This window comes from Salvelinus fontinalis, chromosome 40, assembly GCF_029448725.1.
Source record: "Salvelinus fontinalis isolate EN_2023a chromosome 40, ASM2944872v1, whole genome shotgun sequence".
In the NCBI taxonomy this organism is placed as follows: domain Eukaryota; kingdom Metazoa; phylum Chordata; class Actinopteri; order Salmoniformes; family Salmonidae; genus Salvelinus; species Salvelinus fontinalis.
Window position 1 is genome coordinate 25,725,332 of NC_074704.1, and position 144,179 is coordinate 25,869,510.

The 144,179-nt window shown below is 42.2% G+C and overlaps 2 protein-coding genes, 2 long non-coding RNA genes and 1 pseudogene across 4 annotated transcripts; all 5 read left to right on the plus strand.

Moving 5' to 3' along the window:
* Positions 1 to 5,367: 5,367 nt before the first annotated feature.
* LOC129839015 (uncharacterized) lies at positions 5,368 to 11,517 on the plus strand. Its single transcript, XR_008756955.1, has 3 exons — positions 5,368 to 8,618; positions 9,182 to 9,475; positions 9,676 to 11,517. It is a non-coding gene; the product is annotated as an uncharacterized LOC129839015 (long non-coding RNA).
* A 782-nt stretch (positions 11,518 to 12,299) lies between these two features.
* LOC129839611 (zinc finger protein 271-like) lies at positions 12,300 to 95,799 on the plus strand (annotated as a pseudogene).
* Positions 95,800 to 98,652: 2,853 nt separating this feature from the next.
* Positions 98,653 to 109,590, plus strand: LOC129839006 (gastrula zinc finger protein XlCGF17.1-like). Its single transcript, XM_055906275.1, has 2 exons — positions 98,653 to 99,219; positions 106,683 to 109,590. Exons 1-2 carry the CDS (start codon positions 98,904 to 98,906, stop codon positions 107,465 to 107,467), a joined length of 1,101 nt encoding a protein of 366 aa, XP_055762250.1. The 5' UTR covers positions 98,653 to 98,903; the 3' UTR covers positions 107,468 to 109,590.
* A 4,685-nt stretch (positions 109,591 to 114,275) lies between these two features.
* Positions 114,276 to 115,407, plus strand: LOC129839026 (uncharacterized). The gene is made up of 2 exons (XR_008756970.1): positions 114,276 to 114,325; positions 114,592 to 115,407. It is a non-coding gene; the product is annotated as an uncharacterized LOC129839026 (long non-coding RNA).
* An 8,887-nt stretch (positions 115,408 to 124,294) lies between these two features.
* LOC129839008 (zinc finger protein 436-like) lies at positions 124,295 to 131,660 on the plus strand. Its single transcript, XM_055906276.1, has 2 exons — positions 124,295 to 125,554; positions 130,091 to 131,660. The coding sequence occupies exons 1-2, from the start codon at positions 125,152 to 125,154 to the stop codon at positions 130,555 to 130,557; spliced, it is 870 nt and encodes a 289-aa protein (XP_055762251.1). The 5' UTR covers positions 124,295 to 125,151; the 3' UTR covers positions 130,558 to 131,660.
* Positions 131,661 to 144,179: the final 12,519 nt, after the last annotated feature.

Below are 144,179 nucleotides of genomic sequence, written 5' to 3' on the forward strand. Positions count from 1 at the left end.
ATTATAGATGACGTCCCACACCGTAGCAGCGTAGCCTTCATGTCTTCTACTAAACCACTGGCCTTGATCGAGAGCATCAAATCCATGCAGCATTGTGGATAAATTGACTGGCTGACTGATTTATAAATAATAATGAGTAGTTATTTATGATGTATGGTGATTTGTAGATCAGTCATTTGGCAGTCGCCTGCAATGTCGAACCAGCCCAATACCAAACCAATCAGGTGGCTGTTCGACGAAATGAAGCTTCAGACGTCATTGATGAAGTGCTGCTGATAAAGTGATACAGGCATCAGCACACTGCTTTGAATGATTGTTTAGTGATTTGGACGCATGGCTCGTAGCTCCGGTATCAAACGTAACATATTAAAACGTTGACACAACATAAAGGAGCAAGTAGGTTGATTTCCTCTTTTGATTTGAGCCCACGGCAAGAAGTCACCAGAGCCTACCGTGCTAACGGGTTTACACTAGATAACACACCACACAGTTAATGAAAAGCATGAGGTGAAGCTTGAGCTAGATATCAACCTAGTGTGACCTTCCTAGATATCGAGCTAGTTCCTAGTCCCTTCCGTCAAGTCAGTGAGTCAACACAGGAAGGAGCAATGGATGGATAGTTCATTTATTTCCAAAGCTGCAATGATGGGACACACACAGTATTGATCAGTAGTGACGGGATATAAATAGCACTCTTTCGTTTTTATTAGCCACTGTGTTTTAAACCCTCTTCTGCCGTCTAATTAGTTATCAGATTTAATTTCATATTTACGGTGTTGTTGTTATTATTCAGCTGGCGGGCTGGTTAAGTTAGCATTAGCCTAGCTAGCTAGCATCTCCGACCATGAGTTCACTAAACTACTCTCCTCCTGCTATAGAAGAGGGGGTCTGCTGGACGGAGAAAGAAGCTCTCGTCAAAGAGGAGGAGGAAGAGAAGGATGTTACAATGCAAAAACAAGTAGAGGGTGAGGCTGTTACAGGGAAAGAAGAAGAGAAAGACGTTACTGTGAAAGAAGAGGCGTTCAGAGTGAAAGAGGAGGAGGATGTTACAGTAAAAGATGAGGAGGATTCAGTTTTTCAAGTGAAAGAGGAGGGGGAGATTACTGTCACATCGGAAGAGGAAGAAGAGAAGGAAACTGGATATCTGGGCCCGATTTCCCAAACACAATTTAAGGCATCCAGTGGTTCTAACGATGAACTTAGCCATAAGATGGTGTTGAGAAACCGGGCCGTGATTACCACTGGTAAGTACTGTCTTAAATACAGAGGTACAAATTCTGCAGGTGTTGAACTGATGTTTGGTGTTAAAGGGGAAATCTGCAATTGCTACATCCATATTTTGACTTTTAAATTATTTATTTATAGCCAATGATTCTTGAAGAATATAACACATGCCTCATAAGCTTAGTTCAACTGTTGTACCCCATCAGAACCCCAAATCAGCTTTTTTTTACTCCAATGTTTAGAAACAATGGAAATCAACAGCCTTAACATGGTTAAAACTATAATGTTGATATCATGGATGGTCAGTCCTTGCATCCATAGATCTGTCTATGAATTTGAGAGTAGTTAAATGTCTCCAGGCCCATCATCATCTTATTACCAAAACAGCTGTGGAATTACAGCTTTGTTATTGTTTCAACTGCAGATTGGTTGATTGATGTTTGGCTTTTTTAAAGGGACAACCTGGTATTTAAACAGCAACAAAATGGCTGCCCAGAGACTTAGTTTGGTTAACAGCTGAGAGATGGGGGCTGGAGAAATGTAACCACTCTCAAATTCATAGAGAGAGCTATTGTAGTAACCGTAACACAACACCTAGCGACCTCGTCAAGAAGTTCAGACATCTTGGCATAACAGTTATAAGGTGTTGGCTTGACAGTCGCTGGACCCAGGTTTGAGTCCAACTCGGGGCTACCCCCCGAATTCACTACACTATGAATACAAGGACTGGCCATGCATGATGTCATAATTATAGTTTAACCAGGTTTCTAGGCTATATAGTATATTCTAGAATTAATCCATGATGTCATAATGATAGTTTAACCAGGTTTCTATGATATATAGTATATTCTAGAATTCATCCATGACGTCATAATGATAGTTTAACCAGGTTTCTAGGATACATAGTATATTCTAGAATTGCCAGTGAAGATTTCCTGTGGAGGCAAATTATTAGAGCTGTTAAGTCATTGTATAATATTCAGCCAATTTTTTATCATGCCTTTACATTAAAGGCAAGACATACCTAGATTCAATTACATTCATGAATTGGTTTGAAACCTTTGTTTTAAACCCTTCTCAAAGTTGGTGCCTTGACGGATTTGTAAAAAATGGTTTGTCATGAAACACTTATTTATTTATTTATTTATTTAAATGTAACCTTTATTTAACTAGGCAAGTCAGTTAAGAACAAATTCTTATTTACAATGACAGCCTACCCCGGACGACGCTAGGCCAATTGTGCACCGCCCTATGGGACTGGGTTTGATCCAGGGTGTCTGTAGTGGCGCCTCAAGCACTGAGATGCAGTGTCCTCTGCGCCACCTGGGAGCCCCAAAATCATGTTCTAGTGCTGTCCCCAACTAAAATACATCTTGGTCAACCAAGAGTCATCTGTTCTTTCTACCAATCGCCCCATGTGTTTTTATAAAATCAAATATATACGTACTGAACTTGTCTGATGCTTTAAGCATTTGGTTTGATTAAATAATTAAGACACACAAATGACTCGAAGTCATAACTAGAGGGAGCCGGTCGTCAACTTAACCTGACCAGAGGGAACCGGTCGTCAACATAACCCGACCGGGGGGGGCCGCGCCCCCCCCCCCCCCCCCCCCCCTTTGCTGCTGGACTTCGTAAATTCTGCCCCCCTGCCGTTCTGCTCCTGAGGTTTTCAGTAATAGACTAATAGACTACAGATAGATAGACTAGTAATTGACTACACCAGCAGTCGGCAACCTTTTCCAGTTGAAGTGCCAATTTATCTGACCATTTCTACCAATCTGTGTGCCAGTTATGATTTTCATATGCACATTTTACTGGAACAGTTTCATTTAATTTATAATAGTATCTTAACTTTTATTGCCATTGCCAACTATGTAAAGATAGCCTACATAAAGCCAACAAATAAAAACATTGCATTCTGCAGGTAGAAAATATCCTGATAAAAATAAATATCCTAGAAATCACATTGGCTGCACATGGCCTGTCTACAACAAACTTGAAACATTGTATCAACTATCAACTGGGTCAGGAAACTCGGAGAGCAAGCTTGCAACATTGTATAAAATATTCTGGGCCCTCAGTTTCCTACTCCAGTGAGTTCTCGACAGACACAGCAGTAGGCTATTTGTGCAAAGGATAAGAAGTAATCAAGTATTTTATGACATTTCCACTGGATCAGAGCATTACATTTTTCCCTTTTATGCTGAGTGGTTATCGAAAGGGGCATTGCTGGAAATATTTTACGAAAATACTTTGAGGAACTATTGTCATTCGCAATTGATACTTAGCCCATAATGTGTAGAGAACTGTTCCTTGATGGATAGGCTATCGTACAAACACAGAGCTATTTTCCTTTATTCAGGACATTTAGAATGACAACCCAATACAGAGTAGCCTAGTGGGATTATTCACAAAATTATCTTTTTATGAAGTGTCATGAGAAAGACATTTTAGTTTCCATGTTTCACCTGAAATGTTAAATGATTTATAATCCTCGGTCAATGTTGTTGTTAGGTGAAGTTATGGGTCCTGCAGTAGGTATATGTTATTGTTAGGTGAAGTTATGGGTCCGACAGTAGGTCTATGTTAGGTGAAGTTATGGGTCCTACAGTAGGTCTATGTTAGGTGAAGTTATGGGTCCTGCAGTAGGTATATGTTATTGTTAGGTGAAGTTATGGGTCCGACAGTAGGTCTATGTTGTTGTTAGGTGAAGCTATGGGGAAATTTGGCAAACAGTGTAGAAAACCTCATTGTCAGGCTGATGGAAAAGTTAGCCAAAGAGAATTTTACTGGTTGAAGTACAAAGCGGTTGATTTACGATGATGACACAAACATTATATTAAGCGGGACATTCAAACGAGCCTTACAATTATAATCCAAAGTAGTGTGAAATGCACTCATAAGCAACCTTATGAATTGGAGGTTGCTCCCCTGAGTTTTCCAACATTCACATTCTGAAAACATTGCGAAAAACTAAAATCTTTGCTCACCATTTTTGCTCCAGGCAGATATACTACATCAATAACTAGTGGTTTTCTCATTACCAGATATACTACATCAATAACTAGTGGTTTCCACATGACCAGATATACTACATCAATAACTAGTGGTTTTCTCATTACCAGATATACTACATCCATAACTAGTGGTTTCCACATTACCAGATACACTACATCCATAACTAGTGGTTTCCTCATTACCAGATATACTACATCCATAACTAGTGGTTTCCACATTACCAGATATACTACATCCATAACTAGTGGTTTTCTCATTACCAGATATACTACATCCATAACTAGTGGTTTCCTCATTAGCAGATACACTACATCCCTAACTAGTGGTTTCCTCATTAGCAGATATACTACATCCATAACTAGCGATTTCCTCATTAGCAGGGAGGAGTTTCTGCAACCAAATTGTGTGTGCATGGACCTCGTGCTGCAATTTTAGCAAACACAGAAAAGTGGCCTATATTGGAGACCGAAAGTAATCTGGCACACTGCTTAGGATTTCAATAACTTTAATAACTTATTTCTGGTTACCACTAATGTGGAAACAAGACAACATATGACTAGTCGCTAACTTGACTGTCTTAATTGTCAAATAATTTAACAGGCATCAATTGTTGTACAACTTCATGGGTATGCTCTGGGCATCACCTTTTACCTCAAATAAACAATGGATTTCTGCTGTTGTGGGCTTTTAACCATCTGTCTGACTTTGTCATGCACACAGGTGAGAGACGGGACTATCGTGGATCCTCTGTGGAGCCTCAACAACATCATGATGCTGACGAGGCAGAGAAGAGTCTCTCCAGATCAGAACTCCTCAAGAAACACCAGCGAGTACACACAGGAGAGAAATCTTACTGCTGCTCTGACTGTGGGAAAAGATTCAACTCTTCAGTAGGCCTTAAAATACATCAAATAATTCACACTGGAGAGAAACCTTATGGCTGTGATCAATGTGGGAAAAGTTTTACTACATCTAGCTATCTAACTATACACAAGAGAACACACTCAGGAGAGAAACCATACAGCTGTAATCAATGTGGGAAGAGTTTTACTCAGCTAAACAGCCTGACAGTACACCAGCGGACACACACAAAAAACAGTATCACTTTTACAGCCTGCTGAAGGCCTGGTGGAATGGTAAACGCCACCCCCGGCTCTACCAGGGGCTTGAGGTGGTCTCCCACAGCTCTGCTGGTGGAATGGTAAATCACTCCAAGCTGCATTAGGTTCAGATCTACCAGGATGGGCCTTTGACAGAGTCTGGATGCAGTCAGGACACCAAATATGCATAAGCAATGTAAAGAGATGGGGAAAGTACATTTGAATCAAATTACCTTCATAAATCAAATGTGTGTCACATACACTTTATTTTTGAGCAGATGTTATTGCGGGTATAGTGAAATGCTTGTGTTCCTAGCTCCAACAGTGCAGTAATATCTAACTAAATGCTTGTGTTCCTAGCTCCAACAGTGCAGTAGTATCTAACTAAATGCTTGTGTTCCTAGCTCCAACAGTGCAGTAGTATCTAACTAAATGCTTGTGTTCCTAGTTCCAACAGTGCAGTAGGGTCTAACTAAATGCTTGTGTTCCTAGTTCCAACAGTGCAGTAGTATCAAACTAAATGCTTGTGTTCCTAGCTCCAACAGTGCAGTAATATTCAACTAATTGCTTGTGTTCCTAGCTCCAACAGTGCAGTAATATTTAACTAAATGCTTGTGTTCCTAGCTCCAACAGTGCAGTAATATATAACTAAATGCTTGTGTTCCTAGCTCCAACAGTGCAGTAGTATGTAACTAAATGCTTGTGTTCCTAGCTCCAACAGTGCAGTAATATCTAACTAAATGCTTGTGTTCCTAGCTCCAACAGTGCAGTAATATCTAACTAAATGCTTGTGTTCCTAGCTCCAACAGTGCAGTAATATCTAACTAAATGCTTGTGTTCCTAGCTCCAACAGAGCAGTAATATCTAACTAAATGCTTGTGTTCCTAGCTCCAACAGTACAGTAATATCTAACAAAATGCTTGTGTTCCTAGCGCCAACAGTGCAGTAATATCTAACAAAATGCTTGTGTTCCTAGCTCCAACAGTGCAGTAATATCTAACTAAATGCTTGTGTTCCTAGCTCCAACAGTGCAGTAATATCTAACTAAATGCTTGTGTTCCTAGCTCCAACAATGCAGTAATATCTAACTAAATGCTTGTGTTCCTAGCTCCAACAATTCCTGTAATATCGAACTAAATGCTTGTGTTCCTAGCTCCAACAGTGATGTAATATCGAACTAAATGCTTGTGTTCCTAACTCAAACAGTGCGGTAATATCTAACAATTTCACAACAAATACCTAATACACACAAATCTAAGTAATGGAATAAGAATATATAAATATATGGACGAGCGATGTCAGAGTGGCAAAGACAGTAGAATAGAATATAATACAGTATATACATATGAGATGAGTAATGCATAGACTAAGATACAGTAGAATATGATAGAATACAGTATATACATATGAGATGAGTAATGCATAGACTAAGATACAGTAGAATATGATAGAATACAGTATATACATATGAGATGAGTAATGCATAGACTAAGATACAGTAGAATATGATAGAATACAGTATATACATATGAGATGAGTAATGCCAGATATGTAACAATGATTTCAAGTCTGTGTATGTAGGCTGTGTTAGTGATGGAAAAACCGCTTCTGTCTCTCGGTCCCAGCTTTGATGCACCTGTACTGACCTCACCTTCTGGATGATAGCGGGCTGAACAGGCAGTGGCACGAATGTAAATAAACATAGATAATGGAACATATTCCCTTTTGCTGACGTGATGAACCGCTATGGGGACATAAATATTTACCATCTGAACCATGTGTGACCTCTCACCTCTCTGGCTGTAGAAGTGTTCTTCCTAACCAGTCCCTCAACAGCTCTCTGACTGAGCTCCACCCTCACTGGGTCTTCAGAGGAGAGGAAGGCTGAGGAGGGATGGAAGGATGAATGGATCAGTCAGTCAATAAAGTGTAGAGCTGCTGTCTGACAAAATCCCTATTATAGTAGTTCATTAAAGTAAATATGGATTTATGACTGCTGAATACCAACTATCAATCACTTAGATCATGTATTTTCAGGTTGAGATACATCCTTGGGACGTCCCTAGCCCGTTGAAGTTGACTTTTAAAATGGCTAAGGTTAGGGTTTAGGGTAGGGATAGCATTGACCATTGTGCATTATTCTGTCTCTTTTACATAGCAGGTGTAAAAGAAACACAGACAAGACAAGTAGGTATGCAGTGCATTATGGTCATTGGAGTTTAAGAAATGGCATCTAATTATTCCAATCTGTGTGTGGGGTTGTTAGAGAAGAATGTGATTGTCAGCCCTACCAATCCAGTCTAGCACCTCATCAGGCTCTGAAAAAGTCTTCATTGATGACGTGTTCCTTCAATTCCAGGGGACAGCAGAGGAACTTCATCGATTCCACTCCTTCATCAATACAAGCAGTGAACATCTGAAATTCACCCTCACCTTTGATGTGCATGAAACAAGTTATCTGGACATTTTGACTAAGTGGGAGGGGGGTGGTTTTAGCACAGACCTATACAGGAAGTCGACGGACAGGAATTCCCTGTTACGCGGAGACAGTTTCCACCCTACACCCCTAAAAAAACAATTGTAATACATGAGTGAAGGAAACATTTAAAATGTAAATTTGTAATTTTAATTTTGTAAATTTAAAACAAAAACATAACTGTTTGTACTTACAACTAAGTTACTAAGTCTTTAACCAGACTGTGTTACCCTGGTGAGTAAAAACTCATGCTTCCTACCCTTTAACTTTTTGTCTGAAAATAAAATGTACATTTTACTGAACTGCGTCCAGTCAGCAGACTAGATGCCGCTTAGGCCGCCCGTTGTGACTCCGTCAAGAATTCAGCAGAGCAAGTTTGTATGAAGGTCTGGTTATTAAATAGGTACGTAGTTCAATAGTAATATCCTTTAAAACGCTCTGGTGACAAACTTTACTGCCCTGTTTCCAGTTGTCCACATGGCTGGGAGAACCTATTCAAGCATGTAAATAGATTTTGAAAATGTAAAAAAATATATATATTATTAGCTTACTAGCTACAGGGCAGGCTAACTCTAATGAGCTAGCTTGTTGGCTAGCTAGCTATCTAACCAACTTCAAATACTGTATAGATAGACAGCTAAGTGAATTAAATATCACCAGCTACCTAACTTCATATTAGCTAGCTGTCTTGATGTATTTATCACTGTGAAAAAATCCAAATGCATTTGTAGGTAGCTAGCTAACAGCCATGGAGGAGGGTGGAAGGATAGCAGCCCCAACTGTCAGTGAGAGAGGAGGTGTTAGAGCCGATTTGGGCATATTTGTATAAAAGACTGAACATACTGAGCTCCATGTACATTTGTGTAAATATATTAAATATTAATGTATATGATGAAATATTAGGTACGTACCTTTATGATTTATTTACCGGATTGAGATATATTCATTTGTTATTAGTGTAACTCAGTTTTTGGCCCCCCCTCTTGCCCATTCATTGTACTGTGTTAATTGTGTTAGTATAAAGGCAGGAAGTTGGGCCTTCGGGGGGGGGAGTCCTTGCTAGATGCGGGAGCGGTATAGTTTTTTGACCATATAGACATACAGACATACATACAGAAAGACAGACAGGTCATATTATATTATGTATTTGCATTTCAAGTAATCTCTGCTTTAAGTTGATTGGAGAATACCTTTTTGTTAGATAAGAAGAATAAACATTTTTTGTTGCACCATATCCCTGGATCTCATTGAATGTTTGGCCGTTTGGAAACGTTAAGTGTGGACTGTATGCGTCCGAAACAACCCCGCTTCAGGCTTGGGCAGTGGCTATGGTAAAGAGGAAAGGAAGCCACTACAGGAGGCTATTCTGGATAGGGCAGGTACTTTAGTGTAGTTCCTGTCCTTAGAAGTGAGGACGGAGATAATAGTAATATAATATTCAGTGTGGTGTAATTTGACTATAATGAAGTGTGTTTCTTGTGAGGTTTTCAGTCCTCAGATAAAGAGCGCTATGAAAGCCAGTCAACATATGAAGAGGTCCCAATGAAGAGCAGTGGTTCTCAGTCCTGGGGACTCAAAGAGGTGCACATTGTTGTTTTTGCCTCAGCACTGCACAGCTGATTCAAATGATCAACTCATCATCAAGCTTCAAGTGGTATTTATGTATTCATTTGTGATGTCATCCTTGATATGATCCTGTTATTGTCACATGCTACACATGTACATATGTGTGTCCATGCATCTATCAATCCAATGTTATCATGATTTGTTATCAGGGATTTTATACTTGTGTAATCCACAATGACCTGGTGATGTAACAGTCTAATAATGACATTGTCTTCCATATTCCTACAGATACCTTGTAACTGGAGATTCCTTCAAAACGATTGCCTACAGTTACCGTGTAGGGCACTGCAAGGTTGGGTGACTTGGGTCATATGGGACTGCCTCCTGGAGGAACTCAGATGTGTGAAGGCTACCTGTGTCCTGCGTAACTTCATGCGGATGGACACGAGGACCAGGAGCGGATCTACAGCTCGCCGCCGTGTCCCAGAGGAGGAGTCTGCTGCTCTACAGGATGTTTCAAGGATGGGGTCCAACAAGAGAGGCAATCCGTGTGCAGAAGATCTTCACCTCCTACTTCTTCAAAGAGGGGGCTGTTCCCTGGCAACACCATAGACTACACTATGCTCAACCAAAGGCTCTTTTAAGAGGGTGCTGTTCCCTGGCAACACCATAGACTACACTATGCTCAACCAAAGGCTCTTTTAAGAGCCATCCACATTGTAATATGAATATTCTTCCATTTACTTAGCTATGTCAACTGCAGTTATTCAATTCCTAGTTTCTCTCCCTTTGATTTCTACTTCTCAGGTGAGTTTTTTTTTCTCAGGTTTTAGAAACTAGAGAGTGTTTTCTATCCAATAGTAATAATAATATGCATATTGTACGAGCAAGAATTGAGTACGAAGCAGTTTAATTTGGGAACGATTTTTTACAAAGTCGAAATGGCGCCCCCCTATTGAGAAAAGGTTTTTAACTACCTTATTTTCTCAATAACAGTCTCTCTCCTTCACTTCACCCCGTCTCCCTAAATCCTTTAGGTTATATCAGCTGTGTCGGTGAACCCCTCCTGCATCTGAACTGGCTACATAGAGGGCACAGCATGATCAGAGTTGAGAGGTCACTTGGTCAGGTCAACAGGAAGAATTATTAAAGAGATGCTTTACATTGAAATACAGACAGAGATGCAGTACTCCCAGAGTTGATGATCCCAGGTCAGTTTATATTATACAGGAAGTATTATTAAAGAGATGCTTAACATTGAAATACAGACAGAGATGCAGTTGTCCCAGAGTTAATGATCCAAGGTCAGTTTTGCATTTCACCTCCTGATTGATGACTAACAATGTTAGAATAAAAAATAAAAACACAAGGCATAAACATGCTCTCTCTCTCTCCATCTGTCTCTCATCTGCAAAGATGTTTTGATGTGATAGAGGATGCCAACGCCCAGTCCCATCATCGCCACCTCACCCGCTTTTAAGATAACAGTGTCTCTCGTCGGCCCAAAGGTTATGTAATTGTGATAAACTGAGAGAATATTTATGTAGCACTCTGATTCATTAATCATGTGCTGCCTTCCCTGCTCATACGTGCTTACCTCTTTCCCTTTCTGTCTTTTACACCTCTCCCGCCATCTCTTCTTTCTTCCTCTGTTTTTATAATTCACAACAGATGTATATTGAAGTACAGATTGAACTTGTATTTATAACACTTGGATAATGAGCTTTTCAATGAAGCGTTTCACATTCTCTACTGGTTGAAATGAAGTGTAATGTGATGAAATACTCCACCTATCCCGTGTTTATCAGATCAATGCAGATGAAGGGCATTAGATGTTGAGATGAACCGGTGTTAAGAGTATTTACATGATGCATAGGAAGTGTAGTGTTCTGTTTTTTAACATTATAGTTCTGTATATATGAATTAACTAGTTAAACCCGGTTTCTAGTCTATTAGCTACAATGTGTAACCATTGATGTCCCAGGACCAAGATTGGTAAACACTGTTGAAGTGTATAATTGTAATACATACATGCAGACACAGCGTCATTTAAAGACTGGAATTTGACACTCCTGGTATTGGATATGACTGAAAAATAATCTCAAAGACATTCATACCTAAACTGCACATTTATTTTTATTTCATTAATGTCATTCAGGCTGTTTTGAAGTTGATACAACTGGCTGTGATAGCAGAGGTTCATAGCTAGATTCTGAACTAATATGTATACCAAACGGTTGGGTCCATACACAGATCAGCTAGATAGCTAGCTACACATCCATGGGCATACAGGGATTTTAATCATCCACTGCACAATAAGCAAGAACAAAGCAAACTACGTGATTTCATCTATCTGCATGGCAAATATCAGCAAGGCAAGCTTACAAAATTGTACATTCAATTTGCAGTAAATTCTTCAGCTAGATAGATTCTATACATCCACTGTTCCCCAAACGACAGCCTGGTTTGCTGGTTGTTTCAGGAGTCCCTAAAACAACCAGAATGACAATTTCATACTCATGTCACAACACCCATAAAGCTAGTCAGCTAGCTGGCTAATGTTAGCTAGTCAGCTAGCTGGCTAATGGTAGCTAGTCAGCTAGTTGGCTAATGTTAGCTAGCCTGCTAGCTGGCTAATGTTAGCTAGTCAGCTAGCTGGCTAATGTTAGCTAGTCAGCTAGCTTGCTAAATCGCGATTTTCATAAATTAACTTTATGATAAAAAAATGCAGAATCGTCTGTCTCTACATTAACTAACATTCCTGTCAACTGTACATGTTTTTGCATGATTCGTTATGACGTTATAATCCCTTTCAATCTAGTATTTCTGTCCACCATATTTGATCCAGTTCAGTTCTGTGTAGGGGTACCCCTCTCTCCTAGTATTTCTGTCCTCTATCTTTGATCCAGTTCAGTTCTGTGTAGGGGTACCCCTCTCCCCTAGTATGTCTCTCCGCCATCTTTGATTCAGTTCTGTGTAGGCGTACCCCTCTCTCCTAGTATGTCTGTCCGCCATCTTTGATCCAGTTCAGTTCTGTGTAGGGGTACCCCTCTCTCCTAGTATTTCTGTCCGCCATCTTTGATCCACTTCAGTTCTGTGTAGGGTTACCCCTCTCTCCTAGTATTTCTGTCCGCCATCTTTGGTCCAGTTCAGTTCTGTGTAGGGGTACCCCTCTCTCCTAGTATTTCTGTCCGCCATCTTTGATCCACTTCAGTTCTGTGTAGGGTTACCCCTCTCTCCTAGTATTTCTGTCCTCCATCTTTGATCCAGTTCAGTTCTGTGTAGGGTTACCTCTCTCTCCCCTAGTATTTCTGTCCGCCATCTTTGTTGAAGAAAGTATAACAGTCACTAGCTCAGCAGTCCTAGTGCAGCCCCGGATAGAAGTTTAAGACGCGATGGAACGGTTGACGAAAATAAGAAATAACATAAAAAATATATTGACTGATATTGATTTATTTAGGGAGGGGGTAATTAATATTTTAGGACTAGCTACGTCCCCGATTCCTACCCTTTAACTTTTTGTCTGAAAATTACATTTACATTTTACTCAACTGCGTTACCCACTCCAGTCAGCAGATAAGGTCTGCGACTTTAAGGCAATGCTGTTAGTGTGACGTATAATCTAGTGGACGAAACGCTTCTTTCAACAGCAGCAACAGACAGTCAGCCACCTCGGTAGCTTGCTAGCCAAAATAGACGAACCAATAAAGCTCTTTAGACGCTTTAGTGTATATTTTCCACTGTATTTTAAAACCACTCATATCGCCTAGTTAGTTATCCGTTTTCATTTCATATTTACGGTATTGTTTTTATTATTCATCAAGCGGGCTGGTTACGTTAGCATTAGGCTAGCTAGCTAACAGCTTCAACCATGAGGTCACTAAGCTACTCTCTTGTTAATGAAGAGAAGGTCTGCTGGACGGAGAGAGAAGATCTGGGGTTGAACATTGTCGTCAAAGAGGAGAAGGAAGAGGAGGATATCACAGTAAAACAAGAAGTAGAGGGTGAGGTTGTTCCGGTAAAAAAAGAAGAGAAAGACGTTACAGTGAAAGAAGAGGAAGACGCGTTCAGATTGAAAGAGGAAGAGGATGTTACAGTAAAAGAAGAGGAGGATGCAGTTTTTGGAGTGAAAGAGGAGGAGGGGGAGATGACTGTCACATTGAAAAAGGAGGAGGAAGAAGAGGAGGAAACTGGATTTCTGGGCTCGGTTTCCCAAACGCATCTTAAGGCATCCGATGGTTCTAAAGATGAACAGGCCCTGATTAACACTAGTAAGTACTGTCTTAAAAACAGACACAAACTGCAGTTGTTGAACTGATGTTTTATTTTTTTTATTTCACCTTTATTTAGGCAGGTGACCATGATGTCATAATGATAGTTTAACCAGGTGACCATGATGTCATAATGATAGTTTAACCAGGTAGGCCATGATGTCATAATGATAGTTTAACCAGGTGACCATGATGTCATAATGATAGTTTAACCAGGTAGGCCAGTTGAGAGAACAAGTTCTCATTTACAACTGCGACCTGGCCATGATAAAGCAAAGCAGTGTGACACAGACAACAACATAGAGTTACACATGGAATAACATGGAATAAACAATAAACAAGCCAATAACACAATAAACAAGTCAATGACACAGTAGAAAAAAAGAAAGTCTATATATAGTGTGTGCAAAAGGCATGAGGTAGGCAATCCATAGTAGCGAATAATTACAATTTAGCAGATTAACACTGGAGTGATAAATGAGCAGATGATGATGTGCAAAAGAGCAGAAAAGTACATGTACAGCTGCAGCGATCGGTTAGCTGCTCAGATAGCTGATGTTTAGAGGTGGTGAGGGAAATATAAGTCTCCAGCTTCAGCGATTTTTGAAATTCGTTCCAGTCACTGGCAGCAGAGAACTTGAAGGATGTGTGTTGTTATAGGGGAAATCTGCAATTACCACATCCATATTTAGATTTTTTAATTATTTATTTATAGCCATTGATTCTTGAAGATTATAACACATGCCTCATGAGCTTAGTTCAACTGTTGTACCCCATCAGAACCCAGAATAAGCTTTTTTTACTCCAATGTTTAGAAACAATGTAAATCAACAAGGTATAGCCTCAAAACATAGTTAAAACTATAATGTTGATATCATGGATGGTCAGTCCTTGCATTCATAGGTCTGTCAATGAATTTGAAAGTAGTTACATTTCTCCAGCCCCATCCATCATCTTATTAGCAAAACAGTGGTGGAATTACAGCTTTGTTATTGGTTGATTGGTTGTTGTGTGTGTTTTTTTAAAGGGACAACTTAGTATTTAAACAGCAACAAAATGGCTGCCCAGAGACTTGGTTTGGTAAACAGCTGAGGGATGGGGGCTGGAGAAATGTAACCACTCTCAAATTCATAGAGAAAGCTATTGTATCAACCGTAATCCAACACCTAGCGACCTCGTCAAGAAGTTCAGACATCTTGGCTTAACAGTTTTAAGGTGTTGGCTTGACAGTCGCTGGACCCAGGTTTGAGTTAAGCTCAGGGCAACCCCCTGAATTCACTACACTATGAATACAAGAACTGGCCATCCATGAGGTCAAAATAATAGTTTAACCAGGTTTCTAGGATATATAGTATATTCTAGAATTCATCCATGATGTCATAATGATAGTTTAATCAGGTTTCTAGGCTATATAGTATATTCTAGAATTCATACATGATGTCATAATGATAGTTTAACCAGGTTTCTAGGATATATAGTATATTCTAGAATTCATCCATGATGTCATAATGATTGTTTAACCAGGTTTCTAGGCTATATAGTACGTTCTAGAATTCATCCATGATGTCATAATGATAGTTTAACCAGGTTTCTAGGCTATATAGTATATTCTACATTTGCCAGTGTAGATTTCCTGTGGGGGTCAAATTGTTAGAGCTGTTGATACATCATTGTATAATATTCAGCATTTATTTTCATGCCATTACATCAATACAGCCCAACCAGAAGAAGAAACAAACTCTTCCCTATCCACCTCCTCCTGCTGGCCTTCATAAAATCTGACGTTGCTGGTAATAGGCTACACAAGTAGCCGGCAACCTACATTTGGAGTGCAAATCTATCTTACCATTTCTACTGATCTGGTGCCAGTTATGATTTTCATATTCACATTTTACTGGAACAGTTTAATTTCATTTATAATAGTATCTCAATCATTGTCTGTGATTAATCTATATGAAAATTATACAAATCCAAAAGTAACTTTTATTGCCATTGCCATTTATGTAAAAACTAGCCTATGTAAAGCCAACAAATAAAAACATTGCAAATAGATATAAATACACTGCTCAAAAAAATAAAGGGAACACTTAAACAACACAATGTAACTCCAAGTCAATCACACTTCTGTGAAATCAAACTCTCCACTTAGGAAGCAACACTGATTGACAATACATTTCACATGCTGTTGTGCAACTGGAATAGACAAAAGGTGGAAATTATAGGCAATTAGCAAGACACCCCCAATAAAGGAGTGATTCTGCAGGTGGTGACCACAGACCACTTCTCAGTTCCTATGCTTCCTGGCTGATGTTTTGGTCACTTTTGAATGCTGGCGGTGCTCTCACTCTAGTGGTAGCATGAGACGGAGTCTACAACCCACACAAGTGGCTCAGGTAGTGCAGCTCATCCAGGATGGCACATCAATGCGAGCTGTGGCATGAAGGTTTGCTGTGTCTGTCAGCGTAGTGTCCAGAGCATGGAGGCGGTACCAGGAGACAGGCCAGTACATCAGGAGACGTGGAGGAGGCCGTAGGAGGGCAACAACCCAGCAGCAGGACCGCTACCTCCGCCTTTGAGCAGGAGGAGCACTGCCAGAGCCCTGCAAAATGACCTCCAGCAGGCCACAAATGTGCATGTGTCAGCATCCGTAAGAAGCATCTCAAGGTCCTGGAGTGGCCTAGCCAGTCTACAGACCTGAACCCAATAGATAATCTTTGGAGGGAGCTGAAAGTCCGTATTGCCCAGCGACAGCCCTGAAACCTGAAGGATCTGGAGAAGGTCTGTATGGAGGAGTGGGCCAAAATCCCTGCTGCAGTGTGTGCAAACCTGGTCAAGAACTACAGGTAACGTATGATCTCTGTAATTGCAAACAAAGGTTTCTGTACCAAATATTAAGTTCTTTTTTTCTGATGTATCAAATACGTATGTCATGCAATAAAATGTAAATTAATTACTTAAAAATCATACAATGTGATTTTCTGGATTTTTGTTTTAGATTCCGTATCTCACAGTTAACGTGTACCTATGATAAAAATTACAGACCTCTACATGCTTTGTAAGTAGGAAATCCTGCAAAATCGGCAGTGTATCAAATACTTGTTCTCCCCACTGTATATACTTGTGAGGGTGAGAAAATGTTTTTGTCTGAATTACAGCTGTAACGACCCTTTGGGAAGAATTAAACTTGGTTAAGCTTCTCTAATGTCCGTGAGTTATTTACTTAGAACCTAACACTATAATTACTATTCCCCGAAGGAGGGAAACAATGTACAACACCTGTTTGGCCCCACCCTTTCCTGGGTCGGTGAAGAGTGGTATTAAATTTAAGGAATAAAACCGCGCCTCACGCTCATCACCTGTGGAAGGCGGGGCTTCCAGCGAGGCGTGGATTTAATAGTATGTTGTACCTAGTTTCCCTCCTTCATGGAACAGCAGTAGTTATCGTCATAACATGTAGATTTAATAGTATGTTGTACCTGGTTTCCATTCTTCATGGAACAGTAGTTATAGTCATAACGTCATATGATGAACTTCAACTTAAATAAGGGATCTTGCTGTGGGACAGTTTTTTTTGTATTCTGAAATGCTCTCGAACTACATATCATTTAGTAGCTCCTTATTCTACGCTGGGAATACAGATTTCATGGGCACAGAAATGCTAAATCATTTCAGAGTTTGCTATATCCAATGTTTTTTAACTGAGTCACCTTGCAATCCAAGATGGTGTCGCAGTATGACGTGTTTGTTGTAAATGTTATGTTTTTTTTGTCACTTTTTGTATATATTGCAAAATATTTCAATCTCTTTTTCCATGTTTAAATTAAATATACCTTTCGGCAACCCGCCTCACCCAATGTGATACGGATCTGCTATTCTATAGATCTAAGCTAGAACCTAGCCATCAGAACCTAGCCATCAGAACCTAGCCATCAGAAGCTAACCAGCTAATGAGGTACTAGCTATTTAGTCATTGTTAGCCACTGCTAGTGGCCTTTAAATGTTTAGCTCAGACACCAGCCGCTTTTAGCCAGTCTGCACAGCGCAATATCAACCCTGAGCATATCGGACTGTTTTTCTCCACTACACCGTATTCCTGCCATAAGCTCTGAACCATTACACCGGATAATCACAGCTAGCTAGCTGCCACTGAGTGGCCCAGCCCCGAAGCTAGCCTTGAGCCAGGCCCATCACCCGGCCTGCTCAGTGGACCCTATGATCACTCGGCTACACAGCTGATGCCTCCCAGACTCTTCACTAAGACGACTAGAAGCCACTACAACACCGGATTCCTGCCGTAAGCTCTGGACCTTTGCACCGGAGTGGCTATAGTGACTAACGCCCTTGTCCCGAAGATAGCACCAGTTAGCCTCGAGCCAGGTGCATCTCCCGTCTAGAAAACAAAATTACTCCAGCTACAAGACCTCTTTTGCCAATTGGCCTGGACCCTTTATCAACACGGAGCCCCGCCGATCCATCACGACTGGTCTGCCGACGTAATTCCGTCCGATGTGCCCTCAACCGGCCTTTGCCAGACGTCGGTGACACCTTGTCCCGAAGCTAGCGCCAGTTAGCCTCGAGCTAGGTGCATCTCCCGGCTAGCATAGTAACGACTACCTAGCGGCTTCCCTGTTTCATATATTCCTGTTAACTGGACCCTATGATCACTTGGCTTCATAGCTGATGCTGCTGGATTGTTCATTAATCACGTGTCTCCATTTTGTTTAACTGTCGGCCCCAGCCTCGTTCGCAGGCCCTGTGTGTAGTTAGCGTCCCACATATCCTAGAGAGGTTTTAACGTCCCACTTGGCTAAAATCCAGAAAAAGTGTTGCACGCCAAATTCAAATATATTACTATAAAAATCAATCTTTCATGAATTCACACATGAAAGACACCAAATTAAAGCTACACATGTTGTGAATCCAGCCAACATGTCTTATTTCAAAAAGGATTCACGGGGAAAGCACACCAAGCAATTATGTTGGCTCAGTACATAGCCACAGAAAAACACAGCCATTTTCCCAGCAAAAGATAGTAGTAACAAAAACCAGAAATAAAGATAAAATGAATCACTAACCATTGAAAATCTTCATCAGATGACACTCATATGACATCATGTTACACAATACATTTATGTTTTGTTCGATAATGTGCATATTTATATCCACAAATCTCGGTTTACATTGGCGCCATGTTCAGAAATGCCTCCAAAATATCCGGAGTAATTACAGAGAGCCACGTCAAATAACAGAAATGCTCATCATAAACTTTGATGAAAGATACATGTTTTACATACAATTAAAGATTCACTGGTTTCCTAATGCAACCGCTGTGTCAGATTTTTTTTTTAACTTTAGGAAAAAGCATACCATGCAATAATCTGAGACGGCGCTCAGAAATACACAACATTTCTCCGCCATGTTGGAGTCAACAGAAATACGAAATTACATCATAAATATTCCCTTACCTTTGATCTTTCATCAGAATGCAGTGCCAGGAATCCTAGTTCCACAAATCGTTGTTTTGTTCGATAATGTCCATTACTAGTGTCCAATTAGCTAATTTTGCTAGCACGTTTAGTTCACGTGTTCAAACGCTGGCGCCGGTCCAGGCGAACTCGGACGAAAACTTCAAAAAGTTATATTCCAGGTCGAATAAACTGGTCAAACTTAGTAGAGAATCAATCTTCAGGATGTTGTTATCATTTATATCCAATAAGGTTTCAACCGGAGAATTCTTTTCAGTCTCTAAAAGTAATGGAACGCAAGACGATATATAATGAGGAAAGCGCGTGACCAGGAAATGGTAATCTGCCAGATCATTGACTCATTCCCCTCCCATCCGGTCCCACACCACATCATAAGCTTCATTCCACGTTCTACTGACTGTGGACATCTAGTGGAAGGCGTATGAAGTGCAAACAGATCCATATATTACAGGGAATTGAATAGGCGATGACTTTAACAACGACCACTCTCAGAATTTTCACTTCCTGTTTGGATTTTTTATCAGGTTTTTGCCTGCCATATGAGTTCTGTTATACTCACAGACATCATTCAAACAGTTTTAGAAACTTCCGAGTGTTTTCTATCCAATAGTGATAATAATATGCATATATTAGCATGTGGGACAGAGTAGGAGGCAGTTCAGTATGGGCACGAAATTCATCCAAAAGTGAAAATGCTGCCCCCTATACCAAAGAAGTTAACTGACCCTCTCTTTTCCCATTCATTGCCATTTTACCTGTTGTCTTAGCTGATTAACTGTTGTTGTCTTAGCCGACGTTGTCTTAGCTAGCACTCCCAATCAACACCTGTGATTACTTTATGCCTCGCTTTGTCTCTCTCTAATGTCAACATGCCTTGTATACTGTTGTTTAGGGTAGTTATCATTGTTTTATTTTACTGCAGAGCCCCTAGTCCCACTCAACATGGCTCAGAGAGCTCTTTCTTCCCATCTCCCACACATGCGGTGACCTCACCTAGCATAACTAGTACCTCCAGTGGTGTAACCTCTCTTATCGTCACTCAATGCCTAGGTTTGCTCTACTGTACCCACACCCTACCATACCCCTGTCATTATGCCTTAAATCTATCCTACCACGTCCAGAAATCTGCTCCTTTCATTCTCTGTTCCCAACGCACTAGACAACCAGTTCTGATAGCCTTTAGCCGTACCCTCATCCTACTCCTCTGTTCCTCGGGTGATGTAGAGGTTATCCCAGGCCCTGCGTGTCTCCAGGCACTCTCATTTGTTGACTTCTGTAATCAAAAAAGCCTTGGTTTCATGCATGATAACATCAGAAGCCTCCTCCCTAAGTTTGTTTTACTCACTGCTTTAGCACACTCCTCCAACCTTGATGTCCTTGCCGTGTCTGAATCCTGGCTTAGGAAGGCAACCAAAAATCCTGACATTTCTATCCTCAAACCACAACATTTTCCATCAAGATAGAACTGTCAAAAAGAGGGGATTTGTAATCTACTGCAGAGATGGCCTGCAAAGAGTTCTGTCATACTTTCCAGGTCCATGCCCAAACGGCTTCTAATTTTAAAAATGAATCTCTCCAGAAAATCGTCTCTCACTGTTGCTGCCTGTTACAGACCCCCCTCAGCTCCCAGCTGTGCCCTGGACACCATATGTGAATTGAATGCCCCCTATCTATCTTCAGAGTTCGTTCTATTAGGTGATCTAACCTGGGATATGCTTAACACCCCGACCGTCCTACAATCCAAGCTAGATGCCCTCAATCTCACACAAATTATCAAGGAACCCACCAGGTACAACCCTAAATCCGTAAACATGGCCACCTCATAGATATTATCCTGACCAACTTGCCCTCCAAATACACCTCTGCTGTTTTCAATCAGGATCTCAGCGATCGTTGCCTGCATCCGTTATGGGTCCGCGGTCAAACGACCACCCCTAATCACTGTCAAACGCTCCCTAAAGCACTTCTGCAAGCAGGCCTTTCTAATCGACCTGGCCCGGGTATCCTGGAAGGATTTTGACCTCATCCCGTCAGTAGAGGATGCCTGGTTGTTCTTTAAAAGTAATTTCCTCACCATCTTAAATAAGCATGCCCCTTTCAAAAAATGTAGAACTAAGAACAGATATAGCCCTTGGTTCACTCCAGACCTGACTGCCCTCGACCAGCACAAAAACATCCTGTGGCGAACTGCAGTAGCATCGAATAGTCCACGCGATATGCATCTTTTCAGAGAAGTCAGGAACCAATACACACAGTGAGTTAGGAAAGCAAAGGCTAGCTTTTTCAAACAGAAATTTGCATCCTGTAGCTCTGTTAAAGGAATTTTAATTCCTGTTTATCAACCAATTCAATTAAAGCACTCTGCCCATAAATAAGAATTTGTAAGATAATTATCAGCATTACATGGACAGAAATCAATCAATCCATCAATAGCGTTTATTCTCGAGAGTACTGAATCATAGTACAATTTACATCAGGTTATATAATAAAAATGATGTCATTGGTTTTAATGTCCAACCTCCTCTCGGATACAATGGCAATACAGTTCGAGTTCTCATTACTGTCTGCCACCCGTTAAACTATCTACAACCAACCCAAGGTCTTTCCCCTCCCTGGGTAGAGACATCATTCTAGCCTGTCTGAAGATAAACCCATTCTTTCTAACAAGGAACACATAACATTCAACATTTATGAGTTATAATTCTAAGTCAAATGTATACATATTTTAGTCATTAAACACAAAAATCCCGTAACAAGCTCTAACTCCAAAAAGTTCTGGGACACTGTAAAGTCCATGGAGAATAAGAGCACCTCATCCCAGCTGCCGACTGCACTGAGGCTAGGAAATACTGTGACCACCGATAACTCCACGATAATTGAGAATTTCAATAAGCATTTCTCTACGGCTGGCCAGACACTCTTAAATAGAACCTGGACCAGCTGGCTACCCCAACCCCGGTCAACAGCTCCCCACCCCCCGCAGCTACTTCCCCAAGCCCCCCCAGCTTCTCCTTCACCCAAATCCAGATAGCTGATGTTCTGAAAGAGCTGCAAAACCTGGACACGTACAAATCAGCTGGGCTAGACAATCTGGACCCTCTCTTTCTAAAATGATGTCTGCCGCCATTGTGGCAACCCCTATTACTAGTCTGTTCAATCTCTCTTTCGTATCATCCGAGATTCCTAAAGATTGGAAAGCTGCCGCGGTCATCCCCCTCTTCAAAAGGTGTGACACTCTAGACCCAAAATGTTACAGACCTATATCCATCCTGCCCTGCCTTTCAAAAGTCTTCGAAAGTCAATTTAACATCCAGATCACTGACCATTTCGAATCCCACTGTACCTTCTCCGCTGTGCAATCCGGTTTCCGAGCTGGTCACAGGTGCACCTCAGCCACGCTCAAGGTACTAAACGATATCATAACCGCCATCGATTAAAGACAGTACTGTGCAGCCGTCTTCATTGACCTGGCCAAGGCTTTTGACACTGTCAATCAACTTATTCTTATCGGCAGACTCAACAGCCGATAATAACAACCAATCAATCAACAACCGATCGCTACCCACACCCGTCCGACTAGCATCACTACTCTGGACGGTTCTGACTTAGAATATGTGGACAACTACAATACCTAGGTTTCTGGTTAGACTATAAACTCTCCTTCCAGAATAATATTTAGCATCTCCAATCCAAAATTAAATCTCGAACCGGCTTCCTATTTCGCAACAAAGCCTCCTTCACTCACGCTGCCAAACATACCCTCGTAAAACTGACTATCCTACCGATCCTTAACTTCGGCGATGTCATTTACAAAATAGACTCCTTCACTCTACTCAGCAAACTGGATGCAGTCTATCACAGTGCCATCCGTTTTGTCACTAAAGCCCCATATACCACCCACCACTGCGACCTGTATGCTCTTGTCGGCTGGCCCTCGCTACATATTCGTCGCCAAACCCACTGTCTCCAGGTCATCTATAAGTCTTTGCTATGCCGCCTTCACTCAGCTCACTGGTCACCATAGCAACACCCACCCATAACACGCACTCCAGGAGGTATATCTCACTGGTCATCCCCAAAGCCAACACCTCCTTTGGCCGCCTTTCCTTACAGTTCTCTGCTGCCAATGACTGGAACGAATTGCAAAAATCGCTGAAGTTGGAGACTTCACTAACTTTAACTCCCTCACTAACTTTAAGAAGCAACTATCTGATCAGCTTACCAATCGCTGCAGCTGTACACAGCCCATCTGTAAATAGCCCATCCACCTACCTACCTCATCTCCATATTGTTTTATGAATATTTTGTTTTGCTCTTTTGCACACCAGTATTTCTACTTGCACATCATCATCTGCACATCTATCACTCCAGTGTTAATTTGCTAAATTGTAATTATTTTGCCACTAAGGCCTATTTATTGCCTTACCTCCTTACTCCATTTGCACACACTGTAAATAGATTTTTCTATTGTGTTACTGACTGTACGTTTGTTTATCCCACGTGTAACTCTGTTGTTTTTGTCACACTGCTCTGCTTTATCTTGGCCAGGTCACAGTTGTAAATGAGAACTTGTTCTCAACTGACCTACCTGGTTAAATAAAGGTAAAATAAAAAATACTAACGTTATTGACACCCAAATGGATACTGTCATTAACGCCGTTCTTCAATAATTACACATCATTCTTAATACTGTAGCAAACATATTAAGCAGAATATTCAAGCGATCCTTACAATTATAATCCAAAGTAGTGTGAAATGCACTAATAAGCAACCTGGAAATGGAGGTTACTCCCCTGAGTTTTTTCACATTCAGAATACATTGTGAAAAACTAAAATCTTTGCTCACCATTTTTGCTCCTGGTAGATATACTACATCCAAAACTATCGGTTTTCTCATTAGCATGGAGGTGTTTCTGCAATCAAATTGTGTGTGCATCGCCCTCATGCCGCAATTTTATTAAACACAGAAAGGGGCCTATATTGGAGACCAAAAGTCGTCTGGCACACTGCTTAGTTTCAACAACATGAATATCTTATTTCTAGTCTACAATCTTAGATGTAACTACTAATGTGAAAACAAGACAATATGACTATTCTTGCTCATTGTAAGACAAATGTCAAATAATCATTACGTCAATTATTGTACAACATCATGGCTACGCTGTTGGCATCATTTACAGTGGATTTCTGCTGTTGTGGGCCTTTAACCATCTGTCTGACTTTGTTGTTCACACAGGAGAGAGACGTGACTATCGTGGATCCTCTGGGGAGCCTCAGCAACAGCATGATGCTGACAGGGCAGAGAAGAGTCTCTACACATCAGAACACCTCAAGAAACACCTGCGGAGATCCACAAGGAAGAGACCTCACTGCTGCTCTGATTGTGGGAAGAGATTCACCTCATCAGCAGGCATTAAACTTCATCAGATAATCCACACAGGATCACAGAAATATTATAGCTGTAATCAATGTAGGAAGAGTTGTACTCAGCTAAGCAGCCTGATATTACACCAGAGAAAACACACAGGAAAGAAATCGTATAGCTGTGATGAATGCGTGAAGATTTTTACTTGTTCTAGCCGTCTTGTTGTACACCAGAGTATACACACCGGAAAGAAACCTTATAGCTGTAACCAATGTGGGAAGAGTTTTACTACATCTAGCTATCTAACTATACACCAGCGGACACACACAGGAGAGAAACCTTATAGCTGTAACCAATGTGGGAAGAGTTTTACTACATCTAGCTATCTAACTATACACCAGCGGACACACACAGGAGAGAATCCTTGCTGTAACCAATGTGGGAAGAGTTTTACTACATCTAGCTATCTAACTATACACCAGAGAACACACACAGGAGAAAAACCTCATAGCTGAAATCAATGTGGGACGAGATACTCTGATAAAAGATCTCTGATTAATCATCAGAAAATACATGTCGTTTCATGATATCAATAAAATCCGGGCTCTGAATTGAATGAGTACTATTTATATGATTTAACAAAAAGTGACTAACAAGAAAAGAGTTGTGTTACACTTACCACGATGGTGACCCACTTGAATCAAAATGCAACACTTCAAAATGTAGCGATCTATTTTCTACAAATTTTCCTCCAACCAGGGATGTACACATTATTCCCAGATTCTGTGTGGTTTTTGAGCTTATAGTTTTAACAGGACGTGCTACCTCATCTCCCTCCTCTCGGCACATTTGATTTCAACATGATATCGATGAGTTATGACAAATAAGTGTTGCGTTCCTTTGTTTAGTGACCGCTAAATTTAAATGCAGCACTCCAACATGTAGTTGACTGTCTTCTGCAAGTTGTCCTCTAACCAGTGAGGTAAAAGATCTCCCATTTCCATGTGTTTTGTTTAGTTGTGTTAGTTTCAACATCCCAAACAACCTGATTTCCCCCCTAATCGATATCAGTGATTTATTGCTACTTGTAAAAACAACAGCATTTTTGGTGCTTGTGCAGTTTATAAGGAGCTTGTTTTAAATAAATACAAGTAATATGATTATTGTGGCAGATGTTTGTGTATATAGCACATTTTATGTTTAGGTTTTCAATATATCACAAACTGTTTCTGTATATTGGTTATTGATTTGGACACATTAAATCTGTGTTTTGACATTGGGGGTATCCCAACCGAGCAAAGTGTCTTTGAAAAGACGTTGAAAATAAGACTATGCAACGATGCTATGCCCATCGTCCAATATTCATTCGGTTGTAGTTAAATTACTAGAAAACAATTGAATTTTAACGTACTTACAGGTAGCCTGGTGGTTAGAGCGTTGGGTCAGTAACCAAAAGGTTGCTGGATCGAATCCCCGAGCTGACAATATGTCTTTCTGACCCTAAACAAGGCAGTTAACACACTGTTCCTAGGTCGTCATTGAAAATAAGAATTTGTTCTTAACTGACTTGCCTAGTTAAATAAAAAGTGGACTAGAGTTCTTGAAGCTAGTGAGTTTTCCGTAAAGAAAAATTTGAAAGAAATAATACTATTGTATATTATTATTTAGAAATATGTGTTTTTTTCTAGTGTTTAATTGTTGACAACCACTAGACACCACGTTTATATTGGTGAAGGTGAAGTATTGTAGTTGATTATAATGTGAAAAAACTAAGTTGTTTTCTGTTGGTGATGAGCAAACTTGTCCATCAAAAATATAGGATATATTTGCTGTCTTGAAGGGGAAGGTTTTACAGGCTTTGGTTTTTCCATTTATGTTTTGAGGTTGGACTTTAGCATGTATTGCTAGTTAGCACGTATAGCTTGTTAGCACGTAGGACGCACTGATTGGTGTCACCTCGTTAGTCAGTATGTGTTACACCTGTGCTGGCCAATCTCGTTAGTGGGAAGGTGTTTCACGTGAGCTGGTCCAGGTTCTATTTAAGTGTGTCTGGCCCAGTGCTCCAGTTGTCTTGATAGATGTGGAGAATCAACACCTTTAGTTGTTCCACCTTTTTGGTTTGCTTCCTATCTGTAAGTTTGGTGTGGGTTTTCTTTTCTCATGGTGGGTGTCTTTTAACACCCACCCACGGTGGGTGTCTTTTAGGTCCCAGTTGTTGTTACTAGTTAACTTTCAGTGGACACTGAGAGCAAAACTGCAACATTATGTTATAATACTTTTATTGCATCAAATGGTGATTTTATGCAACATAATAGAGGGTTCTTAGAACTATTGTGTCTGTGTTCTACTGAGGATGGGCCTCTGGGAGATAACACTGACAGGAGATTTACAATGTCTTTTGGGTGATAAAACTTAAAGAGACCGCATTCCAGAGCATGAGTTAATGTTTCTGTTCTATATGGTAACAGGGAGAGATGACCTCAGGGCCAGACCCTGGTCTCTACACAAAGACTACTGTTTTTACATTAGATACTGTCTGCTGTGAATTGTAAGTATCTTTCATACAAATCTTAACCTTGTGACCCGTTCTATACATCTGTTGTTCGTCATGTAGGTTGAAAGGGGTGTATCTTGGCTGTAAAAGACCTTTGTACTTTTGTCTCGTGGCTCTCAATGAATCATCTGGGGGTGGTTCATCGACCAGCCATCATCGTAGTGCACTCAATTGATTCACTTTATATGTGTACGTTGTATTGACCTGCTTCCTTATTATTAAGTGAATAAAGATTTAGTTTAACTCTGACTTGTGTGATAAGTTTCTCATTTGATATGAAAGAAATTAACCACATTTGGATGTTTATCTTCACTTGGTGACCACTCCTGACGACCTGGTAAATGGTGCACCAGGGATCCCTCAAACTTGGGATCTCAGGGAGACCAAACTTTGGGAAGGGAGCAGATGGTCCCACCTTTGATCAGAGGCAGCGAGCCAAGTGGATATCAAATCTCAAACCTAGTTTTTAAAAAAGAGGTGAGCGAAACACTGTTAGGAATTTTGTTAATAAATAGTTAAAACAAATTCTAGCTATAACTAATTGAACTCTGCACGCCTGGTGAAAAGAGACTTGTGTTGTGGGTTATAAAATAAGCAGAAAGGGTCATTGAACTATGGTTGAACTAACCCAATTTAGCCCTGAGATGTTTAGATAAGGCTGTGGGTATCTTTTTAGGTCTTCCATTATCTTGAGTTGTCTGCTAAAGTGGTAATAAATTAGTGAGCCTTCAGGATAATTGATTATATTGTGTGTGTGCTGTGAAGTTGGAATGAACTTTTGAACCTGTTTTCTATTTGTCAGGACAATGAGACTTATTCTGTAACCTATGACGTCATATCTTGTATATAAACCTGTTTATGATCAAATGGTAGCGTGCTCCGAGATTAAATTCTAATTTTAATAAGACTGTATCCTGTCTATGTTAATAAGTATCTTACAAAATCTTATAAATAGACAGATTGAATTTAATTAATGAGTACATTAGAGGAATAATTTAATTCCACTAACAAACACTCAGTGTAGTTTTTAGAAAAGCCTCATAGGCTCTGAGTGTGTGTTCCTGTGTGAGGGGGGCACCTTGGAGGTGTAAAAAGGGCCCAGTCAGGAGGCTCTGAGTGTGTGTTCCTGTATTTCCCCAGTATGACCACTTTAGGGTAAGTTTCCCTAAGGATGAAACTACACTGCTCAAAAAAATAAAGGGAACACTTAAACAACACAATGTAACTCCAAGTCAATCACACTTCTGTGAAATCAAACTGTCCACTTAGGAAGCAACACTGATTGACAATAAATTTCACATGCTGTTGTGCAAATGGAATAGACAAAAGGTGGAAATTATAGGCAATTAGCAAGACACCCCCAATAAAGGAGTGATTCTGCAGGTGGTGACCACAGACCACTTCTCAGTTCCTATGCTTCCTGGCTGATGTTTTGGTCACTTTTGAATGCTGGCGGTGCTTTCACTCTAGTGGTAGCATGAGACGGAGTCTACAACCCACACAAGTGGCTCAGGTAGTGCAGCTCATCAATGCGAGCTGTGGCAAGGTTTGCTGTGTCTGTCAGCGTAGTGTCCAGAGCATGGAGGCGCTACCAGGAGACGTGGAGGAGGCCGTAGGAGGGCAACAACCCAGCAGCAGGACCGCTACCTCCGCCTTTGTGCAAGGGGGAGCACTGCCAGAGCCCTGCAAAATGACCTCCAGCAGGCCACAATGTTGTTATCAATATACACTCTAAAGAGTATAGGTTCCTGGAGCATCCTTTAGGGGTTCTTCAAATTGAAACTGTGGGGGAATCACTAAAAGTTATTTGAAGAACATTTTGTGGGAACCCCTATAAGTTATTTGAAGAACCCCTTATCATGGTTCCTCAAAGAACCCTTTGGGGTTCATTTTTTAACTCCCTGTCCACCCTCCCTCCATTATAAAAACATATTTTAATAATAACAAGATTGATATAATTAATTCATTGTTTATTTAGTGGCACCACAAATGTGAATTAATATTTACCAAACAAAACACATTACAAAATTGCAACATTTCTGCAGACATGTCAGACCATAATAAATAATACATTTACTTTGTATAGTGCTTTTCATGACATTTAAAAATATATGAATAATGATGTACAATAAAACAACATACATTAAAAATGAATCATAGGTAAACTAACAACATTGAAGACTTGATGCTAAATACAGATTTTTCAGCTTTAGTGTGTATCGTATCCACTTAGTTTAGGAAGAAACAGATGATTGGTGCATAGGCAGACCTTGTCACGGACATAAAGGCCACTCGGGTCCTCATTGAAGATGTAGGGCAAGAGCAGAATCGCTGCTGTAGTCTCGAGTCCTAGTAAAGTAAAACAATGATCTTACTACACTTGGTAATTTTATTACAAAATACATTAGAGAAAGGGAAGGAATAAGAGCAAATACCTCTTCTGTATTGTCCTTCGGGGACTGTCAAAATAGCAGGATGATGTCCTCACCCCTGCCTCGCCTCTCGACCTCTGATAGTCCTTGAATAATCTTTTTGTCTATATCCATTCCATGGACTTGATTCATTTCTGAGAAGATCTGAAAAGATAATTTGCACACATTTGTACGCTAATAGATGTCAGTTTGTATTGACTGCTATGTAGGTTTAAAACCTCTACCGCTTCTCCCTCCCGGATCCGGGATCCTCCTCATCAAAAAAGCTGACTAGCCTAGCCTAGCACCACAGGGATATCATATAATATAATTTCATGAAATCACAAGTCCAATACAGCAAATGAAAGATAAACATCTTGTGAATCCATTCATCAGATGACAGTCCTATAATATCATGTTATACAATACATTTATGTTTTGTTCGAAAATGTGCATATTTAGAGGTATGAATCGTAGTTTTACATTGCAGCCACCGTCACAAATAGCACCAAAACAGACAGAATAATTACAGAGAGCAACGTGAAATACATAAATACTCATCATAAGTCAAAACCTACATCCGGTTTGGAGCGAGCGGTCGCATTTGCATTCGCTCTGCAGGTAGTATAACTTTTCATTATATTTCATTACATTTCATTATAGTACAACGGTTTAATTTGTCTAACCTTAGCAATTTCTTCTTAGCTAGCTACTTAGCCGTCTGTGTATAAAAGATAATTGCGTAATTATCGTATTCCGTCGTCTATCGTAGTCCACACTGCTATCTGCCCAGCAGCTAGCAAACGTCCACCGTCTACCGAATAGTAGTATAACTTTTCATTACATTTCATTATAGTACAACGGTCTGATTTTCATTTTCATTACAGTACAACGGTTTGATTTGTTTGATCTTAGCTAGCTACATAGCCGTCTTTGCATCAAACATAACTGTGTAGTTATTGAGGTTCGCCAGCCAGCTATTTTCGCCCTAACGTAACGCAACGTAGCCAACACTGCTAGCTAGCCAGCTTGCCACCGAATAGCAGCATTGTAGAAACGAGTGCATTACAACGGAACGACTTGATCAGTGTAGTGTTGGCTGACTACACAGTTGTCTTTGCTATCTTTGATTTGTATTTGTTCGATCTTAGCTAGCTACTTAGCTGGCTACATAGCCGTCTTTGTATCGGTGATAATTGTGTAGTTATCAAGGTTCGCTGAGGTTCGCTAGCCAGGTATTCTCGCCCTAACGTAACGCTACGTAACGTAGTCAACCCTGCTAGCTAGCCAGCTAGCCACCGATTAGCAGCACTGTAGAAACGATTACATTACAACGGAACGACTTGACTTGTGTAGTGTTAGCTAGCTACATAGTTTTCTTTGCTATCTTTGTATCTAAGATAATTGTGTAGCTTTGAGTAATTATCGGTTAGCTAGCCAGCTATTTTTCGCCTGCCGCGCTGCCGTCCTCCTACCTAGCCAACACTGCTAGCTAGCCAACTTCTACCGAATAGCAGCACTGTAGAAACTTACATTACAACGGAACGACTTGATTAGCGTAGTGTTAGCTAGTTGTCTTTGCTGTCCTTGTATCCATGATAATTGTGTAGTTTAGAGAAATTTAGTGAAATTGTCGAGGTTACCTAGCCAGCTTCACTTTCAACAACGTAGCCACTGCTAGCCAGGCTACTTCACCAGCTAGCAGTACTACATCATTTTAGTCAATAAGATCTTGTATTTTATTTTTATTTTTTTGCAACGTAAGCTTAACTTTCTGAACATTCGAGACGTGTAGCCCACTTGTCATTCTAATCTCCTTTGCATTAGCGTAGCCTCTTCTGTAGCCTGTCAACCATGTGTCTGTCTATCCCTGTTCTCTCCTCTCTGCACAGACCATACAAACGCTTCACACCGCGTGGCCGCGCCCACCCTAACCTGGTGGTCCCAGCCTGCACGACCCATGTGGAGTTCCAGGTCTCCGGTAGCCTCTGGAACTGCCGATCTGCGGCCAACAAGGCAGAGCTCATCTCAGCCTATGCGTCCCTCCAGTCCCTCGACTTCCTGGCACTGACGGAAACATGGCTCACCACAGATAACACTGCTACTCCTACTGCTCTCTCTTCGTCTGTCCACGTGTTCTCGCACACCCCGAGACCTTCTGGTCAGCGGGGTGGTGGCACCGGGATCCTCATCTCTCCCAAGTGGTCATTCTCTCTTTCTCCCCTTACCCATCTGTCTATCGCCTCCTTTGAATTCCATGCTGTCACAGTTACCAGCCCTTTCAAGCTTAACATCCTTATCATTTATCGCCCTCCAGGTTCCCTTGGAGAGTTCATCAATGAGCTTGATGCCTTGATAAGCTCCTTTCCTGAGGACGGCTCACCTCTCACAGTTCTGGGTGACTTTAACCTCCCCATGTCTACCTTTGACTCATTCCTCTCTGCCTCCTTCTTTCCACTCCTCTCCTCTTTTGACCTCACCCTCTCACCTTCCCCCCCTACTCACAAGGCAGGCAATACGCTTGACCTCATCTTTACTAGATGCTGTTCTTCCACTAACCTCATTGCAACTCCCCTCCAAGTCTCCGACCACTACCTTGTATCCTTTTCCCTCTCGCTCTCATCCAACACTTCCCACACTGCCCCTACTCGGATGGTATCGCGCCGTCCCAACCTCCGCTCTCTCTCCCCCGCTACTCTCTCCTCTTCCATCCTATCATCTCTTCCCTCTGCCCAAACCTTCTCCAACCTATCTCCTGATTCTGCCTCCTCAACCCTCCTCTCCTCCCTTTCTGCATCCTTTGACTCTCTATGTCCCCTATCCTCCAGGCCGGCTCGGTCCTCCCATCCCGCTCCGTGGCTCGACGACTCATTGCGAGCTCACAGAACAGGGCTCCGGGCAGCCGAGCGGAAATGGAGGAAAACTCGCCTCCCTGCGGACCTGGCATCCTTTCACTCCCTCCTCTCTACATTTTCCTCTTCTGTCTCTGCTGCTAAAGCCACTTTCTACCACTCTAAATTCCAAGCATCTGCCTCTAACCCTAGGAAGCTCTTTGCCACCTTCTCCTCCCTCCTGAATCCTCCTCCCCCCCTCCCCCACCTCCTCCCTCTGTGCAGACGACTTCGTCAACCATTTTGAAAAGAAGGTCGACGACATCCGATCCTCGTTTGCTAAGTCAAACGACACCACTGGTTCTGCTCACACTGCCCAACCCTGTGCTTTGACCTCTTTCTCCCCTCTCTCTCCAGATGAAATCTCGCGTCTTGTGACGGCCGGCCGCCCAACAACCTGCCCGCTTGACCCTATCCCCTCCTCTCTTCTCCAGACCATTTCCGGAGACCTTCTACCTTACCTCACCTCGCTCATCAACTCATCCTTGACCGCTGGCTACGTCCCTTCCGTCTTCAAGAGAGCGAGAGTTGCACCCCTTCTGAAAAAACCTACACTCGATCCCTCCGATGTCAACAACTACAGACCAGTATCCCTTCTTTCTTTTCTCTCCAAAACTCTTGAACGTGCCGTCCTTGGCCAGCTCTCCTGCTATCTCTCTCAGAATGACCTTCTTGATCCAAATCAGTCAGGTTTCAAGACTAGTCACTCAACTGAGACTGCTCTTCTCTGTATCACGGAGGCGCTCCGCACTGCTAAAGCTAACTCTCTCTCCTCTGCTCTCATCCTTCTAGACCTATCGGCTGCCTTCGATACTGTGAACCATCAGATCCTCCTCTCCACCCTCTCCGAGTTGGGCATCTCCGGCGCGGCCCACGCTTGGATTGCGTCCTACCTGACAGGTCGCTCCTACCAGGTGGCGTGGCGAGAATCTGTCTCCTCACCACGCGCTCTCACCACTGGTGTCCCCCAGGGCTCTGTTCTAGGCCCTCTCCTATTCTCGCTATACACCAAGTCACTTGGCTCTGTCATAACCTCACATGGTCTCTCCTATCATTGCTATGCAGACGACACACAATTAATCTTCTCCTTTCCCCCTTCTGATGACCAGGTGGCGAATCGCATCTCTGCATGTCTGGCAGACATATCAGTGTGGATGACGGATCACCACCTCAAGCTGAACCTCGGCAAGACGGAGCTGCTCTTCCTCCCGGGGAAGGACTGTCCGTTCCATGATCTCGCCATCACGGTTGACAACGCCATTGTGTCCTCCTCCCAGAGCGCTAAGAACCTTGGCGTGATCCTGGACAACACCCTGTCGTTCTCCACCAACATCAAGGCGGTGGCCCGTTCCTGTAGGTTCATGCTCTACAACATCCGCAGAGTACGACCCTGCCTCACACAGGAAGCGGCGCAGGTCCTAATCCAGGCACTTGTCATCTCCCGTCTGGATTACTGCAACTCGCTGTTGGCTGGGCTCCCTGCCTGTGCCATTAAACCCCTACAACTCATCCAGAACGCCGCAGCCCGTCTGGTGTTCAACCTTCCCAAGTTCTCTCACGTCACCCCGCTCCTCCGCTCTCTCCACTGGCTTCCAGTTGAAGCTCGCATCCGCTACAAGACCATGGTGCTTGCCTACGGAGCTGTGAGGGGAACGGCACCTCAGTACCTTCAGGCTCTGATCAGGCCCTACACCCAAACAAGGGCACTGCGTTCATCCACCTCTGGCCTGCTCGCCTCCCTACCACTGAGGAAGTACAGTTCCCGCTCAGCCCAGTCAAAACTGTTCGCTGCTCTGGCACCCCAATGGTGGAACAAACTCCCTCACGACGCCAGGACAGCGGAGTCAATCACCACCTTCCGGAGACACCTGAAACCCCACCTCTTCAAGGAATACCTAGGATAGGATAAAGCAATCCTTCTGCCCCCCCCCCCCCTTAAAAGATCTAGATGCACTATTGTAAAGTGGCTGTTCCACTGGATGTCATAAGGTGAATGCACCAATTTGTAAGTCGCTCTGGATAAGAGCGTCTGCTAAATGACTTAAATGTAAATGTAAATGTATATGAAAAATACATGTTGTACAGCAAATGAAAGATAAACATCTTGTGAATCCAGCCAATATTTCCGATTTTTTAAGTGTTTTACAGCGAAAACACAATATATATTTATATTAGCTCACCAAAATAGCCAAACACACAACGCCATTTATTCACCGCCAACATAGCTTTCACAAAACCCACAAATAGAGATAAAATTAATCACTAAACTTTGAACAACTTCATCAGATGACAGTCTTATAACATCATGTTATACAATACATTTATGTTTTGTTCGAAAATTTGCATATTTAGAGCTACAAATCGTGGTTTTACATTGTGAATACGTAGCCATAATGCACCAAATTGTCCGGAGAAATTTTGGACAGTCACGTAATCTAACCAAAAAACTCATCATAAACTTTACTAATAAATACATGTTGTACAGCAAATGAAAGATACACTGGTTCTTAATGCAACCGCTGTGTTAGATTAAAAAAAAAACTTTAGTACAACGTACAGCATGCAATATTGTGAGACAGCGCCCAGCAATTCTCCGCCTTGTTGGAGCCAACATAAACCACAAAAATACGAAATAACATCATAAATATTCTCTTACCTTTGTTGATCTTCCATCAGAATGTAGTGCAAGGAGTCCTAGTTCCAGAATAAATCGTTGTTTTGTTTTAGAATGTCCATTTCTTCTGTCGAATTAGCAACTTTGGCTAGCCATGTGGAGAGCACATGTCCAAGAACTCTTAGCGTATGGAACGAAAAATTCCAAAAGTCCCAATAAACGTTGAATAAACTGGTCAAACTCGGTTGAAAATCCAACTTTATGATGTTTTTCTCATATGTATCCAATAAAATCAGAGCCGGAGCATTTCGTTGTGTATACCTAATGCATTTCAGAAGACAATGTTGGGTTCCCTGGTGCGCAGCTGAATACTGCCAATAGAGTGGACCTGTCACTCCAAAAGCTCTCATTCGGTCTCACATCAAGCTAGACACCCCATTCAACATTCCACTGCCTGTTGACATCTAGTGGAAGGCGTATGAAGTGCATACAGATCCATAAATAAAAGGCAATTGAATAGGCAAGCCCTGACACAGAGCCCCATTTTCAGAATTTTCACTTCCTGTTTGGAAGTTTGCTGCCAGATGAGGTCTGTTTTACTCACAGATATAATTGAAACAGTTTTCGAAACTTCAGAGTGTTTTATATCTAATATTAATAATAATATGCATATTGTATGATCTAGAACAGAGTACGAGGCCGTTTAATGTGGGCACGATTTTTTCCCAAAGTGAAAACAGTGCCCCCTATTTCTTAATGCACACTTCAAATGCAGCTGTCCTACAACATATCTGTGCCTTATTCTTGATCCCAATTGCATTGTGTCCATGTTCTGTCCTATAAGAATTTCAAAGGAAGAGAAAATGTGTCAAAGAATAGTCTTACCAGCATTAAAACATATATATAGTGGGGAGAACAAGTATTTGATAAACTGCCGATTTTGCAGGTTTTCATACTTACAAAGCATGTAGAGGTCTGTATTTTTTTTTATCATAGGTACACTTCAACTGTGAGAGATGGAATCTAAAACAAAAATCCAGAAAATCACATTTCCAAAATGGGATACTATTGTCCATGTAACGTTTCCAAAATGGGATACTATTGTCCATGTAACGTTTCCAAAATGGGATAGTATTGTCCATGTAACGTTTCCAAAATCGTTTAGTATTGTCCATGTAACGTTTCCAAAATGGGATAGTATTGTGCATGTAACGTTTCCAAAATGGGATAGTATTGTCCATGTAACGTTTCCAAAAATGGGATAGTATTGTACCTGTAACGTTTCCAAAATGTGATAGTATTGTCCATGTAACGTTTCCAAAATGGGATAGTATTGTAATGACCTGACTAGATCATAAATTAACAATTGTCCAGACAGAGGGTTGAGTTTGCGAATTGACGGTTTATTATAAACAAACTTTACACAGGCTACTGTTTGGCCGTAGCCCACGCCAAATAAATGGAAGATAACCCACAAGCCAATCGTGACCTTCTCTTGTGAAGCCCAGACGTAAGAGAGAGAACAAAGGCTGAACCTAATCTTAACTTCCAATGCTCCATCCCCCTGCCCAACACCCCTCCACGCCATTCCGCCAACCGCCAGGATGCCCGGCATCAGAACATTCCAGGCATTCCCGTGATTGGCAGATAGCAGGTTGATTGACATGTCGGACCCCGCGAACACTGGGTACTGGTAAGTACAACACAACCACCTACTAGCCTAACACACAGCTGTCTGTGCGGGTCGCTACACAGCCCGCCCACCACAAAGTCCCTTGTCCCCGAGGGAACAAACAAAGTCTCTGAAGCGACCCGGAGGTCTCCTTTGCCTGCGTGGCCGTGATGGCCGCAGAGTGCCCCTCTGGGAACCAGGGGATGAAGGCAGGGATATGGGGGACAAGGAAGCGGGAACGGGTAATACAGTCCGTGGCTCTTGGGAACCACGCGGTGACACAGGCGGGGGAGACAGGGGGAGTGGGCTGTCTGGAGCCTTGTCTGCGGCGGCTGGAGAATGACATTGCCAGAGAGGGGAATTGTGGGGGTTCCTGGGGTTTGGGGAGAAGAGGCCCCTCTGTATGGGGCTAACCTGTCCCGGTGCAGTGCCACCTTTCTCCCCCTGGGAGGAAGCTGCACCCGGTACACAACCTCCCCTACCCTCTCCAGGACACTGCAGGGTCCCACCCAGTGACTGTCCAACTTGGGGCATCTGCCTTTTTTCCTTAGGGGGCTGTAGACCCAGACCAGCTCCCCAGCCACAAAGTGCCTTCCCCGGGAGTGCACGTCATAGTTCCTCTTCTGCCTCACACCTGCATTCACCAGCTGCTCTCTGGCGAAGATGTGGGCTGTCTCCTGGAGTCTCCGGGCATACTCCGGCCCTGGGGGAACATGAGGGCTATCCAGGGGCCGACCAAACGCCATCTCCGCAGGGGTGCGGATCTCTCTCCCCAGCATGAGGAGGGCAGGCGTGCAGGAGGTGGAGTCTTGGACAGCGGAGCGGCATGCCATGAGGACCATAGGCAGGTGCTTGTCCCAGTCACGCTGGTGTTTGGAAGAGACGATGGCCAGCTGCTGTACAAGCGTTTTGTTGAAGCGCTCCACAAGGCCATCACTTTGAGGATGGAGAGGAGTAGTGCGGGTCATGTGCATACCCAGCCTCTCACACATGGTGGCGAACACACGGGACTCAAAGTTTCTGCCCTGGTCGCTGTGGATGGACTCTGCAGCTCCAAACCTGCTGAACATCCCCGCTGTCAGGGCGTCGACGATGGTCTCTGCCTCCTGGTCAGGAAGAGCATAGGCCTCGGGCCATTTTGTGAAATAGTCCATGGCCGTGAGCACCCAGCGGTTTCCACTGTCTGTGGTGGGGAACGGCCCAACTACATCCACTCCCACCCTCTCCATGGGAGCCCCCACTGGGAACTGTTCAAGCTGAGCATGAGAGCTGCCTGGGGGGCCCTTTCTCGCTGTGCAGTTGTCACAGCGGCAACAAAAGTCCTCCACATCCCTCTTGTGCTGCCCCCAGTAGAAGACCTGACGGTGGCGGCGCAGTGTTTTTGTGACCCCAAAGTGTCCAATCCCCCCCCCCCCCCCCATGAGTACTCTGGAGCACAGCCTCCCGCAATGCTTTTGGGACCACCACCTGCCACCTCTTCTCTCCTGTAGCTGACTCCTTCCATGCCCGCTGTAGCATGCCATAAGCCAGCCGCAGCCGCTCAAACTTTGACCATAACCCTTTGGTCGCGAGTGAGAGCGCTGTCACCTCTTCCCATGGTGGCCTCACCTGCGCCTCTACCCACTGTAGCACTGGCTGTAGGTCTGTGTCCCGTCCCTGCTGCTGCCCCCATTCAGCCACGTCGATAGTCTGCAGCTCACAGCAGACAGGCCTGCTCGCCCGACACACTGTGGCACAGACCCCCTCTGCACACAGCTCTCTCTCCCGTCCCTCTCTCCGTTCACAGTGGCGGCAGCCGTCTGCAGTACAGGGCCGACGGGACATGGCGTCGGCGTTGGAGTGGCGTGCCCCTGCCCTGTGCACCACCGTGAAGTCATTCGGCTGAAGCTCCTCCAACCAGCGTGCCACCTGCCCCTCTGGCTCTCTGAAAGAAATGAGCCACTGGAGAGCAGAGTGGTCAGTCCTTACAGTAAAGGGCAGACCACCCAGGTAGTACTTGAAGTGTTTGACGGAAGCCACAACAGCCAAGAGCTCCCGCCGGGTGACACAGTAGCGGCGCTCATGTTTGTCAAATGTTTTGCTGAAGTACGCCACCACTCTCTCCCCCTCTGGCCCCACCTGGGCCAGCACCCCACCCATGCCCACATTGCTCGCGTCTGTGTCCAGGATAAAGGGCAAGGTGAGGTCAGGGGGGGCGAGCACGGGGGCCTCGATCAGTGCACGTTTGAGGGTGTTAAACGCCTCCTCGCACTCCACTGTCCAAGTGAAAGCCTTGTCCTTCGGCAGCAGGCGGTTCAGTGGAGCAGCAACGCTTGAGAGGCCCCGTACAAACCTCCTGTAGTATGAGGCCAAGCCCAGGAAGCTCTTCAGCTGACGCTGGTCGGTGGGGGTGGGCCAGTCTCTGACAAGCCCCTACCTTGTCCTCCATGGTGCTGATCCCCTCCTTCCCCACTCGGTGGCCCAAGAAGGACACCTCTCTCCTCATGAAGTGGCACTTCTCGGGGTGGAGCTTCAGACCTGCGGCAGCCACCCTCTCCAGCACACGCCGTGCGCCCCCAGGGCTGACTGGAAGGAGCTGCCATGGGCCAGGATGTCATCGAGGTATACCAGACACTCTTGTCGGGGGATGCCATCCAGCACCCTGTCCATCAAACGCTCAAAAGTAGCTGGAGCGTTGCACAGGCCAAAGCACAGGACCTTGAACTGCCAGTGTCCTCTGTTAGTGGAGAACGCAGTTTTGGCTCTGGCCTCTGGGGAGAGGGGCACCTGCCAGTAGCCACTGCGGAGGTCTAGTGAGGAGAACCAGGAGGACCCCCTAACCAGGTCCAGCGACTCATCGATACGTGGTATGGGGTATGAGTCCTTCCTGGTTACCTCATTCAGCCGCCTGTAGTCCGCACAGAACCTCAGCTTGCCCCCCTTCTTCGGAACCATGACGACTGGCGCCGCCCAGGGGCTGTCTGAGGGCTCAATGAAGTCTGCCCGCTGCATCTCCAACACAGCCTTGTCTGCCGCCCCCTGGCGTGCCAGCGGGATACGCATCTTGATGGGTCGAGCATCACCTGTGTCGATCTCATGCTGCACCAGATGAGTCTGACCCACCTCTTCCTCACTCAGCGCAAAACTGTCTCTGAATTCAAACAGCAACTGCCACAACCGTTCCTGCTGCTCGGGGTCAAGACCAACACAGTTCCTCCCCCATATCTCCCTCACTGCAGACAGTGTCCTCTCCTCTCCCATCGGGGGTAGCTGGGCTGGGGGGGCGCGGCCCGGGCTCACAGAGGGCTGTGTCGTGGAGGTAGCTGGGGGAATGTAACACACCGCCGTAGGTGACAGGGGGGCTGGGGAAAAGTCACACACAGCTGTGGGGGAGGGGGGGCAGCCATGAGTCTCTGCTGCTTTAACTGTTGGAGTAAAGGGTTTGTTGGGTTGAGTGAATGTGACATTAGGGGGGGCCATGGTGACTTCCGGCCCTCCCTGGAAGCTCAGTGTGCCCCTATTTAGGTCTAACTGGCAGCATGTGCTCCTAAGAAAGTCCAACCCCAGGATACAAGGGTCCTGCACAGCCGCCACCCACACAGGATGACGCACAGTCCTGCCCCCTACTGTCAGAGTCATTATTCCCTTCCGTTTCATGGGTGCCAGCTCACCTGTGACTGTGCGGAGCTGCACAGTTGTAGGCTCACACTGAGTCCAACCTGGCACAATATCTGGCCTCACCAGGGTTACTGTGGACCAAGTGTCCACCAGGGCGGAGCAGGGCACCCCCTCCACAGTGACAGGGACATGACAAAAGTCTCCAACACAGGTCCGGCCCACCACAACAACAGGCTCCATCCGCTTGCCCTCGTCTGCTTCTGGGGGAAGTGAAGCCTTGCTTCACCGTCTGTGCCGGTGGGCTCCTCCTGAAGAAGATGGTGGTTGGGATGGAAAGCCAGGGGTCCGCACTACCCGGTCTATGCGGACCCCGAGCCGTTTCCCTGAGCTCTGGGGGACATGGGGCAATTTCGGCGCAGATGGCCTGGCTGGCCACAACCCCAGCAGACCCTGGGACCAGAGCGTGTGTTTCGTGCCGCCTGTAGCGACACAGCACGAATGAGTTCTGTCATTTCAGCCACCCATGCAGGCTTTTCCGGCTCCGGGCTGCTCTGCCCCCCAGCGCACAGAGGGTCTGTCTCCCTGCACCCCCACCAAAGCCCAAGCTGAAGCCCCAGCCCACACCAGCTCCCTCTCCAAAGCCATCTCCAAGGCTATCTGCAATGACTCAGGATGAGCCAGCTGGGTCTGTATGCGCAGCTCCGTAGGAGAGAGCGCCTGTATGAACTGGTCCCGTGCTAGCTCGCTCTGCACGGAGGGGGGCATGTGAGCATATGCCCGCCGAGAGAGGCTCTCAATGTCATTATCTAGCACCCGTAGAGGCTCTCCAGGCTGCCTGCGTCTATTACTCAGTTCGGAGCGCAGTAGCCCGGGCTGTACACACTGTCCATATCGCCTCCTCAGTGCTCCCACTAAAGCACCATAATCATGTCTGTCCTCGGGGGTAATCAATATAAAACAGGCCAGAGCTTCATCCGTGAGGCATAAAGCCAACTGCAGTGCCCTTTCTTCATCTGACCAACCCCTAAAATGAGCTAACAGTTCAAACTGAGCATGAAAAGCTTCCCAATCCGCCTTACCGGAATACTTCGGGGTCTTAACAGATACGGACGCAGCCGGGAACCGGGCGCCGCCATGTTTGTTTACATCCTGAGCCCCAGATTCCTCGCCCCGCCGCGTCGACGTCACCCCTTCGGTCCGCCCACCAGAATCCGCGCGAAACACAGTCGACGAAGCACTCATGCCCGCTTCAGACGCCATCACTCTATCGTCCTCCCTCAAGCGGCCTCTGGGCTCCGACACCCTGGCGATCTCCTCAGCCAGATCCTCCGGCGTCCATGCACACGCACCTCCTTGGCCATAATCGGCCCCTACCTCCACCTTCACTTTCAGATTCCCTCGAAGCATTTTCAACCCCCGTTCCACCTACGGTAGCTAGCCACATAAGTCAGCTAGCTAGCTGGCTAACTTTTATCAACGTTTTTACTTCTGACACCAGTGTAATGACCTGACTAGATCATAAAGGAACAATTGTCCAGACAGAGGGTTGAGTTTACGAATTCACGGTTTATTAAACCAACTTTACACAGGCTACTGTTTGGCCGTAGCCCACGCCAAATAAGTGAAAGATAACCCACAAGCCAATCGTGACCTTCTCTTGTGAAGCCCAGACGTAAGAGAGAGAACAAAGGCTGAACCTGGTCTTAACTTCCAATGCTCCATCCCCCTGCCCAACCCCCCTCCACGCCACTCCACCAACCGCCAGGATGCCCGGCATCAGAACATTCCAGGCATTCCCGTGATTGGCAGATAGCAGGTTGATTGACATGTCGGACCCCGCGAACACTGGGTACTGGTCAGTACAACACAACCACCTACTTGCCTAACACATAACACACAGCTGTCTGTGAGGGTCGCTACAATATAATTAAATCTAACGTTTTACCATTGGAACACTTGATGTAATTAACTCAAACGTTTTACCATTGGAACACTTGATGTAATTAACGCAAACGTTTTACCATTGGAACACTTAATGTAATTAAATCAAAGTTTTACCATTGGAACACTTGATGTAATTAAATCAAAGTTTTACCATTGGAACACTTGATGTAATTAAATCAAACGTTTTACCATTGGAACACTTGATGTAATTAACTCAAACGTTTTACCATTGGAACGCTTGATGTAATTAAATCAAACGTTTTACCATTGGAACACTTGATGTAATTAAGTAATTGTTATTTTCGGATATAAAGACTACGTTGTATCAACAAAAAACGGATTGCAACTTGCAAAACATCTGGGAAGAAAATTACAGACGGAGGCGCAACAACTTCCAACTTTGTTCGACATTTGAAGCTGCACAAAGAACGGTAAGTCGTGGCTAATATAGTCGACAGCTATATAATTTTTGCTAGTATAGCATGTAGGCTAACGTAATGTAACGACCCTGGGTTTATAAGCGCGGAAATCGATTCTGCTGCTCGAGCATGCTTTTGCGTCACAGTCGATAGCGCGCCGGACCTCGGGCTAGGAGGTCGAGGGTTCGAGACCTGCTCCCTGCTGTTTCATTAGACTGGTGTCAGAAGTGATCGGACCTCGCATCCACGACAGTGCGTGTGCTTGGCCGGTGAGCGCGTTCCTGTAAGACGTAAAGTCGCAAGCTAGCGCGAGGACGCGCTCTTTGAAAGGAGGGAGTAGTGTAACGACCCTGGGTTTATAAGCGCGGAAATCGACTCTGCCGCTCGAGCATGCTTTTGCGGCACAGTCGATAGCGCGCCGGACCTCGGGCTAGGAGGTCGAGGGTTCGAGACTGTTGTTTCATTACAGTAACATTAAATCAATGAGCCTCCACACAGTCAGTCAGTGCGGGAACGTGAACATTGCACCCAAGATTGAGCTACAACTAGCTAGGCAGTTGGTAGCCTGGGCGATTGTGTACAAGCCTACATCGCCTGATTGCGCCCCATAGCTTGTCTTGACTTGGGACTTGAGTGCTAAGACTAGACACTTACTTGTGACTTGTAAAACAATGACTTGGTCCCACCTCTGGTATATACTGTATTCTATCCTATTCTACTGTATCTGTCTATGCATTACTCATCTCATATGCATACCGTATCTTAGTCTATGTATTGCTCATCTCATATGTATATACTGTATTCTATCCTATTCTACTGTATCTGTCTATGTATTACTCATCTCATATGTATATACTGTATTCTATTCTACTGTATCAGTCTATGCATTACTCATCTCATATGCATACCGTATCTTAGTCTATGTATTACTCATCTCATAAGAATTGAATAAACCACATTTAGGCTATGATAAAAGATATGCCTCTGGGGTCAAAATGATCCATGTCAGAAGTATGGTTCAATGCAAATATGTAATTGGTGTAAAGTTTGTTTTAATTTGTCACTCATTAAACACGAATCAATCAACACATGCTTCTATTTGAACGACTTAATATAATATAAAAATTTTATGAAATAAATGAAAAATAAACGTTTGGTTCCTCAACTGCGTTACCCACTCCAGTCAGCAGATGGCGATGTGCGTCTTAGATTCAGGCGATGCTGCCAGTGTGAAGTATAATCTAGTGGACGGGACGCTCCTTCAACAACAACAGCTAGTCAGACCCATCGGTAGCTTTCTAGCAAACATAGCTACAACATTCACGCTCTTTCCCTTTTTTTGGTGTATATTAGTCGCTGTGTATTAAACACACTCCTGTCGTAAGTACTCGTTGGCCCTTTTAATTATATATTTACGTTGTTTGTCAGCTAGCTGGTTTGCTAAGTTAGCTTTGAACTAGGCTAGTCGCTAATGCTAGCTAGCTAACATCCCCGACCATGAGTTCACTAAGTTACTCTCCTCCTGGTAAAGAAGAGGTGGTCTGCTGGACGGAGAAAGAAGCTCTCGTCAAAGAGGAGGAGGAAGAGAAAGATGTTACAATACAAAAACAAGTAGAGGGTGAGGCTGTTACAGTGAAAGAAGAAGAGAAAGACGTTTCAGTGAAAGAAGAGGAAGAGGCGTTCAGAGTGAAAGAGGAGGAGGATGTTACAGTAAAAGAAGAGGAGGAAGAGAAAGAGGAGGATGCAGTTTTTGGAGTGAAAGAGGAGGAGGGGGAGATTACTGTCACATTGGAAGAAGGAGAGGTTGAAGATCTGTTTAACACCAGTAAGTACCTTCTCTGCAGTCGTTGAACCAATATGCAGTAAAGGGGTTCTACACTTTAATGTTGTTCTGTAGGAATGGCTGAAGCTACACTGTAACATGTAGAACATCAAGAGTGGACCATCAACAAAACGTTAACAATTTATCAAATGCATCCAATGACAATGCCTGAAATACTGTAGTCCTCAATATCTCCTATTAGATTAGCTCAATATGTACTCTTAAAAGGGCAATCAGCAGTTGTTACATCCATTTTGGGACTTATACATTAATGATATGTACCCATCTGTTTCTTGAAGAAATCACTTATAAATGCCTCATGAGCTTAGTTAAACTGTCGTCAGAACCCAAAAGATACGTTTTTTTTACTCCAATGTTTGTCAGCAAATATAAACAAACACGGTATATCCTCAAAACATTGTTAAAACTATAATGTTGATATCATGGATGGTTGCATTTCTCCAGCACCATCCCTCAGCTTTTTACCGAAACGGGCATGAAGTACGCTTTGTTATTGTTTCTACTGCTGATTGCTGCCCCCATTACTCCTCAAGGTCCAAGGACTGTATGTTATTTTCAGAGGTAGACTGGCTCTGGCAGCTAAAATAGTCAAATATTCCATCTAAATGTGAATCGATTCTCAATTGCGATACGTTTCTAGAAACATAAATCGCTGTACTTTCATATCACATCAAAATAATTTCACATAATACTTAAATATCACATCAAAATAATTTCACATAATACTTTCATATCACATCAAAATAATTTCACATAATACTTTCATATCACATCAAAATTATTTCACATAATACTTTCATATCACATCAAAATAGGTAAGCAGTCATGACGCCCCAAACGGTAAACCAAATTAGTTTCTCGTTATTTCTCCTTCCTACAGGCTTCTTTTTCTTCTTTGGACTTTACATGGCGGTTGGCAACCAACATTAAGGCGCATTACCACCATCAACTTGACTGGAGTGTGGACCTCAGTTCATATTTCAATCACCCACGTGGGTATATACCAAGACAGTCATGAAGAGGGCACAACAAAACCTTTTCCCCATCAGGAGACTGAAAAGATTTGGCATTAGTCCCCAGATCCTCAAAAGGTAATAACAGCTGCACCACGAGAGCATCCTGACCGGTTGCATCAGCCCCTGGTATGGCAACTGCTCGGCATCTGACCGTAAGGCACTACAGAGGGTAGTGCGTACCGCCCAGTACATCACTGTGGCCAAGCTTCCTGCCATCCATGACCTATATAATAGGCGGTGTCAGAAGAAAGCCCATAAAATCGTTAGACTCCAGTCACCTAAGTTTAGACTGTTTTCTCTGCTACCGCACGGCAAGCGGCACCGGAGCGCCAAGTCTCGGACCAAAAGCCTCCTCAACAGCTTCTACCCCAAAGCCATAAGTCTGCCGAACAATTCATAAAATTGCCACCGGACAATTTACATTGACCCCCCCCCCCACCCCTCTCCCTTTTGTGCACTGCTGCTACTCGCTGGTTGTTTGTTACCTATGCATAACCACTACGCCCCCACCTTCATGTATAGATTACCTCAACTAGCATGTACCCCCGCACACTGACTCAGTACCAGTGCCCCTGTATATAGCCTCTACACTGACTCGGTACCAGTGCCCCCTGTATATAGCCTCGTTATTGTTTTTCTCATTGTGTTACTTTTTATTATTACTTTTTATTTTAGTCTACTTGGTAAACTTTTTCTTCTTCTTGAACTGCACTGTTGGTTAAGGGCTTGTAAGTAAAGCATTTCACAGTAAAGTCTAAGTTGGTGTCTTGACGGATTTGTAAAAAACGGTTTGTCATAAAACACTATATATATATATATTTTTTTAATGTTGCTGACACCCCTCCCCAGAGGTGTCTCATTATTGGGATTCATTGCTGATTCTTACTTGTAGCTCACTATGAGGTGTCTAGTGATACAGGTTAAGGGCCCTGTTGGAGATTGGTGGTTGGTAGTGTTACGCCCCTGAAAAAGGGGAGAAATAATCACGAGAGTGATATGGTAATGTTTACTCATTGAGAACTTTTAGTGCAATCGATTTACAAAAGTAACACATTTTACAGAATAACAGATCTACAGGAAATAGAGTTTTGTAGGGTACAAGGCTTATTCAAGTCACAACAGTATACACTGTACATCACTGAAACAGATAATAATTTCAATATAACTGTCAAGCACAAAGCTTTAACTCAGTAAACCATAACTCAATTTATCAACAGGCAATGTTTTTGAGTGTTTGAAAAAACATTATACAAATAATACCGCAAACTCTCTTATTAACAACGCACATGTTCATTCACAATCGACATAAAATTGCAGCTATTCTTAGTACAAAGCTATTCTTCGTTACAACCGAGCAGGGCTCATATTTCTCTCTGCAAACTTAACTAACTTCCTCAATATGTTACTAAGATACACCTTAAACACTCTTTTTTTTTTTCAATTTAAAGTTTTATTAAGTTTTCAATCAACCAACCAAACACATTCCACATTCACAGATGTGACTTAAAAAAAAAAAAAAAAAAAAAAATAATAATAATAATAAAAAATTGTTTTATATATGTATATATATATATATATATACATACATATATATATATACATACACACACACATACATACATACACACACAAATAATAATTATAACAAAATTTAAATTATAAAACTTGCAGCAGCACTATCAAGGTTCTTATTGGCTATTTCCAGCCTTAGCTGAGATGACGAGCCAATAATTAGTTTTTAGATTTTACAGCACCTTACACAACACGCATCTGCTCATCTCCCTGATTCCCCTATTCACTCTGTCCAATTTGAAATATAGTTGAGTAGTGGAGACCAGAGTCTATCAAACTTGGGCTGTCTCTTGTGGAGGTCATAAGTGAGCTTTTCAAGAGGGAGAAAGTCAACAATCTGGTCAATCCACATTTTAAATGTAGGAGAAGTATTAGAGGCCCACAATAGAAGAATACATTTCTTAGCAAAGTATGTAATGGTCATGAGCAAATTTTCTCTGTCAGGATCAAGAACAAATTCCTGCTGGGCATTAAGAAGATAGAGACACGGGGTCATATCAAACTGTACATCTAGTATTTTCTGTGCAGCAGTATGTATAGATTGCCAAAATCTGGCAATCTCTCTACAGCTCCAAAATACATGCATATAGGTTCCACTTTCAGAGGTACATCTATTACAGTTAGGAGAAATGTCTGTTTTCATTTTATGGAGTCTCAGGGGAGTGTAATAAAATTTGTACAAAAATTTGTAATTAGATTCTTTCATTTTTACATTAGTAGAGGAGCAGTATACCCTGTCGCAAACCTCCGCCCATAACTCATCACTGATAGTCAGACCAAGGTCCTTTTCCCATATTATTTTCAAAGGAGTAAAGGAGGAGCCTCCTTTCTCAGAAAGGAGTCTATAGATATAGGATATTTTGCCTTTAATGGATTGTGCTGTGACAAGAAGGGTTTCAACTTCATTCAACTGAGTTCTAAACCTCCTCTTGGAAGTAAATGAGGAGATGACATGTCTAATTTGTAGATATTTAAAAAAATGGGATCTTGGCACATTGAATTCATTGCAGAGCTCTTGAAAGGATTTCAGTGTAGTGGTCTTCTGATGAAATAGGTCTGAAAAGGTCCTGATTCCTAGAGTATGCCAAAGATTAAAGTTGGCATCTCTCAGGGCTTTTGGCAAGTCTGGGTTGCCTACTATAGGCGAGTGAGAACATATTTGGGAGGAGATGCCCAGGTATTTCTTACAGTCCCTCCACGCTCGTAGGGTACTGTAAATCACAAATGTTTTGGCTATGTTGCCCACTTCACTAAAGTTATCAATGAATATAGTTGAGCTTAGTGGCAATGAACCACAAGATTGGGCTTCTATCTGGATCCACGTTGACTCTTGTCTGTTTGTGATCCATGTTAGCATGTTGCGGATTTGGGCAGACCAGTAGTACAATTGAAGGGAGGGAAGGGCAAGACCACCCTTAGATTCAGGTTTCGATAGAGTGGAGAGCTTGATCCTAGGTTTTTTATTGCCCCATATAAATTTGGTGATGCTTTGGTTAATTGTTTTGAAAAAGGAAGCTGGGAGATAGCATGGGAGCATCTGAAATAAATAGTTCAGTCTAGGGAGGATGTTCATACGGATTACATTAATTCTTCCTACTAAGCTAATTGGGAGGGAGATCCAGGTTTGGAGGTTGTTCTTGATTCGATCCAGGAGTGGAAGATAATTCTCCTTGAAAAGCCTATTCAGATCTGGTGTTATGAATATCCCAAGGTATTGAAACCCCTGTGTCTTCCATTGGAATGGGCATAGTGTCTTCATAGAACTGGTGAGTGTAATATTGAGAGGGCAGACAGTGGATTTGTTAAAATTAATCTTATAACCTGAAAACTTGCCATACTGAGCAATTGTGTCTAAAATGGGAGGAAGGGATTTCTCAGGGTTGGATATGTAGAGCAAGACATCATCCGCGTAAAGCGAAATCTTGTGCTGCCGGTCGCCTGCAGGAACACCCATAATACTTGGATTGCTCCTTATCAACTCTGCCAGAGGCTCCGCCCCCAACAAGTAGAGCAGGGGGGACAGCGAGCACCCTTGTCTTGTGCCCCGTCCCAAAGGGAATCTGTCAGAGTTCAGTCCGTTAGTAGTCACCATGGCATTTGGATGAGAGTATAGTGATTTGATCCATTTAATAAAGTTTGGGCCCATGTTGAACTTCTCTAAGACTGAGAACAGAAAGCTCCACTCCATCCTGTCGAACGCCTTCTCAGCATCCAGTGAAGCCAGCAGGACAGGGGTCTTCTGTGCGTTTACTTGATCAATAATATCAAAAAGACGGCGAATGTTATCAGAAGAGTATCTGTCTCTAATAAATCCCGTCTGGTCCGCTTTTATTATTTTGGGAAGAAGAGTGTTTAGTCTTTTGGCGAGCAATTTGGTAATTATTTTGTAGTCGAAATCCAACAAGCTTATGGGCCGGAAGGAGGAGCAGGATAGGGGGTCCTTGTCTTTTTTGAGCAACACTGTAATGCGAGCTGTGTGCATTGAGTCTGGGAGAACTCCGTTTTTGCAAAAATCCTCCAGCATTGGCATGAAAATAGGGCTAAGCTGGGGCCAAAAAGCTTTGTAGAATTCTCTGGGGAATCCATCTGGGCCTGGGGACTTGTTAGGTGGCATGGAGGTAATTGCCTCCAGGATCTCCTCAGGGGTGAAGGGGGAGTTGAGATCTTCTTGGTCGGTCTCTGATAGTTTAGGTAGCGAGATTCCCTCTAGGAAGGAGTGGAGTTCTGCCTCCGTGTGTTTTCTCTCAGAGGTATATAGTTTGCAGTAAAACTCATGAAAAGTTAAATTGATCTTTTTTGGATCATATGTGACCTCATCCTCTGCTGTTCGGATAGCCATAATTGTACGCTCTGACTGCTCTTTTTTTAATTGATAAGCAAGCAATCTACTAGGCCTATTGCTATACTCATGGTATTTCTGTTTAGTAAAGAAAACTTTTTTTTTAATCTCCCGAGTATAGTCCAAATTCAGTTTGGCTTTGGCTGCTTTAAGTTGACTCCAGGAGGTGCTGTCTGGGGATTGTTTATGTACTTTTTCACAGCGTTCCAGCTCCCTCTCCAGATCTAGCCTGTGTGCTTCCATTGCTTTTTTCTTAGAGGAAGCATATGCAATTAGATGACCTCTTAGTGTGGCTTTAGCAGCGTCCCACATTGTGGCCGGAGAAACAGGAGAATCTTTGTTGTCTTGTGTGTAGTTGTCTATCCATGTAGTTACCAATGTATGGAATGCTTCGTTTGATAGCATGGAGGTGTTGAATTTCCAGCTCTTTGATCTCGGGATGTTTTTGCAGAGGTCAAAGCGGAGGTGGACAAAGGCGTGATCCGAAAGCGCTATGGGTCCGATTGTACACGTGGCTGAATTTATGAAACTCTTTGGGATAAAAATGTAATCTATACGGGAGTAGGTGTTATGGACATTAGAGTAGTATGTATAGTCCATAGCTGAGCTATTAGTCTCTCTCCAGATATCTATCAGTCCCGTCTCTTTAGTAAGAGAGTTCAACATCTTTGCAGATCTAGGATTTGTGGTGGGGACTTGAGATGATTTGTCTAGGGTTGGGTTCAGGGTACAATTAAAATCTCCGGCCAACACTCCAAAGGAAACACAATGCTCATTGAACAGAGTTATCATTTTCGACATAAAAGCAGGAGTATCTGTGTTAGGGGCGTATATGTTTAAGATAGTAATTGGTTGCCCATACAGTGACCCAGTTATCAAAATAAATCTCCCCTCCGGATCAGATATGTTTTTGTCAATTATGAATGGAACATTCTTATGGATAAGTATTGCTGTACCTCTACTGTTGGATTTGAAAGATGAGAAATACACCTGTCCCACCCAAGCTCTGCGGAGTTTGGCATGTTCAGCATCACAGAGGTGTGTCTCTTGCAATAGCGCGATGTCTGCTTTTTCCTTTTTTAGAGCACATAGTATCTTTTTCCGTTTTATTGCATGGCCTAGACCGTGGCAGTTCCATGTCAATAGATTTAAGGTACTAGTCATCGTCATCGAACAGTAATCGAACTTTAGTGCAAGTCATCTCTGGGTAAAGGTGGATAGTAGTTACAGCTGCGTTCACATAAAAGGAAAATAAATGGTTTACATAAAATAACAATCTCTGAACACCCCAGCCGAGTTCCCAAACAACTCGACATATCCCGTTGGATCTATTACCTCCCCGCTCAGTCACAATTCTGTGTTCCAACAACAACAAAAAAAGACCGGGAACAGTTAGCAACGCACAACGTCTCCCCCTCCCCACCAAAGAAATGCCTCATCCTCTCCGCCCGCATTGAGTAAATGACAACGTAGCCCCCGTCCAGACCACATTAAAAAAGGGAGAAAATAAAATCAATAGCCCAGCCTACATACAGTAGGCCTAGGTTATAATATGGGGTCTATCCCTCTCAGCTAAAGGAACATAAATATAGATTGGACGGCTATAATGAAATTTAGCAGGGCGGTGGGTCTTTGGATATCGGCTATATGTTGTCTTACCTCCTTTAGTAATAACAGTAATCGCATTTAGTCAATGGTCCATTTCTCATTGACCGGGGTTGTCTTTCAAAAAACGTTTTGCCTCTTCGGGAGTTTTGAAGTGTCGCAGGGCTCCTTGGTGAAGAATCCTGAGCTCGTTTGGGTATTTGAATCCCCTAAAGATGCCTCGGTCAATGGAGCATTTCTTCACCTCGTCAAACTCTCGGCGCTTTCGGCGTATTCCAGCTGACAGGTCCTGGAGTAAGGTGAGTTTGGCGTTTCCCACTGTAATGGTGTTGGTTTTCGCCGCCTGTAGGACTCGTTCCTTGTCGGTGAATCTCAGGAAACGTATGGTGATTGGGCGCGGTGGTTGTCTGGCTGCTGGTGGGGGCCTCAGTGCTCGGTGAGCTCTCTCGAGTTCTATGGGCCTGTCGGTGGACAGGTGGAGCCACTCGGGAAGTTTGTCTTGCAGGTAGCGGATCAGTGGCATGTTTCCCTCTTCTTTTTCGCCCAGATTTAATAGAACACAATTATTCCTTCGCCCCCTGTTTTCCAGGTCCTCTGTTTTCTCTTCCAGCTGCTCTATTTTTTTTTTAGCATATGCTATTGTTTCCATGGCGTCTGTCAATAAGTTTTCCGTGGATAGGATTCGCCCCTCTGCCTCGTCCAGGCGCCCCGCGTTTATGGTTATCTTGTTGTTTATGTCAGGCAAAGCATTTTCCAGGATTGTCACCTTGCCCCCTATCGCACTGAGCTGAGCGTTAATGGCATCTAGTTTAGTGTTGAGTTCTGTACGTTGGGATCTCAGCTCAGAAAAGATGTCTTCGACAGAGTGCGAGGTTGGCATTCGTTGGGCCTCAGGGGGGAACGGGTCCTCTTTCTCCTGGCTAATGGCGCTAGCTTTTTCTGAAGCTAGCTGCTTCTTGGAGGCTTTTTCCGTCGCTAGTACTCGAGTCCGGGTAAAAATGTCACCTGTAGTGTTGCCTTTTGAAGCCGCCATGACTTTTTGACTAAAGCTAAATGAGTTTAAGCTTGAAGTGGAGGTAAGATTAGGAATTGGAAACTACTTGTGCGGAGCTCCTAGTTCATGCGGCCATCTCGTTCAAGGGTCACGTGATCCCCCCCACCTTAAACACTCTTGACATGTTAGCGAGTTATTACATTTAAATTACTCTTTTTAATCATCAATAACGTACCTGAAAAAGGGGAGAAATAATCACGAGAGTGATACGGTAATGTTTACTCATTGAGAACTTTTAGTGCAATGAGAAAAGACCGCGGTTTCTCCGGGAACTTGAGTGGAGACCAGAGCAATCGATCTCAGGCTTATAGATTAAGAGCATTTAGTAGATCACAGATTAACACTTTTACCCAAGACAAAATAAAGTAATCAACATAACATTTACACATTCCTCTCACAATTCCTACCCTTTGTACACTTGATGGATTTTAACACAATTATATGAATGTTATCAATCTTTATCAAATACTGAATGCATGAACTTTTTAACCTTAGATGTTTTAAGATCCTCACATACTATGAACTTAGTAATACTTTAATGTATAACAGGCTATGAGTATTTCCTTTAACCTGTTACACTAGCGGAGTCAAGGGAACAAGCAGGGTTGGACAGGGCCATGTTATTATCCTACACAGTCTCTGTGGTTCAAATGAACCCCATTCCTGGGAATTAGGTTTGATTACAAATCGCCCCTGTCTGTTACCACAGAAGGGTTCCGTCTGTCCCATTCCCAGCTAGGTTACGAGGCGCTTTGTCGCCAGTACCTATGACTGGTTGATAGGGGAGTGGTTTCTGTCTGGCCACTCTACCATAAAGGTCTGATTGGTGGAGTGCTGCAGAGATGGTTGTCCTTCTGGAAGGTTCTCCCATCTCCACAGAGGAACTCTGGAGCACTGTCAGAGTGACCATCAGGTTTTTGGTCACCTCCCTGACCAAGGCCCTTCTCCCCCAAGTTCTCAGTTTGGCCGGGTGACCAGCTCTAGGAAGAGTATTCCATTTAAGAATGATGGAGGCCACTGTGTTCTTAGGGACCTTCAATGCTGCAGATTTTTTTTTGGTTCCCTACCCCAGATCTGTGCCTCGACACAATCGTGTCTCGGAGCTCTACGGACAATTCCTTTGACCTCATTGCTTGGTTTTTGCTCTGACATGCACTGTCAACTGGGGGACCTTATATAGACAGGTTTGTGCCTTCCAAATCATATCCAATCAATTGAATTTACCACAGGTGGACTCCGAACAAGCTGTAGATAAATCTCAAGGATGATTCATGGAAACAGGGTGCAACTGAAAGCAATTTTGAGTCTCATAGCAACGGGTCTGAAAACTTATGTAAATAAGGTTTTTCTGTTTTTTACCTGTTTTCACTTTTTCTTTATTGTGTGTAGATTAATGAGGATTCTATTTTTTAAAATCCATTTTATGATAAAGCGGTAACGTAACAAAATGTGTAAAAGGGGAAGGGGTCTGAACTTTCTGAATGAACTATGTTTTATTTTATTTAAATGCTGAGGTTCAGAGATCAGAGCCACAGATTATCAGAGTTATCAGGCAGTGTGTCATACGGGTCAGAGAGTATCTGAGGGGACTCACTCACTCACTCATTACTCATTACAGAGCAGGATCATTGCAAAATGGCGGACGGAAGACAGGGTGGTGCGGCAGGTGCCGCTTCTCATTCGAATGCTGTAATTTTATCTAAACCATCAGGTGTACGCCGACCCCAGCTAAGTAACTCATGCAAAGAGTTAACGCGCAATTATGTGTTTTATCTCCAGTACTCTGCCATGATTGTCAGTTATGTAGCTGCTCTACTGATAATCTCAGTGCGTCCTTGCTGGGATGACACAATCAGTCTACTACCGGAGAATATTAACACCAAACACATTGGTTCACCGCCCCACGGGAGCGGAAAGTACACAGCATACCATAATGTTCTGAATAATGGCCAAGTCTACCTCGCTCCTTATTCTACTGAACCGCTTAGGCGCAACAAACACAAGTCCAACATTTATCGGAAACTTTTAAACTACCTGTTCACTACCCTCCTGCTCTCCGGGGATGTGCAACTCAATCCTGGGCCCAACATCCCCGAGCCAGCGATACGCACCGGAGTGGAAAGCGGTGGATGGCCTCGTCCACTGATCGTCGCTGCTGTGGAAGTGGGTGAGTGCTATGGTCCTATGGTTTCTCTCGACTCACCCGGCTCCAGGATAGATTTTGACTCTTCAAACATACCAAAGTCGCTATATGCGATACCTGACTCTGCTTCTGGTACGCAAGCTGTTTTAATTAGTTCCCCGCATCCAGTGCAGGCGGGAGGGATTGTTAATTGCGCTACCGAACTGCCCCTAATCAAAACGAAACAAAACGGCCTAAACCCAGCCGTCAGAAAACACAGAAAATGTAACTTTTTTCAATGTGTCAATCACTCTCGAGTCATCTGGGACCCACGAGCTAAGCCCAAGGGACTGCTAGGGGGGCACTTGAACATTCGTAGTGTCATTCCAAAAAGTGATCAAATTCAACATCTACTCACAGACTCCAACCTTGACTTTCTCTGCCTCTCAGAGACATGGCTCCATAAAAACTCTCCATCTGCTGCTTTGATTGTGCCTGGCTACAATGTTTTCAGGAGAGACAGGCTTGAAGGAAGAGGAGGGGGTGTGATGATTTACATTAAAGAACATATCCGATGTAAACAAATTGAGTGGTCATGTGATAATGAACTAGAATGTATTGGCCTGAACATTACACTGTCTCCCCAAATGTCTTTTACCCTCATTGGAATGTATAGGCCACCTTCCACCAAAAGTGTGTTTTTTGATCAGTTTAATAACATGCTTAGGGAATGTGATTTTGGGAAAGAGGTCATCTTAATGGGAGATTAACATTAATTATGAAGACAAGTGTTGTAGGAAAACCCTCAAACGGATCACTAATACCTTTGACCTTACACAGCTAGTTAAAGGGCCAACCAGGGTGACTTGTTGCTCTAAAACACAGATTGATTTGGTGTTCAGTAATAAACCAGAGAGAGTGACTAAAACATTCAATATGGTTACTGGGCTATCTGATCATAATCTGACACTTATAGCCAGAAAGCTGTCTAAGAGCAGGTTTAACCTCTCTACTGTTAGAAAGCCTGATCAACTAAGAATACCTAAGAGTGAATTAAGCTATTTTGAAAACGCAATTAAGGGAATTAACTGGAATGATCTCTTGTCCTATGCAGACGTGGAAGCTGATAGTCAAGTTTTTCTATCCACAATCCAGACTACATTAAATGGTTTCCTAAAGAAAATCAAATCCAAACCTGGCCAAAAGAGCACTCTTCCTTGGCTAAATGGAGAAATCTGGAAATTGATGAAAGAATGAGATTATTATCTAAAAATAGCCCTAAGATCCAAATTAGAGCATGACAGACGTAGGTTTACCATGTTGAGAAATAAGGTGATGAAAGAAATCAGACAGGCCAAGGCAAACTTTTTTATTAACATAATTGGTGAAGCAAAGGGAAATTCTAAACTGATCTGGGAGAATCTAAAAAAGTTAACAGGGAAAGACCATAGTAACACTACAAAAAGACTAGAAATCATGGTGAATAACAATCTAACACAGGATGCAGTCGAAATAGCAATAGCCTTCAATTCCTACTTTATTGACTCTGTCAGGGTACTGACACAGAACCCCTCCACTGGTTTCTTGGGCTCATTGCTAGTAAATGATGCTCAACCTGTCTTCATCATAAGGGAGGTTTCTGAGTCAAAGGTGGACAAGGTGATTAGCTCACTAAAGAACTCTAAAGCCAAAGATGTGTTTGGGATGGACTCTACCTTTCTTAAAAACTACAAAGAGTCACTCATTGGCCCCATTACTAAGGTCACCAACACATCTATTGGTCTCGGGGTGTTTCCAAGGGTATGGAAGTCGGCCATAATAACGGCCATCTTTAAATCAGGCGACCCTGCTGACGTGAGTAACTACAGGCCCATTAGTATACTACCTGTGGTGTCAAAGGTTGTTGAAAAGTGTGTAGCAGAACAACTGATTGCCCACCTCAACAACAGCCCCTTCACATTACATTCCATGCAGTTTGGCTTCAGAGCGAAACACTCCACAGAAACGGCCAACTGCTTTCTTCTGGAAAATGTGAAGTCCAAGATGGACAAAGGGGGCGTTGTTGGGGCTGTGTTTCTGGACCTAAGGAAGGCTTTTGATACTGTTAACCATGAGATTCTCATCACAAAATTGTCCAAGTTCAACTTTTCCCCCGATGCCTTGAGATGGATGAAATCATACCTTGAAGGCAGAACTCAGTGTGTCAGTGAGCAATGAGCTGTCGCCCACTCTTAGCTATGATGTGGGTGTGCTCCAAGGGTCAATACTGGGGCCCCTCCTGTTCAGCCTGTACATTAATGATCTGCCTTCTGTCTGTACTGGGTCTGAAGTTCAAATGTATGCAGATGATACAGTGATATATGTGCATGCAAAGAGCAAACAACAAGCTGCACAAGAACTCACTACTGTAATGGTCCAGGTTACAAAGTGGCTCAGTGACTCGTGTTTGCATCTCAATGTGAAAAAACCTGTTTGCATGTTCTTCACAAAGAGGGCAACAGATGCTACTGAGCCAGATGTCTATGTGTCAGGGGAGAAGCTCCAGGTGGTATCTGATTTTAAGTACCTTGGCATCATACTTGATTCCAACCTCTCTTTTAAAAAGCATGTGAAAAAGGTAATTCAAATAACCAAATTCAACCTAGCTAATTTCCGATTTATACGAAATTGTTTGACTACAGAGGTAGCAAAACTGTACTTCAAATCTATGATACTCCCCCACTTAACATACTGCTTGACTAGTTGGGCCCAAGCTTGCTGTACAACAGTAAGACCTATTCAGTCTGTCTACAAACAGGCTCTCAAAGTGCTTGATAGGAAGCCCAATAGCCATCATCACTGTCACATCCTCAGAAAGCATGAGCTCCTGAGTTGGGAAAATCTTGTGCAATACACCGATGCATGTCTTGTATTCAAGATTCTAAATGGCTTGGCTCCCCCTCCACTCAGTATTTTTGTTAAACAGAAAACCCAAACATATGGCAGCAGATCCACAAGGTCTGCCATGAGAGGTGACTGTGTAGTTCCCCTAAGGAAAAGCACCTTTAGTAAATCCGCTTTTTCTGTGAGAGCTTCCCATGTCTGGAATACACTGCCATCAGACGCACATAACTGCACCACATATCACACTTTCACAAAATGCTTGAAGACATGGCTAAAGGTCAATCAGATTTGTGAACATGGTCCCTAGCTGTGTGTTGCCGCTTTCCATGTCTGTTGTCTGTAACTTGTCAGGTGTGGAAACACTTTGCTGTTGCTTTTATGAATTTTGTCTTGCTGCTTTTTGTTCTATGTTGCTCTGCCTGTATGCTACGTCTTGCTTATCCTATGTTGCTATGTCTGTATGCTATGTCTTGTTCTATGTTGCTATTGTCTATATTGTAATTGTTTTTAATAACCTGCCCAGGGACTGCGGTTGAAAATTAGCCGGCTGGCTAAAACCGGCACTTTTACTGAAACGTTGATTAATGTGCACTGTCCCTGTAAAAATAAACTCAAACTCAATAAACTCAATAAAATGTAACCTTTATTTAACTCCCGATCACGGCCGGTTGTAACACAGCCTGGACTCGAACCGGGGTGTCTGTAGTGAGGCCTCAAGCATTGAGATGCAGTGTCTCAGACCGCTGCGCCACTTAGGAGCCCCAAAATCGTGTTCTAGTGCTGTCCCCACCTAAAATAAATCTTGGTCAACCAAGAGTCGTCTGTTCTTTTTACCAATCGATTGTTTGAAATGTTATGTGTATTTTTCCATATATAGACACACCTTTATGTGTTTTAATAAAATCAACTATATGTACTGAACTGGTCTGATGCTTTAAGCACACTGTTTGATCAAATTATTAACACACACAAATGACTTGAGGGAGCCAGAGATCAAGATAACCAGAACAGAAAGAAATTCTGCCGTTATGCTTCTGAAGTTTCCTGTGGTGGGCTACACCAGCGGTCGGCAACATTTTCCATTTGGAGTGCCAAGTTATCTTACCATTTCTACCAATTTGTGTGCCAGTTAGGATTTTCATATGCACATTTTTGTGGAATAGTTTCATTTACTTTATAATAGTATCTCAAAATCATTGTCTGTGATTAATCTACATTATATCTAAATGAAAATTATACAAATCTAAAAGTAATTTTTATTGCCATTGCCAACTATGTAAAGATAGCCTACATAAAGCCAATAAATAAAAACATTGCAGCCTGCAGGTAGAAAATATCCTATATATCACATTTGCTGCACATGTCTACAATGAACTTGAAACATTGTATCAGCTATCAACTGGGTCGGCCCAAAACTCGAGATAGCAAGCTTGCAACATTGTATAAAATATTCTGGGCCCTCAGTTTCCCGTGCCAGTGAGTTTGGGACAGACACAGCTGTTGGCTATTTGTGCAAAGAATAAGAAGTAATCAGGTATGTTATGACATTTCCACTGGATCAGAGCGTTACATTTTTTCCTTTTATGCTGAGTGGTTATCAAAAGAGCGAGAGCTGGAAATATTTTACGAAAATACTTTGAGGAACTATTGTCATATGCAAATGATTATGATTAGTCTTTGTTTTGCTTGCTGTTCGAGGTGAATAAAATGTTTATTTGAGAAGCTCCACAACTCATTAGTGGTGCAGTGTTAAGACAATGAGAAATACTATCAGACATCCCCAAATGGGCACATTTATAGTCCTACATTTGCACGCAGGTCAGGTAGACTAGTCCTACTACTATATGTGTAACCAGGTAGACTAGTCCTACTTCTATATGAGTAATCAGGTGTGCGTCCTTACTCAACATTGACAGGATTGTTTCAAACAAAAGACAATGAATAAATTGACAAAACTGACACATCTTGCGGGGTCAGGTCTGGGTGGTCTGCCAGGGGCCGTTTCGTTTAGTATCTGTTGGGGAATGATTGTATTTCTCCATAGTTGTACAACTTCATGGGTACGCTCTGGGCATCAACTTTTACCTCAAATAAACAGTGGATTTCTGATGTTTTGGGCCTTTAACCATCTGTCTGACTTTGTTGTTAACACAGGAGAGAGATATGGATCCTCTGGGGAGCCTCAACAACATCATGATGCTGAAGAGGCAGAGAAGAGTCTCTCCAGATCAGAACACCTCAAGAAACACCTGCAGAGACCCACAGGGAAGAAATCTCACCACTGCTCTGACTGTGGGAAGAGTTATTCAAGATCAGATTCACTTAAGGTACATAAGAGAATACACCAGCGAGTACATACAGGAGAGAAATCTCACCACTGCTCTGACTGTGGGAAGAGTTACTTAAGATCAGATTCACTTAAACTACACATGAGAATGCACACTGGAGAGAATCTTCACTGCTGCTCTGACTGTGGGAAGAGATTCACCTCTTCAGTAGACTTTAAAATACATCAGAGAATTCACACTGGAGAGAAACCTTTTGGCTGTGATCAATGTGGGAAGAGTTTTACTAAGCCAAGCAACTTGAAATCACATCAGCGAATACACACTGGAGAGAAACCTTATGGCTGTGATCAATGTGGGAAGAGTTTTACTCAGTCAAGCGGCCTGATATCACACCAGATAACACACACAGGAGAGAAATCTTATAGCTGTACTCAATGTGGGAAGAGTTTTGCTACATCTGGCTATCTGAAGATACACCAGAGAATACACACAGGTGACAAACCTTATAGATGTGATCAATGTGGGAAGAGTTTTGCTACATCTGTCTATCTGAAGATACACCAGAGAATACACACAGGAGAGAAACCTTTTAGCTGTAATCATTGTGGGAAGAGTTTTACTCAGTCAAGCAGCCTGAAATCACACCAAAGAACACACAGGAGAGAAATCCCATAGCTGTAATCAATGTGGGAAGAGTTTTACTCAGTCAAACAGCCTGATATCACACCAGTGGACACACGCATGAGAGAAACCTTATGGCTGTGATGAGATACTCTGATAAAATATATCTAATCAAATATCAGAAAATACATGAAGGAGTTGTTTCGTGATATCAATGAATTAATGTCACAATGTAGAATGTTTTAACATTGTAGTAGGAGTATTTTAATGATGTCATAATGTAGAACCCTAATCGTTTGCCCCCTGTTCTATTGATTTCAGCATGATATGGATATTAGCCTCAGGGGGAAAATCCAGGCTCTGAATTGGAACAATTACTATTTATGTGATTTAACAAAAAGGGACTAACAAAAAATTAGCAGGTGTGATGTTAATGTTTGTATGATGTTTGTCGTGTGTATGTTTTGTATTGTTTATAAAATATATATTTTCAGGTCTTTTTTTCAATGACTTGATAACAACTTAATTTCAACGTACTTGCAGCCTACACACATGGACGCAGTATAATCAATTTTATTAACAATCTTACATCACTCCAGTATTTCTTGACAACATTCAAGTGCTAATTGTCTTTATTCCACTACTGAAGAAGCATGACTCAAATCACCTCATATTTCAAACATCCAGCCTGACAAAAGATACATGTTTTATTATTCCATGCCTCACCACTAAGTGAATTATTGCCAATATATATTAACAAAGGGGTGTACATTTGGTTTTGATCATTCATATTTACAATTCATGTAACATTTAGTTTGACTTTAGTTTTTTGGTTTTCTTGATGGGGAACGTAACAACAAACAATGTAGTAAAACAAGCTTATATTTTGTGTTTGATGTTGCATTCAATTGTTAATATTTTAATCAATAACATTACTATATAAATGTATGTACTATATAAATAAAGCTTGATTTGATCATATTGAAAAACAAATTAACCCAGTCACCAACCAATCAACAGACTCTTGCTAAACCAACGAACAAATATGTGCAAAGGCATATCTTGGTCCATCTTAGACTGAATTTATACTGTTTTTCATGGTATCTTCTACCTTGGACCATACACTATATTGACATCTTAGTATGAAAAACAGTTTAAAATAGTGCCTGGTATGTACGTTAAGTATCACTTTTCAACCAACCCATTTGTTGAAGATGAAAAATGTTGAAATCAACAATACATCAACGGATTCAACTACTGAAAACTGAAACAAACAATTGGATCAAACAGATCAATCCCACTGGACATTGGGTTTGATTCAGACCCTGCCAGTGTGCCAGGTGGGCATTGGGTTTGATTCAGACCCTGCCAGTGTACCAGGTGGACATTGGGTTTAATTCAGACCCTGCCAGCATGGCTAGAGATGTAACTTATAACCACAGAACCAACACAGACCTTTCATGCATGACTAAAATCACCTAAGTATTAGATTTACTGCCCTGGTCTAGTATGTCACTGCATCAGACACCATTCACAATGCTGGCTGAGGTACGAGTAAAACATGACATATTATTTCCTAACCATACACAATGCTGGCTGAGGTACGAGTAAAACATGACATATTATTTCCTAACCATTCACAATGCTGGCTGAGGTACAAGTAAAACATGACATATTATTTCATAACCATTCACAATGCTGGCTGAGGTACGAGTAAAACATGACATATTATTTCCTAACCATTCACAATGCTGGCTGAGGTACGAGTAAAACATGACATATTATTTCCTAACCATTCACAATGCTGGCTGAGGTACGAGTAAAACATTACATATTATTTCCTAACCATTCACAATGCTGGCTGAGGTACCAGTAAAACATGACATATTATTTCCTAACCATACACAATGCTGGCTGAGGTACGAGTAAAACATGACATTATTTCCTAATTGTCAAAAAATCCCCACTCCTTAATCAACTAGTCTCTCACTGTTTAACCAGAATAACATGAGTTGTGTCCTTCAAACTGTTAGACTGTTAGTCCATAATCATATTCAGCTACTTATGCACATGTGACTGAAATGTAACCAATCACAGAAATCACTGAGACAGCTTTGATGGCCCAATAAAAAAAACAGCAAGTTTCTGCCAACCAATTGGATAATTCCAGTGCAGTACATGTGTAATGGGATAATTCCAGTGCAGTACATGTGTAATGGGATAATTCCAGTACAGTACATGTGTAAAGGGTGTTGAGGGATAATTCCAGTGCGCCGGTTATTTACTGGAGACTTAAAATGCTGAAAACAGGTTCCTAGTGGAATGACAACAACATGGCAGCTTGTTAAAGAAGAGATGGAGGTAGAGAGAGAGGTAACCATATGCTGAAAACAGGTTCCTAGTGGAATGACAACAACATGGCTGCTTGTTAAAGAAGAGATGGAGGGAGAGAGAGAGAGAGGTAACCATATGCTGAAAACAGGTCCCTAGTGGAATGACAACAACATGGCAGCTTGTTAAAGAAGAGATGGAGGGAGAGAGAGAGAGAGAGGTAAGCATATGCTGAAAACAGGTCCCTAGTGGAATGACAACAACATGGCAGCTTGTTAAAGAAGAGATGGAGGGAGAGAGAGAGAGAGAGGTAACCATATGCTGAAAACAGGTCCCTAGTGGAATGACAACAACATGGCTGCTTGTTAAAGAAGAGATGGAGGGAGAGAGGTAACCATATGCTGAAAACAGGTCCCTAGTGGAATGACAACAACATGGCTGCTTGTTAAAACCTCTACCACTTCTCTCTCCCGGATCCGGGATCCTCCTCATCAAAAAAGCTGACTAGCATAGCCTAGCCTAACGGGACAGGGATATCATATAATATAATTTTCATCATCACAAGTCCAATACAGCAAATGAAAGATAAACATCTTGTGAATCCAGCCATCATTTCCAATTTTTTAAATGTTTTACAGCGAAAACACAATATGTATTTCTATTAGCTAACCACAATAGCCAAAGACTCAACCGCATATTTTCACCATGTTTCTACAGCATTTGTAGCTATCACAAAACCGACCAAATAGAGATATAATTAGTCACTAACCAAGAAACAACTTCATCAGATGACAGTCTTATAACATGTTATACAATACATTTATGTTTTGTTCGAAAAATGTGCATATTTGAGGTATAAATCATAGTTTTAAATTGCAGCTACCATCACAAATAGCACCGAAGCAGCCAGAGTAATTATAGATACCAACGTGAAATACCTAAATACTCATCATAAAACATTTCTGAAAAATGCATGGTGTACAGCAAATGAAAGACAAACATCTTGTGAATCCAGCCAATATTTCCGATTTTTAAGTGTTTTACAGCAAAAACACAATATAGCATTATATTACTACTTACTACAATAGCCTACCACACAACCGCATTCATTCATTCAAGGCACGTTAGCGATAGCGATAGGCACGTTAGCGATAGCGAATAAACCAGCAAAAGATATACATTTTTTCACTAACCTTCTCAAAATTCATCAGATGACAGTCCTATAACATCATATTACACAATACATATATAGTTTGTTCGAAAATGTGCATATTTAGAGCTGATATCCGTGGTTATACATTCTGAAAACTTAGCATCTTTTTCCCAGAATGTCCGGATATTTTTCTGACACTCACCTATTCTGACCAAATAACTATTCATAAACATTACTAAAAAATACATGTTGTATAGGAAATGATGGATACACTAGTTCTTAATGCAATCGCCGTGTTAGAATTCTAAAAATAACTTCATTACGACATGCAGCTTACGTTATTGCGAGAGAGCGCCCAAAATCTGGGCGCAAACTAAAAGTATACATGTTCGACAGATATATGAAATAACAGCATAAATGGGTCCTACTTTTGATGATCTTCCATCAGAATGTTGTACAAGGGGTCCTCTGTCCAGAACAATCGTTCTTTGGTTTTAGAATGGCATTTTTCCCTCTCGAATGAGCAAGCAAAACTAGCCAAGTGGCGCTAAGCTCTCCTTCGTCACCAAACGCAAAGCACGCAACACGCCTAAACTCCCCCAAAAATGTCAATAATCTAATAAAACTATATTGAAAAAACATTCTTTACGATGATATTTTCACATTTATCAAATAAAATCAAAGCCGGAGATATAAGACGTCTATAACGATTGCTTTTCAGAAGCCAATAACGGTGACCTTTATGCGCTTCCTGAACAAAGGAATTCTGGGGTCATGTCATTCCAAGCTCTATCTTTTGACCATAGAAATACCTAGAACCCCCATTTCACCTCTACCAGCCTATTGACATCTAGTGGAAGGCGTATGAAGTGCATGTATACTATTAAATATCAAGCACATTTATAGGCAGGCCCTGGAACAGAGCATCGAATTCAGATTTTTCACTTTCTGACAGGAAGTTTGCTGCAAAATGAGTTCTGTTTTACTCACAGATATAATTCAAACGGTTTTAGAAACTTGAATGTTTTCTATCCAATAGTAATAATAATATGCATATTGTACGAGCAAGAATAGAGTACGAGGCCGTTTAAATTGGGCACGATTTTTCCCCAAAGTGAAAATAGCGCCCTCTATCCTCAACAGGTTTTAAACTCCTCAGAGTTGCCGCTTGTACCTCGTTGGGTTTCTCATGTAGACCGGTCGCCAGCGCATAGTCCTCGAATTCATCCCTGAAGTTGTCCCAATTAGTATCCCAGTCCCCTGTGGGAACCATGTGATTTGGTGGCGGAATGCTCGCTGCCATAGCAATGGATCAGGAGATGTCTTTGCCTTCAGTCATGAAGGTAGGTAGTGATGCTAGCTAGTCAGCTAACAATGAGTTGATCAGTGTTGTGAGTAGGAAACGGCGTGTGTTCGCATATGGAACGTAACTGCGCCTATATTGTACTTAGCTACAAAATTAACAAACGTGTGTTTTCCGAGCCACTTCTGATACCATGTTTCAGTATGATAGGTTGGATAAAGGAATAAAGACAGACACCAATGTCAAGTTCAATAGTCTTGTTAAAAACTTCTTGAGAATACAGGGGGTGCTGTTTTCGCATTAGCATAATTTCCTCTACAGATTAAACTGCCTCTTATTCAAATATTGCTCTTACTATATGCATATAATTAATACCATTGGATAGAAAACAATCTATAGTTTCTAAAACCGTTTCAATTTTGTCTCTGAGTGAAACAGAAGTCATTTGACAGCACTTTCCCTGACCAAGAAGAAGAATGCAAGATGTGTATGCTCGCTTCAACGCTCTGCCTATATATGGTCACGCCACCTATGACCCGAAACACACTTCATTCGTCTTCCTCTGGGTGTCAAGAGGACGTCAGAGGAGAAATTTTTTGTTTATCTTGTACTGACGTGAAATAAGACCTATTTCTTTGGCGTGACCGACAACTTCCGGTTCTCTGAATCGCGCGATTTGGAGGTGCGATTGTCTACTGTTTTGCTGCCGTTACGGATGAAAACTATCTCCGTCACGAAGTTTGTTTGATACATGTGACCATATCATCTTAATGTATGTTTTTTCAATATAGTTTAATCAGATTATTTGATTTTTTTTCGGGAGTTTTGCCGTGTTCCGTTCTGTGACTTTTTTTTACTTTGGCCAGTCGACCAGTACATATGCTAAATGAAGAGGGAAAGTTGCCATTATGAATGGATTGAACGACTCATCAGGACTAAGGACACCTTGATCAACATTCTGATGAAAGATCAGCAATAGTAAGACCCAATTTACGATGTTATTTCATATATCTGTCGTGCATGTGAACTGGTCGTGGGCGCCCAGCTGGTTCTGGCTGGCGTGGCTATGCTAATTTAGCGCTACATTTTGTTTTCGCTATAAAACATTTAATAAATCAGAAATATTGTTTGGATTCACCAGATGTTGGGCTTTCAATATCTGTACGCTGTGTATTTTTTCTGAAATGTTTAAAGATAAGTAATTAGTTATGACGTTGGTCTCTGTAATTGTTCTGGCTGCGTCGGCACTATTTCAGATTGCAGCTGCAATGTAGAACTGTGATTTATACCTGAAAAATGCATATTTAAAAAAAAAAAACTATCCTATACCATAAATATGTTATCAGACTGTCATCTGATTAGGTTTTTTCTTGGTTAGTGGCTATCAATATCTTAGTTTAGCCGAATTGGTGATAGCACCTGATGGAGTAAGAAACTGATGGAGTTAGAAAAGTGATGTCTTTTGCTAACGTGGTTAGCTAATAGATTTACATATTTTGTCTTCCCTGTGAAACATTTTAAAAATCTGAAATGGTGGCTTTATTCACAGGATCTGTATCTTTCATTAGGTGTCTTGGACTTGTGATTTAATGATATTTAGATGCTACTATTTAATTGTGACGCTATGCTAGCGATGCTAATCAGTGTGGGGGGGGGGGGGGGGGGGGGGGTGCACCCGGACCCGGGGTAGGTGCTCGTTAGAGGTTAAGCATTGTACAAATCCCTACGCGTGGAGTCTGGGGAACAGTCCAGCTAGTCGATTACCTATCAACTAGACTCCGTAACAGTGAGTTCAAAATTGAATGGTCCCGGGATAGAAATATATAAAGTTGACATTACATCATAAAATCCACCTTTTAAATCATACATTAGCAATTTATGTTTTAGTAAATACTGTTGTTGGTTTGGTGTCAAATAAGCCTCTCTTTATATGTTATTTGCCAAATCTCAGTTTTCCATGTGGGTTTTATGCTAAAGTTCCCTCTTTCAAGTTGGTAGCAAACTGGAAAATACATCTTCTTTAGGAGTACTATTTACATCCTGTCGACTGCTGATCATTCATCCACACTGTGTGTCCCATCATTTTAGGTAATTTATGGCAAATGTATAAAGTACACGTTTTATAAACTCATGAACACCAGCCAGTTTATTAGCCCGGTTTTGTTAGTTTAGGTGTATTATACTTCTTCGCCACCAGAGGGGGACATTGAGTCATTCCCAGGTTTTTAAAATATATTTTTTATAGTAAAATGGATGACAGTTTATTCTGATGTTGTGAATATGAGACACATGGAAACAATGTATTCATTTATTATAGTAAATTAGGAATTAGTAGGAATTGTTAAATCCACTAAACGATCACAATAACTTTGATAGACATTTCAATAGTTTTTTTTGTTAGTATATTATAGGGCAGATTAATGTAGAATTGCTGTGGGAGTGCTATTTATATCCCGTCACTACTGATCATTCATCCATACTGTGTGTGTCCCATCATTGCAGCTTTGGAAATAAATAACATATCCATTAATTTCTCCTTCCTGTGTTGACTCACTGACCAGGAAGGTTACACTAGCTCGATAGGTTGATATCTAGCTCAAGCTTCACCTCATGCTTTTCATTAACTGTGTGGTTGTGTTATCTAGTGGGAACCCGTTAGCACGGTAGGCTCTGGTGCTTTCTTGCCGTGGGCTCAAAATGACAGAGGAAATCAACCTGCTTGCTCCTTTTTGTTTTGTCAACTTTTCGATGGGGATGTTATGTTTGATACCGGAGGTACGAGGCATGCCCAGGGGCGAAAATCTGTTATCAACCTTGGAGGGGACAATTACATTACATTTTCTCAAGAGCAATTCCTGAGGGGGACACCAAAAGTAGTGCTGTAATACATAGCCTACGTTGTAATATGTTAAATGTATATTGAGGAACAATAATCACTACTACTGGATAATTGATAGGTACAGTAGTTAATTGAAGGGTTGTCCCAACTTCTTCAAATGTTTAAATCATTATAATACTACTACTATTAATAGTTATAGCAGTGTTCCTTTTTCAGTCCAGTATGTTTGCAGGTATTTGTACTTACAACCAGCAATACCAAGAAAGGCCAGTAGGTGGCAATGGTACTGTACACTGTATGGGTGCAGTTTTCGTAAATACAATGAACATGGTGTGATTCGTCTAAAATAATCTCCATTGAGAACCATCACAACGTTGGTCTCCACTGGCCTGAGTCTACTACAATAGTTTTACAAGAACAAAAAGACACAAATAAATGAATAACCCAAATAAATCAACCAAAATATCCTTCAGTCAGTGTCTCAACTCTTCAAACAGCAGCTATGGACAAGTATGTCACACAAAAATAACATTAAATAAATAATTAGTAAGTGTACGGTCATGTACTAAAAACTGAAAACGACTAAACAAAAGAACAAATATCATACTATACACCAGGAGTCCATGGACCCCTAGGGGTCCCTGGTGTTATTGAAAGGGGTCCTGTAATTGAAAGGGGTCCGTGAAATAAAAAGTGTAATGAACGTATTCAGTACCACAAGGTTTCCAGTAACTTAACATATAATATAGAGGGGGTGGAGGTCCCTGAGGACCGCTCAAAACCTTGCCTGCCTTGCCTCAAAATATGCAGGGGTTCCAGTACCCCCCAAAAGGTTGAGAACCACTGCTATACACACTACTGAACAAAAGAACTGAACATATGTTTGTGGGTTTCAATGGATCCAACAAATTGCTGACAGATATTTTCCCTCTTGAGACTGTCCAGCCTGTCTTTATGTACGTTACAGACAACTACGCCGTTCAGTCTCTCTTGGCCCATGCTAGCCCGTAGCCAAGTCTTTAACCTGCGGAGTGCACTGAAACTCCTCTCAGCCTCACATGAAGACACTGGCACCACAAACAAAATTCTGATCAGCACCTCAACTTGGTCAAACAACCCCCGCACCTCCACTGGAAGACTCCTGAGGACCTCTGCTGCCTCTCCACTGCTGCTACAGGGGTATTTGTTGTGAAAGACAGGGATCTGCACTGAAAGAGAATCTATGTTCAGCTCTGGGTACTGATCTAGAGACTCATCCAACTCCCCCGTGAGAAGCGCTCTTTACAACTTTTGCAGGACGTTTAGACTGTCCTGATCAAAATGGTCGCCAAACTGAACCTCCACACCATCCAACACTTAAAAATTCTGCCCTATAGTGATCCACTGCTTTGCCAGCAAATCATCTTGAATGCGTCTCAATGGATTCAATAGAGTCAATCAATGTTGTTGCTTTCTCATACAGTCAAAGGTAGCTTTCGTCATTTCTCTTGCCCCAAAGAGATGACCGCACACACTCGACTGCAGCCTGCATACCAGAGACAGTCTGAGTTTTCTTCTGCAGTGAAATGTTTAGACATTCAAGCTCTCCAAGAACAGCAGAGGCAAGTGTGAGGCCCAACACAGTCTTGCCTTTGCTGAAGTGCTCGAACAAGCCACTGGCAGTTGAAGCTGTCTTGGATGCAGTTTTTGCCATCTCCTCTAGGCTGCTTAGTACCCGCTCATGCTGTCCTAGCACAGCTCTAATAGTAGTATTCCGCACAGTCCACCTTGTTGGACATAGGGGTTTCAGGGTGGTCAGATTTATATCTTTGGACATGACTATTGATTCAAACCTGCTCTTAAACATTCCTGACTGGCCATAGAGGACACCTAACTGATGGACCCAGGAAAGGGAATCCCGGATCAGTGGGGAGGCTGAGCAGCCAGCCTGTGTAATCAGATTTACTGTGTGCTCCACAATGTACATAGAGGGCTAATGGCTGCTGCCTCCTCACAATTGCCTGTGCACCTGTGTATTTTCCTGCCATGTTTGAGGCACCATCGTAACTCTGCCCACGTAAGCCAGACATGGGCAAATTGAGCCTCAACAACACATCAGTTGCCACTTCCGCAATGCCCTCGCCTGTTGTCTCCGACACCCTGTATAGCCCAATAAACTCCTCGTGAGGGACACGGTCATGGTCAACATAACGCAGACAGACACTCTCCTGTTCAGGACCAGAGACATCTTGAGTACCATCAACAATTACTGAAAATTGTACAATCGGAAGAGACCTAATCTCAGCTGCAATGGCTCGAATGACTGTATTGGCCATGATGTTCAGAATTTCATTCCGTGCTTTGGGGCCTTTGTACATTGTGGTACGCTCTGTTAACCACTTCAGTAAAATGGGATCATCCTCTTCTGCCCTAAGTTTCAAAAGCTGGTATAAATTCCCACTGTCATCCGTGTGGCCTCTAAAGGCTTGTCCCCGTCTTACTACATGCCACACCGAACTAACAATTTTCATCAAGCAATACCTTGCGTCCTCCTGCTGTTTACCCCACGCGCTGGATAACTGGACACTGATTGGATTTAGCTGGTGTGCTGTTACAGTTACAAAGTGGCGGTGGGTTTGGCAGTTTTGATGTGCTGTACATTTTTCAATGGCTTTTCTCCAGTTCCTAAATCCTGCACTAATGAAGGCAGCATCAGCTCTTCGGCCAAAAGATGGCTGGCTTGAAAACCCTTGGCTACAGTGAAAACACAACACTCCTTTTATTGATGGATTATAATGTAGCCAGGGGAAATCGCGAAACTATCTCTCTTGAAACGTCAACACTCTGTTGGCAAGAGTTTGCGGTTCTATAAATTGTGGGTGTGGCTGATATAGTTTTGTGCCATCACTGAGGTAACTGGACAATGCTGTGCCACTGTCCCCTATACTGGTGCTGCTGGCAACAAGGGTGACACCTGGTCCTGCCGTGGCTGTGACATTGTTCTCTGAAGTCTCTCTCCCTGGCTCTTTCCCTTTCACCACCCTCACTGACTCACAGTCTGTCTTCTAGAAAATAAATAAGGTGTTTGCCGTACTCGTAACTACCGGTACCCAAAACTACACAATTAATCACAACAGCAATACCATTGCCTTAAACAAATCTTAGTTCAGTCACCAGTTTAAGTTGAGAGTGGGGGTATCCATGGCATTTTCCAATTATGTCCCTATTTACAAAAAAAAAAAATGGAGAACCTTTCATAATGTTGCCAAACAAAGACTCAACAAACTTACCTGAGACTCCCTGTCCCTGCATATCTGTCCCCAACTCTGCTGTCTGTGTGCCATCGGTTGCCTGCTCTGCCTAATGACATCATTGTGAAACATTTCCATTAGCATTTCACTTCTTTCTTATGAACATTTTATCAACTAGTCTTTGAGATATTAGGTTACTAGGGTTCTTACTTTGCGTTTTGGTGTACTGAAAAATACTCTGATGTCCGTCTTTTTTTTGCCATTTTTCTACCTGGCTGGCTACACACACACAGTGTGTAGATTATTTACAGTAAGAGATGGGCTTCTATCATCTTATCTTCTATCATTCTATATGTGCTTCGATCTAAAAGATAGCTAGCAAATGTGAAACGGATTGCAGTGACAAGAGTTGACAGCTGTATGAGTTCACCAATTACACAACATATGCTGCAACCTTTCGTCATTATATTATAGTTTGTTTCATATTGGCTGACTTCCAACAATAGCTGAATTTGCAAAGTTAGCGAGCACTAATTCCGTTTCTGTGGTGTTTGCTATAATCTTTGCTACCTGGTTAAATAAAGGTGAAATAAAATAAAAATAAAAAAGTTCACTAGCGACAATTTAGCTTTTGCAACGAAACCATTAAATGTATTTAAGACAATGGTAGAAGAAAGTGTAGTTCTGTTCAGTTTGGACTTCAGTTTATCGCTAACCTTATCACAGGGACTTTGAAGCACTCCAGCTGCATGCTAATCTTGGAATAAACTGACGATAGCAAAGATTCCATCTTTGACGACGCCACATAAATGGATACTAGCTAGCTTGATGGTTAACGTTTGCTTTAGTTTGCATGCTAGCTCTGCAAATTCAGCTAGTGTGTGTGTGTGAACCCTGCCAACATAAAAAAAAAAAAACATTGCTATGGCCGATTGACTAGATAAACCTCACGTCAGTTACGTGCATTGAGTGCCTTTCACACAATAGATACGAGCCCTCTTTTACCTTGCCAGCTAAGGAACTGGCAGTGGATCAAACCATTGTGAGGAAAATGGCGGGGGTCGCAATCTTTTGAAACTTAAAAACGCGCTATTAAGTGTCTATAATCAGCATAAGTGCTTTCATTACATATTATGAATATTATTGAAATTACATAGTTATGTTTACAGTGATATATTGGGGGGGACAAATCATATTTTTCCCAGGATGGGGGGGTCGTGTCCCCCCTGTCCCCCCTGGGATTTCCGCCTATGGTTGTATTACGTTTGTATGTACTGAACACAGCCCAGTCGATGCTGCCAGTGTGACGTATAATCTAGTGGACGGGACGCTTCTTCGAGAACAACAGCAGTTAGTCAGACACATCGTTAGCGTGCTAGACAACATCGCAGAAACATTGAAGCCCTTCAGACCATTTCAGTGTCTATTTGCCACTGTGTTTTGAATACACTTCTGTCGTATCTACTAGTTACCCCATTTAATGTCATATTTATGTTGTTTTTCATCTAAATTAGACTATCCCTAAGCTAATGCTAATTAGCTTGCTAACATCCCCGACCATGAGCTCACTAAACTACTCTCCTCCTGCTGAAGAAGAGGTGGTCTGCTGGACGGAGAAAGAAGGTCTTTGGTTGAACGTTGTTGTGAAAGAAGAGAAGATACGTTCGGAGTGAAAGTGGAGGAGGAGGATGTTACAGTAAAAGAGGACGAGGATGCAGAGGATTTTTGGATTGAATGCGGAGGAAGAAGAGGAGGTTGGAGATCTGTTTAACGTCAGTGAGTACCGTCTCTGCAGTCGTTGAACCAATATGCAGTAAAGGGGTTCTACACTTTAATGTTGTTCTGTAGGAATGGCTGAAGTTTTTGTTTGTTCCAGTTTTTGGATTGAAGGAGGAAGAAGAAGAGGAGACTGAAGATCTGATTAACACCAGTAAGTACAGTCTTAAACAGAACGTTAACAATGGATCAATGCATCCAGTCTAGAGGCGAAAGAAACGCCTGTTTAGGAGAGATGCTGGCTAGCAGAGTAGAACACCTGTTTAGGAGAGGTGCTGGCTAGCAGAGTAGAACACCTGTTTAGGAGAGGTGCTGGCTAGCAGAGTAGAACACCAGTTTAGGAGAGGTGCTGGCTAGCGGAGTAGGATCATTCGAGGAGCTAGCCATCGTTCACACATACAATAGCCTGCTAATACCTTAGCTAGCTTTTAACCACATGTTGAATTCAGAATGTTGATATCCTCCTAAAAAGTACAATTACAAGTGCGTCTTAACAATACCATCCACTTATGAGTAACCTGTAAATATACAACATTATTCATGAACAAAACACTATATGACTTAGTGCTTAAAATAATCAAACTTTTCTGAAGATGACAGAAAAAGCGTACCTACCTCTCATAGTGCATCAAAATGATTTGAGCACGCAGGGCAAAACGTAAGCACACACTCCCCTACTCCCAGGATGCAGACATGCATAATAACAAATCAACATGCCTTATTAATATATGAACCTGGTGAAATTCACACAGTACTTTAACAACTGTTACATGAAAGCTAACTGTGTCCTGTGTAACTTCATGAGGATGGACACGAGGACCAGGAGGGGATCTGCAGCTCGCCGCCGTGTCCCAGAGGAGGAGTCTGGTGCTCTACAGGATGTTTCAAGGATGGGGTCCAACAACGCAGCAAGAGAGGCAATCTGTGTGCAGGAGATCTTCACCTCCTACTTATTCAAAGAGGGTGCTGTTCCCTGGCAACACCATAGACTACACTATGCACAACCAAAGGCTCTTTTAAGAGCCATTCACATTGCAATAAGAGTATTCTTCCATTTACTTAGCTAGGGTAGCCTAGTGGTAAGAGCGTTGGACTAGTAACCGAAAGGTTGCAAGTTCAAATCCCCGAGCTGACAAGGTACAAATCTGTCGTTCTGCCCCTGAACAGGCAGTTAACCCACTGTTCCTAGGCCGTCATTGAAAATAAGAATTTGTTCTTAACTGACTTGCCTAGTTAAATAAAGGTTGAAAAAAAAAAAAAAAAAATGTCAACTGCAGTTATTCAATTCCTAGTTTCTCTCCCTTTGATTTCTACTTCTCAGGTGAGGGTGCTGTTTAGGTAAGGGTGTGATGTCTGTGCAAAAACAAAACAGGCTATTTTAAATCACTAATATTGAAAAAATGTAGAACAATTAGACACCCTATAACCCACACCTACACACTCATGTATCAATTTGATTGATGGATTGTGTTGTGCAGTAAACAGGTTCAGATGTATAACTGTGGCTCCGTCCACTTTCAAAGAATAGGCTAGAGGGCCAACCATGGAGAATAGTAAGACACTTCATTATTTCTATAACTACGCTATATTGTTTGTCGTCATGGGTCCGTTCATGTTTTTCAGCATAAAGTACTCTGCAGCCACTTAGTGTGGTGTGGACACCAGGTGAGGCCACACACAGATTCCTGTTGAACACTGTCGCTTTAACTACCTTATTTTCTCAATAATAGTCTCTCCTTCACTTCATCCCTCTCTCCCCTTCTCCCTAAATCATCTAGGTTATATCAGTTGTGTCGATGAACCCCTCCTACATCTGAACTGGCTACATAGAGGGCACAGCATGATCAGAGGTGAGAGGTCACTTGGTCAGGTCAACAGGAAGAATTATTAAAGAGATGCTTTACATTGAAATACAGATAGATGCAGTAGTCCCCGAGTTAATGATCCCGGGTCAGTTTATATTATACAGGAAGTATTATTAAAGAGATGCTTTACATTGAAATACAGACAGAGATGCAGTAGTCCCAGAGTTAATGATCCAAGGTCAGTTTTTCATTTCACCTCCTGATTGATGACTAACAATGTTAGAATAAAAAATAAAAACACAAGGCTTAAACATGCTCTCTCTCCATCTGTCTCTCGTCTGCAGATATGTTTTGATGTGAGAGGATGCCAACCCCCAGTCCCATCATCGCCACCTCACCCTCTTTTAAGATAACCTTTGTACCGACTAGAGACACTATTATGTAATTGTGATGAACTGAGAGAATATTTAGGTAGCACTGTGATTCATTAATCATGTGCTGCCTTCCCTGCTCCTATGTGCTTACCTCTTTCCCTTTCTGTCTTTTACACCTCTCTCACCTCCTCTTCTATAATTCACAACAGGTGTGCATTGAAGGACAGATTGAACTTGTATTTATAACACTTGGATAATGAGCTTTTCAATAAAGCGTTTCACATTCTCTACTGGTTGAAATGAAGTGTAATGTGATGAAATACTCCACCTATCCTGTGTTTATCAGATCAATGCAGATGAAGGGCATTAGATTTTTTTATTTATTTATTTATTTCACCTTTATTTAACCAGGTAGGCTAGTTGAGAACAAGTTCTCATTTGCAACTGCGACCTGGCCAAGATAAAGCATAGATGTTGAGATGAACTGGTTTTAGAGTATTTACATGATACATAGGAAGTGTAGTGTTCTGTTTTTAACATTATATTTCTGTATATATGAATTAACTAGTTAAATCCTGTTTCTAGTCTATTAGTTACAATGTGTAACCATTGATGTCCCAGGACCAAGATTGGTAAACACTGTTGAAGTGTAGAATTGTAATACATCCATGCAGACACAGCGTCATTTAAAGACTGGAATTTGATTCTCCTGGTATTGGATATGACTGAAAAATAATCTGAAAGACATTCATACTTAAACTGCACCTTTATTTGCCAAGGTAGAGTACATGATCAGTGAATATATTAAATGTACAGGCTACAATGTGGGGATCTCATGCATGGTAATAATGTTGATAAAACATTTACTGGAGACAGGAGATCAAGTTGAGACATAGGACGAGGTGTATAATTGTATAATAAGGCAGTTTATTCAAGTGTATAGATATCTGGCAAAGCGTGCAGCACGGCCCCTTTCTGTCTGATTCTTATGGAATCGTCGGAGAAGAGAGCGCTAAACATATTGTACAGATTATATATGCGGTACATGATGTAGGTTGATCTGGTAGTCTGGCCTTCTGATTGGTCGCTCCGGGTCGTGGGTAGTCCTGTTCGGCCTGATGTCGACGACGTTCCGTTGGCTCCCAACACAGTTCTTTGTCTTTAGTCCCAACCCTGAACATAGTGTGTGTGTGTGGGGTTGTTTTAGCAGACTCCTGTTCATGGGGGAGGGTTGTGTGTGTGGGTCTGTGGCTGTTATCTGATGAGAACAACATGTGTGGGGAAGAGAGGGGGATGGGTGCCTGTTGTGTCAAGTATAGCTTTTGTTGAGAAGTTTGTTATAACAAGTTTCCAGTATCTATTACAATTTCTTACAATAACTACATGTATATACGACTTGCATCCTTGGCACAACATGATATTATATTCTACTCAATCCATAGGCTTCATTAATGTCATTCAGGCTGTTTTGAAGTTGATACAACTGGCTATGATAGCTGAGGTTCATAGCTAGGTTCTGAACTAACATGTATACCAAACGTTTGGGTCCATACACAGATCGGCTAGATAGCTAGCTACACATCCATGGGCATACAGGTATTTTAATCATCCACTGCTCAATAAGCAATAACATAGCTAGCTACGTTATTTCATCCATCTGCATGGTGAATATCAGCAAGGCAAGCTTACAAAATTGTACATTCAAGTTGCAGTAAATTCTTCAGCTAGGTAGATTCCATAGATCCACTATTTCACAAAACAACCACCCGGTTTGCTGGTTGTTTCAGGAGTCTATAAAACAACCAGAACGACAATTTCATACTCATGTCACAACAACCATAAAGCTAGCCAGCTAGCTGGCTAATGTTAGCTTGTCAGCTAGTTTGCTAAATTGCGATTTTCGTAAATGAACTTTATGATAAAAAATGCATTATCGTTTGTCTCTACATTAACTAACATTCCTGTCAACTGTACATGTTTTTGCATGGTTTGTTATGATGTTATAATCCCTTACATTTGCTTCCATCCCAGTATTTCTGTCCGCCATCTTTGATTCAGTTCTGTGTAGGCGTACCCCTCTCTTCTAGTTTTGCAGTCCGCCATCTTTGATCCAGTTCTGTGTAGGGGTACCCCTCTCTACTAGTATTTATGTCCGCCATCTTTAGTTCAGTTCTGTGTAGGGTTACCCTAAAGTTATTCTGTTACACATAGGTCTGTCTATGAATTTGAAAGTACTAATATTTCTCCAACCCCATCCATCATCATATTACCTAAACAGTGTTTGAACTGCAGGTTGGTTGATGTGGATTTTTTAAACCGCAACAAAATGGCTGCTCAGAAACTTGGTTTGGTAAACAGCTGAGGGATGGGGGAAGGAGAAGTGTAACCACTCTCAAATTCATAGAGAAAGCTATTGTATCAACCTTAACCCAACACCTAGCGACCTCGTCAAGAAGTTCAGACATCTTGGTGTAACAGTTATAAGGTGTTGGCGAAACATACCTAGATTCAGTTACATTCGTGAATTGGTTTGAAACCTTTGTTTTATACCCTTCTCAAAGTTGTTGCCTTGACTGATTTGTAAAAAACGATTTGTCATAAAACACTATTCTGTAATTTTTTTAATGTAACCTTTGATTAACTTTATTTAACTTGTCAAGTCAGTTAAGAATAAAATCTTATTTACAATAACTGCCTACCCCAGACGACGCTGGAACAATTGTGCGCCGCCCTATGGGACTCCCAATCACGGCCGGTTGTGATCAAATCAAAGTTTATTTGTCACGTGCTATGAATACAACAGGTGTAGACGTTACAGTGAAATGCTTACTTACAGGCTCTAACCAACAGGGCAAAAAAAATAATAAGATGAAAAATAGCAGTAGCGAGGCTATATACAGTAGCGAGGCTACATACAGGCACCGGTTAGTCGGGCTGATTGAGGTAGTATGTACATGTAGATATGGTTAAAGTGACTATGCATATATGATGACCAGAGAGTAGCAGTAGCGTAAAAGAGGGTTTGGCGGGTGGCGGGACACAATGCAGATAGCCTGGTTAGCCAATGTGCGGGGGCACTGGTTGGTCGGGCCAATTGAGGTAGTATGTACAGTTAAAACGACTATGTACATATGATAAACAGAGAGTTGCAGCAGCGTAAAATAGGGGTTTGGGGGGGGGGCACACAATGCAAATAGTCTGGGTAGCCGTTTGATTACCTGTTCAGGAGTCTTATGGCTTGGGGGTAAAAACTGTTGAGAAGCCTTTTTGTCCTGGATTTGGCACTTCGGTACCGCTTGCCATGCGGTAGTAGAGAGAACAGTCTATGACTGGGGTGGCTCATGTCTTTGACAATTTTTATGGCCTCTGACTGCCTGGTGTAGAGGTTCTTGATGGCAGGCAGCTTAGCCCCAGTGATGTACTAAGCTGTACACACTACCCTCTGTAGTGCCTTGCTGTCGGAGGCCTAGCAATTGCCGTACCAGGCAGTGATGCAACCAGTCAGGATGTTGCAGCTGTAGAACCTTTTGAGGATCTGAGGACCCATGCCAAATCTTTTTAGTTTCTTGAGGGGGAATAGGCTTTGTCGTGCCCTCTTCACGCCTGTCTTGGTGTGTTTGGACCATTCTAGTTTGTTGGTGATGTGGACACTAACGAACTTGAAGCTCTCAACCTGCTCCACTACAGCCCCGTCAATGAGAATGGGGGCGTACTCGGTCCTCCCTTTCCTGTAGTCCACAATCATCTCCTTAGTTTTGGTTACGTTGAGGGATAGGTTGTTTTTCTGGCACCACCAGAAGGTCTCTTACCTCCTCCCTATAGGCTGTCTCGTCGTTGTCGGTCACTGTTGTGTCGTCTGCAAACTTAATGATGGTGTGGGAGTTGTGCCTGAATACAGGAGGGGACTGAGCACGCACCCCTGGGGGACTCCAGTGTTGAGGAAAATATCCTATAATTAATATTTGCTGCCAATAGCCTGTCTACAACAAACGTGAAACATTGTATCAACTATCAACTGGGTCCTCTGAAACTTGTGAAAGCAAGCTTGCAACATTGTATAAAATATTCTAGGCCCTCAGAGTTTCTCGCGCCAGTGAGTTCTTGACAGACACAGCTGTCAGCTATTTGTGCAAAGGATAAGAAGTAATCAGGTATTTTATGACATTTTCACTGGATCAGAGCATTACATTTTCCCTTTCAAAAATGTAGAACTAAGAACAGATATAGCCCTTGGTTCACTCCAGACCTGACTGCCCTCGACCAGCACAAAAACATCCTGTGGCATACTGCACTAGCATTGAATAGTCCCCGCCATATGCAACTTTTCAGAGAAGTCAGGAACCAATACACAGTTAGGAAAGCAAAGGCTAGCTTTTTCAAACAGAAATTTGCATCCTGTAGCTCTAACTCCAAAAAGCTTCTCCTTCACCCAAATCCAGATTGCTGATGTTCTGGAAGAGTTGCAAAACCTGGACCCGTACAAATCAGCTGGGCTAGACAATCTGGACCCTCACTTTCTCAAATTATCCGCCGCCATTGTGGCAACCCCTATTACTAGGTACTCAAGGTACTAAACAATATCATAACCGCCATCAATAAAAGACAGTACTGTGCAGCCGTCTTCATCGACCTGGCCAAGGCTTTCGACTCTGTCAATCACCGTATTCTTATCGGCAGACTCAACAGCCTTGGTTTCTCAAATGACTGACTCGCCTGGTTCACCAACTACTTCTCAGATAGAGTTCAGTGTGTAAAATCGGAGGGCCTGTTGTCCGCACAAATGGCAATCTCTATGGGGGTACCACAGGGTTCAATTCTCGGACCGACTCTTTTCTCTGTATATACCAATGATGTTGCTCTTGCTGCGGGTGATTCCTTGATCCACCTCTACGCAGACAACACCATTCTGTATACATCTGGCCCTTCTTTGGACACTGTGTTAACAAACCTCCAAACGAGCTTCAATGCCATTCAATGCAATTCCAAACTCCTTCGGTGGCCACCAACTGCTCTTAAACGCTTGTAAAATTAAGTGCATGCTCTTCAACCGATCTTGCCTGCACCCGCCTGACTGCAATCAATACTCTGGACGATTCTGACTTAAAATATGTGGACAACAACAAATAGCAGTGTCTGGTTAGACTGTAAACTCTCCTTCCAGACTCATATTAAGCATCTCCAACCAACATTAAATCTAGAATCGGCTTCCTATTTCACAACAAAGCACTTCACTCACACTGCAAAACATACCATCGTAAAACTGACTATCTACCGATCCTTGACTTCGGCGATGTCATTTTCAAAATAGCCTCCAACACTCTACTCAGCAAAATGGATGCAGTCTATCACAGTGCCATCCGTTTTGTCACCAAAGCCCCATATACCACCCACCACTGCGACCTGTATGCTCTGGTCGGCTGGCCCTCGCTACATATTCGTCGCTAAACCCCCTGGCTCCAGGTCATCTATAAGTCTTTGCTGGGGAAAGCTCCCCCTTAACTCAGCTCACTGGTCACCATAGCAACATCCACACATAGCACGCGCTCCAGGAGGTATATCTCACTGGTCATCCCCAAAGCCAACACCTACTGTGGCCGCATTTCCTTCCAGTTCTCTGCTGCCATTGACTGGAACGAATTGCAAAAATTGCTGAAGTTGGAGACTTATATCTCCCTCACTAACTTTAAGCATCAGCTATCTGAGCAGTTTACCAATTACTAACCGATCGCTGCAGCTGTACACAGCCCATCTGTAAATAGCCTATCCAACTGTCTACCTCATCCCCATTTTTTAAAACTTTTTTTGCTCTTTTGCACAACAGTATTTCTACTTGCACATCATCATCTGCACATCTATCACTCCAGTGTTAATTTGCTAAAATGTAATTACTTTGCTACTATGGCCTTACATCCGTACTCCATTTGCACACACTATATAGATTTTTCTATTGTGTTATTGACTGTACGTTTGTTTATCCCACGTGTAACTTGTTGTTTTTGTCGCACTGCTTTGCTTTATCTTGGCCAGGTTGCAGTTGAAAATGAAAACTTGTTCTCAACTGGCCTACCTGGTTAAATAAAGGTGAAATAAAAAATACAATCTTAACACCCAAATGGATACTGTCATTAACGTGGTTCTTCAATAATTACACATAATTCTTAAAACTGTAGCAAACATTATATTAAGCAGGACATTCAAACGAGCCTTACAATTATAATCCAAAGTAGTGTGAAATGCACTCATAAGCAACCTGGAAATGGAGGTTACCCCCCTGAGTTTCCCCCATTCACATTCAGAATACTTTGTGAAAAACTAAAATCTTTGCTCACCATTTTTGCTCCAGGCAGATATACTACATCCATAACTATCAGTTTCCTCATTAGTGGGGAGGAGTTTCTACAATCAAATTGCCCTCGTGCCGCAATTTTAGCGAACACAGAAAGGGGCCTGTATTGGAGACCGAACGTCTTCTGCCACACTGCTTAGAGTTTCAACAACATGAATAACTTATTTCTTGCCTACAATCATCGATGTTACTACTAATGTGAAAACAAGACAATATATGACTATTCTTGCTCATTTTAAGACAATTGTCAAGTCATTTTAATAATTCTTGTCAATGGGGGGGGGGCGCTGTTTTCACTTTGGAAGAAATCGTGCCCATATTAAACTGCCTCGTACTCTTTTCTAGATCATACAATATGCATATTATTATTACTATTGGATAGAAAACACTCTCAAGTTTCTAAAACTGTTTGAATTATATCTGTGAGTAAAACAGAACTCATTTTGCAGCGAACTTCCATACAGGAAGTGAAAAATCTGAAAACGATGCTCTGTTCCAGGGCCTGCCTATTCAATTGCCTTATATTTATCGATATGCATGCACTTCATACGCCTTCCACTAGATGTCAACAGGCAGTGGAAGGTGGAATGGGGTGTCTAGCTTGATCTGAGGTCGAACAAGAGCTTTTGGAATGGCAGGTCAGGAAATTCCTTTGTCTACCAATGCGCGCGAAGCACCTCCATATTGTCTTCTGATAAGTGTTCGGTTTACACGGCGAATATCTCCGGCTCTGATTTTATTTGATACATGTGATAATAACATCGTAAAGTATGTTTTTTCAACCGAGTTTTATCAGATTATTCAACGTTTATTGGGACTTTTGATGTTTTCCGTTCTTTGCGTCGAGAGAAAACGGGAACGTTATCAACATTGGCTAGCATTGTGGCGTGAATTCGACAGAAGAAAGGACATTCTAAAACCAAACAACGATTTATTCTGGACCAAGGACTCCTTGTACAAGATTCTGATGGAAGCTCAGCAAAAGTAAGAACAATTTATGATGTTATTTCGTATTTCTGTGGAAAATGTTGATTCAATATTCTCCGCTGTTTTGGCGAGCGCTGTCTTGCAATAACGCAAGCTGTTTGTTATGGTAAAGTTATTTTTAAAACTCTAACACGGCGGTTGCATTAAGAACCAGTGTATCTTTCATTTGCAATACAACAAGTTTTTTTATGTAAAGTTTATGATGAGGTCTTTGGTCAGATTAGGTGAGTGTCCAAAATATCTCTGGAGATTCTGGTGAATCGATGCTACGTATTCACAATGTATAATCAGGATTTGTAGCTCTAAATATGCACATTTTCGAGCAAAACATAAGGGTATTTTATAACCTGATGTTATAAGACTGTCATCTGATGAAGTTGTTCAAGGTTACTGATTAATTTTATATCTTTTGCTGGTTTTTGCGATAGCTACCTTTTGCGGTGAATAAATGCATTTGTGTGTTTGGCTATTGTGGTAAGCTAATATAATTCTACATTGTGTTTTCGCTGTAAAACACTTTAAAAAATCGGAAATATTGGCTGGATTCACAAGATGTTTATCTTTCATTTGCTGTACACCATGTATTTTTCATAAATGTTTTATGATGAGTATTTATGTATTTCACGTTGCTCTCTGTAATTATTTTGGCTGCTTCGGTGCTATTTGTGATGGTAGCTGCAAGGTAAAAATATATGATTTATACCTCAAATATGCACATTTTTCAAACAAAACATAAATGTATTGTATAACATGTTATAAGACTGTCATCTGATGAAGTTGTTTCTTGGTTAGTGACTAATTATATCTCTATTTGGTCGGTTTTGTGATAGCTACCTATGCGGTAGAAACATGGTGAAAATATGCGGTTGAGTCTTTGGCTAATGTGGTTAGCTAATAGAAATACATATTGTGTTTTCGCTGTAAAACATTTAAAAAATCGGAAATGATGGCTGGATTCACAAGATGTTTATCTTTCATTTGCTGTATTGGACTTGTGATTTCATGAAAATTATATTATATGATATCCCTGTCCCGTTAGGCTAGGCTATGCTAGTCAGCTTTTTTGATGAGGAGGATCCCAGATCCAGGAGAGAGAAGTGGTACAGGTTTTAACATTCATTACAGACATTACAATTGTTGTATAACATCATGGCTACGCTGTTGGCATCAACGTTTACAGTGGAATACCGCTGTTGTGGGCCTTTAATCATCTGTCTGACTTTGTTGTTCACACAGGAGAGATACGAGACTATCGTGGATCCTCTGGGGAGCCTCAACAACTTCATGATGCTGAAGAGGCAGAGTAGAGTCTCTCCAGATCAGAACACCTCAATAAAAACCTGCAGAGATCCACAGGGAAGAGAACTCACTGCTGCTCTGACTGTGGGAAGAGATTCACCTCATCAGTCATTAAAACGCACCAGAGAACACACACAGGAAAGAAACCTTATAGCTGTGGTCAATGTGGGAAGAGTTTTGGTCAGTCTGGAGATCTGACAGTGCACCAGAGAACACACACAGGAGAGAAACCTTATAGCTGTGTTCAATGTGGGAAGAGTTTTACTCAGCTAAACGGCCCTGATATATACAATGCATTCCGAAATCATTCTGACCCCTTCACTTTTCCCACATTTTGTTACCTTACAGCCTTATTCTAAAATGGATTCAATAATTTTTTCCCCTCATCAATCTACACAATACACACAAATGGCATCACAATACCCCATAAGACATCACATTGCCCCATAATGACATCACAATACCCCATAATGACAAAGCAAAAACAGGTAAATAAAAAAAAAAAAAAAGATTTTCTTTAAAAAACAAGGACATTTCTAAGTGACCCCAAACTTTTGAATGGTAGTATACATCTACATGATGTATTGTTACACCATGTAGGAGCAGTATAGACCTAGTCTGTTCATTATATACATCTACATGATGTATTGTTACACCATGTAGGAGCAGTATAGACCTAGTCTGTTCATTATATACATCTACATGATGTATTGTTACACTGTGTAGGAGCAGTATAGACCTAGTCTGTTCATCATATACATCTACATGATGTATTGTTACACCGTGTAGGAGCAGTATAGACCTAGTCTGTTCATTATATACATCTACATGATGTATTGTTACACCATGTAGGAGCAGTATAGACCTAGTCGGTTCATTATATACATCTACATGATGTATTGTTACACCATGCAGGAGCAGTATGGACGTAGTCTGTTCATTATATACATCTACATGATGTATTGTTACACCATGTAGGAGCAGTATAGACCTAGTATCTTCATTATATACATCTATATGATGTATTGTTACACTGTGTAGGAGCAGTATAGACCTAGTCTGTTCATTATATACATCTACATGATGTATTGTTACACCATGTAGTAGCAGTATAGACCTAGTCTGTTCATTATATACATCTACATGATGTATTGTTACACCATGTAGGAGCAGTATGGACCTAGTTTGTTCATTATATACATCTACATGATGTATTGTTACACCATGTAGGAGCAGTATAGACCTAGTCTGTTCATTATATACATCTACATGATGTATTGTTACACCATGTAGTAGCAGTATAGACCTAGTCTGTTCATTATATACATCTACATGATGTATTGTTACACCATGTAGGAGCAGTATGGACCTAGTTTGTTCATTATATACATCTACATGATGTATTGTTACACCATGTAGGAGCAGTATAGACCTAGTCTGTTCATTATATACATCTATATGATGTATTGTTTCACCATGTAGGAGCAGTATAGACCTACAGTAACTGGCTACTTATTTAGATTTAGTTTGACTTAATGAAACTGCCTTAAATGTGCTGTAGTAAACATTTTTTATTCTCACTAATCAACACATTCCTGTCTTTGTATGTATCAATGTAAAAGTATTATTTAATTGAATCCATTTAAAATAATATTTGTCTGAAAATTAAATATGATCCTCAACTGCGTTTCCCACTCCAGTCAGCAGACGGCGATGTGCGTCTTTCAAGCGATGCTGCCAGCGTGACGTATAATCTAGTGCACGGTTCTTCAGAATCTGCTCGTCAACCACCTCGGTAGCTTGCTACCCAACATAGCCGAAAGATTCAAGCTGTTTATACGCTTTCGGTGTATATTAGCTGCTGTGTTTTAGACACACTTCTGTCGCATCTACTTGTTAACCTATTTAATTTAATATTACGTTATTTTGTATTAGTCAGCTATAGTAGCTGGCTGGTTAAGTTAGCACTAGCCTAGTCGCTAATGATATCTAGCTAGCTAACATCCCCGAACATGAGCTCCCTAAACTACTCCCCTCCTGTTAGAGAAGAGGTCTGCTGGGCGGAGATAGAAGGTCTGGGGCTGAACATTGTCGTGAAAGAGGAAAAGGAAGAAGAGGATGTCACAGTAAAACAAGACGTAGAGGGTGAGGCTGTTACCGTGAAAGAAGAAGAGAAAGACGTGTTCAGAGTGAAAGAGGGGGAGGATGTTACTGTGAAAGAAGAGGAGGGAGATAACGAGGATGATGCAGTTTTTGGAGTGAAGAAGGAAGGGGAGATTACTGTCACATTGAAAGATGAAGAGGAGGCGATAGGAGAAATGATTAACACCAGTGAGTACCGCCTTAAATTTGTTTTTAACTTTGGATATTCGGAGTTGGCTCGTCAATAGCTCTTCAACGGAGGGCCCTGGAATGATGACTGATATGTCTAGAATCAGACGACGTAGAGAACAAGCTACCCCTTGTTTTCTCCGTTCCGTTTCCAAAAAGTGACTTAACATATATATTTGAGAAGGGTCTATCTGCTGACTGCAGACTGGGTTGCAACGCATGTAGTGATTTTCATGTAGTGTTGTTTTACTACACACCGTGCCCCCCAGTAGTGCCATGCGAGAGTTCGGTTGGCTACACCAAAGATTATGGATATACTAACAAGATGTCTCTCCGCTCTAACAAGGGGAGTCGCACTACGGGTTGTCTAGCTCCCGCCTATCCTTTCTTTGGATTGGTGGATTCATCTTATTATTGTAAACTATTGTTTATATTCTATGAGTGTTGTTGACGTCAACCGCCTGTATTCAACCGAGAGAGATGCTAAGCTACTAGCATGAATATGCATAGCGATCTGGAGACAACTCCTATAGTGTTTTTATTTAAAGTTGTCGATATGTCACGTGTCCACATAATCATTTACGCATTACGAAACTTCTGTTAGATCAAGTAAACCTCACGTAGCAAATAGGCCATTCATTTTGTTGTTGACCAAATTCGACACTTTCCACATTGGGTTGATAATTGTTTCCACTTGGATACAACCTACTGTAGCCTACTGGCATGACCTAGAGAGTTACAACCTACTGTAGCCTACTGGCATGACCTAGAGAGTTACAACCTACTGTAACCTACTGGCATGACCTAGAGAGTTACAACCTACTGTAACCTACTGGCATGACCTAGAGAGTTACAACCTACTGTAACCTACTGGCATGACCTAGAGAGTTACAACCTACTGTATCCTACTTGCATGACCTAGAGAGTTACAACCTACTGTAATCTACTGGCATGACCTCGAGAGTTACAACCTACTGTAGCCTACTGGCATGACCTAGAGAGATACAACCTACTGTAACCTACTGGCATGACCTCGAGAGTTACAACCTACTGTAGCCTACTGGCATTACCTAGAGAGTTACAACCTACTGTAGCCTACTGACATGACCTAGAGAGTTAAACCTACTGTAGGCTACTGGCATGACCTAGAGAGTTACAACCTACTGTAGCCTACTGGCATGACCTAGAGAGATACAACCTACTGTAACCTACTGGCATGACCTAGAGAGTTACAACCTACTGTAGCCTACTGGCATGACCTAGAGAGTTACAACCTACTGTAGCCTCCTGGCATGACCTAGAGAGTTACAACCTACTGTAACCTACTGGCATTACATTTACATTTAAGTCATTTAGCAGACGCTCTTATCCAGAGCGACTTACATATTGGTGCATTCACCTTATGATATCCAGTGGAACAACCACTTTACAATAGTGCATCTAACTCTTTTAAGGGGGGGGGTTAGAAAGGATTACTTTATCCTATCCTAGGTATTCCTTAAAGAGGTGGGGTTTCAGGTGTCTCCGGAAGGTGGTGATTGACTCCGCTGACCTGGCGTCGTAAGGGAGTTTGTTCCACCATTGGGGTGCCAGAGCAGCGAACAGTTTTGACTGGGCTGAGCGGGAACTGTACTTCCTCAGAGGTAGGGAGGCGAGCAGGCCAGAGGTGGATGAACGCAGTGCCCTTGTTTGGGTGTAGGGCCTGATCAGAGCCTGAAGGTACGGAGGTGCCGTTCCCCTCACAGCTCCGTAGGCAAGCACCATGGTCTTGTAGCGGATGCGAGCTTCAACTGGAAGCCAGTGGAGAGAGCGGAGGAGCGGGGTGACGTGAGAGAACTTGGGAAAGTTGAACACCAGACGGGCTGCGGCGTTCTGGATGAGTTGTAGGGGTTTAATGGCACAGGCAGGGAGCCCAGCCAACAGCGAGTTGCAGTAATCCAGACGGGAGATGACAAGTGCCTGGATTAGGACCTGCGCCGCTTCCTGCGTGAGGCAGGGTCGTACTCTGCGAATGTTGTAGAGGCATGACCTAGAGTGTTACAACCTACTGTAACCTACTGGCATGACCTAGAGAGATACAACCTACTGTAACCTACTGGCATGACCTAGAGAGTTACAACCTACTGTAACCTACTGGCATGACCTAGAGAGTTACAACCTACTGTAACCTACTGGCATGACCTAGAGAGTTACAACCTGCTGTAGCCTACTGGCATGACCTCGAGAGTTACAACCTACTGTAACCTACTGGCATGACCTTGAGAGTTACAACCTACTGTAACCTACTGGCATGACCTCGAGAGATACAACCTACTGTAGGCTACTGGCATGACCTAGAGAGATACAACCTACTGTAACCTACTGGCTTGACCTAGAGAGTTACAACCTACTGTAACCTACTGGCTTGACCTAGAGAGCTAAAGTTGTAAAATTCCTGGATTTTAAATGAATATTTTCCAGTAATAATGATCATTTGTATCTTCCTTTCCACATGTGGGATCCCTCTCCTTTGTCATCCTCTCTACACCAATAACCAACAACTACTGTGGGACTCCCAATCACGGCCGGATGTGATACAGCCTGGATTCGAACCAGGGACTGTAGTGACACTTCTTGCAATGAGATGCAGTGGCTTAGACTGCTGCGTCCGTGTGTGTGTTAACTATTAGAATGCTGTACTAGAATATTTAAAAGGCCTCTAAAATTTTAAATATGGGTTATCGGTATCGTTTTTGGGGGCAAGGAAAATATTGGATATCGGTATTGGCCAAAAATGTAATATCGGTGCATCCCTTTATTCTAAAATGTATCACAATACCCCATAATGACGTCACAATACCCCATAATGCCAAAGCAAAAACTGGTTTAGGTTTTTTGCAAATGTATTGAAACTATTCCCCAGGATAACTAGTCTCAGAGTAATGTTAGATCCCAGGATAACTAGTCTCAGAGTAATGTAAGATGCTTGGAAAAAATAAGCTGAAAAGAATTACAGAACGGCACCATTAGAATTAAAATGTGTCGCCTGGATGTCAGAACCCCAACCCTCCAAACTGTAAATAAGTAATAAAATGTGTCGCCTGGATGTCAGACCCCCAACCCTCCAAACTGTAAATAAATAAATTGTCTCCTTGGCAACATTAGAACCTCGGCACGTTTACTGTATACTGGGTCAAGACAAAGGAATGATGTAAACAAATAATCCAAAATATTTTTGTCAATGAGACAGTATATAAACAAAGGAATGACCGAACCCCCTTTGGTGACTGAATGCTTGTAAGGAAAACTAGATTATCAAAACATTAGATCACATCAAATAAGCCTGAGTGGTTTCACCTCCTCCCAGACTATACTGGATTATACAGTTATAACTATAGATAGTTATACAGGATACTACAGTTATAACTTAACATAGTTATTCCAAAGGTGGGCTACTTACTGTCCACTGTTTGCAAGCCACCGTTGCTGATCTATTTTATTTATTTATTTCACCTTTATTTAACCACGTAGCCAAGTTGAGAACAAGTTCTCATTTACAACTGCGACTTGGCCAAGATAAAGCAAAGCAGTTCGACACATACAACAACACAGAGTTACACATGGAGTGTAACAAACATACAGTCAATAATACAGTAGAAAAATAAGTCTATATACAATGTGAGCAAATGAGGTGAGATAAGGGAGGTAAAGGCAAAAAATGGCCATGGGGGCGAAGTGAATACAATATAGCAAGTAAAACACTGGAATGGTAGATTTGCAGTGGAAGAATGTGCCAAGTAGAAATAGAAATACTGGGGTGCAAAGGAGCAAAATAAATAAATACAGTAGGGGAAGAGGTAGTTGTTTGGGCTAAAATATAGATAGGCTATGTACAGGTGCAGTAATCTGTGAGCTGCTCTGACAGCTGGTGCTTAAAGCTAGTGAGGGAGATAAGTGTTTCTAGTTTCAGAGATTTTTGTAGTTCGTTCCAGTCATTGGCAGCAGAGAACTGGAAGGAGAGGCGGCCAAAGGAGGAATTGGTTTTGGGGGTGACCTCCAGTGTAGATTTGGCCTTGTGGTTTAGGTTATTGTCCTGTTAGGACAGTTTTTTTGTATTCAGATCTTTGAAATGCTCTCTAACTACGTAACAGTTAGTTTTTCCTTATATTACGCTGGGAAAACAGTTTTCATTGGCACAGATCCTAAATCATTTCAGAGTTTGCTAAATCCAATGGTTCTAACCGAGCTACCTTAACTTTATTGACAACACCCAAATGGATACTGTCATTAACGCAGTTCTTCAATAATTACACACAATTCTTAATACTGTAGCTGTTTAGTTACAGTCACATGTTCAACTATCATCAGAAGATCCAGGAAATCATTTTCTGAATGACAGTCAAATGACAAACATCACGACATGCAACAACAACCAAAGTGCTTCTTCATTCATTACTCTGGTAAAGACAGTTATGCCGTGTTCCACGTTGGATCAATCATCCCTAACAAATTGGTGTTTATAATGTTATTGTCTGCTTGATTTACTGTAGGGTCTCGTTAGTCTGTTTGGACACAGAGATACTTAGCTCATAATGTGTAGAGAACTGTTCCTTGATGGATAGGCTATTGTACAACACACAGAGCTATTTTCTAATATTCAGAACATTTAGAATGACAACCCATTACAGAGTAGTCGAGTGGGATTATTCACAAAATTATCTGGTTATGAAATGTCATTACAAAGACATTTTAGTTTCCATGTTTCACCTGAAATATTAAATGATTTATAGTCCTAGGTCTATGTTGTTGTTAGGTGGGAGTTATGTGCCAATTTGTTAAACACTTAGTGTACAAACCCTTATTGTCAGGCTGATGGCAAAGCTAGCCAAAGATAATTTTACTGGTTGAAGTATTTTTTAACTATAAAGCAGTTGATTTGCGACAATAAGACAAACATTTTAAGCAGGTCATTCAAGCGAGCCTTACAATTATAATCCAAAAGTAACGTGAAATACACTCATAAGCAACCTGGAAATGGAGGCTTTTTTTGCTGTCAGCCTATGAGAACTCCCCTGAGTTTTCCCCCACGGTGGTGAATTAGTGAATAGACACAGAGCTTAATGGAGGTTTCCTTGAGTAGTACTCCTGATCTTGCGCTGTAATGTTCAGAATACATTGTGAAAATCTAAAATCTTCGCTCACCATTTTTGCTCCAGGCAGATATACTACATCCATAACTAGCGGTTTCCTCATTAGCATGGAGGAGTTTCTGCAACCAAATTGTATGTGCTATGCCCTCGTGCCGCAATTTTAGCAAACAGAGAAAAGGGCCTATATTGGAGACCAAAAGTCATCTGGCACACTGCTTAGGATTTCAGCAACTTGAAAAACGTGTTTCTAGCCTGCAATCATCGATGTTACTACTAATGTGAAAACAAGACTAAATCGGACTATTGTTGCTGTCTTGACTGGCTTCATTTTCAAATTTAACAGATGTCAATTGTTGTACAACTTCATGGGTATGCTCTGGGCATCACCTTTTACCTCAAATAAACAGTGGATTTCTGCTGTTGTGGGCCTTTAACCATCTGTCTGACTTTGTCGTTCACACAGGAGCGAGACGTGACTATCGTGGAACCTCTGGGGAGCCTCAACAACCTCATGATGCTGACAAGGCAGAGAAGAGTCTCTCCAGATCAGAACTCCTCAAGAAACACCAGCAGAGACCAACAGAGAAGATAATTCACCCCTCTGACTGTGGGAAGAGATTCACCTCATCAGCAGGCATTAAAATTCATCAGAGAATCCACACAGTAGAGAAACGTAATTGCTGTACTCAATGTGGGAAGAGTTTTGATACATCTAGCCATCTTATTGTACACCATAGAATACACACAGGAGAGAAACCTTATAGCTGTGATCAATGTGGAAAGAGTTTTATTCAGCAAAGCAACCTCATATCACACCAGAGAATACACACAGGAGAGAAACCTTATAGCTGTGATGAATGTGGGAAGAGTTTTGCTAGGTCGAGCAATCTGATTATTCACCAGAGAACACACACAGGAGAGAAACCCTATAGCTGTACTCAATGTGGGAAGTTCTTTTCTACATTTAGCCATCTGAAGATACACCAGAGAATACACACTGGAGAGAAACCTTATAGCTGTACTGCATGTGGGAAGAGTTTTGGTCAATTTTATGGACTGAAGATACACCAGAGAGCACACACAGGAGAGAAACCTTATAGCTGTACTCAATGTGGGAAGAGTTTTGTTCAATCTGGGGAACTGACGATACACAAGAGAACACACACAGGAGAGAAACCCTATAGCTGTGGTCAATGTGGGAAGAGCTTTGATACATCTGGCCATCTGAAGATACACCAGAGAACACACACAGGAGAGAAACCTCATAGCTGTGATCAGTGTGACCAGAAATACTCTGAAAAAAGATCTCTGATCAAACATCAGAAAATACATACATGAAGGAGTTGTTTCATGATATCAATGAAATAATGTCACAATGTAGAATGTTTTAACATTGTAGAAGGAGTATTTTAATGATGTCACAATGTAGAAGCCTAAACGTTTGTCCCCTGTTCTATTGATTTCAGCATGATATGAATATTAGCCTCAGGGGGAAAATCCAGGCTCTGAAATGGAAGAGTACTATTTATGTGATTTAACAAAAAGTGACCAACAAAAAAAGTCGTTTAACTTACCATTTTGGTGACCCACTTGAATCAAAATGCAACACTTAAAAATGTGGCGAGCTGTTTTCTACAAATTGTCCTCTAACCAGGGATGTACACATTATTCCCAGATTCCGTGTGGTTTTTGAGCTGTTAGTTTTAACAGGACGTGCAACCTCATCTCCCTCCTCTCGCACAAATGATTTTAGCATGATATCGATGAGTGATGACAAATAAGTGTAGCGTTCCTTTGTTTAGCGACCCCTACATTTAAATGCATCACTCCAAAATGTAGCTGACTGTCTTCTGCAGGTTGTCCTCTAACCAGTGAGGTAAAATATATCTCCCATTTCCTTGTGTTTTTTTAGTTGTGATCGTTTCAACATCACGTACAACCTGATTTCCCCCCTAATCGATATCAGTTGTTGCTACTTGTCAACAGTATTGCTACTTGTCAAAACAACAGTGTTTCTGGTGCTTGTGCAGTTTATAAGGTGCTTGTTTAAAAAATAGAAGTAATATGATTATTGCAGATGTTTGTGTAAATACACGTTTTATTGTTCCATGCCTCACCATTAAGTGAATTATTGCCAATACATATTAACAAAGGGGTGTACATTTGATTTTAGTATTTTCATGGTTAATATTCATGTACAATTTAGTATTCATAATTATTTATGCAATCAACTGACAATTTTCGGGTATAATTATATTGACGTTGTTGCCCTTTTAGAATATCAGGGTTAATTCTCAGATGTGCCAACCCAAATGTACCAGAGCATGACATTGGGGACTGGGTCCCGATCCAAAAACATGCCTTTTGAGTGAACCCTGAAAAGAGAGAGAAGCTCCGCAGTGAGGTGGGAAGTTACTATGGATATTGCAGGAGTTTCCTCTTGAAATCAGACATGTTCGTTTTAAGGAAAACTTGCTGATCGTCTCAAGGGTGGGCACTCAAAATGTTTGTGTTTTGCGTTTAGCCAGTGAGTTGCCATGGATCACAATTTATTATGACTTTGTCAGGACCCGGTGTGAGAAACAGTCACTAATAGTCGTCAGAACCCAGAAGATGAGGCAGACTCAGCAGTACTAGAGATGGTGGTTTAATAAAAGAAAAAGATCTTTAGGCAAAGAATATAAATCCACCACGTTCAAAATAAAGCCAAGAGGCAAAAATGGATATCCTCCAAAATACAAAGAAACTCCACAAAGTGGTAAAAACAAACCTCAAAAGACTAATCAAAAATAAACAAGAACTAAAACAGAGAACCTCTGGAAAATCCAACAAGAGAAATATATGTTCACAGCAAGGCTTAGGCTGGGTGTTAACATACAAACACTGAGCAAAGAACTGAGGAACACACAGGGTTTAAATACCAACAAGAAAATGACACACAGGTGCAAACAATAATTAGAGCAAGGAAAAAACAAAAGGTTCAAAAAAGGTGCAATGGGGACATCTAGTGACCAAAACCTGAACAATTCTGGCCAAATCCTGACAGACTTCATGTTTTTCCGTATTGGAGATGAGTTTTGTTTGGGCTCGTTCCAAGGGGACGAGAGTTCTAGAAACTACTTTTTTTTTTTGTTTTTAATTGTTGACAGCCAGTAGACACCATGTTTATATTGGTGAAGGTGAAGCATTGCAGTTGATTATAATGTCAAAATTAGTTTTAGGATTCTAGAAAGAAAAAGGAGAAAACTAATAAGATTGTATATTATAATTTAGAAATAAGTTTTTTCTTGTTTTTAATTGTTGACAGGAGGTGAAGCATTTTAGTTGATTTTATTATGAAATGGAAGTTGTTTTCTGTTGGTGGTGAGCAAACTTGTCTAACAAAAATATAGGATATATTTGTTGTCTTAAGGGGGAAGGTGATACAGGCTTTGGTTTTTCAATATGTTTTGAGGTTGGACTTTAACAATCTCAAGCCCAATGCCTCGGCTTAAAGAATTATATTTGACTATACAAGCATTAGTAAGGTTTAACAGAAAATTCCCTCACAGTGCTAACGAGCTATATGTGCTAAAGAACCTAACTCCTATAACATAGAACAGTGTGTTGATAGAGGCCTGTTCTGGGTGTGTAGAATGAACCCATGATGTTCGGACACTCAGCCAAGAATATGACAGAAACTGACTGGTTCCTCTTGATCCTCCACAGAGTAAAGGTTATATCCTGCACACCAGTAACAGAGCTGTTGTTTTGGAGCCTGTTTCTGGGGAAAGATTGTGGTGGAGTAGTCAGAATTAGCTAAGTAACATAGATAATTAAGATGTCTTATCTGCAGAATATGCTGATATGAACTATCAGCATAGTCACCTTGGGTCCAGAGAGGGGAGAAGTCAGGCTTATCGATCACATGTCCCTGTTGCTAGGCAGAATATCAGCATCGATCACATGTCCCTGTTGCTAGGCAGAATATCAGCATTGATCACATGTCCCTGTTGCTAGGCAGAATATCAGCATCTATCACATGTCCCTGTTGCTATGCAGAATGTCAGCATCGATCACATGTCCCTGTTGCTATGCAGAATATCAGCATCTATTACATATCCCTGTTGCTAGGCAGAATATCAGCAGGGAGTAAGGCAAAGGAGATCAGAAGGAAACATTGTTTCCATATGTGAACTGTGTGTTTATTGCAAACCATGTGAAGGCGTGAGTATTGGGGAACCAATCACTTGTCTCCACAGTGTCTGTGCGTCAGTCACCTCCTCCTAGGGGGAGATTGTATTTGGGGCCCAAAGTCTGGCACAGGATGTGTGGGGTTGGTGTTCGGAACCATTGTATGTCGTCTCTGAGGTTGCAGCTATCCTGAGATAGTATATAACCCAGAAGCAAGCCTCCTTGTTATAACAAGTCTTTTAATAAAAGTAAAACCTTGATTGATTATTCATTTTGCCTCTCCTCATTATTGATTATGGGTAGAATTTCCACCACAGCACGTTGGGCAAACCGATTGGTATCACCTCGTTAGTCAGAATGTGTTACACCTGTGTTGGCTTGTCCATCTTGTTAGGGTTGGATGTTGCATCCAATTGTTAATATTGTAATCAATGACATTTCCTTACAATGTTCATTAGTCTTTCAGTTGTTATTCTTCTGTTTTTTATCCTCTTATGTTTGTTGTGTACTAAATATTTAATTGTTTTTTATAATTTTTTTCCTGTGAAGCCATTGTGTTGCATCCATGTCTGAAATGTGCTGTATAAATAAAGCTTGATTTGATTTGAACATATTGCAAAAAAATTAACCCAATGACTGACCAATCAACAGACTCTTGCTAAACCAATGAACAAATATGTGCAAAAGCAACACATATCTTGGTCCGTCTTAGTATGAAAAACAGTATCAATTCAGTATATCTTCCACTATGTCAATATAGTTCATGGTATGTCATTTTAGTATCACCTTTTCACCAACCCAGTACATTTGTTGAAAATGAAAAATGTTGAAATCAACAATACATCAAAGGATTCAACTACTGAAAACTGAAACAAACAAATGGATCAAACAGATCAATTCCACTGGACATTGGGTTTGATTCAGACCCTGACAGTGTACCAGGTGGACATTGGGTTTGATTCAGACCCTGCCAATGTGCCAGGTGGACATTGGGTTTGATTCAGACCCTGCCAGCATGGCCAGAGATGCTTATAACCACAGAACCACCACAGACCTTTCATGAATGACTAAAAGCACCTAAGTATTAGATTTACTGCCCTGGTCTGTCACCGCCTCAGTATGTCACCGCTTTAGACACCAATCACAGTGCTGGCTGAGGTACGAGTAAAACATGACATATTATTTCCTAACCGTTCACAATGCTGGCTGAGGTACGAGTAAAACATGAAATATTATTTCTTAATTGTCAAAAAATCCCCACTCCTTAATCAACTAGTCTCTCACTGTTTAACTAGAATAACATGAATTGTGTCCTTCAAAACTGTTAGACTGTTAGTCCGTAATCAACTAGTCTCTCACTGCTTAACCAGAATAACATGAGTTGTGTCCTTCAAAACTGTTAGACTGTTAGTCCGTAATCAACTAGTCTCTCACTGTTTAACCAGAATTACATGAGTTGTGTCCCTTAGACTGTTAGTCCATAATCATATTCAGCTACTTAGATGTCATGTATTGTCATGTTATGTTGTTCACTATAAGAAATCCTGAATGTATTGAAATGCCTGGAGGGGATGTGTTAGTTCATAACCCATCATTTATACCTGTTAATTCATAACCCATCATTTATACCTGTTCATTCATAACCCATCATTTATACCTGTTAATTCATAACCCATCATTTATACCTGTTAGTTCATAACCCATCATTTATACCTGTTAGTTCATAACCCATCATTTATAACTGTTAGTTCATAACCCATCATTTATACCTGTTAGTTCATAACCCATCATTTATACCTGTTAGTTCATAACCCATCATTTATACCTGTTAATTCATAACCCATCATTTATACCTGTTAGTTCATAACCCATCATTTATACCTGTTAATTCATAACCCATCATTTATACCTGTTAGTTCATAAACCATCATTTATACCTGTTAGTTCATAACCAATCATTTATACCTGTTAGTTCATAACCCATCATTTATACCTGTTAGTTCATAACCCATCATTTATACCTGTTAGTTCATAACCCATCATGTATACCTGTTAGTTCATAACCCATCATTTATACCTGTTAATTCAGGGGTGGTTCAGGCAGGCTGGAACACTCCCTGACCTTACTTGGCAGGAACTAATGGAGATCCATAATAAACCCCAGGAAGAGTAGCTGCTGCCTTGGCAGGAACTAATGGGAATCCATAATAAACCCCAGGAAGAGTAGCTGCTGCCTTTGCAGGAACTAATGGGGATCCATAATAAACCCCAGGAAGAGTAGCTGCTGCATTGGCAGGAACTAATGGGGGGATCCATATTAAACCCCAGGAAGAGTAGCTGCTCCCTTGGCAGAAACGAATGGGGATCCATAATAAACCTCAGGAAGAGTAGCTGCTGCCTTGGCAGGAACGAATGGGGATCCATAATAAACCCCAGGAAGAGTAGCTGCTGCCTTGGCAGGAACTAATGGGGGGATCCATAATAAACCCCAGGAAGAGTAGCTGCTGCCTTGGCAGGAACTAATGGGGATCCATAATAAATCACAATAAATACAAATACTTATATCAATATAATTGTGTCTATTTTCTCTCGGATTCGAAAATGCTAATTAGCATCAAAGTAGACGACATGTAAGACTACAAATCCCTGCAAGCTCCTGCATGTCATCTCTAGCCTATACCTTTCACAGAACAGTTCACAGAATTGTCCATTGAAATAAATTTTGACAATTTGATCATTGCTACATTAAGGCCTGATTGGTGGAGTGCTGCAGAGATGGTTGTCCTTCTGGAAGGTTCTCCCTTCTCCGCAGAGGAAACCTGGAGCTCTGTCAGAGTGAATTTGTTAAATGTCCATTTTGATACAGAAACACTAAACCATGATTCAGACTTATTAACAACCATTTGATTGTGGGTGTAAAGCTTGTTTTAAATTCTCACTCATTAAATACGAATCAATCTACACATGCTTCTCTTTGAACGACATAATATAATATTACACTTTTATGAAATAAATGAAAAATAAACTTTTGGTTCCTCAACTGCGTTGCCCACTCCGGTCAACAGGTGACGATGTGCGTCTTTTAGGTTCAGGCGACGCTGCCAGTGTGACGTATAATCTAGTGGACGGGATGCTCTTCAACAACAACAGCTCGTCAGACACCTCGGTAGCTTTCTAGCAAACATAGCTACAACATTCACTCTCTTTACACGGTTTTGGTGTATATTAGTCGCTGTGTATTAAACACATTTATGTCGTATGTACTTGTTGGCCCATTCAATTATATATTTACGTTGTTTGTCAGCTAGCTGGTTTGCTAAGTTAGCTTTGAACTAGGCTAGTCGCTAATGCTAGCTAGCTAACATCCCCGACCATGAGTTCACTAAGCTACTCTCCTCCTGCTAAAGAAGAGGTCTGCTGGACGGAGAAAGAAGCTCTGGTGAAAGAGGAGGAGGAAGAGAAGGATGTTACAATACAAAAACAAGTAGAGGGTGAGGCTGTTACCGTGAAAGAAGAAGAGAAAGACGTTACAGTGAAAGAAGAGGCAGATGCGTTCAGAGTGAAAGAGGAGGATGTTACAGTAAAAGAAGAGAAAGAGGAGGATTCCGTTTTTGGAGTGAAAGAGGAGGAGGGGGAGATGACTGTCACATTGGAGGAAGAAGAGGAGGTTGGAGATCCGTTTAACCCCAGTAAGTACCGCCTCTGCAGTCGTTGAACCAATATGCAGTAAAGGGGTTCTACACTTTAATGTTGTTCTGTTGGAATGGCTGAAGCTACACTAACGTGTAGAACATCAAGAGTGGACCATCACCAAAACTTTAACAATTGATCAAATGCATCCAATGACAATGCCTGAAATACTGTGGTCCTCAATATCTTCTATTGGTTTAGTCCAATATGTAGTCTTAAAGGGGATATCAGCAGTTGTTACATCCATTTTGGGACTAATACATGAATGATATGTACCCATCTGTTTCTTGAAGAAATCACTTATAAATGCCTCATGAGCTTAGTTCAACTGTCGTACCCCATCAGAACCCAAAATATACGTGTTTTTTTTACTCCAATGTTTGTCAGTAAATATAAACAAACACGGTATATCCTCAAAACATGGTTAAAACTAGAATGTTGATATCATGGATGGTTGCATTTCTCCAGCACCATCCCTCAGCTATTTACCGAAACAGGCAGGGCGTACGCTTTGTTATTGTTTCTACTGCTGATTGCTGCCCCCGTTACTCCTCAAGGTCCAAGGACTGTATGTTATTTTCAGAGGTAGACTGGCTCAGGCAGGTAAAATAGTCAAATATTCCATCTAAATGTGAATCCATTCTCAATTGCGATACATTTCTAGAAACATAAATCGCTGTATTTTCAATTCAGAATAATTTCACACAATACTTTCATATCACATCAACATAAGTAACCAGTCGCAATACCCCAAACGGTAAACCAAATTCGTTTCTTGTCATTTCACCTACCTTTTAGGCTTCTTTTTCTTCTTTGGACTTTATATGGCGGTTGGCAACCAACTTTAAGGTGCATTACCACCATCAACTTGACTGGAGTGTGGACCTCAGTTCATCTTTCAATCACCCACGTGGGTATTTACCAAGACAGTCATGAAGAGGGCACAACAAAACCTTTTCCCCCTCAGGAGACTGAAAAGATTTGGCATGGGTCCCCACATCCTCAAAAGGTAATACAGCTGCACCATCGAGAGCATGGTATGGCAACTGCTCGCCATCTGACCCTAAGGCGCTACAGAGGGTAGTGCGAACGGCCCAGTACATCACTGTGGCCAAGCTTCCTGCCATCCAGGACCTATATAATAGGCGGTGTCAGAGGAAAGCCCACAAAATTGTCAGAGACTCCAGTCACCCAAGTCATAGACGGTTTTCTCTGCTACCGCACGGCAAGTGGTACCGCACGGCAAGTGGTACCGCGGCGCCAAGTCTAGAACCAAAAGCCTCCTCAACAGCTTCTACCCCCAAGCAATAAGACTGCTGAACAATTTATAAAATCACCACCGGACAATTTACATTGACCCCCCTACCCCCTCCCTTTTGTGCACTGCTGCTACTCACTGGTTGTTTGTTACCTATGCATAGTCACTACGCCCCCACCTTCATGTACAGATTACCTCAACTAGCCTGTACCCCCGCACACTGACTCGGTACCGGTGCCCCCTGTATATAGCCTCCAAACTGACTCGGTACCGGTGCCACCTGTATATAACCTCCACACTGACTCGGTACTGGTGCCCCCTGTATATAACCTCTATATTGTTATTCTCGTTGTGTTACTTTTTATTATTACTTTTTATTTTAGTCTATTTGGTAAACGTTTTCTTCTTGAACTGCACTGTTGGTTAAGGGCTTGTAATTAAAGCATTTCACGGTAAAGTCTAAGTTGGTGTCTTGACGGATTTGTAAAAAACGGTTTGTCATAAAACACTATATATATTTATTTTTTTAAATGTTGCTGACACCCCTCCCAGAGATGTCTCATTATTGGGATTCATTGCTGATTCTTACCTGTAGCTCACTATGAGGTGTCTAGTGATACAGGTTAAGAGCCCTGTTGGAGATTGGTGGTTGGTAGCGGAGTCGAGGGAACAAGCAGGGTTGGACAGGGCCATGTTATTATCCCACACACAGTCTCTGTGGTTCATATGAACCCCATTCCTGGGAATTAGATTTGATTACAAATCACCCCTGTCTGTTACCACAGAAGGGTTACGTTTGTCCCATTCCCAGATAGGTTACGAGGCGCTTTGTCGCCAGTACCTATGACTTGTTGATAGGGGAAACCTCCATGCTTATTATAGAAAAAGTATTTTCCCGCTCAGCCCAGTCAAAACTGTTCGCTGCTCTGGCACCCCAATGGTGGAACAAACTCCCTCACGACGCCAGGTCAGCGGAGTCAATCACCACCTTCCGGAGACACCTGAAACCCCACCTCTTTAAGGAATACCTAGGATAGGATAAAGTAATCCTTCTAACCCCCCCCCCCTTAAAAGATTTAGATGCACTATTGTAAAGTGGTTGTTCCACTGGATATCATAAGGTGAATGCACCAATTTGTAAGTCGCTCTGGATAAGAGCGTCTGCTAAATGACGTAAATGTAATGTATTTAGGGGAAAACTATTTAGTAAACTGAAATAAAATAACAAACCTGTTTGAAAAATTCAAACTATTCCAAAACTATCTTTGACTCAAACTAAAATAGCCTTAAATAATATTATATTAAATAATAATATTATGTTCAGTTTGAATAATTTATATCTTGACTTTGGGAAAAAATAGAATTGGGTTTTAAATATTTTTGTGGTTTTAAAGCTCCTGAACCTGGTGGCTGGTAAATGCTGCCATGGGAGGGCAATATTTCAAATAGGTATTATGTATTAATAGCTTAAAGAAAAGAACATTGGCATGAATTACCCTCCGTGAACAAGAAGCACAACAATACAAATATTTTCAGAGATAATTAGAGATATTTAACTCTGTAATATTGCATAGTTTTGCAATCGTGACATTAAGTACTTTCAAGGAAAATAGGCATGTTTCTCGACTCATACCCTGACTTTAAAAAGGGATTTCGTGAGAATTAGCAGCATGACAATGTGAACGCGATTGGTCGACAGTCTCTTGGACGGGCGTTATATACCCTTTGACATTTTCTGGAATAGTTTTTATTTGAAACGTTTTTGTTAACTTGCCTGCCTATTGAATTTGGAATGCACTCTACTGTTCATCTCTGAAACTCACTGAGATAATTCCTTTGATCCAGCAGTAGCAATACAGGGATATAACATCTACAGAAAAGACAGGAATGCTTCTGGGGGAGCTGTTGCTGTATACAGTGCATTTGGGGAGTTTTTCCCATCCTTCTCTGCAGATCCTCTCTAGCTCTGTCAAGTTGGATGGGGAACATCACTGCACAGCTATTTTCAGGTCTCTCCAGAGTTGTTAAATCGGGCTCAAGTCCGGGCTCTGGCTATGTCACTCAAGGACATTCAGAAACTTCTACCGAAGCCACTCCTGCGTTGTCTTGGCTGTGTGCTTAAGGTCGTTGTCCTATTGGATGGTGAACCTTTGCCCCAGTCTGAGGTCCTGAGCACTCTGGAGCAGGTCTTTCATCAAGGATCTCTCTGCACTTTGCTCCATTAATATTTCCCTCCATCCTGACTAGTCTCCCAGTCCCTGCTGCTGAAAAACATTCCCACAGCATGATGCTGCCACCACCATGCTTCACCGTAGGGATGGTGCCAGGTTGCCTCCAGATGTGACTCTTGGCATTCAGGCAAAGAGTTCCATCTTGGTTTCATCAGACCAGAGAATCTTGTTTCTCGTGGTCTGAGAGTCCTTAAGGTGCCTTTTGTCAAACTCCAAGTGGTCTGTCGTGTGCCTTTTACTGAGGAGTGGTTTCCATCTGGCCACTCTACCATAAAGTTCTGGTTGGTGGAGTGCTGCAGAGATGGTTGTCCTTCTGGAAGGTTCTCACATCTCCACAGAGGAACTTTGGAGCTCTGTCAGAGTGACCATCAGGTTTTTGGTCACCTCCCTGTCCAAGGCCCTTCTCCCCCAATCGTTCAGTTTGGCCGGGTGACCATCTCTAGGAAGATTATTCAATTTAAGAATGATGGAGGCCACTGTGTTCTTGGGAACCTTTCCCCAGATCTATGCCTCGACACACTCCTGTCTTGGAGCTCTACGGACAATTCCTTTGACCTCATTGTTTTCTTTTTCTCTGACATGCTCTGTCAACTCTGGGACCTTATATAGACAGGTGTTTGCCTTCCAAATCATATCCAATCAATTGAATTTACCACAGGTGGACTCCGAACAAGTTGTAGATACATCTCAAGGATGATTAATGGAAACAAGATGCACCTGAAAGCAATTTCGAGTCTCACAGCAAAGGGTCTGAATACTTATGTAAATAAGGTATTTCTGTTTATTATCTGTGCTATTGATGACACCCCTCTGAAACAAGATAGCATAACCATCAGAAAAAAACTAAGTATTTTCTTTTTTTAACCTGTTTTCACATTTGTGTTAATTATTGAGGATTCTATTGTGTGTAGATGAATGAGAATTCTATTGTGTGTCGATTAATAGTTGGTTTCTCAAATGACTGCCTCACCTGGTTCACCAACTACTTCTCTGATAGAGTTCAGTGTGTCAAAACGGAGGGCCTGTTGTCCGGACCTTTGGCAGTCTCTATGGGGGTGCCACAGGGTTCAATTCTCTGGCTATTCTGTATACATCTGGCCCTTCTTTGGACACTGTGTTAACAAACCTCCAAATGAGCTTCAATGCCATATAACACTCCTTCTGTGGCCTCCAACTGCTCTTAAACGCAAGTAAAACTAAATGCATGCTCTTTAACCGATCGCTGCCCGCACCCGCACGCCCGACTAGCATCACTACTCTGGACGGTTCTGACTTAGAATGGCTGGCCCTTGCTACATATTCGTCGCCAAACCCACTGGCTCCAGGTCATCTATAAGTCTTTGCTAGGGAAAGCTCCCCCTTAACTCAGCTCACTGGTCACCATAGCAACACCCACCCATAGCACGCGCTCCAGGAGATATATCTCACTGGTCATCCCCAAAGCGAACACCTCTTTGGCCGCCTTTCCTTCCAGTTCTCTGCTGCCAATGACTGGAACGAATTGCAAAAATCGCTGAAGTTGGAGACTTATATCTCCCTCACTAACTTTAAGCATCAGCTATCTGAGCAGCTTACCGATTGCTGCAGCTGTACACAGCCCATCTGTAAATAGCCCATCCAACTGCCTACCTCATCCCCATGTTTTTATTAACTTTTTTTGCTCTTTTGCACACCAGTATTTCTACTTGCACATCATCTGCACATCTATCACTCCAGTGTTAATTTGTTAAATTGTAATTACTTCGCTACTATGGCCTATTTATTGGCTTACCTCCGTACTCCATTTGCACACACTGTATATAGATTTTTCTATTGTGTTATTGACTGTACGTTTGTTTATCCCACGTGTAACTCGGTGGTGTTGTTTCTGTCGCACTGCTTTGCGTTATCTTGGCCAGGTTGCAGTTGTAAATGAGAACTTGTTCTCAACTGGCCTACCTGGTTAAATAAAGCTGAAAAAAATATATAAAAAAATAATAATAATCGTAACTTTAGTGACAACACCCAAATGGATACTGTCATTAACGCGGTTCTTCAATAATTACACATCATTCTTAATACTGTAGCTGTTTAGTTATTCACATGTTCAACTATCATCAGCCGATCCAGGAAATCATCTTCTGAATGACAGTCACATGACAAACATCACGACATGCAACAACAACCAAAGTGCTTCTTCATTCATTACTATGGTAAAGACAGTTATGCCGTGCTCCACGTTGGATCCAACATCCCCAACAAATTGATGTTTATAATGTTATTGTCTGCTTGATTTATAGTAGGGTCTCGTTAGTCTGTTTGGACACAGAGATACTTACCTCATAATGTGTAGAGAACTGTTCCTTGATGGATAGGCTATTGTACAACACACAGAGCTATTTTCCTTTATTTGTTGTTCGGTGAAGTTATGGGTCCTACAGTAGGTCTATGTTGTTGTTATGGGTCCTACAGTAGGTCTATGTTGTTGTTAGGTGAAGTTATGGGTCCTACAGTAGGTCTATGTTATTATTAGGTGAAGTTATGGGTCCTACAGTAGGTCTATGTTATTGTTATGGGTCCTACAGTAGGTCTATGTTATTGTTATGGGTCCTACAGTAGGTCTGTTATTGTTATGGGTCCTACAGTAGGTCTATTATTGGTAGGTGAAGTTATGGGTGCTACGGTAGGTCTAGGTTGTTGTTATGGTCCTATGGTAGGTCTATATTGTTGTTAGGTGAAGTTATGGGTCCTACGGTAGGTCTATGTTATTGTTATGTGTCCTACAATAGGTATAGGTTGTTGCTATGGGTCCTACAGTAGGTATATGTTATTGTTATGGGTCCTACAGTAGGTCTATGTTGTTGTTATGGTTCCTACAGTATGTCTATGTTGTTGTTATGGGTCCTAGAGTAGGTCTATGTTGTTGTTATGGGTCCTACAGTAGGTTTATGTTATTGTTATGGGTCCTACAGTAGGTCAATGTTATTGTTATGTGTCCTACAATAGGTCTATGTTATTGTTATGGGTCCTACATTAGGTCTATGTTGTTGCTATGGGTCCTACGGTAGGTCTATGTTATTGTTATGGGTCCCACAGTAGGTCTATGTTGTCGTTATGGGTCCTACAGTAGGTCTATGTTGTTGTTATGGGTCCTATAGTAGGTCTATGTTGTTGTTAGGTGAAGTTATGGGCCAATTTGGCAAACCGTGTACAAACCCTCATTGTCAGGCTGATGGAAAAGCTAGACAAAGAGCATTTTACTGGTTGAAGTGTTTTTTAAATACAAAGTGGTTGATTTGCGATGACACAAACATTATATTAAGCAGGACATTCAAACGAGCCTTACAATTATAATCCAAAGTAGTGTGAAATGCACTCATAAGCAACCTGGAAATGGAGGTTACTCCCCTGAGTTTTCCCCCATTCACATTCAGAATACATTGTGAAAACTAAAATCTTTCCTCACCCTTTTTGCTCCAGGCAGATATACTACGTCCATAACTAGTGGTTTCCTCATTAGCAGATATACTACATCCATAACTAGTGGTTTCCTCATTAGCAGATACACTACATCCATAACTAGTGGTTTCCTCATTACCAGATATACTACATCCATAACTAGTGTTTTCCTCATTAGTGGGGAGGAGTTTCTACAACCAAATTGTTTTGTGCATCACCCTCGTGCCGCAATTTTAGGAAACACAAAAAGGGGCCTATATTGGAGACCAAAAGTCGTCTGGCACACTGCTTAGAGTTTCAACAACATGAATAACTTATTTCTAGCCTACAATCTTAGATGTTACTACTAATGTGAAAACAAGACAAAATATGACTATTGTTGCTCATTTTAAGACAATTGTCAAATAATCATTACATTCATTACAGACGTCAATTGTTGTACAACGTCATGGCTACGCTGTTGGCATCACCTTTTACAGTGGATTACCGCTGTTGTGGTCCTTTAACTATCTGTCTGACTTTGTTGTTCACACAGGAGAGAGACGTGACTATCGTGGATCCTCTGGGGAGCCTCAACAAACTCATGATGCTGAAGAGGCAGAGAAGAGTCTCTCCACATTAGAACACCTCAAGAAACACCAGCAGAGACCCACAGGGAAGAAATCTCACTGCTGCTCTGACTGTGGGAAGAGATTCACCTCATCATCAGGCATTAAAATTCATCAGAGAATCCACACAGGAGAGAAACCTTTTAGCTGTACTCAATGTGGGAAGAGTTTTACTCAGTCAACCAGCCTGATATCACACCATAGAACCCACACAGGAGAGAAATCTTATAGCTGTGATGAATGTGGGAAGAGTTTTGTTACATCTAGCAGTCTGACTAAACACCGGAGAACACACACAGGAGAAAAACCTTATAGCTGTGATGAATGTGGCAAGAGTTTTGTTACATCTAGCAGTTTGACTCTTCACCAGAGAACACACACAGGAGAGAAACCGTATAGCTGTACTCAATGTGGGAAGAGTTTTGCTCTGTCAACCAGCCTGATATCGCACCGTAGAACACACACAGGAGAGAAACCTTTTAGCTGTAATCAATGTGGGAAGAGTTTTAATACGTCTAGCTATCTAACTGTACACCAGAGAACACACACAGGAGAGAAACCGTATAGCTGTGCGCAATGTGGGAAGAGTTTTACTCAGTCAACCAGCCTGATGTCACACCAGAGAAAACACACACAGGAGAGAATCCTAATAGCTGTGCTAAATGCTGGAAGAGTTTTACTACGTCTAGCAAGCGGACTACACACCATATAACACATACAGGAGAGAAATCCCAGCTGTGATCAGTGTGACCAGAGATAATCTGATAAAATACCTCTGATCAAAAATCAGAAAATACATACATGAAGGAGTTGTTTCATGATATCAATTAATTAATGTCACAATGTAGAATGTTTAAACATTGTAGTAGAAGTATTTTAATAATGTCACAATGTCGATCCGTAATCGTTTGCCCCCTGTTCTATTGATTTCATCATGATATGGATATTAGCCTCAGGGGATAATACTGGCTCTGAATTGAAAGAGTTACTATTACTGAGATTTAACAAAAAGTGACTAACAAAAAGAGTTGTGTTACACTTACCACGTTGATGACCCACTTGAATCAAAATACAACACTTCAAAATGTAGCGAGCTGTTTTCTACAAATTGTCCTCTAACCAGATATGTACACATTATTCCCAGATTCCGTGTGGGTTTTGAGCTGTTAGTTTTAACAGGACGTGCAACCTCATCACAATTGATTTCAACATGATATCAATGAGTGATGACAAATAAGTGTTGGGTTCCTTTGTTTAGCGACCCCTAAATAGCTGACTGTCTTCTGCAGGTTGTCCTCTAATCAGTGAGGTAACAAATATCTCCAATTTCCATTTATTTTTTTAGTTATGTTAATTTCAACAGCAAGTACAACCTGATTTCCCCCTTAATTGATATCAGTGATATATTGCTACTTGTCAAAACAACAGCGTTTCTGGTGCTTGTGCAGTTTATAAGCTGCTTGTTTAAAAAATACAAGTAATATGATTATTGTGGCAGATGTTTGTGTCTATAGCACATTTTATGTTTAGGTTTTACATTTATCCCAAACTGTTTCTGCACATTGGTTATTGATTTAGACACGTTAAAACTGTGTTTTGACATTGGGCTATCCCACCTAGCAAAATGTAATTGAAAAGATGTTGAAAATAAGACTATGCAATCAAATATTTCATATTTACATTTCATGTAACATTTAGAAATTATAATTATTTATGCAACCAACTGACAATTTTTGGGGTACAATTATATTGACATTGTTACTCTGTTTTGAGAATATCAGGGTTAATTCTCACATGTGCCAACCCAAATGTACTAGAGCATGACATTGGGGACTGGGCCCCGATCCAACAACATGCCTATCTAGTGAACCCTGAAAAGAGAAAAAAGCTCCACAATGAGGTGGAAAGTTACTACGGATATTGCAGGAGTTTCCTCTTGAAATCAGACGTGTCTGTGGTAAGGACAACTTGGTTGCTGATTGTCTCAAGGGTGGGCAGTCAAAAAGATTTGTGTTTTGCGTTTAGCCAGTGCGTTACCATAGATCCCAATTGATTTTGACTGCACGTTTTTCTGTATTGGAGATGAGTTATGTTTGGGCTCGTTCCAAGGGGACGAAAGTTCTAGAAGCTAGTGAGTTCTAGAAGCTAGTGAGTTTTAGGGAGACGAGAGTTCTAGAAGCTAGTGAGTTTTAGGGAGACGAGAGTTCTAGAAGCTAGTGAGTTTTAGGGTTACATGAGTTCTAGAAGCTAGTGAGTTTTAGGGAGACAAGAGTTCTAGAAGCTAGTGAGTTTTCAGATTCTATAGAAAGAAAAATGAGAAAAAAATAATACTATTGTTTATTATTATTTAGAAATGTGTGTTTCTTGTTTTACCTGTTGACAGCCAGTAGACACCATGTTTATATTGGTGAAGGTGAAGCATTGTAGTTGATTATAATGTGAAATGGAAGTTGTTTTCTGTTGGTGGTGAGCAAACTTGCCCAACTAAAATATAGGATTATTTGTCTTTGTTTGCCTCTTCTTGAGCAGATTTAGTGGGTCTCATGGTGGGTGTCTTTTAGGTCCCAGTTGTTGTTACTAGTCAACTTTCAGTGGACACCCCCATAGTGTCTTTCAGAGCCCCTCCTAAAAAACAAGCTTATATTTTGGGTTGGATATTGCATCAAAATAATATTTTAATCAATGGAATTTCCTTAATGTTCATTCGTTTTTCAGTTGTTAGTCTTCTGTTTGTTGTGTACTAAATATTTCTGTTTATTTTAATTGTATTTTCCTGTGAAGCCATTGTATTGCATCCATGTCTGAAATGTGCTGTAAGAATAAAGCTTGATTTGAGTTCGAGTTTATTTTTACAGGGACAGTTCACATTAATCAACGTTTCAGTAAAAGTGACGGTTTTAGCCAGCTGGCTAATTTTCAACCGCAGTTTATTAATTTGATTTCAACAAATGAACCCAATCAGGTCGTCTTAGTATGAAAAACAGTATATCTTCCACTATGTCAAAATAGTGTTGGTATGTACGTTTAGTATCACCTTTCAACCAACCCAGTGCAGTTGTTGAAAATGAAACATTTTGAAATCAACAATATGTCAAAGGATTCAACTACTGAAAACTGAAACAAACAAATGGATCAATCCCATTTTTCCAGCCTGCTGAAGGCGTGGTGGAGTGGTAAACACCACCCCCGACTCTACCAGGGGCTTGAGGTTGTCTCCCACAGCTCTGCTTATGTCATGTTCTGTGGCCTTGCTGTTCCATTTCTTGACTGCCCCTGCAACACAGAAACACATTTAGTCATATTATATAAAACACTCAAAGTAATGGAAATGGAGCATCTATGGCCTCAGTTACACCTGGCACCTTAATGTGACTTCTGTCATCTGATCACTCCAAGTTGCATTAGGTCTGGATGCACAAAAGTTACAATGTGCTTGCATTAAGGTAGGGGTTAAGGTTAGGGTTTAGGGTAGGGTTGTCTCAAGGATCGCAGATAACATTGACCATTGTGCATTCTGTCTCTTTAAAAATTAGGTGTAAAAGAAACAGACAAGAGTCGTAATTTAAAAAAATAGCATCTAATTATGCCACTCTGTATGTGTGGTTGTTAGAGAAGAATGTGATTGTCAGCCCTAACAATCCATTCTAGCACCTCATCAGGCTCTGAAAAAGTCTTCATTGATGACGTGTTCCTTCTATTCCAGGGGACAGCAGAGGAACTTCATTGATTCCACTCCTTCATCAATACAAGCAGTGAACATCTGAATTTTCACCCTCACCTTTGATGCACATGAAACAAGTTACCCGATGGTTGGATGATACTTTTCTCCTCAATCATCTTAAATACTATACTTAAAAACCTCCATTGATAACACAGTGGAAAGGTCAAATAATTTATTATCTAAACATTAAAGTGCTGGGAGACAAATAACATGGTGCAGTTTGAGCCCATGTGGTGGAGAATGATGCAGGAGCTGGAGGTGTGTTCTAGTGGGTCTGGGCAGGTGTGATGTAGTTAATGGAGATGGAGGTGTGTTCCAGTGGGTCTGGGCAGGTGAGATGGTGGTGTGCTCTAGTGTGTCTGGGCAGGTGTGATGTAGTTAATGGAGATGGGGGTGTGTTCTAGTGGGTCTGGGCAGGTGTGATGTAGTTAATGTAGATGGAGGTGTGTTCTAGTGGGTCTGAGCAGGTGTGATGTAGTTAATGGAGATGTGATGTAGTTAATGGAGATGGAGGTGTGTTCTAGTGGGTCTGTGCAGGTGTGATGTAGTTAAGGGAGATGGAGGTGTGTTCTAGTGGGTCTGGGCAGGTGTGATGTAGTTAATGTTTGTATGATGTTGTCCTTTGTATGTTTTGTGTTGTTTATAAAAAGATAAAATAAAATATTTTTCCCAATGCAAAGTTACACCTCACTGTTCTATTTTTGGAGTTATTACATTAAACCAATCAGAATTCAGAAGAATGCCAAAGTCAGGTGTGAAGTAATATGGAGGACCAGCCTATTCCCTATGATGAAAACTACAATAGAAATAACTTCAAATGTATAACTTTAAATTAAACCAATCATTTGCACTCATGACTTGAGTGATTAAAGTAAACCAACGTTTTGGAAATACATAACAACATCTAACCAAATATCAAAGAATGTTAGCTATATGCAGTTATCTTAGCCAGCCAGCTAACATTAGCTATTTGCAGTTATCCAAGCCAGCCAGCTAACGTTAGCTATATGCAGTTAGCCAGCCAGCTAACGTTAGCTATATGCAGTTATCTACGCCAGCTAGCTAACGTTAGCTATATGCAGTGATCTACGCCAGCTAGCTAACGTTAGCTATATGCAGTTATCTACGCCAGCCAGCTAACATTAGCTATATGTAGTTATCTTAGCCAGCCAGCTAACATTAGCTATATGCAGTTATCTTAGCCAGCCAGCTAACGTTAGCTATTTGGCCAACTAGCTATTAGCCTAACCAGCGTAGCCAACCAGCACGGTTATGGTCAGTGAGACCAACTACCGGAGACCAGTCAGAACCCAACTAACAGTAAACCAAGGTGGAAAAAGTTACAAAACTCCCGTAGTCTAATTCACAGAAAACATGCTGAAAAGTAGTGATGGGGAAATAAAGCTTCCTGAAGCATTGATGCTTTCGAGCCAATTGTGTCAAAAATTAGGTTCATTACTCAAGGATTTGAGCGACACAGAATTTAGAACAGCCACATGTTTATAGATGAAGTCACACGCCGTGGCAGCGTAGCCATTATGTCATTTACTAAACCACTGGCCGTGTTCGAGAGCATCAAGTCCATGCTGCGTTGTGGGTAAATGGTGACTGGCTGACTGATTTATAAATAATAATGAGTAGTTATTTATGATGCAAGGTGATTTGCAGCTCAATCAGTCAGCAGCCACCTGTACTGTCGGCTGCAATGTCGAACAAGCCCAATACCAAACCAATCAGGTTGTTGTTCAACGAAATTAAGCTTCAGACGTCATTGATCACGTCCTGCTGATAAAGTGATACAGGCATCAGCACACTGCTTTGAAGTTTACTGCTTAGCGATTTCGACGCATGCCTCGTAGCTCCGGTATCAAACGTAACATCCCCATCGAAAAGTTGACAAAACAAAAAGGAGCAAGCAGGTATGATTTTCTCTTTCGTTTTGAGCCCACGGCAAGTAGACACCATAGCCTACTATGCTAACGAGTTCCCACTAGATAATACAACCACACAGTATATGAAAGCATGAGGTTTGGCTAATGATTTCTAGCATAGAAACTCGGTAGTACAGAGTAGATCCGCCATATGACGTTGAGAAATAGTGCATTGTGGGTAGTTTAGAAGATGTTAAGAAATCTATAATAAAGCAAAAACATAACTGTTTGTACATATAACTAAGTTACTAAGTATTTAATCACACTGTGTTGTTACACTGGTGAGTAAAAACTCATGCTTCCTACACTTTAACTTCTTGAGAATACAGGGGGTGCTGTTTCGCATTAGCATAATTGCCTCTACAGATTAAACTGCCTCTTATTCAATTATTGCTGTTACTATATGCATATAACCATATAACATTGGATAGAAAACAAGCTATGGTTTCTAAAACCGTTCCAATTGAGTCTCTGAGTCAAACACAGGTCATTTCACAGCACTTTCCCTGAGCCAGAAGAAGATTGCAAGATGTGTATGCTCGCTTCAACGCTCTGCCTATATATGGTCACGCCACCTATGACCCGAATCACACTTCCTTCTTCTTCCTCTGGGTGTCTGGAAGACGTCAGAGGAGAAATTTTTTGTTTATCTTGTACTGACGTGAAATAAGACCTATTTCTTTAGCGTGACCGACAACTTCCGGTTTCTGAAATGCGCGTTTTCAGAGGTGGCATTGTCTTTTGTTATGCTGACGTTACGGATGAAAACTATCTCCGTGTCGAAGTTTGTTTGATACATGTGACCATATCACCGTAATGTATGTTTTTTCAATATAGTTTAATCAGATTATTAGAATTTTTTCGGGAGTTTTGCCGTGTTCCGTTCTTTGAGTTTTTTAACTTTGGACATGGACCGTGCCAGTCGACCAGTACCCAGGCTAAATGAAGAGGGGAAGTTGCCATTGTGAATGGATTGAACGACTCATCAGGACTAAGGACACCTTGATCAACATTCTGATGAAAGACCAGCAATAGTAAGACCCAATTTACGATGTTATTTCATATATCTGTCGTGCATGTGAACTGGTCGGGCGCGTCCAGCTGGTTCTGGCTGGCCTGGTTATGCTAATTTAGCGATACATTTTGTTTTCGCTATAAAACATTTAAAAAATCTGAAATATTGTTTGGATTCACCAGATGTTGGGCTTTCAATGTCTGTACGCTGTGTATTTTTTCTGAAATGTTTTAAGACAAGTAATTAGTTATATAACGTTGGTCTTTGTAATTGTTCTAGCTGCATCAGCACTATATCAGATTGCAGCTGCAATGTAGAACTGTGATTTATACCTGAAAAATGCACATTTAAAAAAAAAAAACTATGCTATACCATAAATATGTTATCAGACTGTCATCTTATGAATTTGTTTGTTAGTTAGTGGCTATCAATATCTTAGTTTAGCCGAATTGGTGATAGCACCTGATGGAGTAAGAAACTGTTGGAGTAAGAAAATGGTGTCATTTTGCTAACGTGTTTAGCTAATAGATTTACATATTGTGTCTTCCCTGTAAAACATTTAAAAAATCTGAAATGGTGGTTTTATTCACAAGATCTGTGTCTTTCATTGGGTGTCTTGGACTTGTGATTTAATGATATTTAGATGCTACTATTTAATTGTGACGCTATGCTAGCGATGCTAATCAGTGTGGGGGGGGTGGGGGGTGCTCCCGGATCCGGGTTAGGTACTCTGTAGAGGTTTTAACTTGTCTGAAAATGTGAATTTAATTTTACTTAACTGCGTTACCCACTCCAGTCAGCAGATGGCGGTCTGGGAATTTAAGGTAATGCTGCTAGTGTGACGTCTAATCTAGTGGACGGAACGCTTCTTTCAACAGCAGCAACAGTTTGTCAGCCACCTCGGTAGGTTGCTAGCCAAAATAGCCGAACCAATAAAAGCTCTTTAGACGCTTTCGTGTTTATTAGCCACTGTGTTTTAAACCCACTTCTGTCGTGTAACTTAGTTAGTTATCCGTTTTAATTTCATATTTACGGTTGTTGTTATTAGTCAGCTAGCGGGCTGGTTAAGTTAGCATTAGCATAGCTAGCGGGCTGGTTAAGTTATCATTAGCATAGCTAGGTAACATCTCCGACCATGAGCTCACTAAGCTACTCTCCTCCTGTTACAGAAGAGGAGGTCTGCTGGACAGAGAAAGAGGGACTGTGGCTGAACGTTGTCGTGAAAGAGGAAGAAGAGGATGTCACAATACAAAGAAGAGGAAGACGCGTTCAGAGTGAAAGAGGAGGATGATATTACTGTAAAAGAAGAGGATGCGGTTCTTAGCCAGCCAGCTAACGTTAGCTATATGCAGTTATCTTAGCCGGCCAGCTAACGTTAGCTATATGCAGTTATCTTAGCCAGCCAGCTAACGTTAGCTATATGCAGTTATCTTAGCCAGCCAGCTAACGTTAGCTATATGCAGTTATCTTAGCCGGCCAGCTAACGTTAGCTATATGCAGTTATCTTAGCCAGCCAGCTAACGTTAGCTATATGCAGTTATCTTAGCCAGCCAGCAACATTACAAGCAGTGAACATCTGAAATTCACCCTCACCTTTGATGCGCATGAAACAAGTTATCTGGACATTTTTATTAAGAGGGAGGGGGGTGGCTTTAGCACAGACCTATACAGGAAGCCGACGGACAGGGATTCCCTGTTACGCGGAGGCAGCTTCCACCCTACACCCCTAAAAAACAATTGTAATACTTGAGTAAAGAAAACATTTAAAATGTAAATTTTTAATTTTGTAAATTTAAAACAAAAACATAACTGTTTGCACTTATTGGACTCAATTACTTGTGTAATTTTCTTCCCTAAATCTGTCTGTTTCCTAGCTCTGTTCCCTGCTTCGGAATTGTTTGTCATATGTCCTTGTTTATCCGTGTGCCTACACTGTTCCTGTCATGTTCTTTGTCTGTTCCAGAATAAATGTTTGACTCCCCATACCTGCTTCTCCTGTCCTGCGTCGGTTCTTACAATTCTGCAGAGCAACCAGATGTGCAGAGAGAGAGAGGTTCAGAGCCCAGTACAGGGAAAATAAAGGGACAGCGAAAGCACTGAAAATCCATTTTATTATTTTCCCGTCCTCAGTCCAAGGATTTCGACTTATTTTTTCACTACCACCCAAAACAATCCCCTCAGAGTCATTCCCAATGTATTCCACTCCAAAGATGGCACAAACAGAAAATGGCTGACCTACATTGAAGTAACTCACTCCTTGTTCTGCTCAGTATGTCTTGCATTCGCAAAACCTTGAGCCAGTGATAGTGCATTTGTCAAAGGAGGCCTGGAAACATGTCCATCAGAGAGTACAGGAACATGAGAGAAGCAAGACCCATAGAGGAAGTGCAGAAGCCTTTTTCCTCAGAGCCAGCAAAGCAGACATCCGTACCCTTCTGAGTGATAAGCAAATGTCAGTTCAACGAGACCAGGTCAGAAAGAGGAGGCAGGTCATGGAACGTGTGATTGATGTATTTAAAGTTATTGGTAAATGTGGGCTTAGCTACAGAGGACACAGACACGAAGCTGCATATAACTTGGGAAACATGGCCGTCAATCATGACACGTTTCTTGAGCTTATATTGTTGCTAAGCAAATATGTCTGCCTACAAGAGCATGTTGGTGGAGCATTGAGAAGAGCAAGAAGCAGATGGGAAGTAAAGGAAGAGGGTCCTTGGTAACTATGACATCCAAAACAACAGCAAATAAAGTCATTGAAGTCATCAGAATGTTGATTCAGCAGACAATTGCTGTTGGAAGTGAGAAAGGCAGGGATGTTCTCAATACAAATGGACACAACACAGGATTTAACATCCAAAGACCAGTGTGCAGTAGTTCTGCGATATGTCACTGATGTTGTCCACCAGAGACTCATTGAGGTCATTGACTGTGAATCATCGATTGGACAGTACTTTGTGGACCTGGTGAAACAGACCCTTGAGAAGATGGACATAGATATCAAACAGTGTGTTGGTAATGCAACAGACAGAGCAGCTAATATGCAGGGACAATACAGGGGCTTCTCTGCATCGCTCACAGGAGAGTCTCCTAACCAAGTACACATATGGTGTTACTCACATGTCCCCAACCTTGTGCTAACTGACACCACTGGGGTTGTTGTGGCAAGTGAATCCCTTTTCTCACTACTGAATGACATTGCAGTGTTCGTTCGAGATTCCAACAAGTGCATGAATCTATGGGACGAAACCAGTGAGGACAATATATGACACATATGTATGAGGGCACAAGGCGAGAACCAGATACAGACACAGGAGGCAGATGGATGGACACTTGGATGTTTATTGATCCAAAAAGGGAGTAGGCAAGAGAATGGTCGTGGACAGGGAAAAGGTCAATACCAGATCAGAGTCCAGGAGGTACAGAGTGGCAGGCAGGCTCGAGGTGAAGGCAGGAAGAATGGTCAGGCAGGCGGGTAAAGAGTCCAGAATGCAGGCAAGGGTCAGAACCTGAAGGACTATAAAAAAGAGAATAGAGAAGGCATGGGCACGGGAATAACCACGCTGGTTGATTTGGACATACAAGATGAACTGGCACAGAGAGACAGGAAACACAGGGATAAATACACCTGTTTTCAGCATATGGTTACCTCTCTCTCTCCCCCTCCATCTCTTCTTTAACAAGCAGCCATGTTGTTGCCATTCCACGAGGGACCTGTTTTCATCATTGTAAGTCTCCAGTCACTAACCGGTGCACTGGAATTATCCCTCTACACCCTTTACACACGTACTGTACTGTAATTATCCCTTTACACACGTACTGTACTGGAATTATCCCTCTACACATGTACTGCACTGGAATTATCCCTCTACACATGTACTGTACTCTAATTATCCCTTTACACCCTTTACACACGTACTTTACTGTAATTATCCCTTTACACACGTACTGTACTGGAATTATCCCTCTACACATGTACTGCACTGGAATTATCCCTCTACACATGTACTGTACTCTAGTTATCCCTTTACACCCTTTACACACGTACTGTACTGGAATTATCCCCTTACACATGTACTGTACTGGAATTATCCCTCTACACATGTACTGTACTGGAATTATCCCTCTACACGTGTACTGTACTGGAAATATCCCCCTACACATGTACTGCACTGGAATTATCCAATTGGCTGGCAGAAACTTGCTGTTTTTTTATTGGGCCATCAACGCTGGCTCAGTGATTTTTGTGATTGGTTACATTTCAGTCACATGTGCATAGGGGAGAGGTGGTGTCTGATGTCTGCAGGTCAATGCAACTGAGAAATATGATCCTTGTAATTATTCTATGTGAATATCAGCAGTGGGAATGATTGTGAAATATTTGGTTCATTTCATGAGAGCAACATGATAATTAATGATTTCTGAACAACCATTTTTTATTTAATGTCTATTAAGAATATCTTATCAACTTTATTTCACTTGGTGATGTTTCATTATAACATGACAATACATGACATCTAAGTAGCTGAATATGATTATGGACTAACAGTCTAACAGTTTGAAGGACACAATTCATGTTATTCTGGTTAAACAGAGAGAGACTAGTTGATTATGGAGTGGGGATTTTTTTTACAATTAGGAAATAATATGTCATGTTTTACTCGTACCTCAGCCAGCATTGTGAATGGTGTCTGAGGCGGATACAGACCAGGGCAGTAAATCTAATACTTAGGTGTTTTTAGTCATGCATGAAAGGTCTGTGTTGGTTCTGTGGTTATAAGTTACATCTCTGGCCATGCTGGCAGGGTCTGAATCAAACCCAATGTCCAGTGGGATTGATCCGTTTGATCCATTTGTTTGTTTCAGTTTTCAGCAGTTGAATCCTTTGACATATTGTTGATTTCAAAATTTGTCATTTTCAACAAATGCACTGGGTTGGTTGAAAAGTGATATTAAAAGTACATACCATGCACTATATTGACATAGTGGAAGAATTTTTATATATAAAAGTTATTACGTTCCTACAAAACAAAAGCATCAATATTACAAACAAACTCAAATATAGGCATTTTTAAATTCAAAACGAAACAAAAACCCAATAACAAAAACTCAGGGGAGCATCTTCCCTCCCCTTCATGCCTACAAACTACATCTCTAAAGCCCTACCTTCCCCTATCTCCCGTCCCTAATCTATCCCCTTAAATCATCCAAATTAACTCCAGCCCTAAACCTCCCTTCCACCTCTCCCGGACAGCATGCTGCCCCCACTTCCTCTCCTCCCTCCCCCTCAAATTTCCTTCCACCCTCCTCACTATCCCCTCCACCCCCCAATCTCACCCTGTCTTTACCATGTCCTACCTGGCTTCCCACAGCCCCCGTTTAAAGAGGCTTATGAGAAGTCAGAGCAGAAACCTGTCCCTGACCGTCCCACTCGCTCTCCCTACACCTCTCTCTACCCTAGCCCAAGTTAAAATAAAATTCCCTTTCACCCACCTAACAACAGCCGTGCCCATACTACTCCGGCAAAGGCACAGTCCCAGAAGGTGTCTCCTCCCCGCCACAAGATGGTCTTGAACAGGTGGGGGATCGCGCCAAGCTATGCCTGTACATGATGAAACGTACCGGCAAGCACTTGTGGAGGCTCAACCAATTCAGGTCCTTGAGCTTGTTGTCCATACCTTAACTAAATCCCACCACTCTAACACCCCCTCACACATGGACCGGAGGCCTTCAATCCCACGAAACAAACCAGTAAAGGCTTCAATGAAAGCTCATCCAGCACATCCCGATCTAATTTCCAGTACCCCCTACCGAAGAGGCAGACTGGTTACCTCACCTGCAGGAGCACCCCGTCGTGATCCGAAAATAAAACATGCAACAGCTGCCTAGACAACTGACCCAAGGACCTAGACATAAAAATATAGTCAAGCCTCCGCGCAACCCCCGGGAGTTGCACCAAGTGGAACCAGCCATTGTCGGAGTAGTGTGCAGGCCTCCATCAACCAGACCATGGCAAGCCATTAGCCCGGTGATGGCGCCTGCACTGTCATCCCCCCTACCCCTAAACCTATATTAAAATCCCCCCTATTACCACTTGCCTATTTGTGGCGCCAGACAGTCCACCATCTCCTTCCTGTCTGCCGCCACCTGTGGCCCGTACACCCCCACTAATCTATATCTGCAATCCCTTAAGATGACATCCACCCCCAAAACCCTCCCCTGCATAACCACAAATGAACCCTCAACCTTTACCCACACAAAATCCCTACCCCCGATGAGTGCAACCCACCTATACCCCAAACCGACTCCCCTTTGCCACTCCCTCCTAAATCTGTTAACATCCCCTCCATCCCTCAGGTGAACCACCTTTAAAAAACAAAAGTCAAAACCCACACCCTCTAAATAACAAAAAACCGCCCTCTTAACAAAATCCCTTAAACGCTTACATTTAAACTAACAAAGTTACCCAACCATCACCCAACTACTAACCCCCCCCCCCCCCCCCAAAAAAAAAACAGGAGTCTCACTCGATGCTCCCCTGCTCCATTTCCAGGGACGCCGTCTCTCTCCCCGACGTCCACCCGTCTTCCTCCATCTCACCAACCCAGGATGCAGGAAGGGTGTTTGGCTCCCGAGTGCCCTGCATTCTGGGTTGACCACCAAACTCCTCCACTTCCCCAGCCCCGTATCTGGTTGGGTAGAGAGTAGGGAAGCCCGTGTCCCCAAACAGGAACTGCGACCCCCCCCTCAGTTGGCCAGCCCTGAGCCGTGCTTGGTGTATCAAGCTCCACCAGGAGTTGAGGGGCTGGGGAAGCCAGCGAGGACACAGTTTCTCCCGCCCCCATCACTCGCTTGGCCCCCCGTCCCTCTCGATGTCTGTCAAGAGCCCCTTCCTCTTCCCTCTCTTCTTTGGCGATAACAGGGAGACACCACCCTCCCTCCCCTCAAGCTCCTCCACCATTCCCCCCATCTCTTCCACGAGGGCGCTCCACATTCTGCTGTCCCCCCACTACCCCTCCACTGGTCCTGCCACCACCTCTCCCTCCACTCCCTTGCTTCCTTCCACCTCTTTTCCCTCCTCTCCTCCCGGTTCTGCTGCTCCCTTGCCTTCTCTGTCCCCCTCTCCTCCTGCCGCTCTTTGCTCCTCCTCCTTCCGTGAGGCCGTCCCCTCTGGGCCTGTGCTCTGTTCTTGGTCTGGGCCTCCCCTTCTTCCCCCTTCCCCCGCTCCTCCCCTAGCCCTAGACATGTGTGACCTCTGACGAGCCGGGCATTCCTGCCACAGGTGTGCTGACGAGCCACACTTGTGGCACGCCTTGAGCGCGTTCCAGTCCTTCGCCTCGTGCTCCCCAGATCCACAAAATCCGCACTTTCTTGTGCTGCACGAGGCTAGGATGTGGCCATAGGCCATACAACGCCTGCAAAACGGGGGCTGACGTGCATAAAACAATGTCCCCCTGTCAGCCCCCAGGGAGAATATAGCTGGAGGATGAAGGTAGCCGCCCAGTCCCTTTGGGTCCTCCCTGAGGAGGGCCTGGAAGTCTCTCCTCCCATTCCAAAAACCCAGGGAGTCCTTGAGGTGCCTTTCTGAGGAGATGTCATCCATGTATCTCCCCAGAAAGGCCCTCACCTCCTCGTCCTTGACATATGGGTTATAAATGTTCACAGTTACAATCCTGAAATTGTTTTTTGCCAAGCTGGTTACCTCGTAGTGGCACATCGGCCTCGCACCTCCCACTTCTCTCACCTTTTTCAGGATCTCGTCGTTTTTTTCTTCTGTGTGTAAAGCCACATCATAAGTTCCCTCCAACGGGTAACCTAGGAGGCAAAACACATCCTTCCCTGTCAGTTTAAGGATCCACATTAAGATAGTCCTTCCAAAAGTTTCACGTCCGAATGGCTCCATCTCCTTGTCCTTCCACGCAAAGCGAACCGTATTCGCCAGCCCGATCCCAGGGACCGACCTATTTGAAGAATTTTGCACCATCTCCACTTCCGCTCTCTTCCATAAAAGGACAAACTGAAAAGAAAAGCAACAACGGCTGAGAATCGTTACCCCCAAAAAACTTTACTGCCCTCCGGCCTTCGACTTTCAGCTAAGAGGTTACGGTACCTCAGTACCCAACTTGAACTTAGCCACACAGGAGGGAAGCCTAACCAGTGTGACAAGAGATACTCTCATTCAAGTGGTCTGATTAAACATCAGAAAATACATGCAGGAGATCCCCGAAGTGTAGAATGACCTCCAACAGCAGACCTCTATACATCAAATCACATTTTATTTGTCACATACACTTGTTTAGCATATGTTATTGCAGGTGTAGCGAAATGCTTGTGTTTCTAGCTCCAACAGTCCAATAATATCTAACACGTAATATACACAATCTAAAGGAATGGATTTAAGAATATATATTTGGACGAGTGATGTCAGAGCGGCATAGACTGATACAGTAGAATAGAATACAGTATATACATATGAGATGAGTAATACACAGACTAAGATACAGTAGAATAGGATAGAATACAGTACATGCCAGAGGTGGGACCAAGTCATTGTTTTACAAGTCACAAGTAAGTCTCAAGTCTTAGCACTCAAGTCCCAAGTCAAGACAAGCTATGGGGCGCAATCGTTTGTGTACAAGCCTACATCGCCCAACCTTAACACACAAACACACCCTCTCTGTGTGTAGTTACAGTAGGCTAACGTATGTCAATGGTTTTAGGAACAGCAGTAACATCAGGCAGGATTTAAAATGTATATAGCTGTCGACTATATTAGCCACGACTTACCGTTCTTTGTGCAGCTTCAAATGTCGAACAAAGTTGGAAGTTGTTGCGCCTCCGTCTGTAATTTTCTTCCCAGATGTTTTGCAAGTTGCAATCCGTTTTTTGTTGATACAACGTAGTCTTTATATCCGAAAATAACAATTACTTAATTACATCAAGTGTTCCAATGGTAAAACGTTTGATTTAATTACATCAAGCGTCCCAATGGTAAAACTTTGATTTAATTACATCAAGCGTCCCAATGGTAAAACTTTGATTTAATTACATCAAGCGTCCCAATGGTAAAACTTTGATTTAATTACATCAAGCGTCCCAATGGTAAAACTTTGATTTAATTACATCAAGCGTCCCAATGGTAAAACGTTTGAGTTAATTACATCAAGTGTTCCACTGGTAAAACGTTTGATTTAATTACATCAAGTGTTCCAATGGTAAAACGTTTGATTTAATTACATCAAGTGTTCCAATGGTAAAACGTTTGAGTTAACTTTGTCCTGACACAGTCACTTTGCCTGCTGTTTATTGCCACGTTGGGATGCAACCTTTTTTCAATATCCTTTTTGATCATTTTACCCCCTTTTTTTCTCCCCAATTTCGATCTTGTCTCATCTTTGCAACGGGCTGGGAAGGCGAAGGTCAAGTCATACATCCTCTGAAACATGACCCGCCAAACCGAGTTTCTTCACACCCGCACGCTTAACCACGAAGGAATCGGCACCAATATGTCGGAGGAAACAGCGTTCACCTGACAACTGAGGTCAGCCTGCAGGCGCCACAAGGAGTCGCTAGAGCGCGATGAGCCAAGTAAAGCCCCCCCGGCCAAAAACTCACCTAACCCGGACGACGCTTGGCCAATTGTGCGCCGCCCTATGGGACTCCCGATCACAGCAGGTTGTGGTACAGACCGGGATCGAACCCGGGTGTGTAGTGACGCCTCTAGCACTGCGATGCAGTACCTTAGACTGCTACACCACTCGGGTCTATAGTGACACCTCTAACACTGTGATACAGAACCTTAGATCGCTGTGCCACTCGGGCATAACCTTTTTTTAACCAATTCTGATGGTTGTTAAAAGTGGAATTTTGACATTATTACCGTTATATCAACACACTCAACACCCCCAACTATCAATCTCTTTGGCACCGTAGACATCTAGTGACCACTTGATTCCATGTGACCAAACATTCCTGAGGCTGTGTCTCAAATAGTCGCCTGTCCCTTTTAATAGCAGGGCAATGGCACACAAATACATTTTGGCTCTAAATTAAAGGAGCTACAATTATAATTTAATTACAAGTTATAAATAAAATGTCCATAATATCTGCATTAATAGTGGAATGATCGTGTTTCACAATATTCCTAAACAAAAAAAATAATCTTGATCTTCTATTGTGTTATTGACTGAATGTTTGTTTATTCCATGTGTAACTCTGTGTTGTTGTTTTTGTCGCACTGCTTTGCTTTATCTTGGCCAGGTCACAGTTGTAAATGAGAACTTGTTCTCAACTGGCCTACTTGTTAAATAAAGGTGAAATAAATAAAAATACAAAAATGTAGGAGCAGTATGGACCTAGTCTGTTCATTATATACATCTACATGATGTATTGTTACACCATGTAGGAGCAGTATAGACCTAGTCTGTTCATGATATACATCTTCATGATGTATTGTTACACCATGTAGGAGCAGTATAGACCTAGTCTGTTCATTATATACATCTACATGATGTATTGTTACACCATGTAGGAGCAGTATAGACCTAGTCTGTTCATTATATACATCTACATTATGTATTGTTACACCATGTAGGAGCAGTATAGACCTACAGTAGCTAGCTACTTATTTAGATTTAGTATGACTTAATGAAGCTGCCTTAAATGTGCTGTAGTAAAAAAATAATAATATTCGCACTAATCAATCAACACATTCCTGTCTTTGTATGTCTCAATATATTAGCATTATTTAATTAAATTAATTTAAAAGAATCTTTGTCTGAAAATAAAATATGATCCTCAACTGCGTTTCCCCTCCAGTCAGCAGACGGCGATGTGCGTCTTTCAGGCGATGCTGCCAGCGTGACGTATAATCGGTTCTGCTGCTGCTAGCGTGACGGTTCTTCATAAACAGCTCGTCAACCACCTCCGTAGCTTGTTAGCCAACATAGCTGAAAGATTCAAGCTATTTATACGCTTTCGGTGTATATTAGCTACTGTGTTTTAGACACACTTCTGTCGTATCTAGTTTTGTTGATGAATCGTTACTTGAGAAATGAGACCAAGTTGAGACGCTGGACGAGGTGGATAAGGTATAGTAAGACAGTTTATTCGGATGTAAAGATATCTGAGCAAAGCGTGCACGGACTCGTTCATTTAGCTCAGAAGGAACTAGCAGAAGCGAGTCCCGAAACATATTGTGCAGTACATTTTATACAGTGAATGACGTAGGTAGATTCTGGTAGTTCGTGCTCCTGACTGGTCGTTGTAAGTGGAGGATCGTCCCCTCCAGGCTGGTGTCAATGACCCATTGGTTCTTGGCACTGTTCTTTGTTCTTGGAAACCCAGCCTGAAACAAGGGTGTGTGTGTGTGTGTGTGTGTGTGCATGTGCGTGTGCGTGCTCGTATAGTGGCATGCCTGCCTTATCAGTGGTCATAAAAGGTCTGAGTCAGCCATCCTCCCCTGCGTGTGGGAGTGAGGTTAGTATCTGTTACGGGCAGAACGTGTTTAACTGTGGGGTGTAGCAAGATATTTGCAACAAAGTCTGCTTTAATAAGGAAGGCATTATAACAGTATTATAGCTATGTGTTAAGGTCAATGAAGACAGCATTCATTACAGTTGGTAACCTATTTAATATTACGTTATTTTTTATTAGTCAGCTATAGTAGCTGGCTGGTTTAGTTAGCACTAGCCTAGTCGCTAATGATAGCTAGCTAGCTAACATCCCCGAACATGAGGTCAGTAAGCTTCTCCCCTCCTGTTAAAGAAGATGGGGTCTGCTGGTCGGAGAAAGAAGGTCTGGGGCTGAACATTGTCGTGAAAGAGGAGAAGGAAGAAGAGGATGTTACAGTAAAACAAGAAGTAGAGGGTGAGGCTGTTACAGTGAAAGAAGAAGAGAAAGACGTTTCAGTGAAAGAAGAGGAAGATGCTTTCAGAGTGAAAGAGGAAGAGAAAGAGGATGATGCGGTTTTTGGAGTGAAGAAGGAAGGGGAGGAGATGACTGTCACATCCAAAAAGGAGGAGGAAACTGGATATCTGGGCCCGGTTTCCCAAACGCATCTTAAGGCATCCAATGGTTCTAACAATGAACTTAGCCGTAAGATGGTTTTGAGAAACCGGGCCCTGATTAACACTAGTAAGTACTGTCTTAAAAACAGAGGCACAAACTCTGCAGTTGTTGGTCTGATGTTTGGTGTTAAAGGGGAAATCTGCAATGCTACATCCATTTTTTTACTTTTAAATTATTTATTTATAGTCATTGATTCTTGAAGAATATAACACATGCCTCATGAGCTTAGTTCAACTGTTGTACCCCATCAGAACCCGTAATAATACAAGGACTGGCCATCCATGAGGTCAAAATTATAGTTTAATTTTCGAGGCTATATAGTATATTCTAGAATTCATCCATAATGTCATAATGATAGTTTAACCAGGTTTCTAGGATATATAGTATATTCTAGAATTCATCCATGATGTCATAATGTTAGTTTAACCAGGTTTCTAGGCTATATAGTATATTCTAGAATTCATCCATGATGTCATAATGATAGTTTAACCAGGTTTCTAGGCTATATAGTATATTCTAGAATTCATCCATGGTGTCATAATGATAGTTTAACCAGGTTTCTAGGCTATATAGTATATTCTAGAATTGCCAGTGTAGATTTCCTGTGGAGGTCAAATTGTTAGAGCTGTTGATAAGTCATTGTATAATATTCAGCCAGTTTATTTGCATGCCATTACATCAATATAGTCTAACCAGAAGAGAAAAGACTCTAACCGAACCACCTCCACCTGCTGGCCTTTGTAAATTCTGACGTTGCCGGTAATAGGCAACACAAGCAGTCGGCAACCTACATTTGGAGTGCAAATTTATCTTACCATTTCTACTGATCTGCGTGCCAGTTATGATTTTCATATGCACATTTTCGTGGAACAGTTTCATTTAATTTATAATGGTATCTCAAAATCATTGTCTGTGATTAACCTACATTCTAACTAAATCTAAATTAAAATGAACTGTTATTGCCATTGCCAACTATGTAAACAAATAGCCTACATAAAGCCAACAAATAAAAACATTGCAAATAAATATCCTATAAATCACATGGCCTGTCTACAACGAACTTGAAACATTGTATAAAATATTCTGGGCTCTCAGTTTCCAGTGCCAGTGAGTTCGGGACAGACACAGCTGTAGGCTATTTGTGAAAGGGATAAGAAGTAATCAGGTATTTTATGACATTTCCACTGGATCAGAGCATTACATTTTTCCCTTTCATGCTGAGTGGTTATCGAAAGGGCGAGAGCTGGAAATATTTTTAAAATACTTTGAGGAACTATTCTCATTTGCTATTGATTTTGATTAGACTTTGTTTACTTGCTGTTTGAGGTGAAGATAAATTTGCTTTGAGAAGCTCCACAACTCATTAGTGGTGGTGCGTTAAGACAATCAGAAATACTATCAGACATCCCCAAATGTGCACATTTATAGGCCTACATTTGCGCGCAGGCCAGGTAGACTAGTCCTACTTCTATATGCGTAATTAGATGTGGGTCCTTACTTTATATGCCAACCTTTATATGCCAACCTCTATATGGGTCTTTTTGAAGAACGTTTTGTTAATAATGAAAACGAGAATCCATTTTTGAATAAAGTCCTTAAGTGGTATCGATATATTGATGACATTTTTTGTATATGGGTAGGAACCGAAGAAGAACTGTCAGAGTTTATGGCACTACTCAATGACATTGACCCTAATCTCAAATTCACTATTGAACGTGACACTAAACGTGTTCATTATCTCGATATGTGGATTGAGAAATCAAATGGAACCTTGTTTACAAGTCTATATAGAAAAGAAACGGACAGAAATACTCTATTACAGGGTGACAGCTTCCACCCTGAGCCATTAAAAAGAGGACTTCCAAGAAGCCAATTTTTTAGACTGCGCCGTATATGCCACTCCACAGATGATTATCTAGAAAAAGCAGCGGAGATGCGCATGAGGTTTCTAAAAAGAGGCTATTCGTCACAATGTGTGGATGAAGCTCATAACTTGGCATTGGAAAAAACACGAGATGAACTGCTACAAAAAAGACCCGCTAAAGCTACAGAACACTCCGTAATGTTCACAACTACATATACTTTGAATTCGCGAAAAGTGGGAGAGGTGGTCAAGAAACACTGGCATATTTTATCATCGGACCCAGCTTTGCCGGCTGAATTTAAATATCCACCACGTATTGTGTATAGGAGAGGTCGCAATTTACGCGATAAATTGGTTCATGCCAACTGCCAGCCACTTAAGAAAATTAGCCAAGCACTTTTACGCCCTCTACCAAATGGTAGCTATAAATGCAGAGGATGCGCACAGTGCAACAACATGATGAAGTGTCAATATTTCTGTCACCCACACACAGGAAAAAGGTTCCAAATAAATGACATTATTACGTGTTCCACCACCCATGTTATTTACATTATTAAATGTCCATGTGGGCTCTGTTATGTCGGTAAAACCACCCGCTCTCTTAAACAGAGAATTAGTGAACATAAAAGTTCAATCAGGAGAAACGACAGGGAGTATCCAGTCGCTGTACATTTCAATGACATGAAGCATGACATTTCCACCTTTAGATTTTGTGGCATAGAGAAATTTAAGATATCAGACAGGGGAGGTGATATTAATAATACTCTGAGTAAAAGAGAATGTTTTTGGATTTTCACCCTCCAGACATTGTTTCCAAAAGGACTTAATGATGAAATGCCTTTGTATGTTATGCTGTGAATTGGAACATGAAATGTGTGTCTCTTGTAGATTATTCTGACGTTTTTCATATGATGTACCCAATGACTAATGAACTTGCTATGTCCTCATTGAGATTATACAGAAGTGTTCAATACGCCTTATTTATACACTTTTGTAAGAGTTATGAAATGCACATTGTTATATTTGGTAGCACTTATTTATTTTCCTTTGCTTCAAACCCCCTTCGATGTGTAGAACGGATGTGGGTGGAGCCAGGTCTACATAAGGGTGCAACTTTCAAAAAATCCCAAAAGCTCTGACGAAGGCCGTGTGGCCGATACGTAAGCTTATTAAATATCGGTGATACTATCAAGAGCAGTGTGCGGTTTCCTTTTCCTTCATCTTGTTCAATTGATGCCATGCACCTGCAAATAAGATTGCTCAGATGTGCGAGTGCCTTTTTGTATTCCTTACTTAACATTGACAGGAATGTTTCAAACGAAAGACAATGAATAAATTGACATAACTGACTCATCTTGCGGAGTCAGGTCTGGGTGGTCTGCCATGGGGAATGATTGTATTTCCCCATAGTATGTTGAGTAAGTAGAGGGAACATTAGTTATAGTCATAACGTGAAACTTGTCATATAATGAACTTAAATACTGGATATTGCTGTCGGACGTTTTTTTGTATTCAGATCTCTGAAATGCTCTCTACCTACGTAACATTTAGTGTCTCCTTATGTTACGCTGGGAAAACAGTTTTCATGGGCACAGATCCTAACTCATTTGAGTTTGCTAAATCCAATGGTTCTAGCCGAGAGTCACCTTAACTTTATTGACAACACCCAAATGGATACTGTCATTAACGCTGTTCTTCAATAATTACACATCATTCTTAATACTGTAGCTGTTTAGTTCCAGTCACATGTTCGACGATCATCAGCTGATCCAGGAAATCATTTTCTGAATGACAGTCAAATGACAAACATCACGACATGCAACAACAATCAAAGTGCTTCTTCATTCATTACTCTGGTAAAGACAGTTATGCCGTGTTCCACGTTAGATCCCAACATCCCTAACAAATTGATGTTTATAATGTGTTATTGTCTGCTTGATTTACAGTAGGGTCTCATTAGTTTGTTTGGAAATGGAGATACTTTGCTCATAATGTGTAGAGAACTGTTCCTTGATGGATAGGCTATTGTACAATACAACACACATAGCTATTTTCCTTTATTCAGGACATTTAGAATGACAACACATTACAGAGTAGCCTATTGGGATTATTCACAAAATGTTCTAGTGATCAGGTTATCAAATGTCATGACAAAGCCATTTTAGTTTCCATGTTTCACCTGAAATGTTAAATGATTTATAGTCCTAGGTCTATGTTATTGTTAGGTGAAGTTATGGGTCCTACAGTAGGTCTATGTTCTTAGGTGAAGTTATGGGTCCTACAGTAGGTCTATGTTGTTAGGTGAAGTTATTGGTCCTACAGTAGGTCTATGTTATTGTTAGGTGCATCGCTCTCTGCTCTCTGTGTTTGCTGAAACTCCTCCATGCTAATGCGGAAACCACTAGTTATACCAATAACATAGACCTACTGTAGGACCCATAACTTCACCTAACAATAACATAGACCTTCAGAAAGGGGCCTACTGCTTTGGATTTCAACAACTTTAAAAACGTATTTCTAGCCTACAATCGTTGATGTTACTACTAATGTGAAAACAAGACAAAATATGACTATTGTTGCTCACTTGACTGTCTAAAGACAAATGTCAAATAATTTTAACATTCATTACAGACGTCATTGTTTGTACAACATCATGGCTACGCTGTTGGCATCACCTTTTACAGTGGATTTCTGCTGTTGTGGCCCTTTAACCATCTGTCTTTTTGTTGTTCAAACAGGAGAGAGACGTGACTATCGTGGATCCTCTGGGGGGCCTCAACAACCCCAGGATGCTGACGAGGCAGAGAAGAGTCTCTCCATGTCAAAACACCTCAAACACCAGCAGAGACCCACAGGGAAGAAATCTCACTGCTGCTCTGACTGTGGGAAAGGTTGCAAATCTTCATCAGAACTTAAAATACACCAGAGAACACACACAGGAGAGAAATATTATAGCTGTAATCAATGTGGGAAGAGTTTTTCTCAGTCAAGCACCCTGGTATCACACCAGAGAACACACACAGGAGAGAAACCTTATAGCTGTGATCAATGTGGGAAGATTTTTACTACATCTAGTGATTTGACGGTACACCAGAGAACACATACAGGAGAGAAATCTTATAGCTGTGATCAATGTGACCAGAGATACTCTGATAAAAGATCTCTGATTAAACATCAGAAAATACATGAAGGAGTTGTTTCATGATATCAATGAAATCATGTCACAATGTAGAATGTTTTAACATTGTAGTAGGAGTATTTTAATGATGTCACAATGTAGAATGTTTTAACATTGTAGTAAGGGTATTTTAATGATGTCACAATGTAGAATCTTTTAACATTGTAGTAGGAGTATTTTAATGATGTCACAATGTAGAACCCTAAATGTTTGCCCACTGTTCTATTGATTTCAGCATGATATGGATATTAGCCTCAGGGGGGAAATCCAGGCTCTGAATTGAATGATATGGATATCAGTGGGAAAATCGTTGTACTTTGCTCCGTTCATCTTTCCCTCGATCTTGACTAGTCTCCCAGTCCCTGCCACTGAAAAACATACCCACAGCATGATGCTGCCACCACCATGCTTCACCGTAGGGATGGTGCCTGGTTTCCTCCAGACGTGACGCTTGGCATTCAGGCCAAATAGTTACATTTTGGTTTCATCAGACCAGAGAATGTTGTTTCTCAAGGTCAGTCCTTTATGTGCCTTTTGGCAAACACCAAGCAGGCTGTCATGTGCCTTTTACTGAGGAGTGGCTTCCCCATGGCCACTCGATCATAAAGGCCTGATTGGTGGAGTGCTGTATAGATGGTTGTCCTTGTGGAAGGTTCTCCCATCTCCACAGAGGAACTCTGGAGCTCTGTCATAGTGACCAGCAGGTTCTTGGTCACATCCTTGAACAAGGCCCTTCTCCCCTGATTGCTCTGTTTGAAGAGTCTTGGTGGTTCCAAACCTCTTCCATTTAAGAATGATGAAGGCCACTGGGTTCTTGGGGACCTTCAATGCTGCAGACATTTTTTTGGTACCCTTCCCCTGATCTGTGCCTCGACACAATCCTGTCTCAGAGCTCTACGGACAATTCCTTCGACCTCATGGCTTGGTTTTTGCTCTTACATGCACTGTCAACTGTGGGACCTTATATAGACAGGTGTGTGCCTTTCCAAATCATGTCCAATTAATTGAATTTACCACAGGTGGACTCCAATCAAGTTGTAGAAATATCTCAAGGAAGATCAGTGGAATCAGGATGCATCTGAGCTCAATTTTGAGTCTCATAGCAAAGGTCTGAATACTTAAGTTAATAAATGTGCAAAAATGTCAAACACTGTTTTTGGTTTGTCATTATGGGGCATTGTGTGTAGATTGATGAGGGGGAAAAAACTTCAATTTTAGAATTAGGCTGTAATGTAACAAAATGTAGAAAAAGTGAAGGGGTCTGAATGCACTGAAAGATAACCCACAAGCCAATCGTGACCTTCTCTTGTGAAACCCAGACGTAAGAGAGAGCTACTGTAGGACCCATAACTTCACATAAAACCCACCCATGCCCACATTGCTCGCGTCTGTGTCCAGGATAAAGGGCAAGGTGAGGTCAGGGGGGGCGAGCACGGGGGCCTCGATCAGTGCACGTTTGAGGGTGTTGAATGCCTCACACTCCATTGTCCAAGTGAAAGCCTTGTCCTTCGGCAGCAGGCGGTTCAGTGGAGCAGCAACGCTTGAGAAGCCCCGTACAAACCTGTAGTACGAGGCCAGGCCCAGGAAGCTCTTCAGCTGACGCTGGTTGGTGGGGGTGGTCCAGTCTCTGACAGCCCCTACCTTGTCCTCCATGGTGCTGATCCCCTCCTTCCCCACTCGGTGGCCCAAGAAGGACACCTCTCTCCTCATGAAGTGGCACTTCTCGGGGTGGAGCTTCAGACCTGCGGCAGCCACCCTCGCCAGCACATACCGTAGCGCCCCAAGGGCTGACTGGAAGGAGCTGCCATGGGCCAGGATGTCATCGAGGTATACCAGACACTGCTGTCGGAAAATGCCATCCAGCACCCTGTCCATCAAACGCTCAAAAGTAGCTGGAGCGTTGCACAGGCCAAAGCACAGGACCTTGAACTGCCAGTGTCCTCTGTTAGTGGAGAATGCAGTTTTGGCTCTGGCCTCTGGGGAGAGGGGCACCTGCCAGTAGCCACTGCGGAGGTCTAGTGAGGAGAACCAGGAGGACCCCCTAACCAGGTCCAGCGTCTCATCGATACGTGGTATGGGGTATGAGTCCTTCCTGGTTACCTCATTCAGCCGCTTGTAGTCCGCACAGAACCTCAGCTTGCCCCTCTTCTTCGGAACCATGACGACTGGCGCCTCCCAGGGGCTGTCTGAGGGCTCAATGAAGTCTGCCCGCTGCATCTCCAACACAGCCTTGTCTGCCGCCTCCTGGGGTGCCAGCGGGATACGGCGGGGACGCATCTTGATGGGTCGAGCATCACCTGTGTCGATCTCATGCTGCACCAGATGAGTCTGACCCACCTCTTCCTCACTCAGCGCAAAGCTGTCTCTGAATTCAAACAGCAACTGCCACAACCGTTCCTGCTGCTCGGGGTCAAGACCAACACAGTTCCTCCCCCATATCTCCCTCACTGCAGACAGTGTCCTCTCCTCTCCCATCTGGGGTAGCTGGGCTGGGGGGGGCGCGACCCGGGCTCACAGAGGGCTGTGTCATGGAGGTAGCTGGGGGAATGTAAAACACTGCCGTAGGTGACAGGGGGGCTGGGGAAAAGTCACACACAGATGTGGGGGAGGGGGGGCAGCCATGAGTCTCTGCTGCTTTAACTGTTGGAGTAAAGGGTTTGTTGGGTTGAGTGAATGTGACATTAGGGGGGCTCATGGTGACTTCCGGCCCTCCCTGGAAGCTCAGTGTGCCCCTATTTAGGTCTAACTGGCAGCCTGTGCTCCTAAGAAAGTCCAACCCCAGGATACAAGGGTCCTGCACAGCCGCCACCCACACAGGATGACGCACAGTCCTGCCCCCTACTGTCAGAGTCATTATTCCCTTCCCTTTCATGGGTGCCAGCTCACCTGTGACTGTGCGGAGCTGCACAGTTGTAGGCTCACACTGAGTCCAACCTGGCACAATATCTGGCCTCACCAGGGTCACTGTGGACCCAGTGTCCACCAGGGCGGAGCAGGGCACCCCCTCCACAGTGACATGACAAAAGTCCCCAACACAGGTCCGGCCCACCACAACAACAGGCTCCATCCGTCTGCTTCTGGGGGAAGTGGAGCCTTGCTTCCCCGTCTGTGCCGGTGGGCTCCTCCTGAAGAAGATGGTGGTTGGGATAGAAAGCCAGGGGTCCGCACTACCCGGTCTATGCGGACCCCAAGCCGTTTCCCTGAGCCCTGGGGGACATGGGGCAACCTCGGCGCAGATGGCCTGGCTGGCCACAACCCCAGCAGACCCTGGGACCAGGGCGTGTGTTTCGTGCCGCCTGTAGCGACACAGCACGAATGAGTTGTGTCATTTCAGCCACCCATGCAGGCTTTTCCGGCTCCGGGCTGCTCTGCCCCCCAGCTCGCACAGAGGGTCTGTCTCCCTGCACCCCCACCAAAGCCCCAGCCCACACCAGCTGCCTCCAAAGCCATCTCCAAGGCTATCTGCAATGACTCAGGATGAGCCAGCTGGGTCTGTATGCGCAGCTCCGTAGGAGAGAGCGCCTGTATTCCGTAGGAGAGAGTGCCTGTATGAACTGGTCCCGTGCTAGCTCGCTCTGCACGGAGGGGGGCATGTGAGCATATGCCTGCCGAGAGAGGCTCTCAATGTCATTAGCTAGCACCCGTAGAGGCTCTCCAGGCTGCCTGCGTCTATTACTCAGTTCGGAGCGCAGTAGCCCGGGCTGTACACACTGTCCATAGCGCCTCTTCAGTGCTCCCACTAAAGCACCATAATCATGTCTGTCCTCGGGGCTAATCAATATCAAACAGGCCAGAGCTTCATCCGTGAGGCATAAAGCCAACTGCAGTGCCCTTTCTTCATCCGACCACCCCCTAAAATGAGCTATCAGTTCAAACTGAGCATGAAAAGCTTCCCAATCCGCCTTACCGGAATAATTCGGGGTCTTAACAGATACGGACGCAGCCGGGAACCGGGCGCCGCCATGTTTGTTTACATCCTGAGCCCCGGATTCCTCGTCCCGCCGCGTCGACGTCACCCCTTCGGTCCGCCCACCAGAATCCACGCGAAACACAGTCGACGAAGCACTCATGCCCGCTTCAGCTGCGATCACTCTAACGTCCTCCCTCAAGCGGCCTCTGGGCTCCGACGCCCTGGCGATCTCCTCAGTCAGAACCTCCGACGTCCATGCACACGCACCTCCTTGGCCATAATCGTCCCCTACCTCCACCTTCACTTTCGGATTCCCTCGAAGCATTTTCAACCCCGTTCTCACTTACGGTAACTAGCTAGCTGGCTAACTTTTATCAACGTTTTACTTCTGACACCAATGTAATGACCTGACTAGATCATAAAGGAACAATTGTCCAGACAGAGGATTGAGTTTATGGATTGACGGTTTATTAATTAAACCAACTTTACACAGGCTACTGTTTGGCCGTAGCCCACGCCAAATAAATGAAAGATAACCCACAAGCCAATCGTGACCTCTTGTGAAACCCAAACGTAAGAGAGAGAACAAAGGCTAAACCTGGTCTTAACTTCCAATGCTCCATCCCCCTGCCCAACGCCACTCCGCCAACCGCCAGGATGCCCGGCATCAGAACATTCCAATCATTCCCGTGATTGGCAGATAGCAGGTTGATTGACATGTCGGACCCCGCGAACACTGGGAACTGGTAAGTACAACACAACCACCTACTAGCCTAACACATAACACACAGCTGTCTGAGCGGGTAGCTACAATATATTTACGTTGTTTGTCAGCTAGCTGGTTTGCTAAGTTAGCATAGAACTAGGCTAGTCGCTAATGCTAGCTAGTTAACATCCCCGACCATGAGTTCACTAAGCTACTCTCCTCCTGTTAAAGAAGAGGTCTGCTGGACGGAGAAAGAAACTCTGGTGAAAGAGGAGGAAGAGAAAGATGTTACAATACAAAAACAAGTAGAGGTTGAGGCTGTTACCGTGAAAGAAGAAGAGAAAGACGTTTCAGTTAAAGAAGAGGAAGACGCGTTCAGAGTGAAAGAGGAGGAGGATGTTACAGTAAAAAAAGAGGAGGATGCAGTTTTTGGAGTGAAAGAGGAGGAGGGGGGGGTGTTATGTGTTAATAACATTTAGACTACGTTACCCAGCAGGCTATGCGGGCGGGGGAGATGGTTAAAGAATGCCTTGCATGGCTAAACATGGAGTTTTCTAGCTGAAGTATATGTTCATTAAAAGTAGTTAAACCTACGACCCGGTTTGTCATTATATAAGGAACAAACATAAGAGGGGGAGAGTACTGTCACATTGGAGAAAGAAGAGGATGTTGGAGATCTGTTTAACACCAGTAAGTACCGTCTCTGCAGTCGTTGAACCAATATGCAGTAAAGGGATTATACACTTTAATGTTGTTCTGTAGGAATGGCTGAAGCTACACTGTAACTTGTAGAACATCAAGAGTGGACCATCAACAAAACGTTAACAATTGATCAAATGCATCCAATGACAATGCCTCAATATCTCTTATTAGATTAGCCCAATATGTAGTCTTAAAGGGGCAATCAGCAGCTGTTACTTCCATTTTGGGACTTATACATTAATGATATGTACCCATTGTTTCTTTAAGAATTCACTTATAAATGCCTCATGAGCTTAGTTCAACTGTCGTACCCCATCAGAACCCAAAATATAAGCTTTTTTTACTCAAATGTTTGTCAGTAAATATCAACAAACACTGTATATCCTCAAAACATGGTTAAAACTAGAGTGTTGATATCATGGATGGTTGCATTTCTCCAGACCCATCCTTCAGCTTTTTACCGAAACGGGCATGAAGTACGCTTTGATATTGTTTCTACTGCTGATTGCTGCCCCCGTTACTCCTCAAGGTCCAAGGACTGTATGTTATTTTCAGAGGTAGACTGGCTCTGGCAGCTAAAATAGTCAAATATTCCATCTAAATGTGAATCAATTCTCAATTGCGATACATTTTCTAGAAACATAAATCGCTGTACTTTCATATCACATCAACATAATTTCAATTTCATTTGGATTAGGACCTGCGCCGCTTCCTGTGTGAGGCAGGGTCGTACTCTGCGAATGTTGTAGAGTATGAACCTACAGGAACGGGTCACCGCCTTGATGTTAGTTGAGAACGACAGGGTGTTGTCCAGGATCACGCCAAGGTTCTTAGCACTCTGGGAGGAGGACACAATGGAGTTGTCAACCGTGATGGCGAGATCATGGAACGGGCATTCCTTCCCCGGGAGGAAGAGCAGCTCCGTCTTGCCGAGGTTCAGCTTGAGGTGGTGATCCGTCATCCACACTGATATGTCTGCCAGACATGCAGAGATGCGATTCACCACCTGGTTATCAGAGGGGGGAAAGGAGAAGATTAATTGTGTGTCGTCTGCATAGCAATGATAGGAGAGACCATGTGAGGATATGACAGAGCCAAGTGACTTGGTGTATAGCGAGAATAGGAGAGGGCCTAGAACAGAGCCCTGGGGGACACCAGTGGTGAGAGCACGTGGTGCGGAGACAGATTCTCGCCACGCCACCTGGTAGGAGCGACCTGTCAGGTAGTACGCAATCCAAGCTTGGGCCGCAATGCAACCATCCATGATATCAACATTCTAGTTTTAACCATGTTTTGAGGATATACAGTGTTTGTTGATATTTACTGACAAACATTTGAGTAAAAAAAGCTCTGGGAAAAAAAGCTAATGTTTCAAATAGACCTAGCTTGTGTATCACTATCACTTGCTATCACCAGAAATACTTTAAGAAATGAGGATATTGGAAATTCCTTTCGATTCATATTAACAGCTTAAAGAAAAGAACATTGGCATGAATTACCCTCCGTGAACAAGAAGCACAACATTACAAATATTTTCAGTGATGTGAAATAATTAATTTGTTCTCTGTAATATCGTATAGCTTTGCAATCGTGACATTACGTACTTTCAAGGAAAATAGGCATGTTTCTCGACTCATACCCTGACTTTAAAAAGGGATTTCGTGGGAATTAGCATGACAATGTAAACGCGATTGGTCGACCATCTCTTGGACGGGCGTTATATACGCTTTGACATTATCTGGAATAGTTTTTATTTGAAAACGTTTTTGTTTACTTGCCTGCCTATTGAATTTGAATTTGGAATGCACTGTACTGTTCATCTCTGAAACTCACTGAGATAAGTCCTTTGATACAGCAGTAGCAATAACATTTACAGAAAAGACAGGAATGCATACAGCTGTTGCTGTATGCTGTTGCTGTATACAGTGCATTCGGGAAGTATTCAGACCCCTTGACTTTTTCCACATTTTGTTACGTTAAAGCCTTATTCTAAAATGTTGTATCAAAAACTCCCCTTTCATTTAGCAAATTTATTTGGCACACCTGCATTTGGGGAGTTTCTCCCATCCTTCTCTGCAGATCCTCTCTAGCTCTGTCAGGTTGGATGGGGAACATCACTGCACAGCTATTTTCAGGTCTCTCCAGAGATGTTAGATTGGGCTCAGGTCCGGGCTCTGGCTGGGCCACTCAAGCACATGGCTGGGCCACTCGAGGACATTCACCTAACATTTGTTAGGTGAAGTTATGGGTCCATTAGCATGGAGGAGTTTCCAAATTGCATATTTTTTAGCTATTTCTGCTTAGGATTTCAACAACTGTAATAACTTATTTCTATCCTACAATCATCGATGTTACTACTAATGTGAAAACAAGACAAAATATGACTATAGTTTCTGACTTGACTGTCAAATAATTTTATCATTCATTACAGACGTCAATTGTTTGTACAACATCATGTTTACACTGTTGGCATCACCTTTTACAGTGGATTTCTGCTGTTGTGGGCCTTAAACCATCTGTCTGACTTGTTGTTCACACAGGAGAGAGATGTGACTATTGTGGATCCTCTGGGGAGCCTCAACAACATCATGATGCTGACGAGGCAGAGCAGAGTCTCTCCACATCAGAACACCTCAAGAAACACCAGCAGAGACCCACAGGGAAGAAATCTATTTGCTGTACTGACTGTGGGAAAGGCTGCAAATCTTCATCAGATCTTAAAATACACCAGCAAGTACACACAGGAGAGAAATCATACTGCTGCTCTGACTGCGGGAAACGTTTCTCAATATCAAATTCACTTATACAAAAAGGCACTCGCACATCTGAGCAATCTTGTTTGCAGGTGCATGGCATCAATTGAACAAGATGAAGGAAAAGGAAACCGCACACTGCTCTTGATAGTATCACCGATATTTAATAAGCTTACGTATCGGCCACACGGCCTTCGTCAGAGCTTTTGGGATTTTTTGAAAGTTGCACCCTTATGTAGACCTGGCTCCACCCACATCCGTTCTACACATCGAAGGGGGTTGGAAGCAAAGGAAAATAAATAAGTGCTACCAAATATAACAATGTGCATTTCATAACTCTTACAAAAGTGTATAAATAAGGCGTATTGAACACTTCTGTATAATCTCAATGAGGACATAGCAAGTTCATTAGTCATTGGGTACATCATATGAAAAACGTCAGAATAATCTACAAGAGACACACATTTCATGTTCCAATTCACAGCATAACATACAAAGGCATTTCATCATTAAGTCCTTTTGGAAACAATGTCTGGAGGGTGAAAATCCAAAAACATTCTCTTTTACTCAGAGTATTATTAATATCACCTCCCCTGTCTGATATCTTAAATTTCTCTATGCCACAAAATCTAAAGGTGGAAATGTCATGCTTCATGTCATTGAAATGTACAGCGACTGGATACTCCCTGTCGTTTCTCCTGATTGAACTTTTATGTTCACTAATTCTCTGTTTAAGAGAGCGGGTGGTTTTACCGACATAACAGAGCCCACATGGACATTTAATAATGTAAATAACATGGGTGGTGGAACACGTAATAATGTCATTTATTTGGAACCTTTTTCCTGTGTGTGGGTGACAGAAATATTGACACTTCATCATGTTGTTGCACTGTGCGCATCCTCTGCATTTATAGCTACCATTTGGTAGAGGGCGTAAAAGTGCTTGGCTAATTTTCTTAAGTGGCTGGCAGTTGGCATGAACCAATTTATCGCGTAAATTGCGACCTCTCCTATACACAATACGTGGTGGATATTTAAATTCAGCCGGCAAAGCTGGGTCCGATGATAAAATATGCCAGTGTTTCTTGACCACCTCTCCCACTTTTCGCGAATTCAAAGTATATGTAGTTGTGAACATTACGGAGTGTTCTGTAGCTTTAGCGGGTCTTTTTTGTAGCAGTTCATCTCGTGTTTTTTCCAATGCCAAGTTATGAGCTTCATCCACACATTGTGACGAATAGCCTCTTTTTAGAAACCTCATGCGCATCTCCGCTGCTTTTTCTAGATAATCATCTGTGGAGCGGCATATACGGCGCAGTCTAAAAAATTGGCTTCTTGGAAGTCCTCTTTTTAATGGCTCAGGGTGGAAGCTGTCACCCTGTAATAGAGTATTTCTGTCCGTTTCTTTTCTATATAGACTTGTAAACAAGGTTCCATTTGATTTCTCAATCCACATATCGAGATAATGAACACGTTTAGTGTCACGTTCAATAGTGAATTTGAGATTAGGGTCAATGTCATTGAGTAGTGCCATAAACTCTGACAGTTCTTCTTCGGTTCCTACCCATATACAAAAAATGTCATCAATATATCGATACCACTTAAGGACTTTATTCAAAAATGGATTCTCGTTTTCATTATTAACAAAACGTTCTTCAAAAAGACCCATATAGAGGTTGGCATAGCTCGGAGCAAATGTAGAGCCCATCGATGTTCCATTCGTTTGGAGGTAGTATTCATCATCAAACCTGAAATAGTTGTACGTCAAAACATATTCAGCCAACTCTAGAATGAAGTTTGTTGGTGGATATTCATTAGTATCTCTGTCTCCCAAATAGTGTGCTAGTGCTGCCAGCCCCCCCACATGGGGAATGCTGGTATAAAGACTCTCGACGTCTAATGTGACCAAAATACAGTCTTCTTTTAAACCCGTTATTGGTGAGATCTTGTTTATGAAGTCTATAGAGTCCTTTACATATGATGGCAATGATTGCACATGAGATTTAATAAAAGAGTCTACAAAGTTTGACAATGGCTCTAGCATTGAGCCTATTCCTGCAACCACTGGTCTGCCTGGATAGTTGCCTTGTTGTGTTTTAGGTTTGTGTAATTTCGGTAAAATGTATAAGCATGGACGTATGGCACATTTGCAACAAAGATATTCATATTCAGGTTTTGAGATAAGGTTGTTAAATAGGGCTTGCTCCAAATTAGAGCAAATATCCCTTTGGAACACCTGTGTGGGATCAACACTCAGTTTTCTATAGAAACGTTCATTGCTGAGTTGTCTCTGAATTTCTTCTTTATATTTGTCATAGTCTAAAACAACCACAGCACCACCCTTGTCTGCAGGTTTTATAACCAAAGATGAATCTTTCATTAATTCTTTGAGTGCCAGTTCTTCTGTTCTCGTGAGATTCTTCTGAATATGTTTTGTTTGTCTTGTATATACTGACATGGCTTCTTGTTCGACTAACCTACAATAGGTATTAATCGAGAAGTTGTTAACCATAGGACAGAATTTGCTTTTGGGCTTAAAATGGGTGCCAGTTCCTTGATGTGTTACTAGGCCCGAATCAGTGTTGTGTGAAAACACATGCTTAAGTTTAATCTTGCGAAAGAATTTAAACAGATCTACTTTCGTATCGAATGGTTTATCTGTACATGTAGGTACAAAAGAGAGGCCCTTAGATAAGACTGAGACTTGAGCGTCAGTAAGGTCTTTTTTGGAGAGGTTAATTACCGCTTCCCGCTGTAGCTCCGTGTCCACGGCCTGTGTTCCTGGTCTCCTCTTCGACCGCTTACCTCTCCTGCATCGTTTCTTTTCTTTCGTGGAGCCCTCTGTTGCTTCCGGGCTAAAAAAACGGACTGTGTGCCATGGAAGCTGGAGTCACTGTCTGTAGGGAATTCGCTCTCGGTGGATGCCTCTGTGTCCAAGTTTCCATGTCCTCCCGCTGCTGCGTATCTGCGTCCCCCGATCAGCGGTGCGTCCCTCCGTCGGCCTCTGCGTGCTCCTGTCCTTGGGCCTTCCCATGCGTACACCTGGTTTAGCTGGTAATCCTCTGTGTCTCGCTGGTATTTCCTGATTTTTGTTGCTTGTAGAGAGTCTCTGTATTTCCCAATGGACTGCTTGATCGTGTCGTCTATGGTTGTAAAATTAGGGCCTAGAATTTCCTTCATTATAGCCTCATGTTCGCTAATCTTAACTTCAACTTCTTTCACTTCCTTTGACACATGTTCCACGATAAGTAGCATTAAATCTAATGAGCATTTGTTGAGTATTTCACCCCATTGCTGAACGAAAGTTTTGTCGTTATTACCTATAGTAGGCTCCTTCTGTATTCTCAGTCCTCTTGGAATGCGCTTGTTGCGCCAATACTCACTAAGAGTGGTGCCATGCAGGAACAAACGTGTTTCTTTCTCTCGAAGTCTCTGAAGTTGGATTTTGAGTTCGACAGTCGAGCGTGGAACTGGGTTGTCCATGTTGGAGGTAGGAAAAAGAATCTTGTTTGCGTCTTCTTGTGTGAATGAAAGGGTACTCGCACAATGCGTGGTAAGTGAGTTGATCTCTCGTAGTGGATCCATTGTATACTTGGTACGTCTTTAACTAGTGTGTATACTTACAAGATTTAAGAGTGCGGAGTGAAAAATAGTTATACAAATACAAAAAGGCACTCGCACATCTGAGCAATCTTGTTTGCAGGTGCATGGCATCAATTGAACAAGATGAAGGAAAAGGAAACCGCACACTGCTCTTGATAGTATCACCGATATTTAATAAGCTCAATATCAAATTCACTAAAAGTACACCTGAGAATTCACACTGGAGAGAAATCGCACCACTGTTTTGATTGTGGGAAGAGTTACTTAAGATTAAAATCACTAAAACTACACATGAGAATTCACACTGGAGAGAAACCTTATAGCTGTGATCAATGTGCGAAAGAGTTTTACTATATCTAGCTGTCTGACTATACATCAGAGAACACATACAGGAGAGAAACCATATAGCTGTACTCAATGTGGGAAGAGTTTCACTACATCTAGCCAATGGATTGTACACCAGAGAACACACACAGGAAAGAAACCTCTTAGCTGTACCAATGTGGGAAGAGTTTTACTCACTTAGGCAGCCTGTTATCACACCAGAGAACACACAGGAGAGAAACCGTATAGCTGTGATCAATGTGGGAAGAGTTTTACTAAATCTAGCCAGCTGACTTTACACCAGAGAACACACACAGGAGAGAAATCTTATAGCTGTGATCAATGTGACAAGAGATACACTGATAAAAGATCGCTGATCAAACATCAGAAAATACATACATGAAGGAGTTGTTTCATGATATCAATGAAATAATGTCACAATGTAGAATGTTTTAACATTGTAGTAGGAGTATTTTAATGATGTCACATTGTAGTAGGAGTATTTTAATTATGTTAATGTAGACCCCTAAACGTTTCCCCCTGTTCTATTGACTTCAGCGAGATATGGATATGAGCTTCATCAGTAGAAACATCTTTGTACTTTGCTCCGTTCATCTTTCCCTCGATTCTGACTAGTCTCCCAGTCCCTGCCACTGAAAAACATCCCCACAGCATGATGCTGCCACCACCATGCTTCACCGTAGGGATGGTGCCTGAGGGGGCTACGAGTACATTTTAGTTATTTTACAAAACTTCCACAAACCTACCCCACTAGAAATAAGTCAGGGAAAACTGCAGCAGAAAAGCTTTTCGATAATTTTTTCCCAAAGTTTGGCTTTGTGTCAAAAATCCATCATGATCATGGAAGAGAGTTTGAAAATCAGTTATTCAGAGCCTTGCAGAACTGTACGGGAATAGCCTATTCCAGAACCTCTCCATATCATCCACAGGGGAATCCGAGATTTAACCGTACACTGTTGTCAATGTTGCGCACACTAGATGAAGAGAAAAACCCAACTGGGGTAATTATCTGAACAAGGTCATTCATGCATATAATTGTACCACCAGTGATGCTACTGTGTTCTCACCGTATTTCCTGCTATTTGGAAGGGCTCCACTGCTACCTGTTGACCTTGTCTTTGAGTTACAGATAAAAGAACTGGAGAAATCACACCAGGATTATGCTAAGAAGTGGCAGCAACAGATGGCTGAAGCCTATGACATCGCCAGTAGAAACATGGAGAAATCAACAGCAACGGAAAAAGCCAACTACGATCGGAAGAAAATGAGTTCGGTTCTGGTCTCGGGATCGTGTACTGGTGAGGAACATGTCAGAACGTGGGGGGCCGGGAAAGCTAAGATCACACTGGGAGGACCAAATACATGTGGTGGTAACCAGGAAAGGTGATGACAGCCCTGTCTGGGAGGTTAAACCCGAGAGGGGTACAGGCAGGGCCCGGGTTCTGCATCGCAATATGTTCATGTCATGTAATTCTCTACCATTTGAGGAACCTGTTGAAACACCCAGTAGAGGTCTGTGGAGAAGGGAACCATCCCAGCAAAATCAGCAAAATAGGGAGAGCGCTGAGTCTGAGAGCTCAGATGAGGATTCTTATCCAGTATTCATCAATAGGCCACGTAGGGATGAAGA

Coding starts and splice junctions, on each gene's coding strand:
- LOC129839006 (XM_055906275.1), top strand. CDS start 98,904: ATGAGTTCACTAAGCTACTCTCCTCCTGCTAAAGAAGAGGTCTGCTGG. Junction 99,220..106,682: donor TGGAGATCCGTTTAACCCCA/GTAAGTACCGCC, acceptor TTGTTCACACAG/GAGAGAGACGTGACTATCGT.
- LOC129839008 (XM_055906276.1), top strand. CDS start 125,152: ATGAGGTCAGTAAGCTTCTCCCCTCCTGTTAAAGAAGATGGGGTCTGC. Junction 125,555..130,090: donor CCGGGCCCTGATTAACACTA/GTAAGTACTGTC, acceptor TTGTTCAAACAG/GAGAGAGACGTGACTATCGT.